Genomic DNA, 112,545 nt, shown 5'->3' with positions numbered 1-112,545 from the left:
GGAGATAGATGATTTCTGGCTGGATTAGAGAGGATCACACCACTGACCCAGCAGCCAAAGGGGCCCCTCCTCTATTCCTGTTACTACAGTTGCAAACAAGGAACGCCCTTTCCACATTTCTAAGTCAAAGCAACCCCAAATTGGACTATTTTCCCTCAGGTTGCCAGGGCTGCAGGGACATGCTCCTGCCTTTCCTTTCCACAGTCCCACCCAACCCAATGACCCAAAGCTCTATTATGACTCCCTTTCACCCAATGTATATCTAGGGACCACTTAACTCCCCAAAAGCCACAAATGGGAAAAGTGAGAACAGGAAACAAAGGCCCTGACACAGGTTTTTCAGTATGCAAGTGTTTTTGACTCCACAGCCAGTTGCTTAAAACGGAACATAAAGGGCAGCCAGAATACACACCGAAATGAAAAAAAAAAAAAAAAAAAGGCAAACACTAAACAAAATAAACCACACAGTATCATAAATCTCAAAAAACAAAGAAAATTGAAATCCAAACCCCCTCAACTTTATATATATATATGTATGTATACATACATACATACATATATACATACATATATATATATAAATTTTGTTGTTAAAAAGAGAAAACAGTTGTTCAAAACCAATTGGGTAGGATAATGGGGCTGTCCTATAGAAGGGGGCCCAAAAGTTCCCCTGGGAACAAAAAAACAACACAGCTAAGAAATAATGCTCCTGAATGGGTCAGGAGCCTCCAGAAAACAGACTGTCCCATCCCCAAATTGGCTTTTTTTTTCCTTTTTTTTTTTTTTGGTCTTTTTTTTTTCATTTTCTTCTTTTGTTGTTGTTTAGCACCTGTACAATAAAACTGTACCATCTCCATCCAGAGCCAACCAGAGCAAGGCCCTCCTGCCTTTGGATGGTACATACTTTCTACAAGGATCGTTCGGAAAAATAGCAATCGGTAGAAAAATAAGAAGAGTGGGAAAGACAATGCCACGGAGGGCAGAGGCCAGGGAAACAACCCAAGCTGCTCTTCCTCCCTCCCTCTCTTCTGTAACAGATCTAACACTGGGCATCTGAAGGCCCACAAGCCACTCACTCAGCTATAAGTCCCCAAGTGGGTGGGGAACCAGGCTAGAGACTGGTCCCTCCTCTTGCCTAGTTAGTCCCAGGGCCCTTTACAGACTCCAAAAATGAGGAGCAGGTGGAGGAGAGAGGGGTAAAGAGTGCTGGATGTCCATGTAGGGATGGCAAGGCAAAGGCTGGGAGATGAAAGGCTCAGTATCTCAAGATGGGGAGCCCAGGGTTGGTTGGGTGAGCCAAATAGGGGAGGGGTGCAGGGCAAAAGCTGCCAGAACAACTTCATACTGTGCACTCTGAGTGGAACAGTGAGGGAGGCAGCCTTACCGCAGGCCTATTCTCAACCTGCCTTTACTGGATTAACTCAGGAGCCCCTCTCCCCAGTAAACACTAATCTCAAGATGGCAGAGCTGCTACAAAGGGCAGGGGTGGGGCAAACTGATAGGGGGTGGGGGAGCACCAAAGGCCAGGGATTTGCCCCCAGCCCCCCAGCTCTGGGCCAGCAGCAGCCAGGATGTTCAGTCTTATGATGATTCCCCCCCCCATCCTTCCTCACCCTGCTCTCTCCCCCAAGTGGAGAAAGACAACCTGGGAATAATGTTCTTAAGAGGGAGGGAACATCCCCAAAGCTTATCCGGAAAGAAAAAGGAAAGGAGGTAAAGTCCCTCAATACAACAAGTTGTCTCAAAATCATCACAGTGATACAGACTTTCAGAAACCAATGAAACAATACAAATTAAATACTAATAAAATAAATACTATGGAAGACAGAAGAGCACAGGGAGACAGAGAGGGGCACTCAGAGATTTGGGCTTTTCTCATTTCTCCTTAGGACAGGCCACAGCCAACCAGGCCCATGTTTGGTCTTGGTCATAAGCATAGTCCAAAAAGGGACCCTGGTGGCCACCTCTGACCATCTCTAGACCTCTTGTCTTCAGAAGTGGAGTTCAACTTTCCACCCCCATCACCAACCACAACAGAAAGATGAGAACTAACTGTAACCCAAAACAGACAAAAAAAAGTTCCAGTCACTAATGCTGGCATTGATAAGGCGGCTTCTTGTTGGTCCGTATTATTGCCTCATTCTGCAGTCTGGTGCTCGGTGGGGGAGACATGGGCAGTGGGGGAAGGGTGAACTCGAAGGAGAAAGAAGAACGGGAAGGGGCTGTTTCCGTCAACTGTTCCAGGACTGGTATTCCACCTCAGACCCTAGGAGCCGCAGCAGCTCTGGCTCATACTGCACCAGCTCCACAGTCTCAGAAGTGCCTGGGGGAGATCTGTCCTCCATGCTCCCAGGCCTCTCAGCAGGGGTGAGCAGCTGACTTGAGGCCACCTGCCGGCAGAACTCAGCCTTGGGCAGGGTGGTGATTTCAAGGTGCGGGAACCTGGCCTGAAAGATTCTTGAGGACAGCTTCAGCCTCTTCAGGACATCGGTGAAGAGGAACCAGTTGCAGGGTCTGGAAAGGCAAAGATGAAGTTAGGGAAGCAGGCTCAGGAGGATGCGTGGGGCGGATGCGTGAGGCTCCAGAAGTACTACAGAAAGCCAGGAGACCAAGTGACTCCCACAGTCCAACCCCCACCCCATACTTCCTATTGAGACTTACTGTAACCTCCCATAAGACCACAAGTTTCTGGAGTGCAGCTGGGATAACACAATATGTGCCCTGGCTTCTAGCTCTTCCACAAAGGGCAAGCCCAGGGAAAAACAGGCCTCTTAAGGCTTTCCCTGGCACTTAGCCTACCATCCCATGGCCTGCCATTTACTCTCTGCTCAGGCCATATTTTCCTGACCCCTGCTGTAGACATCCCTGCCTGGCTTCCCTCTCCTGATCTCACTTGTTCTAGATCATCCCTAGTAGAGGTGGAGCTGTGGAGAAAGGCCTAAACTGTGGGTAATCCAAAAGGCATTTCTCTTTGGCTCTGGAATGCATTAGACAACTTTTTTTTTTCCCCTCTAGCAGCGGCAGCACCAATGTTTCTGCAGGCCCCAGGCTCACATTACAGCCAGTCTGTCCTTGTGCAACACATCTGAGACTGGGCAGCAGCCTAGGGACAGCTGGGAGGGGTACTGCAGAGGCTGATCACCAGCCAAGCACTTCCATGGGCTTAAACCAGGAAGGACTGTATTCTCCCCAGTTAGTGTTCCCAGTTTACAGTTCTCCCCCCTAGCCACTTTCATTGTGTCATTTCCAACCTTTGCCACTTCTAGTCTGGGCTATACAGTACACCAGCCTTAGACTTGTTCTGTCTGTCTCTGTTGAATCCTTTCCCTTGATGAGGGAAGGGGTTAATAAAGCTATTTTAATACAGGGTTAAGTACGTAGGTTAAAGAAAGAGGTGCTGAGCAGAAAGTAAGACAAAGAATCCCTTGGATTCTCTTTTCTAAAAAGAAAATTTTGATCCTCTATTCCCCTCACTGAACAGATTTCAATGACTCTCCTATGCTTCCAGCAAAAATAACAAAAATTAAAAAAATAAAACTTGGGGTTCAATGGTTAGCTTTGATCTTCTAGAGTGCTCAAATTGAAGTGAGCACCCACATCAGGTGGCTTGTAACTACAGCTCCAGCTCCAGGAAATCTGACACCTCTGATGTCCTCAGGTACCCATACTTATGTGCCCATACCCACATGCAAATTTACATATATATACACAATTAAAAATAAAATAGCAGGTAGGCATGGAGGCACCTGCCTTTAATTCTAGCCCTTGGGAAGCAGAGGCAGACAGATCTCTATGAATCCAAGTCCAGTCCGGTCAACAGAGTTAAGTTCTAAGTCACTGAGCAAGTTCTTCTTCTTCTTCTTCTTCTTCTTCTTTTTTTTTTAGAAAGATTTATTTATTTATTATATATACAGTGTTCTTCCTTCAGGCCAGAAGAGGGCACCAGATCTCATTATATATGGTTGTGAGCCACCAAGTGGTTGTTGGGAATTGAACTTTTGACCTCTGCAAGAACAGCCAGTGCTCTTAACCTCTGAGCCATCTCTCTAGCCCACCCAGCAAGTTCTAATGGTTTAGTGTAATAGTAAGCCAGACTGCCCAAAGATAAGCCTAATTCAACTTCTTCAACTCCATCTCCAGCTTCCTCACATTTACTTGCCCACACTGCAGCCCCTGTCCTACCAGAAACAGATTTTTTTTAAATTTATATAGATGTTTTGCCTGATGTATATCTGTTTTTTTTTTTTTAATACACCTGGTGCCTGCAGAAGATGTTGGATGTCCTATAACTGGAGTTACAGACAACTGTGGGCTACCATATAGGTGCTAGGAATTGAACAGAGGTCCTACAGGCCAGTGCTCTTAACCTCGGAGCTATCCTTTCTTTGAGAGAGAGGATCTCATATAAGCTCACCTGTGACTCTCTCTGTAGACCAGGCTGGTCTCCAACTCACAAAGATCTGCCTGCCTCTGTCTCCTAGTGCCGAGATTAAAGGTGTGTACCAATATATCTGGCTTTCCCTTTCTGAACTACCTGAGCCTTTCTATTGCAGTGCTTTTGGCTCATGCCAGCCCTATGCCTCTCCTTTATTTAGCCCAGCTCAGATGCCATTTCAAAACTACACAACCTCAAAGTAACTGATTGTTTCAGTACATCTTCTATGGCCACATGACAATGGGTTCTCAGCCCTATTATGATAGGTCCAACAGCCCATTTCCAAAAGGCTACAAAATCGACATAAAACTGTGGTCTTCTCTAGTGCCTAGGAATAGAGCTCAAGATAGAATGAACTTTTTATTTAAAAAAAAAATTCATTTATTACTTATACAGCATTCTGCCTGCATGTGTGCCTGTGTACTGGAAGAGGGCACCAGATCTCACTATAGATGGTTGTGAGCCACCATGTGGTTGCTGGGAATTGAACTCAGGACCTCTGGAAGAACAGCCAATGTTATTAACCTCTGAGCCAGCTCTGCAGCACCCCAGACTGAACTTTTAATTTTTCATTTGACATTCTTTTTATAGTAACAAACCTGCTTAGGAATCTGGTCTTTTATTAAAGTTAACTGCATACTTATCAGTGTACTACACTCACTGTCTTTTTTGGAAGGCCAGAGCTATCTGTGCTGTGGATCTCAAAGTTTGATCCAGTACATAAAACACGCTTATGAAATCAATCATTTCATGCAGTATCTAAAACACCTCTCCAGCTGGGCATGGTGGTTCAAGTCTGAAATTACATCACTTGGGATGCTAAGGCAGGTGGGTTGAGGTCAGCCTGGACTTACTTCTTAATGAATTCTAGGCCAGCCAGGGATACGTAAAGATCTTGTATCAACAACAAAAAACACCCTCACCTATTTATACTCATAGTCATTTTCCCTAAAATTCAACATTTCTTCCATGTGATGGCAAAGTCTGCCAACATCATAAAATTAGGCAATGGAGTGCTCTAGGCTAAGAGAAAGTGACAATCAATACCATATACTTGTGGACTATCTCCTTCAAAGAATGTGAGGATAAAAGGGCCGGAGAGATAGTTCAACAGTTATAAGCACTCTTTGCTCTTCCAGGGGACCTGGGTTCAATTCCCATCATCTACATGGTGGCTTAGCTCACTGTATATAACTCCAATTCCAGGAAACCCAATGCTCTCTTCTGGCCTCTTCAGGCAACACACACACACACACACACACACACACACTACACAAATACACATATAGGCAAATCACCCATAACCCCCTGGCTTACAGGGTGGCATGTGGCCCTTGGTTGCTCATGGTCTGTCCCTAGGTCCTTTTACTGCCTGTGGCCCAAGCTCATGTTTCAGACAAGGAGGTGCTGAATACTTTGGAAGAATTCTCAGAGGCCCAGTCCTCTGGGATGAGTTTCTGCCCAGAAGGACAAGGAGGCTATGAACAAAAAGCTAAGTGATACTGCATTAAAAAAAATTTTATATATATATATATATTTCATATGTATAAGGGTTTTCTTGCATGCAAGTATATGCACCACATATGTGATTGGAGGCCAGAAGAGGGCATCAGATCCCTTGGAAGTGGAGTTATATATGGTTGTAAGCTGCCATGTGGGTGCTGAGATTCAAATCTGGGCCCTCTCCAAGTGCTCTAAATCGATGACCCACCTCTCCAGTGTCCTTATGAAGCATTCTTATTAACCCACCTAGCACTTCCACATGCTGATGCATTGGAAAAGCCATCACAATGCATGGTCTTGAAAGCTGACAAACTCCCTTCTTAACGAAGAGTCAGTTAGGCTCAGTCTAATGCAAGGTGTCATGTATACTCTAGCCTTCAAGGAACAGGTGTTCCCATGTAGTAGGCACAGTCATCTGACCCTGCAGTGCCAATCACCTTACTGATTCTAAGGCTACAAATGCCTATGCTGTGGACTGCTTATGAATCCTAATGGATCCCAAGCTATGACAACTTGGCTTTTCCTGGAGTCTCAATTGCAAATACTCTTTCTAGTTGTCCCCAGAAACTACAAAAAAATGTCCCAGAGATTCTAATAGTTCATCATCCCAAATATTTCCTAGATTATCACCTAAACACAGCAACAGTGCACAAAATTCTTCAGATTTGCAGGCCTGGAAATGCATCACGTTGATAGCCAAGATATAGCTCTAGAAGTCTGTGAACCTTGAGTTTGGATATAAACTACATTCTGTCTGGACTGGAGGAGTCGAGCATCTTGCCTCTGCTCTAGCACTCATTCTCCAGACAGTCTTCACTTCCTTCTGGGGAGCTCCGCCTACTCTAGGAGGTAGCCACCTGTGTTGCCAGGATACTGTCACACAATCCCTGTAGACTTCCCAGACACTTACCCACGGGACACTGACACTTGGAGGTTGTAACAAGGGAGAAGAGGCTTGTCTGAGAGTTCGAACATGAAGTCATCCTGTTCTGAATCATCTCCTTGCTCGGCACTCCCAGGAGGATTATGGAGAAGGTCACAGGTAAACCCATCTTTTTTCTCTGTAAGGTGAGTACACAGGGAATCAGCTACAAGCACAAAACTGAAAGGAAGAAAAAGCTCCAGCCAGATAAAGGAATATAAAGGAGCTGCTTAGGAGATGAATACAAGGCCACAGTTCCCTAGCTGGATTGACTACTGGGCCTGCATCCTCAAGAGGGCATATGAAAGTTTTAGTATTGGAAGAAAATGGGTTGTGGCCAGAAGTCCATTATCCTTCTCTACCCTCTGACTGTAAAAAGTAAAGTGCTCTGAAGGATGGCAACTCAGTTGTTTCATATGAAAGACAGAAGACACTAGCAGCCATCAAGGGCTAAAGTAAAATAAAACAACTATCTTCTGATTATAAGTTCCCCAAGCCACCTCATGGCCTGATTCAGGGACTCAGAAGGTACCCTCCCCAATCAATCATTTGGGTCTATTTCAGCCCAACTTTCTGCTTTTAATCTTCAGCCCCTGGCTCACTGGACAAATGCCCGATGATCACAGACAAAGGTTACTGATCTTTCTACTGAATGATGCTTGGGCCAGAATGTTAAGGGTTCAGGACAGCAGTAGTCTCAAAAACAAGGGCTGAACCCAGCATGGTGGCCCACACCTTTACCCCTGTTCTTTGGAGGCAGAGGGATCTTTGTGAGTTTCAGGCCAGCCAGACTTACATAGTAACACCCTGTCTCAAAAAAACAAAGCAAAGGCAAACAAAACCAAACCCAGAGAAGAAAATAAAACAAATGAATGAGGACTTCATCTTAGGGGCAGAGTGAAAGAGAATGAAAGTTGCCAGATTGACATCCTCTACGGTTTGAGCAGTAACAAAAGAGGTAACACTAGGATTTGCAAAGCACCCAGGGTGGGGAGAGGTAGAAGGCAGAAGAAGATGACTTTATGCAAATCCTTGTGGCAACTCAGGCTTCAAACTAGTGCCTCTTGAGTCTGAGGGGAAAGGGCTGAAAGGGCCTGTAAAGCTACTACCATGTAGGAAAAGCAGCATCCACAGTGGGGTTCCTATCTCTGAGACATACCCCATGATTCTTTCCACTTAGAACTTACCCAACACAGAACTGCTGTAAAAATCCCAGGATGCACGAGGATCGCCCTCTGCTCTGCCCTGAAGATCTGAGAGGTGATCTGATGAAAATAGAGAAAGTGTGAGACAGTGAGGAAATCTCCAGGATTACCTGTAGGGGGAAAGAGGTGGGAAAGAAGGACCAGGGGTGACAGGAAAGAGGTCCACTTCCTGTTCACAACAGATTGCAAGCAAGGAGAAGGCCCACATAGCCCACTGATATATGGCCTAGTTTTTACCAAAAGAAAAAAAAATAGCCTCCAGCATTAGTATTTTAAAACAAGGGGATTTAAATTAAAATTAGATTTCCAACATTTTATGTAACAAAGATAAAACTTTGAAGATTTGGCAGCATTGTCTCTGCATTCCTATATGTCAAGAGTTGGTTGGAGGAAGCTGTGATATGTATAGTCTCCAGTCCCCACTGGGCCTTTTCTCTCTTTTACATATCAGCCTTAGGTGTGTAGCTTGGGGACCTCAGTTTCAAAGAGCACAGGGCATTTCTCTATAGATAGAACCCTATAGCTAAGTAGCTATGGGAGTAGCTCAGTCACAGAATGCGTGCTTAGCATGTGCAAAATTCTAAGATTGATTTATAGCTCAAAAATACATAAATATCAGTAAAGCTAGGTATGGCAGCACATGCATGCACGCGCGCGCGCGCACACACACACACACACACACGAACACACACACAGGAACACACAGTCCTTACTACTCAGCAGGCTGATTCATGAGAATTGAGTTTGAGGCCAGCTTGGGCCACTAGTAGAAACCCTGTCTCAGCAAAACAAAAGAAAACCAAATAACAAAATCCCTTTTGCTTCTACCCAAAAGAGCTCAAGACAAGGTGCTAGAGAATGGCTTAACAGGTAACAGTGCCTGCTGCACATGCCTGGTGACTTGAATGTGATCCTTGAAGGCAAGGGAAGAACTGTGTGTGGTAGTAATTGTTTATAGTTCCAGAACCCCAATGTCTAGACTCAAAGTAGAGACAGGAGGATCAACTAAAAGCTCAAGGACCAACTAGGCTGGAATCACAGCAACAAAAACAGATTCTGCTGTAAAACAAGGAGATATGACCAGCACCCCCAAATCTGCCCACTGATTGCTACACACATGATGTGGCCTGTAAGGGAGACACACATACATGCATACACACAAAAAAAAAATAAATTAACTTTTAAGAGAATTGAAAGCAGGTGTTCAAACAAAATTTCATATACATGAATGGAGATCGCTCTATTCATGATGGTCAAAAGCTGGAAACAGCCCAAATGTCCATCAAGGGATTAATGGATACACAAAATGAGGTAATGTCCATACAGAATAAAATAAACCATAAAAATGAACAACATGGATGGTAACTAAAACAAAAGGCCATAGAACAGAGAACCACTATGTCACATAGATGAACCCTGAAAATATGATGTTAAGTGTAAGGATCAGTTACAAAGACCACATATTACATATTATATAAATCCATCTCAATGAAATGTCCTGACTAGTCAAGGCCAGTAAGACAGAAAACAGACTGAGGATCAGTGTGGGAGTGGGTGAGGGAAGTGACTAAGAATGGAGCTGGGGCTTCCCTCTTCAGTGACAAGTACTGAAGCCAGATAGTGGTGATTGTTGTACAACACTGTAAACTGACATCCCTCCATCACCCAGTTGTCTGATGTGGCTAAAGTTGAAGGTCTTCTATGTATATACTACCACAATTAAAGAATTTTAAAACCTAACTTTTGTTTCCTAACTCTAAAGATGAACCTCAGGTCACCCTCAGCCTCCTTGTTTCCTAGCATCAGCTCATGACCAGTTTTACCTTTTATTCCCACCCAGATACAAAGCAGGCATAACTGGCTTTCTTGACAAAATTAAATGTGCTGTCTGCAAGTGCACAGCTAGGAAGTTGCCACTGTACCAAATAGTACAATCAGTAGGTTGACTGAGCTGTCGGTGACTGCTACCAACTCTCAAGTAGCACCTAGGCAAAAAGAAAGAAGAGAGTCCAAAGAATGCAAGAAGATGAGGGTGACCACTTTAGCAGTTATTTCTCACAGCTTGCTTCCTTCACTGGAAAATACCACTGCCACCCAATGCCTCTCCTCTGGCAATCCAGCGGCAAGAACGGTCTGTTAATGCAAGGTACCGAAGCTACTCCTTTCTTAGCCATGTTTTGGAACATGAAGAGCTACTGCTCCCACTGGAAAGGCACCAGGGAACAGCTTTCAAAGTAATAGCGGTGTGGAAAACCTTAAGTCATGTAGATTAGACCTCTGCACATGCTACATAAAACCTGAGGTCCTGCTGCCTCCCTACTCTCCTGTACACTGTACTGCCTGAGTCAGAAGGGCTTCCTTCCAGAAGTGTCTGTTGGTTAAGTGTCTGTCTACTAAGTCTAGTCCTATGCTTTGTTGGGAAGTAAAGAAAGGAGGTCCTTATTTCTACAAAAGCAGGAACCAGGTCTATTTTGTTCACTATTGTCTCTCCCATGCTGGTACCTAAGAAGAGCTTACTAAACATACTAGGAAAGGAGAGAGAAGAGGAAGGGAGAGTGGAAAGAGAGACATACTATAAAGTGAGACACCAAGGGCTGGCTTAAGCAGCCTGCCAAAAAATACGTACTCTCTTGCCCTTGTCACCCCTACTCCAGTCACACACGGATTCCATCAGAGCAAGTCAAGCTGACCACATTCCTGGGGCTCCTCACTAGGCACTGCTGTCAGAGCCCACAGCACATTCCTTTAATTTTCTCCACTGTCTGTAAAGCTTTGTTGTGGACAGGTGAACTTGCCTTTTTGAGATAGCCCAAAGTCAACTGGCATGAGCAAAGATGCTAAAGTTGGAACAGCCCGTAAGTGACAGAGAAATGGCAAGTCAATTGGTGGTGTACTTTTAATGCACACGCCTCAGATATGACACCATCAAAACGCATGGCCTTCCTTTTCTTTGATTCTTTCTCCATCCTCACCAAACTTTCAAGATTTTCTCCTTAGTGTGAAAAAGTGCCCTGAACCTATGCATTCCCCTTCTAAGTATACATGCAACAGAGTTGACAATGAGTATTAAAACAAGTATTTGTGTATGCATGATCAAAGCTGTACTGAAAAACTAAAAGATGGACATAGTGCAAATGCTATGCATGAATGAGCAGATAAAAATGGCACGTACACACACACTGACACGTTATTAGTCAAGCATAAAAAAGAATGTAGGGCCAGAGAGATGTCTCAGTAGATAAAGGCATCTGTTACCAAGCCTAAAGATCTGAGTTCAATCCCAGGGCCCCACATGGAAGGACAGACTCAATTCCCACAACTTGTCCTTTAACCTACACACACACATAAGGGTGGACTAGGGGATAAAGGAGGGAGAAAGAGAATTTTATAAAGGAATGTAGTACTGAAATATGCTAGCATATAGATGGACTACGAAACCAATATACTACATGACTATGCCCAGACACTGAAGCCCCAGGGCTGCAGGATTCCATTTCTATGAAATGTCTGGAATAGGTAAATCCACAGAGACAAGACTGCAGATTGGTAACTGGCAGGAGCTGAGAAGAAGTGGCAATGGGAAACAAACACTTAACTGGTACAAGATTCTCTGTAGGACGATGATAATGTTTCAGAACTAGACAATAGTGGCTGGAATGCTGCAAACGAACTAAAGGCCACTGAACTGATCACTTTGGGATCATTAATTTTATCAATTAATAATCTTACTCCATCAATCTTATCCAACAACTTTTGATGGAAAGCACCCTCCATACCTCATTGTTAAGCACAGAGTCCCTTGTTACCATGTATGGAGTGGCAGCCAGGAGATTTTCTCTAGATCTTAGCATCCTATCATATCCCTCCTGACCAGATAAATCACCAGCTGAGGAACATTAAAGGAGAAAAGCAATAAACAAGCTGTCTTTCACGTGAATCATATCACAGAGGTCCCTGGCATTGAAAAAAAAAAAATCTGTGCTCTGGTGATCTTGAATGGTCAATGGCTAACCCTTTCATCAGTGAAAGGAAAAGAAGTTCCCATATCTTCTCTAATGCCTCAATCTACACAGTTCCTTCCAATCTGTGTTCTTTTCCACAGAGGAGGAAAACCCAGGTGTTTTCCTGAAAACAGACCTGGGTTTTCCTCCTCAGCTAGATCGGCTGTTGCTCTCTCTCTCTCTCTCTCTCTCTCTCTCTCTCTCTCTCTCTCTCTCTCTTTTCTAAAGGGTCAAAGGTAAATTAGTAATCTGGACCCAAGGCAAAGCCTTTCAAAGGTCTCCAGGAGGGTGGGGGTTGGACAGCTCCATGCTCCAGGCCCCACAAAAAGGTAGAAAGGGTTTACTGTCTGGCCTTTATCATCCAAAACAGAACAGGAGCTCAATAAATGGATGGGGAGAAGAACAAATGAAGTACTACTATACACTACCTCCCCTCCCCTCCATGAGGTCAGAAGAAATGGGCCTGGCTGGAGTCAGCCCAACTTAAGGGAGTCACATTTATAAGCCAGGTCAATCACTGTTTTATGGAACTTGCAACAGGAACTCTGGAAATAGTGATGTTCCTTTGGGGGGCTTAAAAGTGTTCAGTCCTATGCAACAATTCCAGAACAAGAGCCTTGCATACAGTGGGAAAAGCTTAAAGCTATACACAAGGCACAAGCCTGATGCTTACAGAATATGGAAAAAGCTTTGGGGCCTAAGTCCTCCCTGCCTGGGGGACCTGCTGACTTCTGTAAATGCCTGCCTCCGCTGGAGGATCATAGCAAGGTCTGAAGCCAGGTTGTTAGAACTTTCCCTAATAACAAGAGCCCTACCACTACATGGAGAAGTGTTGCCCCACTCCCTTGGATCATGACTTCCAGGCCCATGAATTGGGAAACACGTCCCTGAACAAAGATGCCCGCCAGATAGGCAAGAGCACCAGAGTTCAGAAAAGTCTGTAGATTCGGCAACAGCAACAAGCACTTTTTGTTAGGAAAGGGGGTAGTGTCAGTGAGATGTCATTGAGATGTCTCAGGGGGCAAAAGTGCCTGCTGCACAAGTCTGATGACTTAAGTTTGATCTCCTGAAAGCTGTCCACTGAAAGTCTCCACACGCGGGCTGTGGCATTCATGCATACACACACACATATTATATACATACACACACGTTTTAAAAATCTTTTTAGATGTGTGTGGTGGTACACATTTTTAATTCCAGAACTCAGGGGCCATAGGCAAGTGGATATTATTTAAGACAAAAGTTCAGACCTCTGAGTTTGAGGCTTGCCTGGTGTACATAGCAAGTTCCAGGCCAATCAGAGCCACATAATGAGACCCTGTCTCAAAAAAGTTTTTTCTTTTTAAGATTATCTAGGAGATCAGGATGAGTTTGTAGAAACAAAAGAGAAGAAGTACTTATTTCTCATTTTGTTTCAGCCATTAAAAATAGGGTCAGCCAGGTGTGGTGGTCCAAGCATTTAAATTCCAGTATTCAAGAGGCAGAGGCTGCCAGTCTGGTCTATATAACAGGTTCCAGAATAGCCAGGACTACATAAAGAGACCCTGTCTCAACCCTCACCCCTAAAGTGTCAACATAAAAGTCCTTTAGAGTTTTAGATAAGAGATCAGGGAAGAAATTCCTCTTCATTTATTCAATAAAATAGCCAGAGGTATTACTATAGCCCTCCTATTAGACAAGCATGAAAGACAAAGCTTCACGCAATGCCATCATTGCACTGGCATGTTGTAGAGATGCTAGTCCATACTTGGTCCTGGGACTCCAGAGTGCACAGAGCCACACTGGCATCTAAGATAGAATGTACATGGCTATGCACATGTGGGAGGATGCTACAGATGCTGAATCCTTGGGGCACCTGTGCTAAAGGGAGTACCAGTCATCACTGGCCTACACTAAGTGATTAATCAAAAGAAATCCTTAAGTAACTGTGTCTCATGATGACCAGATGCTCAAGGAACCAGAGTCAGGGTAAGAAAGTGGAAAAGGAAGCCTCCAGTCCCTCAGCCTGTGGGTTAAGGAAGGCTGGAAAGACATATACTTCAGGGACTAGTGAAGATCACTGTCTAGAGGTTGGCTGATCACAACTCAAAACTGTCCTATGCCACTTGTCATCCTGTTGCCTCTTTGCAGCCTCTACAATATAAAAATCATATTCCTCACCTTTTTTTCCTTCCATGGGAGCCTTTAGTATAGGTTCTCTTACTTTTCCCATTATCAGCTACTTATTTACCCTTCCTTCCTTTCTTCCCTCCCTCCCTCCCTCCCTCCCTCCCTCCCTCCCTCCCTCCCTCCCTCCCTCCCTTCCTTCCTTTCTCTCTCTCTCTCTTTCTTCCTTTCTCTCTCTCTCTCTTTCTTTCTTTCTTTTATTCTTTCTGAGACAGGATTTCTCTGTGTAGCACTAGCTGTCATGGAACTCACTCTGTAGACCAGGTAGAGCTCTACCTGCATCTGCCTCCTGAGTGCTGGGATTAAAGGCATGTGCCACCACAGCCTGGTAGCAAACCTTTCTTAAGTAAGCATGACTCTACCTAGAAACTGAGGACTGCATCATTGGCAGGTATACTTGACTAAGTGTGGGTGAGAGGAGGCAACAGACTATTCTACCACAACTGAAGTCACAGCAGGAACTCCCAACTACAGCATTTATCACTCAGGCAATCTGATGTCACAAAAAAATGGAAGGTTCCAATACCCTGAGATAAAGAAGGAACTAACCCTAAGTACACTCAAACTAGATTCCTCTCTTTAATCCTCCATCCCACCTGTCCAACTCAGTCAGAGCAACTGCCTACTGGCAGACATAGTGCTACCTACTAGAGAGAAAAATCAATGCAGTGGCTTGTGGAGGTGGAGGGTGGGGAAGAGACAGGACTGGAGAGGAGGGGAATATTGGAATGCACAGGAAATATCAAAGTTAGCATGGGAGAAAGGTCATAAAGAATAAAGCTTCAGGAAGGGTCCCAGAGGCACCACTTTAATTATAATCAAGGAGATATTACAGAGACAGCAGAATAGAGATAATCCGTTCCCTACCACTGACATTCCATTCATAGCACAGGTCAACATATCTTGCTCTCAGCTAAGAGTATAGCCAGTGTCCCATCAGGAGGCTCGCTCCAGACACCTGGTGGTGAAATGAATCCATGTAGGATGTGAGGGCCTCACAGGTAGTGATGTGGACACTCACAGCAAGGGACTTTTTAAAGTAGCTAGAAATTTCCAAGACACTGAAGGAATGCTGAAGACGGTGAACACCCCTCGTGGGAGCTGTCTAGACAGTTATTGAAGACTGGCCCCTCATTTGAGGAGCCCAAGGCCAACCCTGGGGATTCTGGCTACAATTCTGGTCCATGCTTACCACTGAGAAAGCGCTTCATGCTATCGCTGCTGGCCAGCTTCATGGCTGTCTGACCCGAGTAGGTAGCCAGGGTGGGATCAGCTCCATAGGACAGCAAGAGCCAGATGGTTTCCAGGTTGTCATTGACCACAGCATCATGAACTGGCCTGTGAAAGTCATATAGGGTCAGGACTCTAATACTTAAGGGGAACTTTCAGGTTACCATATTAGGGGGAAGGGGAGGGAGATGATAGCACGGTGACCTCAGGGTAATCCCAATGTAACATAGGAAAGAGAGCAGAGGAGCCACATTTGGCCTACAACTCTACATATCATCTCTGTGAAGCTCTTTTTCTTCTCTCATGTTAATCCCCACTTTGTGCTCCCCTGCATATTCAGACAGTATCTAGAATACAGTATAGATCTACTGGTACAGTAGTCCCTGGTGGAAGTTGAAATTAAGGATGTGGGTGGCTGTTGAAGAGGACAGACCCAGGTGGCTTCTTAAGGGTAGTGGTATGAAGGGAGACTCCACACCAGGTATCAGCCAAGCACACAGACTGTACATTTTGATCTGGGTCTTTCTACTTGCTCTGCAGCTCCCCCGGGATCCTTCCTGAAGTAGGATCCTTTGGTAGAACCGAGGGGAACAGGTGTAACTTCTCTAAGACACAGCAAGTACTTAATGTTTGTGTATGTGTATACATTAATATGTTATTGCATTTGTTTATTCACTGTGCCTGTATGTAGGCATGAATGTGTGTGGAAGTCAGGAGACAACTTTCAGGAATCCGTTTTCTCCTTCCATGATGTGGAAGCCAAGATTGTTAGGCAAGATTGATGGCAAGTGCCTTTACATACTAGGCCAATCTCACAGAGCCAGGAAGCTAATTTCTTACGTGCATAGATATCAAATTAAAAATCCAAATCTGGACTGTCACCCCAATATTAGTTTTCTGCTTTGATCCTAAGGCATCAATTCCACATGAGATAAGTGGCCCACCAGGATGCTATTCAGGAAGGTTGAGTGGACCTTGCATGAGACAGGATAAACCCTGAACAACCTCAGCTTTTCCTGAGTCCAGCATGGACTGGCCACTGAGGACTCATCAGCTCCTGCCCCTAAACAGGTTACTTTCAGCCCAAAGAAATCCTTTCAAAAGGGTTCCTGGTCAAAGCCTTTTTGCCAGCAGCAGCTGAACATGCTGCAAATATCCAGCCTAGAGTAAGACCTCTGGAGTGGAGGACTGAACTGAAGTTGGAGACTTGGCAGAGGAGCAGCCTTCTTGCCTTGTGCCATCCTGTGAGCTGCAGTTCACATTAGCCCCATGTTGCAACAGGATGTTCAGGATATCAGTCCAGCCCCGGGAACAGGCCTCGTGCAGGGCTGTGTAGCCTGCGTTGTCACGATGATTCACGTCCTCGCTATGCTTTTGGAGGCAGTAGAGAACGACGTCCTGTGGGGATGGGGACAGGTCTGTGAGCAAAGAGAGGTCTCATTTTTGGAATCATCCCTGTTAGATTCACCACTCCACAAGTTATGTGCCAAGTCTCATAGCCTGTCCTTTTTATGAGGAGACAAAAGCCACAATTCAAAATCTTCTGTAAACAGTTAGTCCTCAGTCTTCATTACCAGGGCCCTAGCTCTGAGCTGTTCTCTTGGGAGGAGTTAGACATTTCTTATAGCTAAGAGTACTCATCTGGGTGGTGATCCCTGGGATAAGGTACTCGGTGAGGATCCCCTGCTGCCCAGAACTCACCTTTCTGAGCTTCATATGACATGGATGGGGAGCTCTGTTCTTGACAGGATCATAAATTCCAGTCACCCCACCAAGCACAATTCAATTTTTGCTTTGAGACAGGATCTCATTGTAGCTCAGGCTGCTCTTATACTTCCTATATTGCCAAGGATGATCTTGAATTTTAGAGTCTCCTATCTCTGCCTCCAGAATACTTAGATTATAGGCATGCACCACTCCTTCCAATTAATGCAGTGCTGGGAATTGAGCCCAGGGCTTTGTGGAAAGCAATTGAGCTATACCTCTAGCCCCACAATACACTTCTATCATTTAGCCTTGGGTAATGCCTACCTTCCTGGGGCTGAGATGATGAGGTGACAGGACCAGAGATAGAACTCTAAGTTCTCCCGTTAGTATGGGATAAAGCTATGAATAAACTGGGATGGGGGTTGGCAGTGCCACTGGGTGACTGGCTTTCTGGAACATGGTACCCATTACCGTTCTGGTGTCAGAACTCTCAAGGAGGACTGGGAGACAAGATGAGAGGATGGTTGGAGGTAACTTCTGTGTGCCTGGGCTGGGGGTGTTGCTTCTTATACACACAAAGCACCCTACTGCTTTTACTTGAACCTCTTATAATCTCACTAATATAGATGCCCTCTCTTCCCCAGATCAAATTCCAGCTCTTTTCTCTCCTTCCCCGATGCTCGCTTGTTTGCTGCTTCTGCAGAGACTGGTTTTCGGTGCATCGTCAGGTCCTCCCTGGCAGCCATGTAGAAACCATACTAAATACTCAAGAAAGGCGAATTGGCTGCTTGATGGGGACCTCATGAAAGCTGCATATATCAGCCTGTACACTTATAGGTACAGATAGCCCAATAAAGAAGGCAACCTCTGGAGTGCAGGTAAGTCCACATCCACAAGTAAATCCCAACAAAAACATCATGGAAGGGGGGGTAAAGATAAATAGTCAAAGCTATTTGTTTCAACAAACAGCAGAAATTAACATATGCTGGGATACAAAGTAAATAAATTGTAATTAATATAAAAAATAAAAATCTAATTAAAAAAAGAATTAACATATACACCAATACAATAGCCTCAAGTAAATTTCATCAAGATAAACGAGGGAGTCCAATCACCCCTCAGCACTTAGGAATCACAGGACTTGTTTGAACTTAGACAAAAAATATTGTCATAAATGATATTGGACACATTTTAGTTAGTTTTTTTTTTTTCTTGAGATAGTCAGAGGTAGTCGAGGCTGGCTTTGAATTCACTATGTAGCTGAGGCTGGCCTTTAATTGCGGCTTTGCCTACCTCCTCGGGATTGGGATGGCCACCTGGTTCACATACATATCTTACCATATCATTTCATACTGCTGAATCTAGGCTTTTCTTTGGAATAAAACCTACCTCAGTAGGTTTACGATAATCAAAGTCCTTAATATGATAAAATAAGTGCTCAAGAAATGCTGCTTTTGCCAGGCAGTGGTGGCACACCCCTTTAATCTCAGCACTCAGGAGACAGGGGCAGCTGGATCTCTGTGATTTCCAGGCCAGCCTGGTCTGCAGAGTGAGTCCAGTACAGCCAAGGCTACACAGAGAAACCCTGTCTCAAAAACAAAAAACAAAAAACAAAAACAAAAACAAGAAAGAATGAGAGGAAGAAAGAGAGAGACAGAACTGCTGGCTTATCTTCCTATGCATAAGGAAGTAAGTAATACAGGTGGGTTAGCTAGGGCTTTCCTTATTAAACATGTTCTTGACGCTTATAACTGAAAGCCAAAGTGAGCAGAAACTACAGGAGATAAAGTGTGAGCCCTAATCACCCCTACACAGGTAACCTAAGACAAAGCAAAAATCCCCAAACCCCCTTCCTAGCCTAGGAATGTAGTGGATGATATACTGTACTCCCTTTTCAATTGCATTTACCTTGAACTGACATTTCAGTGAGCTTACCTTCCCATATAATGGGCAAGACAGTCTCAGAGGCAATGTGGACAGTAGAGGGAGACCAGCCAGACTCAGGCCACATAGGAGCCAGTGGTATAACTGCTCCCTAAGGGCCAGGCCAATGTCATGCTGTCACTGCCTGCTCAGGGAAAGCTTCCTCACCTTATAACCGAGGCGAGCTGCTCGCTGTAGGAGGGTCTCCCCAGCGTTTTTATTCACTATAAGTCTCCGTGCCTCTGGGGGAATCTGCCGGGCCATGGGTGACTCTGAGGCCTCTTCTGGGCCAGCACTTCGGTACTTGGAGGGTGTGCATGGTTCTGTGGACTTCACTGGAGTGGGAGATTTAGAAGACCGTGTCTTCTGCTGGCTCCAACGACCTTTGTTCTGTAAAACAGAAATGAAGTCCTGAGTCAGGCCAGGCAACATGGTCATGCCATTTGGCTACCAAAGCCACCTCACTACATCCTATATGCATGTTGTCCTTTACTGAGAGTATGCCAAGTGGCCCAGTCTACTGTTGGCTTGGAGACTGGAGGCTGTGTTATTCACCAGCAGTGTGAAACTATTCTCAAAATAAAGAAAGCTTCTTCTGCATTTCCATGGGTGAATGATAACAGAATCAGATCCTCAGCTCCATAAACCATGGCATAACAGGAGGATTGAGAATTGGATAGACACAGCTCAGCTTCTCTCAAGCACTTGGCATGCATTTTTCTACCTGGCCTTAATCTCCATTTGCTGAAGCAATGTCTATAGACTATGAGAACAAGAGACCCAGAGGCAGCAGTCTGGTTGGTCACAATTCTCAACACCTTCATTCTTACTGTATAGACCTGCCTCCATATCCAAACTCACTGGCCTTCTCCCCATCTTTAATCATACCATAGACTAAGACTATGTTCAGGCCTATCCAGGGGAGTGGACTGTTAGAATCTGGAGCCAGACAGGACTGGGTTTGAAGTTGGCTTCTGCCATCCACTAGTTAAAATACCTGCAGTACAGCCTAATCCTTCCGAGCATTACTTTCTTTCCTTGAGATAACAATTGATTGCAAAGGCTATGTACTACAAATGTTCTGAGAGTTCTATCCTCAGAAGTGACCCATGTCTCACTACTTTGCTTAAGCTGACCTTCAACTCAGGAGTCAAGCAACCCTTCTTTACCTTCTCCACCTAGCTCTCTGGTTAGTTCTTATGTTCCTCAGGGGCACACTTTAAACTGTCACTTCTTTTGCTGCTTATGGCATTGAAGTCAGAGTTGAGTATATTATCTATCACAATTGTGTATTAGCTTGATTCAAGCTACGCATGTACAAAGCTCTGGGTCATCAGAAAAGTTAGGTAGAAAATCACATAAAGTCAAGAAAAGCACTAACAGACAAAATAAGCAGGTCCAGGAACTCTGTGCCCTCTGAGAATCTCAAGAAGTGTTAATCAGTTTCCATGGCAAAGGGGTATCAGTATAATCCCTAGCAAGAAATCAACTATGGGGGTATGATACTGTTATAGCCAGGAAAATGGACAATACAATGGTAGGACTGGAAGACACAGGGCAGTGTACCCAGGTTTCTGCTAAGCTAACCCAGGCTCCAAAGGGAAGTTTCTTTCTGAAGACTAGACTGCCAGAGCAGGCAAGAAGGCTGCCTGACAGGGAGAGGAGTGAGAACAAGTATGGGGACCCCGACCCCTCTCCTTTTCCCCCTGGCTCTAAGCCCTTGTCCAATGCCCTGGTATGTCCCCCATCCTCCCCATGCTTTGCTTCCTACTACATAGCCCCATGCCATGGAGGTAACTGGAGCAGATAGTGATGACCAGGAAAGAAAGGTGGGAGGAAGGAAGGGAGGCCCTGGGGAGAGACAAGACCCTCTCCAGGAAAACATTTCAGCAGACACATTGCCAGACAGAACAACCAGGTAGAAGCATAAGAGCACGCTGCTTAGTGTCAAGTTGCTGCTTACCTTTGTGTGGGATGGGGCCATCTGAGTGTCCAGGAAATATGGGAAGGAGGGCAGGGCCCTGGGACCTCTGCCTCTCTCAAAACTGTCCAAAGGTGCCAGTTTTTTTTTTTTTTTTCTTCCCCACTAACCCATTTCCCAGAAATGGGCAGAAAGCACCAACCCAGAGACTGCAAGGCACACTGACCACCAGGGCTCCTTCTGAGGCAGACAATTTGTTTCATGTCCTGATTCTGGCAAGCAGGACCACTGAGTCACCTCACACGAGTCCTTTACCTTCCTTACTATAAAATGACTGGAACACAAGTACATATCTCCAAGAAGCACTAAGGAATTAGGAGTGACAACAGGAGAGCTGGGAAGATGGCTCAGTGGGTAAAAGCAATTACCATACTACCATGAGGACCTGAGTTTGAAACCCCAGAACCCATGTAAAAATTTGCACTCGAGACACAAGTGCCTATAAACCCAGCACTCTTTGGGAAAATGTGAGGTGGAAACAGAATCCACGGAAAATTTCATGCCAGCTTGCCCAGTGTATGTAGCAAAAAACAACAAACAGAAAGTAAAGACCTACACTCAAGGTTGTCCTCTGACCTCTACACTTGTACTATGGTATGAGTCTGCATTTATACACATTAATGTGTGTATATACACAATATAAATACATACATCAAATAAAAAGTGACAACAGGAAAGATGCACTTAAGTACAAAGCATGTTTCTGCACTCATCCAGGGGGTCCCTAGCTTTCTTAGTCTATGGGTTGCAGGGAATGGATATCCTGCCACGCCAGGTCACAGTTGTCATGTTGTACCTCTAGTTTTCTCCTTTCTGTCTCTGCCTAAAGTGCAAGGATGCATACCAACCCTCAGAGAACACTTTATGGTTATCAAACCCTATCACAGCCATTGCCTCTTTTGTTCCCCCAAGTACCCTTGTGAGACAGAAAGAGCTCCATTTTTAAAGATGAGCAAATAGACTTGAGTGCTTTGTTTAAGCTGCAACAAGGATTCATGAGGAAGGGGTGGGGAAAAAACAAGCATCTATCATTTGCTAATATCATTCAGGAATTCCTACTTGAAAACTAGACAGAAGCATAAGATCCATAGCTAACCAAAGCAGCCCAATGTCATCTTTTGATTTTCTGTTGTCAATGACAGATAACTATAATAAGTACACACTGGACCTTCACTTCCTTCAAATGGAAAACTCACACAACATGAGGACTGTCTTATTTTTCTTTACTGGTACATTGTAGAACCTCACACTAGCACCAGTGTTATGACTATCAGAACCAAATGAACTGGTGATTTTGAAAAGGGGTCAAAGAACGCTTGCCTGGCTCATTGGTAAGAACCCAATTCATTTGCTGATAGACTTCCTCTAGAGGTAAAAGAACATGGGACAGGGTGGGGAAAGCAGCTAACTTGGAACCACAAGAAACCTTGGTCTAGATAACAAAATACTGGCTTATACAGTCTAGTTTGATTGTTTCAGAGAGCTCTGTAACTGGTTTCTGGTGCGTTAAGTTCAGACAAAGCTGGAATAGATGCTAACAATCTGTTCAGGCTAGCACACTGCCATAGTCTTTCATTCAAAGGAGATACAAAGATGGTTTGGGGAAAGAACTCAGTCAGGGGTTAAACCTTAAACTAAAGTTGTTAACTACAACTTTAGTTTCCACTCTTCAAAACTGCCACAACCCTTAAAGAGTATGTTCATACACACCAGTCAATCTCCCCTGTCTACTTGCTTCCTTCGCCCTCACTGAGCAAATTACTGCCAGTGGGATCTGGCAGAAAACCTGCCTCTCTAGCTCATGTCGTTCATCCTGACCCCTTCAGTGGCCACATACCTTTGCCTCTTCTGAGACATTTGCCATGTGCTTGGTTTTGCACTTTCGTTTTCCTGATGGCTTTTCTGAATTTTCAAGGCAGGCTGGCTCCTCCAAGTTATTTGGAAGGAAACCATTTGGTGAGTCCGAGATCCCCTGGGCTTTGCTGGACAAGAGAAGATTCCTGTTCCGGAGGCAATGTTCTGAACTTTGGGAGGAAGTCTTCTGCTTATGGGCCTTTGAATCTAAACAAGAAAAAGGAAAGAATGTTGGAGAAATGGAACACCATTCTTTAGTGCTTCACTGTACAAATCTCTCTATCTGCAGGAGACAGTTTCCAGCCCTGCCAGCAGGGGGCAGCCCATCTAGCTGGCCCCTCAAATGTAAGCCATTTTAAAAGGATCTCCCCATAGTGCAGAGCAAACAAGACTCTCTTTTCAGCCTTTTCTCCATCCCCTTTCTTTCTCCAAAATAAAAACCAATTGAGCAGTTTTGCTGAAATATCAAGTACAGTGGGATTTAAGTACAAAGTAGAACCTTTGTTCTCCCCACCTCTGGCTTCCCTGTTAGTCACTGTCTGAAGGCACTAAGATCAATACAACAAAAATTCCCCCAATCCAGTATGGGCCTGCTTAACTTATGTGTAATGTCATAAAGACACTGTTTTCCTTAATTGGAAATCAAGTCATTGGTATCACTGGTACATGGCAAAAACATGTGTCTGGAATTGTAATTTTGAAAGGTCTACTGCAAACTCCACTAGCAAAAGCCTCACACCATAGGGTCTACCCTAAATCTCTGTGTAGATGACATAAACCATTCACTTGTATCTATTAGCAATAGACATGCATGGCTTGTATATGTGGATGTATACATATGTAGTTGTATGTGAGTGTAGGTGCTGTAATGAGGAGCTACAGAGGCCAACATCAGGTGTCAGTCCTCTCTTTCCACCTTGTATGTGTTGTTGCACTATCAGCCTTGAGCTCAACATTGTAGCGAATGGTTCTGACTTTCTGATTCTCCTGCCTCCACTTATAGTCCACCCCAGCCAGTTTATGCGGTACTGGGAATTAAACCCAAGACTTTGCGCATTGTACATAAATATCTTAACCAGCTAAAAACTGCATTCTTATCCCTGGCTTACCATTAACTATGGTAATGGGGTAGAAACAACCCTAACCTCTTTGAACCTCGGCTTTTCATCTGTAAATGGGAAGAATATAATTCAAGTCCCAGAAATGGTAGCAGAATTAATTGAGGTTATACAAGCAAAATGTTCTATAAAGTGTTATAAAGATTAAGACATCAATATTATATGACTTCAGTGCAAGGTCTATAGGTACAAGGTATCTCTCTTAGAAGATGGAATACCAAGCCTAGCACACAACAGATCAATAAGTAAGTGCAACTTCAGTTTCTACCACTTGTGAAATAAAGGAGTCAATATCCCAGAGTTCTCCACTCACACCCCCCCCCCAATTTGAAATGGACTCTTATATGTGAAATTGCCAAGGACAGATGCAAGTACAGGAGTCCTCATTCAAGACAGGAGAATTGACTAGGGGTGGCAGCACAAGCCTTTAATCCCAGCACTTTGGAGGCAAAGGCAGATAGATCTCTGTGAGTTTGAGGCCAGCCTGGTCTATAGAGTTCCAGGACAGCAAGGGCTATGTAGAGAGAGCCTGTCTCAAAAACAACAATAACATCAACAATGAAAAAGAATTGGAGAATTGGCTGTAGCTTATGTATATAAGAAAGAAGCCCTAGCTATTATACTATCCCTTCCACTCTGTGAATTAGTGGGTCCTCACAGTGTGTCCAAGAAATGCTGGGCTATGTGGTCTCAAATGACATTTCCAGCAAGAACAGTCTAATTTCAGGACTTTCTTCCCTTGATTTTTTTTTTAATTAAAATTTTTTTCAGACAATATATTTTGATGTTTTTCCCACCAACTCTTCCCAGATCCTTTCTACCTCCTTATGTACCCAACTTCATTATGTCCTTTCCCTCTCTCTCCAAAAAACCAAAGCACAACAATCAAAACAAAACAAACAAAAAAAAAAAACTGTAAGCAAAAAAGCCCACAAACAAACAAACAAACATGGAGCTTATTTTGTATTACCCAACTAATGATTGGTATGGGGCCTGCCCTGGAGTGTGGCTGATATATCCAGTGACAAAACTGATTGCACAAAACTGATTTTTACTTTTCTAGCAGGTTTCTTTTTTCCCATTTTTTTCTGAAACAGGGTTTCTCTGTGTACTCAGAGAAGGAGAGTGATCTACTTTTCAAGAGTCTGGGCTGCCCAAAACAAGCAAGATACATTGATCACTGGTGTTCTCCATGTTACTCTAAATGTTCTAGCTAAGGCTAGCTAAGCCCCTATTCTGAATTATGAATGCCGTGGCAACTTATCTCTCTACATTACGTATTGGGTAGCAAATGGGACGAGGCAACTCCAAAGAGGTCCTTCTCATTGAAAGAGCTGATAACTCAAGCTGGAAGCTGTATCTTATGCTTTTAATCCTAACACTTGGGAGGCAGAGACAGTTAGAGCTCTTTGAGTTCAAGGTTAGCCTATTCTTCATATTTTAGGACAGCCAAGGCTATATAACAGAGAGACCCTGTCTCATAAAAAGAAGAAGAGGAAGAGGAGGAAGAAGAAAAAGAAAGATGATAACTCTATGAGAAGCTCCCAAGCTAGAAAAGCAGCCTTCATTAAGGAGGACTGAGTGATACAAAAACTTCTCAGCATCCTAACAAGAGGCAGAGGCCAATGGTTTGACAACTCATTCATGACCAATTCATTACATTTCCAGCAAAAGAAGGTGAAAATTGTCTCACTTGATCAGAGAGTTGATGAAAATGAGCTCAATTACTCTCAAGTGCAGGGATATGTATCATATACAGCTCCACTTGAACAGAGTAAGAAATGAGGTTAAGCCTTTTTTGCATTATAGCATACCCTGGATCACCTGCCTATTCAATGTGAGTTTCTTTTGTTTTGGCTAATAAGAGGACTATACACATTTATCAGCTGCTCAGAATGAATATACTGTAAGAGACAATCGACTTGTTTCATGGGGAGAGGTCAGAGAATAAGGAGAGATAAATATGTTCCTCTGGAACCCTGAGATGGGCTTTTGGCTCAATTGGAAATCCACTATGGGAAAGGACCTTAATGTAGTATACTGGTATGAGCAAGTTTCTTGCAACAGTCTATCCCTCCATGATCATATTTCAAGCATTTGACACAGCCATCGAAGGTTTTCTTTCTGAACTGCTTCCTTTCACAGCTCAGGAACAACAAATGCTATGCCACCTATGTCACCTCAAAACTTTGACTCGTAAAAACTCCCATGGCTTCAGCTCAGGAAGCAGAGTTTTACATATTCAGGTGTTTTTTGTTGTTGCCTTTAGAGCTACTACATTTCCTTCTAGGTTGTGAGCAGAGGTATCCCAGGTATGGAAGCCAATCAATGCCCTCCTTCTTTGTTTTGAGACAGGGTCTCACTATGTAACCAGGCTGTCTTCAAACTCAATGTCCTCTTTCTTCAACCTCCTGGGTGCTTAGATGACAGCTTTATACCATCACACATGGCTCTTCTTACTTTTTAAACCCAATATTACAAAAGAGAGAACCTATATTCTACAAAGACTTGACTCCTTCAAGCTAACCAGACAGAACTCCCTAGTATGACACTGGCCCATGCAAGAATGTCACCATGGTTTGGACCATAGGTTCAGACGTCTATAACAACAACAAAAAAAGCAACAAGGGTCTCCAAATCCTCAGTTCACCTCTAAGCTAGTCTGAGTTCATTCCTTCTCAATTCAAAGCCACATACTTAAGATGGATATGAGTGACCCCCTTGTAACAGTTGAAGACCATAGCACCAGGTTCCTATCAGTCCTAAGGGCTTCAGGTGGTGAAGAGGTGGTATGAATGCCACCATGCCTAAAGTTTCCCAGACATCACGACAGAACAGCAGCCCCATAGGCTGCCTTACCTGCTTTCCCTTTCCGCCGCTGCTCTTCTTCTTGTTCTGTCAGGTACTCTCCTGTCTGGTATTTTCGGTTCTTCTGTCGTCTCCGTTTCTTTCTTTTCACCAGGCCATCTTCCTCATCATCTTCCTCCTCTTCATTGGTATCCCACATTTGCTGGGCAGCCTCTGTCCTCCAGGGCATCTCTCGGGCTCGCCACAGATGTCTGCGGCCTTGGCTCAGCAGGGTCTTGTCCTGGGCATGATGGCTGCGGTACTGGGTGTCCCTCTGGGTCTTTCTCACCTTTCTCCTCTTAGCTGGGGTAGGAGCCACCTCCTCTTCTTCCTCTGTAGGGAAGACCTCCTGGCTTCCCATGTCACTGTCTGCCATACCAGTGAAGGAGCTACAGATGCTTCCTATGCATGAGATACACAGAAAACATTGAGGTCCTTTTTTGAGGGATTAAATACAGTATTGACACAACTGTCCTGCAGTAGGAATTTGTAGAACTGGGTTCAAGATCAGGCTTTTGTCAGTTATTAGTGGTACAGTTATGTCAAAGGACTATTCTGGGGCTCAAAAGAAGTCTTTCACTCTTAAGTACTTACTTTAAAGAGTTCCAAATACCATAAAATTATGAAGTACTAAAAACTTATCCTTATTCATCCATGGTGCAGTGTTAACTTGAATTCAACAGATAAACCCTCCCAGGAGCCAAGCATTACATAAAGGGCAGGAGAGAGACACCGTTCTCTGCTGTTTGGAGGGCAATGGGGTAAGGAAGCGTGGTATTACAACCTAGGCCCTAATAACTCTTTGATACCACCAATATAGCCAACACACCTACTCTGGACAAATAGAATCATCACAAAAGAGTGTCTCTGACAGAGAAGCAAGGAGTCCCTTTCAAATATGATGCAGCCTGACTCAGGCAGGTCCTAGTGGAACACAGTGGGCCCTCTTTCATTAAACTGATCCCACCTCCTACAGAGTTACCAGAAGTTCAAGGGTAGAGTTTTCTCTCTAGCCTGTCTGCCCATCCACTGCAGCTATTCCTACCTGCTGGAAAAGCATACCCTCTCTACTTCTGATCAACCCCAAACAAACAGCATCTTTCTTGTTCTTCTGGGTCACCAAGAGGCTATTTTCTCTCTCCCCACTTACCCTTAACTCTAACAATAAAAGCACAATCCTAAATTGCCCTGATTTTACACTACAAAAGATCTACCAGCTTCCTTAGAAGTAACACTGCTATGTTTCTCCCAAAGCCCAGCTGTTAACCCAACAATTTCTATACCCCAGTAGGGTCAGCAGAAGAAAAAAAAAATGATTGGAGGGAAAAAAAGGCACCCTTGACCAAAGCTTCAAGTTGGTTACAATGCGTAAAGACAGCAACTATCTCACTAAACTTTGTACTATACAGACGAGGCGGGAACACAGTGTTCTAGTTAATCTAATATTCTGGTTAATTCAGAATTACCATAGAGATCATGCAGAAATTTCCAAAGACTCAAATATAGCACAATGTATTTAACACAAAAATGAGACTGGCCACAATGTAATCACTCTCTGATGATTCAGAGGATACTTCAGGACTTTTTGAGGCCTCCAGGCCACCAATGTAAGCCCCAATTACCATAAGGCTCGCCATGTGCTAAGGTGAAAGTTAACAGGATATAAGATCGTTGACTTTTCATTGGGCCATGCTTCTCTATTCCTTCCAATTTGCATGGAAATCTGGGTGAATGCAGGCAACCATCTCTGTCTTGTGTACCAAAAGAGAGCCAGCAGAAAAGAGCACAGCTGTAAACAACTGTCATCTTTAGATTTAAACCAATATAAGTTCTGTAGACCAAAAGCGATTGTGCTTGCCCAGACAGCAAATGATCCTTCCAATTCTGGTAATGCCTGTCACATAGGGTGATAAGATTAAAACCTAAAGGTTGAATGTTTTTACTTGAGGTGGGCCCCAATGATCATGAGATACAAAACTTTGGAGCACAAATTTCCTGAGTGGCAGGGGCCTTTCTTCTTTCTGTCATTGGCTCTCAACAAGAGATGATGTCAAATCCCTAATCTAACATAGTTAAGCAAACTGTCCTAAAATTGTGAGTGATCCCTCTGCCCTGACCCAAGATTCTGTTGTCTCTTCAAAGTGCCTGTCATTTTGGCACAGGGAAGCAAAATCCCAACTGTCTACTTGCACCAACATCAAAATCATTACAGCCACATGTCTACTTTTTCAAAGATGCCAGTGCAAGTTCTTACTCTTACTTAGTCATACTCACCAGACTGACTGCGTGTCCGAGTGCTCAGAACCACAGGGATGAAGTCACGGAAACTGCTTTTTGCTTTCTTTTCCAAAGAACCTGGAGTGATGTGTGGTTTAGGGGCAGAAGGCAGAAATATCATGATTAGAAATCTATAAACCAGAAAGCCCACATAGGATGTTCAAATGAGAAAGGCAAAAGGCTAGTGCTGACCCTGCAGTTATCCTGGTTTAACCCAATTGACTCTCCTTATGCCACTACCAATACCCATCTGTTTTTGGGAATGGTGGTTTTTGAAAACTGGTGTCTGAGTCATTTTTGCTGACACTAATAAAGGCAATATACATAATCAGTTCAACAGCATTCCCCAAAGTACAATCTCTGCCTATATAATGCAGAGGTTGTTTTATGTTGATCAAGTTCTAAATGAGCTGTTGCCTGTCCCATAGAAGATCAACCTCGACAGACCCTAAACAAGTTAAGGAAGGCAGCAGTGGTCAAATGCAAAGAGGTGTACAAGAGCTACATAGAAAAGGTATGTCATGTCCAATGGGCAAGATCACGAACATAGACTATTGTAGCCAGGAATACCTGGATTATCTCCTACGAAGGCAGTGAGGAATCATCTACAGCAGAGCATACAGGTCAAGTATACCTCATACCCAACCCAAACATTCTAGGTATCCTTAACTGATAAAAAAGGGTTTGAGACATCACTAAACCTTTCTAGCTAGCTGGCTAGTGAGCTATTTGTTTCTCTTTTTAGAATGGGAGTTTTCCAGCATATCAAAAGATAGAGAAAACATTGTAATGAATCTCAATTCTGCTGGTTTTATCTAAGTATTCTTACATCTGCTTCTTCTTTGAGCCTAGATCCCACCTCATGGAAATGGGTAGGTGACTCTATTGCAGGACTGCTATCTCTCTGTTTACAAACCACCTTGTTCAACATTCAAACTTCAGAATGTGTGCTACTCTCATTTATGAGGTCAGAACACATCCATTCTCCTTGGCTGTTGACTTCAGAGATTCCAATTCTATCTCTACCCCAAAGCAGAGAAGGATCCACTTCTACTCAATCTCTCAGCTATTCTCTCCCTAACAAAATTCCACTGGATTCCTCTGGAGTTTAGGCTACAAGGTCGTGCATGGCCCTTGGGACCTACCTTCCTCATGACCATCGGCTCGTTTTCCTGGAGGCTGGGACTCTGGCTTTGTTGGCTTCCGGTGCTTGTGCTTTCCCCTGACTCCATTGTGCTCTTTTCCTGAATCTGAAGCCCCTCTGGGGCTTTTCTTGGTGGGTTCCTGGGTGTCTCCAGGCAGTTTCCAACACTATGAAAAGGAAGAATGAATCAGATCTGAGGTCAGTTTTGCTTCTTAAGAATGTTCTCTGACAAGAGACTGGGGGAACGTCAAAACAATGCCTGACCCAACCTGAGACCCACCCCATGGGAGAGAGCCAACCCCTGACACTACTAACGATACTCTGCTATGCTCACAGACAAGAGCCTAGCATAGCTGTCCTCTGAAAGTCTACACCCAGCAGCAGAACAAAACAGATGCTGAGATTCACAGTCAAACATTGGGCAAAGTGTAGGGAGTCTTGTAGGAAAGTGGGGGGAAAGACAGAAGGACCTGGAGGTAATAGGAGCTCTACAAGAAGACCAACAGAGCCAACTAACCAGGGCCCAGAGGGGCTTCCTGAGACTGAAGCATCAACCAAAGACCACACATAGATTGGACCCAGGCCCCCTACAAACATGTAGCAGATGGGCAGCTCAGGCTTCTGGTAATGGGAGTAGGGGCTGCCTTTGACATGGACTCACTTACTAGCTTTTGATCACTCCCCGTAATGGGACTGCCTTACCAGGCCTCAGGAAAAGAGGACATGTTCAGTCCTTATAAATTGGGGTGGGGGTATAGGAGGGCTCCCCTCTTATGAGGAATAGGGGAGGAATGATGAGGGGACGAAGGAGGGAGGGGGATGGAAGGAGAGGAGGAGGGGAATACAAGTGGAATGTAAAGTGAATAAATAAATTAATTTAATAAAAATAAAGAACACTCTCCATTCTTAGGAAGGGTCAAGTCATAGGCTTTTGCCCACACGTGGAAATGAAATTAGGTTTTAAGAAGACAGGAAGAGTTAAATATACTCAAAGGCAGCTGGGCATGGTGGCACACATGTTTAATCCCAGCACTGAGGAGGCAGAGGCAGGTGGATCTCCATGAGTTCAAGGCTAGCCTGGTCTACAAAGTGAGTTCCAGGACAGTCAGAGTTACACAGAGAAACCCTGTCTCAAAAATACAATAAAAAATATCCTACTTGATATATATCAGCTGGGCTGGATTGACAAGCCCCTAGCACAGCATGCCATTGGGCAGATCTGTGTTTTGTTTTGTTTTTCCTAGAGAGCTAAGGATGGACCTGCCCTAAAGGTAGGGAGCATCACACCATAGGCTCAGGGCCCAGATGGATAAGGGAAAATTGGTGGGATGGGGAGGTAGTTAAGTAGGTCAAGTACTTGCTACAAGAGCATGAGGACCTAAGATTCATCACCAGAAAAGTTGTCAAGTGTGGTAGTACATGCTTTAAATCTCAGCACTGAGGAGACAGAGCTAAGTGGATCCCTCTAGTCTAACTGATGAGCTCCTTTTTCCAGAGGAAGACCCTGTCTCAAAACACAAAGTGGAGAGATATGAGGAATCACACCCAAGACTGACCTCTGGCTTGCACAGGTACCTGTATACATGAACACCCACACACATGAGCACACACAAACACAAAGTAGGAAGACGAGAGCCCAGACTACAGACATGCATTCATTCATATGCTCATTCATATTCATTCTCTTTCTGTGTTCCTTCCCTCACTCCTTCCCTTCTGGCTGCCATGAGCTGCTATTCTGCCCTACTATACTCTTCCCACTATGAGAGACTATATCTCTGAGTCCGTGAGCCAAAACAAACCATTCTTCTCTCACTGTTTTCTCAGATACTTAGTCACTGGGATGGAAGACTACTACATGTGTTTTCCTGTAGTCACATCTAAATCCCCTTCCAGTAGGGTGATCAATCTCTAGTTCCAGCAAAACAGGATGGCAGCTATTTAACTGATGAAGATTTGAGGGGGAAAAAAAAAAAAAAAACAACCTCACTTCTCCAGGCACAGGGAGTACCCATTACCCATCAGATTCTCCCCCTCTGCTCACTTAGCAGAGAACTAAGCTGAATAAAAATCAAGTTACTGCCAGTCCCTATGAACCAAAGTGTTAGAAAACAAAAAAACAAAACAAACAAACAAACAAACAAAAAACTAGGGAGAAGAGAGAAAGATAAAGTTGACTCCTTAAAATCTGACCTTCACATACATCAACAAAAACTATTCTAAGGCTGGGGAAATAAGGTTAAATGCACATAAATTTGAACATACCCTCTTTAGAGTAGAGATCATTAACTTTTGCTACCTAAGGTAGACAAACAAACAAACAAAAAGTAAAACCGAACATCTAGAAGAGATTTCAGTTTGTATCATCTGCCAGGGCAAGAGTGAAAGTAAAAATACATGATGCACTCCAACCACACAAGAAGTTGAGAGGATGAAGAAATCAAGATTGGTGTTTGGGCCCGGCATGGTGGTGCACACCTGTAATCCCTGCACTTGGGGAAGCAGAGGCAGGTGGATCTCTGTGAATTTGAGGCCAGTTTGGACTACAAATGAAGTCCAGGACAGCCAAGGATACAAAAAAAAAAAAGAAAACTGTCTTGAAAAGCCACCACCAACAAAAAGATCGGTATTTGGGTTAACAGAGTTTTGAAATGTTTCAAAGGACAAGAATAAAATATAGCCAGCATCAAATGAAACATAATTTTTTGGCAGGCAAGATGGATTAGGAAGTAAAGGTGCTTGCTGCTACATGTGACAATCTGAGTTTGATCCTTGGTACCCACACAGAAGAAATGGAACTGCTGAAAACTGTTCTCTGATTTCCCAAAGATGCTGTAGCACAAATGTACCATACACATACACATGAGCACAGAGAGTAAACATACATGTAATAAAAAAAATTGAAAGAAAAATAATTCAAGCAAGTTAACAGGAGCTTATTCTGCCTCTTGGCCATCCCCAGCAATGGGCTGTTTTGAAATAACTCCTAATCTCAGCCTGTCACATGTTTCTGAAGAAAATGGGACCTAATAATAACACTTAGATTAGTTGGTATCCATAGGAAAAAGAACGGGAAATGCTGGTTGCCTTCTCCTTCTCCTGTAACTTTATTTCTGCTCCCCTTTATTTCTCAGTTGGCCCACTGAACTAGTCATCTCATACAGGAAAGGCTAGACCTACTTGTCATTAAGTCAACATCATAAGACATAGCTTCATGAGGGCAGGGGCCATTCTGTTTGTGATACTAAAAACAAAAGCAGCCACTAACAGGGACTGAGCACTTAATTATGTGCCAAATGATATTTTAAGCACTTGTATGCCATCTAATTATCTAATTAATTGTAACAGCTTTACTGAGCTAAGCTGCAACAACTTACTAACATACATACAATGCAACTGTTTTCAGCATAAACACAGAATTGTGGAACTATCACCATTTACCTAGTATAAAAATTGTCTCCCCACTCTGAATGGAAACCCTATTCCCATTAATTGGTTTACTCAACAAATCTCCAATCCTCCCCAGCCCTAGGCAATTATCAGGCAACTTCTTATCCCTATCAATTTGCTTGTTCTTGATATTTCATATCAACATCTCATTTAATCTTTCCAACAACCCTCTAACTAAGTACAATTATTTGTCTCACTGCAGAGATGAAGGAACTGAGGGTAACAGAGATTAAGTGGCACCCTTAATCAATGTCACAGAGCTAGGAAGAAGTGGGGGCAAAAATGACCCTATCCTTTCCTCCCTGGGTCCCAAATGGCCAAGGCCAGTAGTCAGTCATCTTTAAAGAACCAGGAAGAACTGCTCCTTGGGGAAGAGCCTGTGATTAAGTGATTTCCTTCACCGATACTTTCTCCTGCTTTCCAACCTTATTTTGAATAATGGCTTCCCTGGTCCCAAGGATGAAATAATTTCCTCTATCCTATGGCCTTTCCAGGTGAAAATATCATATACAGAGAACATGAGTTAAAAAGGGAAAACCTCCCAGTCATCAGCTCTGCTCACACAGCTAAGCTGCTCAAGAACACTATCTAGGACTGGGGAGAGAGAGGGTCAAATGCAGCAGAGACCCACAAGTGAAGCAGAGCCTTGGGAGTTCTAGGTCAGGCACTGGCACTCACCTTGGACCCCAGGGAACTCCGGACCATGGGCTTCTCATGTGGCTGTGGTGGCAGCTGTGGTTCTTCCTCAATTTCCTTTTCTTTGCTACACTTGACCTTTTTGGGTGGCAGAGATTCTGTCTCTTCATCTGGCTGCCAACTGTTCTTGCAAGTAAAGACCCCAACGCTTTCTCGCTTCACTCGAGCTTGCCCAGCTTTAGCCCGAACTTCAGCCTGGCCCCTCTGGGGAGCTGCTGGGAGACTGTCAGCCCGGAAACAGTTAGCTAAATTGAAGACCACATCACCATCCACTTTCTCCATTTTCACCCGCCCCAGATCCACCTGACTTCCAAGCTGCGAAAGGTCTGTGCTGGGACCCCTCTTACTGCTTGGAACCACATCTAAAATGAGTTCCTTAGAGTGGCTGTCATGAGGTAGCAAAGGCAGCTCAGGCATCTTGCACAAGTTCTGGGAGGTGGCCAGGACCAGCTCATGGGACATATAGGTAGCCAGCACTTGGTTTTTAGGCTTTGCGTCTCCTGCCAACTTCAGGCCACAGGCAGCCTGGGCGCCTTCCATCTTAGGAGTACTATCAGAGCAGAGGTGGCTCTCAGATTCCTCAGATCCCTGATTTACTCCAATGTCCCCACTGCTAGGCTGAACAGACAGTGCCAGAGTCCCTGTCTGAGGGCTGAGAGTCAAGAGGACAGGGCTGACTTGTTCTTCATAAGGCTTGGCAGCAATTCGGCAAGTTTTCTTCTTTGTGACGGCATCCTGCTCTGGAGCAAAGGGGCCTCCAGGTCGTGGCTGTCCCTCAGGAAGGCCATGAACAGCTTCACTGGAACCAAGGGATGACACACCAGAAAACTCAGAAACAATGCTGGTGGGTCTGATAGGCACCCCCTGACTGGGGGTTAGTTGCCTGGCACTAGAAATGCCAATAGAAAGCAGGGATGCTTGGTGGTATGGTGACCAGCCAACAGGCAGGACCTGGGTGCTAGTGGGTTTCCCATTGATGGAACACCGTGGGTACATATTTGCCAGCCCTGTAGGTTTCCATAAAGACAGTTCCTTGGTTTGGCAGCCGGGAAGCCCAGGGGCAATGCGGGCTGGGGTATAACGGGATTTGACTGTGCTTGGCTGTCCCTCAGCACCAGCCTGGCTGCCTTTCTTGCCACAAGTGGCACCAGTGTTCTTAGGCTCTCCTTGATCAATGATGGAGATAGGCTCCTGCTTAGGGAGATGACGAGGATCTCGGTTAAGGCCCAGGTTAGGGTCCTTGTTTAACAGCAGAGATGCAGGAACTGGGTTGGCCACTCCTACATATGTGCCAGGAATGGTGCTGATCAGAGCAGTTGAGTTTTTTACCCAGGTGCTTGGGTCTCCATTCCTTACCATCTCTGGAAAGACAACAAAAGGTGAAGACGTGGAGCCCAGGCAGGAAGTGACACTGCTGCCAGCAGCCTGGGTTGTGCGCTGAGACCTAGACAGGACTGTGGAAAGTAGGGCTTTGCTGCTGGTGTGCACAGGGGTCAACACAGGCATGGGAGGTGTTTTACGCTGGTTCGGTAATGGAAGCTTCTGGCGGTTGGACTTGGAAGAAAGGTCAAGAGGCATCTCGCTGCACTCGGGTGGAGAGGCCATCTCTCTCTCCAGCTGTGGAGGTGACTTGAGAGGAGAGAAGGTAACAGAAGTCCCTTCTGTTTGTTGCTCAGTGCCACCTGGCATCTTGGAGGGGTGTGGTGGGACTGAGCTCCCACTGGGGGCTGGCAGCAAAGGCTGTGAAGTTGGAAGCACCTTGGCAGAAGCAGCGGTGAGGGAGGTATCTGCCAAAGGTCCAGGGACTCCATCAGGAGCAGGCTGGCTGTTAGTGCTGCTGGATGGGGAAGTACAGGAGAGCCTGTTCACCTCTAAAGAGACCAACTTTGAATCTGAAGCCAAAGGTCGGGCCACAGAAAATGCATATGGATAAGAGCGGAGCTCTGGGGAGGCCAGCACACCTGGGAGACACCTATCCTGCAGGTAAGATGGCAGGACTGGGAGTGTGAGCGTGGAAGAGACTCCCAGAGTGGTTGGCAGTGTAGCCACACTGAGTGGCTGGCCACAACTTGGAGGTGGGATGTATACCAGTGGCTGGTTAGGAGTCAGCACTGTCCCTGGCTGAAAAGACAGAGGGACTTTTTGCATAGTTGGTGCCTGAGCTGCAGGAAAACACACTCGACTCAAACTGAAGGAGGCTGGAATGGGTGCTGAGGTGGGGATGGCAGCTGGTGTGGCAGCCGGCATGGGCGTGGGGGCTGGAGTAAAGATTGGGGCTGGGGTGGGTGCAGGCACCGGTGTAGGAGCAAAGGCAGGAATAAGGGTGGGGGTAGAGGGTGGGCCAGAGGATGGGGTTGGAGTGGGCATTGGCACAGATGGAGGGGCAGGAGCTGCTGGAGGCGTGGATGCTGGCATGGGAGCTAGAACTGGAGTTGGGACAGAAGCAAGGACCAAAGTGGGAGCCGAAGGAGGCACAGGAGCCTGGATCAGAGCCAAGGGAGGTGCAGAAACAGAGACTGTGAGAGGAGTAGGAGCAGGAGCCGACAGTGGCAATGAGACTGAGTGGGGAGTAGACACTGGCACAGGCACCAAGACAGAGGCTGACACAGAGAGAGGGTTTGAATCAGAGATGAGAGTAGGCACCGAGGGGGGTGCTGGAGCTAGAGCGGGCACTGGTGCTAGGGGAGGAGAAGGAGCTGAAGCTGAAGCTGATGTGGCAACTTGGACTGGAACTAGTCCTGAGTGGGGCACTGGGGCTGGGACAGAGAGGGGAACTTGGAATGGATCGGGAACTGATGGGGTCACAGAGGTCGACCCAGGGGCAGGAGGGCAGATAGGTGCTGGCAGCTGACTAAAGTTAGTGGTAACTAGAGGCAGGGTTCCCTCCACAGGGACTCCAGTTCCCAGAGTTGCCAAAATGAAAGTATTCTTCTCCCCAACACTGTGCCGAGATTCCAAAGCCTTTACCCCGGCTGGCGAGCAGTCAACCTGTTTGCTCATTTGGGTGCTTAGGGGAGTCCAGGAGCAGTTGGCCCTACTGTGGCTGGCCTCAGTGCTATCAGGAGTGGGTAGCTTAAGCCCGTCTCCTGGGCTGCTCAGTGGCACCAGGAGGCCCTCGGACTCTGCTGTATCCCCAACATAGTCCATTTTTGGCTGGGGATCATCAGGCTGATCTTCTGACCTGTGCCCAAGTTTTTCTGTTGTACTGCCATTTGGGTTTGCCCCTCCGGCACTGCTGCCACTTCCAACTGCTGTGAGCTCCACCTGCAATGACAGAATAGCATGCACATCTTAGCAAGGTACCTGTAGCTAATACAAGTATCCCGAGGCTCCTGAGAAGTAACTGCTATGCAAAGTACAGGGTGTGTGCACAGCAGTCTCTATCTCACCTAGAACTTCTGTCTTCTTGTTCCCATTCACACGATGGCCAAACCAGCCACATGGCCCAAGAAGCTCACCCTTTAACAGGCATCATGTGACAACACACAGCTCCTTACCTTGGAAAAACTGCTGCTGACACAAAACTCCTGAGATCCAAAGTGCTGGCAGTCACCTGTCGTGGACTCCTCATCAGAAAGAGGTGCTCTTCTGGCAGGAAAGACACAACCAGAAAAGGGACATAAGGCTCAGACTTAGACCTCTGACACTTCCTCTAAAAGGTTCTGCTTGCCTAGCTTCCCTCCTATTTCACTGGGGATGGCAGGGTAGTCGAGGGCTCAACGAGGCAAAGCAAGGCTTGGCAAGTTTCTGAATAGGAGCCTTGTCTGACTACAATTTGGGAGATGCTCATTCTTTCTAGTGTTCTCACAAAAAGTGTGGATGAGCCCCACTTTAGCACCTTCTCCTTTTCATTGGAGCTAATCCATCAGGTTGACCATTCAATCCCGGATATACAGGGCACTGCCCAAATCGAAAGTGATGTGAACCTTAAGCCTCAAAGGCATGCAAATTAGTTTTATTTAAACTCCAATCTTATTTCAAGTCTACATGGGAAGTGCCATATTAGGGTAAACCTCTTCCAAAGCAAATCATCACTCCCATTGTGTTTTCAAGTCTAGTCCGAATCTGAATCACCTGTTCAGCTACAGGCTGGCATGTCTGCAGCCCACACACATTCACAGCGCATACAATGACACTGATTTGAGGCCATGTGGTCACTGACACTAAGAGGCTCTTTAAAAATACTCCATTTAGCTGAGCATGTGTCATGTGTCTGTAATTTGAGTACTTCAGAGGTGGAGACAGGAAGGTAAGGAATTCAAAAGCCAGTTGGGCCACGGGAGAGCTCAATTCAAACTACAACAAAAATGCAGTGGGTGTGGTGACACACATCTTTTTAAATCCTGGCACTCAGGAGGCAGAAGCAGGTGGACCTCTGAGTTCAAGACCAGCTTGGACTCTGATCTACATAAGGAATTTCAAGCCAGCAAGACTACACCTTAAGACCATGTCTTAATTCAAAAACAGCAAAACAAAACAAACAACCATTTTTTTCTCCAAAGCAACATTTCTAAAGCTCTACCTGACTCCAGCCAGCATTTTCCCTTCTCACAGTACATGGAGCGCACCAGCCCTTCAGCCTCTCTGCACTACCACATTCTCCCCTCCCAAAGGGAGGCCCTGAAAGCCACAGACTCCATGTTCATGTTGGTATGTGCCATAAGTAAAGGTTTAAGTCCAGAAAGCGGGGTCTCAAAGAAGAAAAACTCAACTGTACCCCTGACCCCAACCCCACCACCTGCTCAAAAAGAATCCTCTAAATTTCAGGGAAGAAAGTTCAAAAACATTATATTGGACAAAACAAACAAACAAAAGGACTGCTAAAGTAAAATCAGAGGATGAGTGCCCACTCAAAGGTTGCTGCTTTAAGTGTGGCAAGAACACACTGGCCCTGTGCTGGGGAGCTTGCCAATAGCACGGCCCCTGGGTGGGAGTGGCTGTAGAGGAGGTAGGGGTCAAAGAACAAAGCTGCAGCAAATTTTCTGGGTGGGCAAATCATAGGGCGGCTTGGCCTGCTCTTTGTTTAGGTTTGCCTGCCATCTCTGGAGCCCTGCCAGAGAACCAATACAGCCTCTGAAGAAAAGTCAGCCCCTGCCTTACCAACCACTCTAGTCTAAAGGATATTTGGGGTGCCTGCAGCCAACTCCAGCAAGGAGTATTACTCCTGCAAATTACTCCCTCCCTCTGACTGAAACAGGGACTCCCAAATTGTACCTGGGGCAAAAGAAGCAAAAATGGCAATGGAGATCATAGCAGGACTCTCCCCATCTTTACAGGGCACCAGAAGGGGCTAATGAAAGGGGAAAGGCTTGTCCCCTTTAAAAAGCAGTTAGGGTGGCAGAAGTGGGAGGGTTCCACTGCTGGAAGTGACTGTTGGTAACAAACAGAACAATTGTAAGGCAAGGGCTTTAGAGGCAGTTGGAGGTCTTGAGAAAGGGGAGAGGGAGGGCCCCAGGGAAAGGGAAAAACACACTTTCACATCAACTCCTGAGAGACCAGAAAAGCAGGAGCTATAAGTACCCAGTCTTGGGCTGAAGAAGCATGTTTCAACTAGAATCACCACGGATGGTTTAGGGGGGAGGGCTTTGGTATTGAGGGGAATTAGCAGTCTCTCCCTCCACAACTCCAGGTGGGAAGGTACCATTTGTTTACATTCTTTCCCCTACTGACCAAGCTCCCTCTCTGCTTGGTGCGCTCCTCCTTGGGCAGAAATACTGCTTCCTTCCTAGTAGAAGCTACTTTCTTGCAACCCAGCAGTTACCAAGGAAGCCTAGAGCCAGGCAGAGAAACTGGTGGTGGCATAGAAGCAGCACTTCTGGCTACTCCAACCATGCCTTAAGCCTCAGCACCAGCCCTCAAGCTCTGGGAAAATGTGTGCGATGATGTTTCAGATCTCCTGAGGGGATGCAAAGCTAAGCAAATATTTAAAAAATATTTTTACAATTCTGCTGAGAGGGGAGCCTGGGATCAGAAAGGCAGTGGTGGGGGCTGGGTCACCTGAGCAAGGTTATGGGGGAACAGGTAAGGGAGAAAGCAGACTAAGAGACCCCAATCAGGACTGGAAATCAGTCCCATTGTTTCTTCCCACTAGAAGAAAGCTGGTATGCTCAAAGCTTTGTTAAACTTAACTAAAACCAGCCCAAACCATTCTGGGCCATTTTCCTAATTATTAAAGATTAACACCTAGACCTGTCACACTCGAACTTTTCAGTTCCTGTTGGGCCTGGGACAGTGTCTAAGAGAAAGATCCAACCCAGAATACATGAGGCACCCTACCTACCAGCCCCTGAGACTTTTTGTATTTGAAGTCCCACTGCTCCTTCAGGACCCCCCCCCCCTTAATTCCAGCCAAGGACTTCCTCATTCAAGGAAATATGGATATTGGCCCTTACTCCAACCTCCTAACCATCTCTCTAGCCTGGGCTCAGATGGCACTGTCCTCTGATATTCCCAAGGAAATGCATCATTCTTGCATCTGGACACCACAGGACCTGTTCCCACCACTCCATAGCACTCACCAGCAATGTACAAAGATGGACTACCAGTTTGCTCTTGTACAGAATGCTTACTGAATGAAGAAATGACTTAATGCTAGAGGCAAGCTGATTTAGCTGGAGGTTTGATTGACGCTGATTGACCACCTGTAGTCAACAAAAAGGCTAAGCCTTCTATTCTATACTCCTTAACCATATTTGATGAAGCTGGACAGATTTTTACAACAGAATTTTAAGTTTATCCCTAAATACAGCTTTATATCTTAAATTTGTAAGGTCTGTAAGTTGCAAAGGATGGGGGAAGGTGGTTTTTACATAGAGTAAAGCTGAACCTGATGGCAATGCTTGTAAGCAATATTTGGGAGGCTAACACATGAAGATTTTTCTTCCTGTGCAGCATAGCAAGACTCTGTCTCTGAAACAGGGTTGGGGCTGGGGTATGGAAAGATGGTTCAGCAGTTAAAAGCACTGGCAACTCTTCAAAGGACCTGAGTTTGATTCCCAATACCCACATGGGAGCGCACAAGTCCACTTCCAGGAGAGTTGATGCCCTCTGCCCTCTTATAGAGCTCTATGAGCACCAGGCATGCACATGAATACACATTTTATATATTTATATATATACAATGTATATGAATATACATTAATATATATGAATACTATATATATATATATATATATATATATATATATTACCAGGCATGGTATCTCACACATGACATCTTTGTATTTGGGCTGAAGCAGGTGGACTGGGTAACAGACAAAAAGAGACCCTGTCTCAAAAAAAAAATAAAACAAAAACAAAAAACACAGAGGGTCCGATTACATTTTAGAAATCAGCTATAATGTGGTAGAAGGTAACTGCAGTAGAAGGTGACAAACAGTATATGGGATCAGAAAAGACAATGTTTAAAAGGTCATCTTAACCACTGGGCATATTTGGTAATTTAGCATTCCAAGAAAGGTCTGTGAAAAGAGAAAATCAGATTTCACATCTGTCTCCCTTCTTGGAAGGGATATAGGATGGCAATGAACCAAGGTAATTTGTCCACTGCTTTTTAATTTCATGGGTTAGCTCTGTTTTACTGAGACAGGGGCTAACTTATATAGCCAAGGCTAGCCTAAAACTTAATAGGTAACCCAAGCTTGTCTAAAATCCCCAGTCCTCCTGCATTAGCCTCCTGAGTACTGAAACTATATATGTGAGGAACCACACCTTGCTTGTACACTAGCTTCTTGAAGGCTCAGACCTAAAGCTCTACATCAGGTTGAACAACTTATGACTAGAACACCATGGCCAGTGCATACTTACAAGGCATGGCTACCACCCTGCCTTGTCAAAGATCATCTCTTAGAATTACCTAAGAACAGACCTCATGAACAAAGGGAAATATTTTTTCCTGCTATGTCCCAGAAAAATTTTGACTTATTTTCATTGGTTTTAATTTTTGTATTCTAAAATTAAATTCCTTTTCAAAGTCCATCTCTAACACATTCCCTTGGTATAGGGACCTTTAAGCTACCAGGTGCTAATGGACTGAGAAAATAAAAAAGGTCTATTCTCCTAACCTTAATCTCAGACAAGTACACACTTCTCTAGTTAGGAACTAAAGAAAAATCTCATTTAAAAACAAAACATAAAACATGAAGCTGAAGGTGTAGCTTTAGTAGATAACATGCTTAGCATTCGTGATTCCCAGCATTCCATCCCTAGTACCCCCCCCACAAAAAAATAGTATATAAAAACAAAGAGTCATTTTTTCCCTTCAAAAGTATCGATATTAGCCCCCCCCCCGAGTATGAATATTTTTTAGATTTACTTGAGAAACTCCAGCTCTATTTTTTCTTACATTCACTCATTTGTTTTGGGTGTAGGGTAACACAGGTGTGTGCAAGGTCAGAGGACAACTTGTGGAAGTCAATTCTCTCCTTACGCCTAGTGGGTTCTGGGCATCAAACTCAATTCGTCAGGCTTACAGTAAGCATCTTTACCCAGTGAAGCATCTTAAAAGACCTAAACTAGGCTCTTTATTTTTTTTCCTTTTTGAAGACCTTAGATCTTAAATTGGAGGGAAAGGGCCAAGCATGGTGGCACACGCCTGTAATCCCAGAACTCAGGGAAGCAGAGGCAAGTGGATCTCTGAGTTTGAGGCTAGCCTGGACTACAGAGCGAGTCCAGGACAGCCAAGGCTCCACAAAGAAACTCTGTCTTGAAAAACAAACAAACAATTAGAGTAAAGTCCTATCGAAATTCCTCTGATGTGTTTGAACTTATATAGTCAATGGATTAAAACATCTGCAAGCATGGTAGAACAATGCCTTGAAGTTTGAAAAGGCTTAATAACCACCATACAGAACAATTTGGCCAAGGGATATAAAAAGAAAATATAAACTCTGAAGGGCAATTGGATAATCACCATATGATGTAAAATCTTAAAAAGGCCTCTCTTGACCAACCAAATAACAGAAAACTGAAGCACCCACACACAAACCAGGAAGGCCTCACTAACTCTGAACTTTATACTAAAGCTATGGTCAGCAACTCATCTCCCTTTGATACTCCATAAGGTCTTCCTGACATATTTTTCTAGCTTCTTGATGCAGGTAGTACTGGCCCCCAGAATGTCAATGACCAGCTCCCACCCTAAAGCTATGTGATGAGACCAACTTTCTTCTAAGCCTTGGATAAGAACTGAAAATATCTTATATGAACTTTTGAGCACCAAACTTTGACCTAAGAAATAGAAACTGCAAGCACCTGAGCTTTCCTTTCACTCCACAATCTGACAGTTCTTTATCACTAAACACATAATACTAGGTGGCAAAAATCCTACATTGGCTTCCTCATTTTCACTGGAACAGGGACAGTGAGAGTAGGTGACCACCATGTTTTATGAAAATCAGAAACAAGTAAGAATCTTGTCCCCAGGTCCTAGCCCCAACCTGGGACTGAATACAGGTTACTGGATGCCACCTTTGAAACTTTACCTCTCCTCGTTGATGCCACACATGCGAATGCGGTCAGAACTGGTCCAGTTGTGCACGCTGCTGTAAAGCGGTGCTGTAGAGATCATGACAGCCACTCAACACCAGATAAGATCTGCTGTGGCCACTCCCCCTGGGGAAAGAGAATACCAAAAAGTTAAAGCTGAGAACAAGCACAGCTGCTTTTACCATCTTTTACACTGAAACATTTAAATTAAGGTAATCATCGAATCAAAATGCTATGGTGATCACTCTCACAAGCCAGCCTGCTATGGAAAATGAAGGTCCAAATAAGGAAAAGATTGCGCCAGCTTTCCAGGAATCCACATTTCAGGATGGAGATGAGGACACTGTCAATCACCCTGAGTGATTTTTAAATTATCTTCAAAGACACGTATATGTGAATGTTTGAGAAAATTCAATCTACGGCATACAGTTGAGGGACAGTGTATCTCTACATATATTTAGTGTAAGCAACTCCAGTTAGACTGCTATGCCCATACCTGAGCAGCAAGTTCAGTGAAAGACAACTGGGGGTCTTCTTCCACTGCTGCTCTATAATCTATGGGTATGTAAGGATCTGAGTGACATGGCCAATTTAAGCTCTCCAAAGGAAGCACACACTTTATTTTTAAGTCTTTCAGAAGTACTCTGCTCTGCTTCCAAGATGGTTACAATGTATCTATGTAAGATATAAAAAGCTCCCTTCAAATTAGGTGCAATGATCTTTGTACTCTAGGCACGAGCAAATGAACAAAGGCAAGCCTCCATCAAGAACCACACGTTTCTGTTCTTATCCTTTCCTATGTGTCTGTCTGCCCCACTGTGGCTCACTAAACACTTCATGGGACGTTGTCTAGTCCTTGTATTGACAACCACCACACAGTCATTTCATCTTCGACAGGAAAAGGGATATCAAGGAAAACAGTTTCATTCCAGTGAGCCTGTTTTGTTGACCTATTAGCTAAACTCATCATTCACCAAAGTTCAACTGAACAGAACCCTACAGTGATCAGACTTTTCGGATGTTCTCTGTGTTCCAAAGAAGTCACAGTAAAGTACAGTCACATCAGAGATTTGCTCCATTTATCCTTTCAATTTTCACAAATTTTTCATACTCAACATAATTCATTTACTCAACAAACATTTATCCTAGGTACTGGAGATTCAACGACTAACAAAACCTGACAAACTCATACCTGCACAGTAGTTACATTCTAGAGGGGTGGTGACAAGGACAACAAGCATATTAAATAATTCTGTGTTATAGTACATTCCAAGCCACACAACACAAAATAAGGAGCACTGGGGACAATGTCAGGGAGGAGAGGGGGGGAGTGGCTATGATTCACAATAGGGTGATCAACATGGGCCTCACCAAGAGGAGAACATTTCAACAACCTAAAGGACTAAGCCATGTTGATACCTAGAGGGAAGAACATTCTAGGCAGAGGAAAGACAAGTTCTCAAAGCAGAAGGAGGCTGCCTACTCAGATCAAGTAAGAGGCAGGAGGTCACCATGGCTGGACTCAAGGAAGTGGTAAAGAAAGAACAGCAGACAGGTATATACCCATCCTCTTTTTTTACTTCATCCTCACCCCATCTCTGTCCCAGCCAGGGGGCTCTGTTGCCCTCCTCCATTTTCTTTATATTTGTCCTCTCAAGCCACTCCTGGCTCAGTGCTGGCTGCCTTCTCTGCATGTGGTCCTTTGGTTATCCACCCCAGAAACCTGGATGTGCACAGAAGATGAGTCCCTCCTCTTTTTCTCATTTTTGCTCTCAATCTCCTTTTGCTCTTCCTCACTCTCATTTTTCTGATTGTTCTCTCAGATGTCTTGCACTCGCTCCCCCCTTTTTGAGAACTCTAAGCACAGCCTCCCTCAATTTCCCTTCCTGCCTCTCTTCCCAGACTCCCTTACGTAATCTCTTCCTCCCCATTTCCATTTCCTCTTCCTCATCCTCTTACTTATTCTTCCTATCTTTCCCACCTTTCTGTCCCCCCTCATATCTTTCTGCCTACCCCCCATTCTTCCTTCTGGGTCTTTCTGTGTGTCTCTTCACTGTGTATGGCACTCTTGCCCTCCATCTCTCTCAGCTCTCACAATTTCAATTTACCCCTAGATGAACTGGTGACTGTCACATCTACGTCTCTAGTACTGACCTCTCTCCATAGGCCCAGACCAGAATTCCAAAGGTCAGCAACTTGCCGTTACATGGATGTCCACCAAGCCTTTAAAATCCAACAGATCTCAAACTGGACTCATTACCCATTCCCATAAATGTACTCCCTAGCCCACCTTGCCCAGTCACAGCATGCTTCCTTAGTTAATAGAACTACTGTCCTCTTACTTGAAAATTCGTCAATCCCTCTTCCCATCACTCAGATCAAATCAGGAGTCAAGTCTTGATAAAGCCATCTCCCTCTCTCTTTCTGCCCCTCTTGCCACTGCCCTGGTACAGACCTAAATCATCTTCATCATCGTACCCCAGAAATATTATACTGTCCTCTCAACTGTTCTCTCAGCCTCCCATTATTTGATTCCACAATCAGTTCATCTTCTGAAATGCTGCTTTGATCAGACCTTCCTACTCTCATCAAAAGTCATCAGAATCAAGTCAGTACTCAAGCCAGAATTCTTAGGACAGTCTTTAGGGCCCTTAGGACCTGGCCTCAAACCTCCTCTGCTTGCTCCTCTTCTGCTGCATCATGCCTTTTGTCTGCCATCCTAGTCATTCCCAGCTCCCAGCCATCCAGTTTCAGGATTCTACTGCTTCTTCACTCTAAGATGGTCTCCCCCTGTGCCCCTTCTTCCCCTCACTATCATCCCTCAATGCCTAGTTTAAATGTCATTGTGTCATTCTCTTAGCTGAGGCCCAAGAACCATTAACCCCTCTCTTTCTGGTCCTTAAAACATTTCCTTCTTTTCTCTGGCCTACCACTGGTTCTCTGCTGTGAGTTAGCTGGGTATACATAGCAGGTTTGTCTCTGTACCACAGGATCAGCTACTACAGTTACTGAATAACAACTTTTTCCCCTTTTGGTTCCTCTGTAATACTTTACACATAATAAGGACTCAGTAAATACATGTTATATGGGACTAAATTCTAGATGAGAACTGAGGTAGAACCAAAATGAAAAAGCCTACCATGCTTGCTAAAAAAATAAAAATAAACACATGCATTATTTATAGTACACTTTTCTCAAAGCAGGATTCTGCCTCAGTTCACCATCTTTGTCCTATTTAGCACCTCCGTAAATTGCAAGTAGCTAATGTATATACAAACTCTGTAATGGTCCCATAAAGTAGGGATTGACCTCCTGCTCTTACCTCTCTCTTACTGTCGAAAACCAGTTTTATCTCCACTTGCAATCCAATTCCTTTACTCCATATAAATATGTAATTTTGACCTTTTCTTTATAGAAGCTATAGTATATCTAGCTTTCCCATTAATTAAGAAGAAAAATAAAATTCTTAATATGTGTTAATTTTTAATATGTTTGGAGAGTCATAATGCTTTACCTTTTTCTGAAGGTTATCTTTTAACATAACTAACATTAGGGTAATTTTAGAAACATTTTTAACAAAGACCCCATTTGCTAAGCTTAGTGGTGCATATAATCCAAAGAAGACTGAGAGTTCAAGCAAGAGTCCATTCCCTTACCATCTTTGTTAATGAAGTTTTGGTCATTTGTTAGAATATCTTGGAATATCCTCAGATTAAAAAGCAATGGTTTGCCAGGAAGTGGTGGCACACACCTTTAATCCCAACACTAGGGAGGCAGAGGCAGACAGATCTGAGTTTGAGGCCAGCCTGATGTACAGGTTGAGTTCTAGGACAGACAAGACTACACAAAGAAACCCTGTCTCAACAAACCAAAAAAGAAGGAAGAGAGAGAAAAAAAGAAAAACAGGTTCTGCTTGCTAGCTAATACACCAGGTACTTTTTCATCTTTTTATCTAGGAAATAGAGGAGTTAGGCAACAGAATGACCTACTCTTGCTGTAAGATGAATTTCAACATCAGGTACAAGTTTTAGTAGCCACATAAGTATCTGTATACAGCAGGTACTTCAGTGACCATGTGATTTTCTTTTTGGGGGGTGGGGAGGATGAGACAGGGTTTCTCTGCATAGCTTTGGCTATCCTGGAACTCACACTGTAGACCAGGCTGGTCTCAAACCCTGAGAGTGGTCTGCCTCTGCCTCCTGAGTGCTAGAATTAAAAGCATGCACCACTACTACCCACCCTGACCATGCAATTTTCACTCAGAATTATTTCTGTTCTATTTCAAGGAGACTGGTTGTTTGCAGGTACAGGTCAGAAGTCAAAGGGAGATTCCCAGTGTTTGGAAACAGAACAACAGACCAAACACCCACTAGATAAAGAGCTTTTAGGCACAACAACATATAAAAGAAAAGGTAGAAGCAAAACAAATAAAACAGAAGATAAAGCCAAACATGTTCATGATGTAGTGTGTGACAACCTAGAGAGCAAAACTGACACTGGATGCCCCACCTATGTGTGTGTGTGTGTGTATGTGTGTGTGTGTGTGTAGCTATGTATACATAAGCTCAGAGGCCAGAAGCTATTGGATCCCTGGAGCTGGAGTTAGAGAGGTGGTTAAAGGCCACCTGACTTGGGTGCTGGTATGGTAATCAAATTTGGTCTTCTGTAAGAGCAGTAATGCTCTTGATCATTAAACCAGCCCTCCAGCCCTCATGAAATCTTGAAAATTGGGCATTCTCTTAAATCTTGGCTTCATAACTTTTCTCGTGATTTTATTGGAGCAGCACTCCTGACCATCTGAAGTCCATGTTGCTAATTAACAGTAGTCTTTGTGCTCAAAGAGTAGAAAACAGCATACACACAGGCAGGACACTGAACTAAGCTCCCTATATAACAAGGCAAGATTCATGAAACAAGAGAGAAAGCCAAAGTGAGCATCAAATGCTGCACTAGAAAACAAGCTTCTGCTGACAAAGTAGGAGTCAGGACTAGAACAGTCAATGCAAACTAGTGTTTCCCAAGACAAGACCACTGAGAAGCTGGTTCCAAATAGTATCTTAGATCTCAGCTCCACACATTCTGATTCAGTGAGCCTAGAATTTTTGTTTTGTTTCATCCTGTCCTATCAAGTTAGCAATCACTCATAAAGTACACAGGGAAGGTGAGAAGAAAAAAAAAAAAAAAAAAAAAAAAAAAACAACTTACAAACACACATGGCAGGCATGCTTTCACACCGATTTGCTTTCACGCAAAGCAAATTGATATTCTCATTCTCTCACCTTATTTCTCACTCTTTCTCTAATCCCAACCCACCCATCCACCCAGTAAGAACCATAAAAAGGTGAAGTTATTAAAAAGAACTTGGAAGAAACCTGGTAATGCCAAATGACCCATGAATCACAGACACAAGAATTTTCCCAGGTATCACAGCCATGTAAACGTTAAGAACAGCTGTATGACCCAAGATTCAAGTGCTGGTCACTGTCTGGAAAGCAATGAGTAGGACCACTGTAAACTATCCTCACTTTGGGTGAAGTAACTCAAAAGGTCTTATCTAACTCATGATAAGGACAAAGAAGAACACATGTTCCACAAGCTCAAAGCCAAAGTGTGCCTGAAAAAAAAAAGTTTGCCATTTAGGAGGCCTGTGTAGAGAGCAGCAGATAGACTGACTGAGATCCTAGGAAACATGTCTATCAGGTAGGCTCCATAGACTGTGTAGTCAGCCATAATGGGCACACTCAAATAGGGAAAACCAAGAGAAAAATGGATTAATGGGAGAGCGATAACTTTACAAATAGTGAAAATTGCAGCTAAGCTGAAAATGAATAGGTAGTAGAAAATGAAAGCCGTGATGTAGAGATCTGTAGGGGAAAAAAAAGAAACAACTCCAAAAGAAAGAAAATGTGCTAGAAGAGCAGGTAAACAGGGCACAAAAGAGAAGCCTATGACATATAGCAATCAAACGGGAAAAATGAAATAGGAGAACCTAAAATATTTCACCATCATGGGCCAAACTGAAATACTGTGGGGAAGCACTGAAGCATTTTTGAAAAGGTTAAAGAGAATATGTTATCAAAGGAGGTGGGGGAAAGGTTGTATATAACAAGTTCTGCCCCAAGTCAGGGTAGAGGACTTCACTACTAAGAGATGGGCAGACCTCAAATACAAAGACTTTACAAAAGGGCAGAATTCTGTTTTGAAAAGATGATGCCCAAACAAATGGACTTTACAACAATTAAAAGCAAAAGCATGGCCATCACTGCATACGAGGAAGAAAAGAATACTGAGGGAGGTAACAGAGCATAAATCAAGACAAATATTTTACACTAGTAGTGGATGATGGGTATTTGTTTATCCATTTGGGGTAGTTTTCGTTTTATTTTGAGATGAAGTTTCACCATATTTAGGCTGGGCTCAAATTCACTCTATAGGTGACTCTGGCCTTGAATACCTGATCCTCCTGCCTCTATCTACTGAACTCTATGATTATAGGTATGTACCACCATACCTGGCTTGCTTGTTGATTTTTGAAAACAGTATTTTGATATGTTTCCCAGTTTTGCCTAGTATTCATACTATGTAGTTCAGGCTTGTCTCAAACTCACAGCAAACTTCATGCCTTTACTTTCTATGTGCTTTGGTTACAGACATAACCCACCACACCCAACATAGATATTGCTTTTAAAGTTTCTAACCCTGAAAATGGTGAAATCTTCGTCCCTTTGACAGGTAATCCAGAATTGCAACCCTCTCTTTGGGGCCAAAGACCCAATTTAATGATGAACAAAGGTGGTGATAGATACATAGGTCATAACAGACTCTCTACCCATTGTATGATACCTGCCTTTATTTCTTCATAGCTGAGTTTGGCATTGAGACAGTACAAGAAAAACCCAAGATTAAGAGGGTCTCAGATAACCCAAATCTGTCAGTACTCTTTCAGACTCCTTTTGGCCCACATTGCTTATTGACCTGGAAGAAATTATGACTTCAAAATGAAGCAACCAGAAAATATTTACCTTGAAGCCTGGCCTCAAATCTGTCCTTGAGGTTATACCTATGGCCAGTAGACAGTTTAAGGAGGATGGTTGAGTCAGTGGTGACTAATGAAGAAGGAAAACCAACTTTGGGTCCTACTGTTCTAATAGAAATGCAGAGCTTTGGGTAACACTCCCTAAGAAGAAGCCGTCAAAGAAGCAAAGGAAAGGCTATTCCTACTATCCTACTTTGGGAAAAGCAGCATCATTGTTCTGCCTCCTTCCATGTGTAGTGAACAGGATATTAATACTTGTATTTTCCCATTAATTGTATACCCCAAACTTTAACCTCAATGAGAATGTTTCCATTTAAACTGTTTTGTTTTAGTGATTTCCCATGAAAGTACATTCTTATATTCTGCTCCCTATCTCCCATATCTCTATCCCCTCATCTTTTCTAGCTAATAATCAGCTATTACCTGAAACTCTAGTGGTGTAGACATGTCCCAATTGTTTTACTGTGCTCCTCTTCACACAAAGAAGGTCCTTCCACCATGTATGGTAGCACACACAGAAAGATCAACTAGAAAGTATCTACTCAGTAAGTTAAACAAGGAATAGGGACCTTTTGTGCTGTTCATTTTGTGTGACTAAATCTATTCTAACACTTTCTGGCTCATTTTCTTTTTTCTTTCTGAATATTTCCACTGGTATCTACCACAAGATATCAGACTTAGGGGGATAGTACATCCTCTTCCAAGATACATGAATTCTCTTGTATTAAACAAGAAGGCTAAGGAATTGCCTCAATATGATTCTAGCCTGGGTACCTTCATATGCTCCTTGGGTACCACCATGTTTAAAAACTGTGCTTATAAACATTTATGAGACTGGATACAAATGACTGTTAACTGTCTATTAAACACATAGGAGCTTAGTCATTCTGATGAATTTAGTTACCTCCAAAGTAGTCACCTTGGGAGGCTGGGCAGTCATCTCTCTCAGTAACTAGATGGCCAGGGCTTACAGTTTTCCGCAGAGCTCCCAAGAGCACTAACATGGAATTCTAAGAGTATTAAGTATACCCTTTCAATCTCTTTACTATTTTAAGTGCTAAATCCCATGCTTTTAGGGGTGACCTGATACTTGGAAACAGCCATAATCCATTCAGGACCATAAGTGTGGAGGTAGAAACTTAGAAATTAGGAAGATTAGGCAGAAGGATCCTTAGGTTTACGCTAACCTGGATTATATACTTAGTTCAGAGACAGCCTGAAACACATAGTGAGTGAGACCCTGTCTCCAAAAGAAAGAGAGAGACAGAGAGACAGACAGAATGCAATCAGATAGCAGCAGTATTAAACAGAGCCATCTAATCACGAATTACTGGACCTACAGCCTAAACTGTGGGAGAAACCTTAGAGAAACTTTTCTCCATTTCTCAGCACCTCAAGACACCTCAAGACCACCCCATTACATCCATTTATCACTACAACTGTCAAATAACAATATATTAATCTGTACCAAGAACTGAGCCTAACACAGAAGCACTTACAAGGACCAACGATAATAAATATTTTGAAAATGAAGTAAACCAAAACAGACGTTTTCATGGTTTCCTTACATTTTCATACCATCAGATTGTTTTAGCTTATCTAAACTCTGCTTTGATTTTTACTCTATCATTCAAACAGTATTCATTTTCATTTCCTGCAGTAAAGAAACATATTTACTCTATTTGAAAAATATATCATTAAAAAAATAACTTTATACCAAAGTCAGGCTCTAACTATAAGATTGTATACAACTGGGGCTAGAAGATGGCTTCGCAGTTAAGGAGACTCCCTGCTCTTCCAGAGAACTGGAGTTCAGTTCTTACTACCCATGTCAAGTGTCCCACAGCTGCCTGGTAACTTCATCTCAAAGGAGTCCAGTGTCTTCTTCTGTCCTCTGTAGGCACTACAGTCATGCACATGCACTCACACACACTCCACCCATATATATACACATTCACACAGAGAGAGACAGAGCCATAGACAGAGAGAGAATAAATCTTTTTAAAAGTTTTTGTACAACTTCTACATATAAGATATATAGATCAGCACTGTGAAATTAATCAGTCCTTTTATAATGCAAAGCTACTTCAGCAATACATCTACATAAATAGGGACATGTTATGAGACTGTTAATCCAAAAATAAGAGTTGGCTTTCCTCCATCTTGGTCTTCAGTGAGACCCTGAGAATATTTAGTGCATATTTCACACTCCCAACATGGGCCACTGTAAGATCTGAATCACTTTTGAAATGCTTCTATGTCCCCTTCCTGTCATAGACTATGACAGTGTCCATCTTGTGCCTTCATTTTAGTATACTGTATTCGTGATATGGAATTTTTCATGTAAAGGGGATTTCTTCTCATCTAAGTTCTGCTTTTATAAGCTCTCCTAGATCATCCATGTAATGAATATTTGGAGAGACCATTATCAGGTTACTTGTTCTGTTCTTTTACCTGAGACGAGATTACATATAAATTATGTGTATAACTCATCTGAAGTTTTTATCCCTTTTATTGCAGTGTTCAAATTCCACAATGACTCACTTTGCTCCCTATCCATAGGTTTACTTGACCCTCTCAATAGGTCTACATAAAATAAGGCACACAATATGGGCTCAATAATTAGCTTGCTAAAGTACTGGAGAAAAATCAAACCTTTTCTGTAACATACAGAGAGTAGGCACCCAGGTAGAAATAGTTAAGTATGGCACAATGGTGTATGCCTGCAGTCCCTACTCAGGACACTGAATCAGGATGATCACTTGAAGCCACAAGTTCAATACTAGCCTGGATAATACTATGAAACCTTGTTTGAAAAACAAGACAAAACATGGCCAGTGAGATGGCTCAGTGGGTTAAAGTACTTGCCACCAATCTCATGACCTGAATTTAATCCCTGGGACCCACATGGTGGAAGGAGAGAGCCAACTCCTGCAAGCTGTCATACACATGCACACACATGTGCACATGTACACATCAAATAAATAAACAAAAAAACCCAGCACTGCACGGAAGCATTCCTTTTACTACCTTGCTCTCACATGAACTCTATTCCTGCTTTATTTCTACAGTAAAGATAATCACAAAACTAAAATAAAAGTTTGTCAAGCAAAATAATAAAATCGACTTCCAACTATCTCAATATGCTACATCCACAGATAATTTTTAAACCCAGGCAACTTATGGAGTACCCAGTAGATGTGTGTTCAGGAAACAACCATAATATTTACCTAAATGGAATAAAATATGCAGGTAAATCTCAGGGGTAAGGGACAGGTAGAGAATAACAACACATTTTCTAAGTCAAACAGAAACTGTTAATTTGCCAGCCAGTCTGCTGTTCTCAATTGGCCTGTTACCTGTCTCTCCGTATATTGGCATAGCTAACACAGACCCAACTGTTGACACCAAAGTCCATTCCAGCTGCAGAGAGTAGATCTACTTTGAAGACCACTCTTTTTCCTTTACCCAGAAGTTTGGTTTGGGGAACCCAGGTTTCTTCAATATTATTTTCTCCCATTCAATCATTGATGAGCATCTTTATCACAGAAGTACATCAGTACCAGCTTCTATCAGCTTCTGTAGAATTTCCACAGACTAACCAACCATAATTTAACACAATAGTCTTTTACTAAAAGCAGGTTGGAAACCTGGCTCGGTGGCTAAGAGTATATATTAGTCTTGCAGAGGACCCTAGCTAAGTTCCCAGAAGCCACATCAGGCAGCTTCAGGGAATTTGATACCTCTGGCTTCCATGGGCACCTGTACTCATATTCACACATCCAAAGACAACACAAACAAAACACACATAATTAAAAATAAAATAAAAGGTACTGGGGAGATGGTTCGGTGGATAGGAGCACTGGCTGTTCTTCTCGAGAACCCAGGTTCGATACCCAGCAACCAGAAACTTTACCTCCAGTTCCAGGACAGCAGGCACACAAGCAGTGCACATACATATATGCAGGCAAAAACATATACACAAAATAAAACTTTAAAATAAAATAGAGAGAGAGAGCTGAGCTGTTAACATTTTCTGCTCTTGCACAGGACCTGGGTTCAGTTTACAGTTCCCACATGGTATCTCACAACCATCTGTACCTCCAGTTCCAAAGATACTGATGTTCTCTTCTGATAGGATGGACACATGGCATGCACATGGTGCACACATATACATTCAGGCAAACATTCATACACATAAAAGTAAATCTCTAAAACAAGAAAAGGTTTTAAAGTAGTATTTGAAAATTTATCAATGTAAAAATAAATGAACAAATAAAAAATGGTATCATGTGCATACCCATTCACCACACATGCATATGCATGTGACGCCCAGCAGTCAATGTTAAGCATCGTCCTGAACTGCTATCTACCTTACCTTTTGAGCTAATCTTTCACTGAACCTAGAAGTCACTGGGAAACTAACTTACTGTTTCTACCTCACCAACCCTGGGATTACAGGCCCATTACAACTCCCAGATTTTATATGGGCACTAAGAATTGACTTCAAGTTCATGTACTTGAAACTTGAACAGTGAGCACTTTGTCAACTGGACCATCTCCCAAAGCCCTTTAAAAAATAAAGGTTAGGGCTGGAAAGATGTCTCAGAGGTTAAGAGTACTGTCTGTTCTTCCAAAGGTCCTGAGTTCAATTCCCAGCAACCAAATGGTGGCTCAAAACCATCTATAGTGAGATCTGGTGCCCTCTTCTGGTGTGTAGGCACATGCAGGAAGAATACTGTTTAAATAATGAATAAATAAATCTTAAAAAAATAATAAATAAAAAATATAAAGATCACCCATACCCTAAAAGATTCCTTAAAGTTTTCACTGGATATACAGTCTTTAGTTCCTGTCCTGAAATAATAGGCAGTGTGGTGGCACAGCTGTTAAAGCAACTACCACATCCATCTCTGAGGTAAATGCAGCACAATGAGTTAAAATATTACTTCCTACCACGTAGTAAATGCTGACTGTATACTAATGAAAAGGATTATAGAGAAAAAGGGAAAAGGGCTAAGATATGTGGGTAGCAGAAAAAAATTTTTGCTTTCATTCTGCTACTTTAAGTATTAATCATGTCATAAGACACAATAAGAAATTTTAGTTCTAAAGATATATCCCATGTTAAGTACCTTAACAGTTACTATATACATTTTATCTTATAATTCTAACATCCTATAAAATAGTTATAATATAATTAATATAATACAATATAATGTCCGTTGTCTAGAAGCAAGGCTCAAGAAAGGTAGTAACTTACTTCCTGCCATACTGCTAGGAAGTTGAAGAACAAGTACTCTAACACAACTCTGTCTCCAAAGAAGTAGATTAATTTAGGATGCAAGCTCACCTGGGCATGGTAGAACCAAGGTCAACTGAGAAAAGACTCTTCATGAGAAAATATATTCAATCGCCTCATAGATCCAAGTATTCAGTGAATCTTCTCCCTGGGATCATATTTGTGCATTATACATTTCACAGAACTCAGAAAAATAAAGATCTCCTTGTTGTCATCATACCCATGCATTGGCCAAATTCTACTGTTCCCTTAAATGGAACCAACACTAAGATTTCTAGATGTGTTTTAGTAATGACGTAAGCAAATTGTTTACTAGAAGATAGTAATGAAGACTCAAACACAAAGCTGTTGTTCCACAGAATTCAGTCCTTCCCAAATATTTAGCCCAAGTTAAAATCCTCAAACCCAAATAAAGCCACATCTTGCCTTATTTAACTCTACTGGAAAAAATCTAAAAATTACTGCATTTTACAAATAATAAGCCACATCTTCAAGTTCATCACAATTCATCTACCAACCAAGGGGAAAACACAACCTTAACACTTGTCCTACAGTTTACTTAAAAATGGGGGGCAGGGATGACTGGGCATAGTAGTGCACACCTTTATCCAAGCATTTGGGAGATAGAAAAGGCAGGTAGAACTCTGAGTTCAAAGCCAGTCTGGTCTACACAGAGCCTATCTCACAAAAACCTAAATAAATAACCAACCAACCAGGGTATTCTTTCCTTCCCTGTTTCCCCCCATCCCACCTCCTACACTCAGGATTTTTTTCCTCATTGTTCCTTAACAAATATGCACTTACTCTACTACAAATGATCAAATTTTACATGTTTTATAAGGAGAGCTTTTACTGCTTAAAAAAAAAAAAAGGAAAACTACAAGAGCTTATTGGGATTATGGGGGCAGAAACAAAGCTAAGTATTCCTCTTAACCAGAACACAACTTTAATTCACTAAAGAACATCTTCGACATAAAAGACCATTTTAAAGTTATGAACAGCAGGAAAGAATATGATTTAGAAAGAAGACGATTTCCTATGTTTTACGGACTGGTATGAATAATGCCTGGCTCATATAAGAGATCATATAAAATACTACCTGAGAATCCTCTAGAGACAAAAAGGTAGATTGCTTATTTCCTCCCTCTTTAGCTGTCCTGGCACTAAAGATTCAAACAGACACAGACTGACTTCCAATGCTAACATTAAGAAATGTCCTTTCATTCTAAAACAAAAACAAAACAAACAACCAAAAACAAAAACCCCTCAGGTCCTTCACATAATCATCAGTGTTTTCTCCCCCTTTTGTGTCTCATTAGTAACAGTTTTCACTTTCTCTACTCTCTCTATTCCCCTCTAGTGTTCATTTTCCTATCCAAACTCAACATGGAATTCCTGCCGTGGTTTTCTCAGAGGCTAACTGGTCCTGGGAAAGCTCTAAGCATCTAACAGCCAAACTAATCAGTCTAATACTGCTCCACCTAGAATCCACAAACCAGTGTAAACCTAGTCTAGTCAAATCCTCATTAGCCTCCTCTTGGTGCCCTTAACACCACCCTTCAATTCTGGTCCAAGGCTCTCAGGTCCCTGTTCTTTATTCTGTTTGTTTCTGCTCTGGAATTTTTATCACTCAGCTCCTTATAGCTGGGATTCCTCCCACTTACAGGCTGGGAAAACTGGTGTATTCCCACTTTCTCCTATTCTCCATTCTTTATCTGGCCAAGACTCCCTTTTCCCATTCAGAATCCTTACATTCATTTGGATTTCCTAAGAAACATTTCAGCTTAATCCCAGCTGCATCTGTTTCCTGGATCCTCCCATAGTAGTGGCTAGCAAAAATTAATCTTTACACGCAATGCCTACTTTGAACAACACCTGAATGCCTCTCTCCTATAGCTCTATTAATCTGCTTTTCTTTCACACTGTGGGTTTTTTGTTGTTTGTTTGTTTGAATACTAAGGCTTAAACCCAGACCATCGCACATGCTAGGCTAGTATTTTCCATGCCCCGACCATACTGGACATTTTTAATTCTTAATAAGGATACTACCTCTACTTCTTTATGGGTAAATATATTTATATTTCTCTCTAAATGCCAGTTTCTTCCTAGCCCTATTGGTATCCAAGGTCTTTTTTAAAAAAAAAATCATTTTGTTTTTATTTCTTTATTATTTATATGGTATTATGCCTGCATGTGAGCCAGGAGATGTGAAGAGGGAACCAGATCTCATTATAGATGGTTGTGAGCCACCATGTGATTGCTGGGAATTTAACTCAGGACCTTTGGAAGAACAGCCAGTGCTCTTAACCTCTGAGCCATCTCTCTAGTGCCCAAAATCTTTCTTACTCCAGCCTTAGCAATTCTAGCACTAACCTGTAAAGAGCCCTAAGGGTTTGTCAAACTTTTTTTGGAAAACACTACCCCAGAGATTTCAACTTACTGCTTTCTTCTTAGGTAGACCTGACATGGGAACAATGATGCTCATCTTCCTTTCTCTTTTCACTGTTCTACAGACCCTCTTCCTGACTTCTTTTGCCTTCCTTCTTTCTGTTTGGTAAAACTTTTTCTCTCAGCAAAGCTCCTCCCTGAAGCCTCCCAGATTAATCATGGCTTGAGCTCCTCTGCCACCTTTACCAAGCACTTACTTGCCTGTGGAGTGAACTGCATCATGAATAAGGCACAGATATACATCCCCAGAGAAACCTCTTTTCCTTCCTAAGAGCCTCTAAGCCAGTGAGAAAGAAAAGGATCTTCTCCTACTTCACATATCCTCTCTACCATTCCCAGCAAATCAAAGAACAGCCCGATCCCTAAGAGTACTGTTGGTGCAGTCCCAATTCTTTTAGAACTTCCTCTAAAGTTGCTAGAATTCACTTAGCTTTCCTCTGCCCTGTTCCAACAATTAGCCATCCCTTCCTTATTGCTCTAATAAAGAACTAGTCTATTCAACCCAGATTTCTGCATCCCTTCCCCTTACTCTGTCAATTAGGTAGCTAGTTCTCTTCATCTCAGAATCAGAATGCAAAGAAATCTACATACTCTTCCTTCAAATCTGGTAAGAGAATCAGACTTTTTTTCCAGGACAAGGTTTCTCCCTGTAGCCCTGACCATCGGGTACGCATTCTGGAGATCAGGCTGGCCTCAAACTCAAGAGATTTCCTTGCCTCTGTGCCCTGAGTGCTGGAATTAAAGGGGTGTGCCACCATTCAAGAAACTCAGACTTTTAAAAGTGAGTTTAGAAGCTGGGTGTGGTGGCACACACCTGTAATCCCAGCACTCTGGAGGCAGAGGCATGTGCATCTCTGTGAGTTCAAGGCCAGCCTGGTCTACAAAGTGAGTCCAGGACAGCCAAGGCTACATACAGAAACCCTGTCTGGGGGGGGGGGGGGCGCAGGCAGTTTAGAGTGACTTTCCCTTGATAAGTCCATACCCACAAGAGTATATCTTATTTTTGTCCCTGAGGGCCTCTCTTTTCATTAATACCTGCTTTTAAGTGCATGTGAAAATCCCTTTTAACAAAGTCAGTTTTAATAAGCCTCTGTGCCAAAACCTGTGGTTCCCATCTTCCAGATTGACCTCAAGACAATTTCCTCAGGTACAAAAATATGCCTGCTACCAATATCCTAATAAACTACTCCAAGATGCCTATGTCACTCCTCAAGTGTACTTCAGATTATATTAACTTGATTTACCAAGCCCCCTATTGCTCACTCAGTCGTTCTTGCTACTTCTGCTTCTCTGTCAAATTTTTACAGGCTCCTTATCAACCCTTCACTTCCTTTTGGATCCTCTGGGTGATTCTTGGAATAGGATTATGCCCTTTAATCCCCAATTGGATCATGAAAGTTTCTTTCCTATAAACTGTCATCTTCAGTACCACTAAGTGATATCACATTCAATTTGAGTATCCTAAAAGGCTGCCAAACCATCCTTAACTATGCCACCTACAGTCTCTCCAATAAGAAAGGACCCTCAATACCATCATTCAAAGACAGGACATACTAAACAGAACAGCATTAGATAGCCACTAAAAATATAACTCCCTTTCATCATTAGAATTTTATTATGAACCTAATCAACTCCCAACTCCAAAATCATACCCGTTTCTTTCTCTATGAAATGTTTCTACAGTGTGATTCTGAGAACTAGCCTTCTAAGTTGAAAGAAACATAGGACTAACACTTGAAGGCTTCAAGTGTACCCCAGAAGTCTGACCAACGTTATCTGCAACTGTACTTAACCCCTGTGTCATGGGAACGACCTCCAAATCGCCTTGAGAGTATTCATCTGTGGCTTGCTTTACAGGCCCGCTTTACTCATGCAAAGAGCCCCCAAAACGCTGAGCTAGAAGAATGCTCACCAAGTAAAGCCTGTCCTTGCTGTCTACTCTAGAAAAACAGCAAGAATGAGAAAGTATCACCACATCGACAGTTTGATCAGGCAACCTTGAAAATTTCAAAACAATGAAACAAAAACATAGTGCTTCTAATAGGAAGGATAGGGGAGGCTTGAGTGGAACAGAAAGGCACCCCCACAGGCCTGTGGTGTTGGGCCTCCTGGGTTTGCAGCGCGTGTTTCCCTCCAGTCTTTCCCCTCGACCACATTTTTCAATACAACAGTCTTCTGCACCCCCATAACACGAAAACCCTAGCCTTGGTGCAGCCGGCTCCTCCCAGCCTTGCCCGGACTTCCCTCTGGTCCAGCCTTCCCCTCCTCGGGACCCCGAGGAGGAGGGGCCCCTCCACCGCCCAGTTCACCTTTCTATCCCTTTTCTGGCTTCTGGGTGCCCCCGCAGGGATCCAACCCGAAGCGAACCTCCCAGAGCCAAGCCCACGAGGCCCGTCGCGGGACCCCCCGCCCCCTTTCCTTCTCCCAGCACCTCGTCCTCCACGCACCGGGCCCCCGAGGCTCCTCGTCGTCGTCGTCGTCCTAGCTCGTACCGCCCCCCGTCAGGGACTCCACCCCCAGCCTGCCCCCGCCCGCAGAATGGCCCCCTCCCCACCGCGCGCCCTCTGCCCCGGCACGGGACTCCCTTCGGCTTCGGTTCCCCGCCCAGAAGCGGCAGCGGTGGTGGCGGAGGCAGCGGCAGCAACGGCGGCAACGGCCCCAGCAGGAGCAGCAGCGGCGGCGGCAGCAGCGGCAGCAGGGGCAGCAGCGCCACCCCGGCCCCGCCCCACCGCCCGCCGGAGCTCCACGCCCCGCCCGCCCCGCCGCCGGACTACTCCCCCTCCCCGAAGACCACTACCAAGCACCCCCATTCCCTGGCCACGATCTGCTCGAATCCAGCTCCACTGGGCCTGCTGTCCATTCCTCAAGCCCCTTAGGCAGCGGGGTGGGAGAACCCTGGGGTTCGTGGCCATCCCTCGCCCTCCCTTTCCAAGGGCCAGGGGATTGCCCCTGATCCCGAAATTCGGCCCCATAACCAGAGCCTCCTTCCTTTTCAGCCTTGCAGACCACTATCCTCCAGGCCTGGCGCGAAGCAGGTTGAGGGCTTGCAAGCCGGGTCTCCCACCAGGCTTGCCGGGGCCAGTAAGAATTGCCCCCATCCTATCCTCCTTCAATTTGAGTACCCTCCCCACCCCGTCTGGCTCGGTAGCCCCCGCCCCTAGAGCGAGGGCAGCAAAGCCTGGGCGCTCCGAAGTCATCCCCCGCCTTTTTTCCAGGGACTTGGATAATTGCCCCTGCCCCCATCACAGCACTCCCACTCCCGAACCCAGGCCCCGCCGCCACCTAGGGGTACCCCTTACCCTATGGTTCCTTCACCCCAGAACAGGGGAGAAAGCAACCCTGAAAGAGCACCCGCCGCACCTCCACCTCTAGGTTGGAGGGCATTTTCTGCTGGTCTCTTCAAGACTTCATTACGGACCCCCACCCCTCCACCCCACCCCAAAAAACAAGCCCTTTCTCGCCCTGCCCTGTTGGCCAGGTTCCCTTTAGATCCTTGGATCCCTGGATCAGGGTTTGGGGCCAGGTAGTTCCAAGACCGTAACCTCCACCTCCCTTTCTGTGGAGTGGGGTAATTCCTATGGTTAACACCCCCCAGGATCTACCGACCCCCGTTTCCATGGAGACCCCCGCCTAGCCGAGGGAAAGACTCTCTTGGATCATGGTGAACAAGTCTCACCTGGCTAAAAGAGAAGGAGGTCGAGGAGGAGATAGGGCAGGGCAGGGATGGGGTACTAAGGTTGGAAGTGGAGGGGAGCTGTCCCGAAGGGAGGGGCGAGGACAGAGGGAGCTCGGGGAGCTCTACGTCCGGGGACACGGAGAGGACGGCAAGCTGAGAAGCTGAGGGTAGAGGAGTGGACAGGGTTGGGGAAAGGCTTAGGATAGAAAGAAGCGGGTGGGAGAATACGAAAAAGCTGGGGAGTCAAAAGGGGTGGAAGGTTGGGGAAGAGAGAAAAAAGACGCACCTGTTCCCGGGTCGGCTCCGCAGGGAGGCTCAGGCCGCCACCCGAGCTCCCTCTCACCCTCTTTGAACCACCACCCGCCTAACACTGCCGGGATCCAATGCCCCCTCCGCCCCTTAACGCCACCGACCTCCTTCTCCTCTCTCGGCGGCGGCGGGCGGTCGGACTCTAGGAACTGAGAGGAAGAAGGGAGGGCTCAGCAAAGCAGAGGAGAGCCACACACTGGCAGAGCCTTGGCGAGCGAGAGTGAGGGGGAGAGCGGTGTGTGTGTGTGTGCGCGCGCGCGTGTGTGTGTGTGTGAGTGTGGGTCTGTGTGTGTGTGTGTGTGCGTGTGTGTCTATGTGTGAGCAAAGCCTGGTGGAGAGGGTGCCGGTTGCAGGGCTCGACGGGTAGTCGAGTTCGGCCTTGTTTGCGGGCGGTGCCAGCCAGCGCATCTAGAGACTACAACTCCCAGAATGCTGCTTAGGCGAGGTGGGGTGGGGAGGAGGAGGCGAAGGGAGGGAGCAAGTATGAGAAGGAGGGACTAAAGCTGGGAGCAAGCGGCGGCGAAGGGGCAGAGCCAAGCAGCCCCGGTGACACTGGGAGGGGAGGGGAGGGGAGAGGAGGAGGAGGGGATCGCTGAGAGAACCGAGCGGATTCCGGAGAGCTAGGCAGTGGTAGCTGTAGCAAGCTGGGCAAAATGACTCCCAAGGAAGGTGGAGGCACTCAATCCGTGGGGCTCCAAGAGCTCCACGCCCGCCACCTCGACGACCCTCAAGAGGGAGGTTGAGGAAGGGGGATGATCAGGGCGCTGAGGCCAGAGGGTTGGTTGTCTCCCTTCCAACATTCACCTTAAGCCCCGACCAGACTTTCTCAGGCCACTAGTGCCAGAACCAGTGTACAAACCACTCTTTGAACCATCCTCAGATCTCCCCTGCCCCCAGGACCACAGAGCACACGTATTCAGTACCCTGAGGGAGACTCCCCTTGCAAGCAGGGTGTGACTCTTTCATTCTTCCCGCACCCCCCACCCCACGTCTTCGCCAACCCTCCATCTCCTTTCCCGGAACCCTCCCCGAAGCTGGGACTAGCCTTTCTCTCCCCACCAGGGAAGAGTCTCTCTGGGGGCGACTACGCACCCCTACTCTTATACTGGGCCCCAACCCACCCTTAGCGTTGTCCCCCTCACCAAAGTGACAGTGGGGGCGACCAGAGTTGGACTGTTGTCTACTTTTCCTCTGACACTAGCTGTCCTTCGCCACGCTGACCCTACAGAAAGACAGAAAAGCACATTAATGCTCCCGTATCCCACCCTCCACAGAAATGGTTCATAGTTCATAGTAAAGTGGTTCGTAGTGGAAGTGATCTGAGAGTAAATTCCAGTCTTCAACCCCCATTCTAGTCATGAAAATCAAGGGAACCGTCCCTTTCCTTAAAAGCCATCAAAGAGCTTGGAGGGAAGGCTTAAATTATCTAAGCCCCAATGTCCACACGACGCCAAGCAATGTTACCTCGCAGAAATACAAACTAGGCTTCCCAAAAGGAAGGGAAAAAGCAGCCCCCGACATCGTTTAACCCCCAAAAGCATAAACCTAGGAGATTCGGATGGCCAAGGATGAGAGGGAGATGGAAAAGGTGCTGGAAGAGTGAAAGGCTGGTAGTGGGGAGGGTCCGCAGCCACCAAAGACCAGAATCCAGATGTTAAGAGGTGGGTGGGGGGTGCGGCATATTGCAGAAGGCGTCTTCCCGCAGTTTTCGGGGAATCGCCACGGAACACCGTCTAACACTAGGAGTTGCTTACCAGTCAATCCCCTAACCCCATTTGTGCGCATGAGGCGGCTGGAGCCCAGACGAGAAGCCCCGCCACAACTCCGCGGAAGCTGGCCTTCCCCGCCGCCGCGCTGCCTCGGGCCTCCCTCCCTCCGCTCTTGGCCGCGCAGACCTACCTTCGCCCCCAACCGGGGCCAGACCCCGTTCGCAACTCCACGCCCCTACTCCACCCCCTGTTCTCCCTCCCCTCGCCCTCTCCTCGCCCGTCCAGCCCAGCCCCTAGCGCCGCCCCGCCCTAGCGCTGGGTCCAGAGCCCAGCAAGTGCCCCGAACTCGCCCCCCGCCCCCACGCCCAGGCCAGTCGGGCCAGGCCTGGTTTCCCCCCTCTCGCTGAGCCCCGCCCCCCGAATCCACGTCCTACTTCGCCACCCAACTCGGCCCGCTTCGGGTTCGGCCTGCGCCCATGCCACTGGAGTCTGTGGTTCGGTCCGGTGGACGGTCACCCACCCCGCCCTTGCCTGGGTGCCGGCCTGCCTGCCCTTGCTAGCCCGCCCGAGCGCGCCGTCCGGATCTCGGTCTGAGTCGGGGTGTCGGCCTCGGTCCTGGCAGTGTTTGCAGCCTCTCCACGAGGGCTCGGTTCACACAAGATCCGAACCCGGGCAGGGTGGGGGCTGCGGAAAGCAAGTTTCTTTTATCCTCCCCCCCACCCCCGCCGCAGGGCCACGCCGTTCCCGCCCCCGTCACAGCGCCCCCTTCACCTGGGCAGAGCCCCCTGGCTGCTGTCGCAACTTTGCTCTTCTCCACACCGCCTGGGAAGCGGGCGAAGCAGGAGTAGAGGGAGGTGGCGAGGACGGGGGCGGTGCGGGGGGGGGGGGTGCTGGGATCAGGCCGCTGGGCTCCGGGAGGACACGTGGGGGAGGAGGGGAAGGAGGAGGAAGAAGGGGGCGGGCCTGCAGCTCTCGGGGCTCCCCCTTACCAGCCCCGGGGAAGCCGGAACCTCGCCGGGCAGCCGCAGACTCGCACTGGCCATGGGGGAAGAACTGAGCCACCTTCCCCAGCCAGCCCTCCGCTCCAGGAAGGGGAGGGTGCCGTAACGCCAGTTCGGGGTCGGAGAGCTATCGTTTTCACTCCTGTTTTATATGTAACAAGCTCTGCCCGTTTTTTTTGACTCGGTCTATGTAGGAGGGCGGGGGTCTTGCCTGAGGGGAACGCCCCCGCCAGACACCCCGCCCTTCCTCCAGGCCCCCGCTTCCCCACCCTTGGCGACCTCCGCTCGTGTTTCTGGCGCTCCAGAACTGAGGCCGCGGTCAGGCGCAGCCCCAGCCCGGGTGCCGAAGTGGGACAGGTGCTAGGCAAAGAAAAATGCCGGGTCTCGTCCCACATCGTCTCGCGACTCCGGCTTGGCCCTTTCTTCGTGGCAACCTCCCAGGCTGCAAAAACCTCGGGTTGCCCTCAGTGGACATCCCTTCCTTGGGTGGAGGTATCTGGATTGGCGGGGGACACGAGGAAGGAGTAAAGCGATGAAAGGTCTATAAAGAGGGAAGCTTGCAAGACTTGCAGAGAAAAACCTGCCTGGAAGAGGACCTAGGGCTTGGTTTCTGCCTCCTTTCCCCCTGGGCTCTGGAGACACCAATCTGAACCCCCCAACCCCCCGACCCTTCCCCTTTACCCTAACGACCGCCTGCCAGGCCAAGGGAATAAATCCTTCCTGTGTTTATATATAAGGCCATCCCCGGGACTTGAAGAGCTTAGAAGCTTGTCCACGTTCGAACTCTGATGACTTTATATTAACTCCAAGGAGGGAGGCTTTGTGGAGATGAAGCTGTTGGCTGACTTGCTTTCAGTCTTAGGTTATTTCTTAACAGCTCCAACCCTGATGTGATGGAGAGGGCTTCAAAGGTATTGTCTCAACTCAGAGGATATCAGGGGGCGATGTCCAGCAGTTTCTAGAGGATTCTAAACAGAATGTAAAATAAACAACAGGAATTTGGAAACATAATCTTTATGTCCAGACATATTGATATTATTTAATATATCTAAGGAAGCTAGAGAGCGTCACTTGAACTAAAAGGAAACCCTGCAGGATTAATGTCTTTCTCTTCTCCCTACCCCCACCTCTACTCCAACCTCTCTAGGCCCAGAGGCTCCATCTCTAAGCTAAGGGTGTTTTCTCTCTCCTTTGTAAAGACTTCAGGGATGGCAGTTGAGCTGCTTCCCTTACCTGGGCTGAGGGATGTGTATGAATATAATAACAGCTAGGGCTATGATGGTTCTGCTGTCAGAGATCTGGTGCTGTCCTCAGTACCCTCAATACCAATTTCAAGCAATGTGGACATTGTAGGGCCATCCTATTTTGCTTTGGGAATCTCTTCACTAGTTGTTTTACTTGGCCACACCTACCCACCAATGCACATATACACACCTATTAAAAAAAAAAGGTCTTGCACAAAGCGAAAATGAAGATTCAAAAATATATTTAAGTTAACATGTGAACTCAATATGCATTACTTAACAGGGAAATTACCTCCTTGTGGTTTGATATTGCAGACCCCACTTTAAGTTGACTCTCTTCGCTGATTTTAATTATTCTGGTAATTACTAAATCACCACAAATCTTAAGGCCTTAGGACCCTAGGGTTACTCTCCTCCCCATTTTTGAGGCTGAAATAGATTTTGGACACATCAATTTGCCCTAGTCTGTTTTTTACCATTTGGCTGCATCATTTATCTGGCAAAATGAAGGTTGGGGGAGGATGGTTGCTTCCTGGGTGGAACTGAAGCTCTTTTTGGAGCCCTTTCCTGTTGGGGTACAGACTTCCTGCCCTACAGGAGATAATGGGAAACCAAGGATCAGTGTGGGGAGAGCTGTGGGAAACCTTTAAAGCATGAAGATAACAATGATTATTTTATTTGAGGCTAGCACCATAACATAACCATAACAAGACTGCCTTACCTTTGTATAGCATCAGAGTGTTTAAATGCCCTTTCGTTTATGTTACTCTATTTGTTTCTCACTTCAACTCCTGGTTTTGTTATTGAGGAAACTGAGTCTCTTAAGCATCTATAAGTGGCTTGTTCAAGGTCACACAGAGGTTCTGAGCCAGGAATCCCAGTAGTCTCACCTCCACATCCAAAATTCTTTTCACTATTATACAACACTTTTGTTAAATGCCCAAACAGCCTTTTCCAGGAAGATTGTCTTTCTTAATTCTCCCATCCCTAACATCTACTGACCCAGACAGGACACTCAGGGATGTAGGTTCCTTGGTACAATAGAAAGAAGATTGTTTAGGAGTCTAACAACCAGAACCTAGTCTTGTCTTGTTGATAACTAGCAGTGGTGCCTCAAGTAATTCCTAATATTTGGCCAAGGAGTAGTGCCACCCTGATGCCATGTTCCTCATTGTGTGTCCTTTTCCCCAACTCTAAAATACTAAAACCAATGTACATGCTGTATTACCCTCACAGGAACACCCTATGAGCACCTTAAACCACTGCACTCATGCAAGAGTTATTATCAGCAATGGCCCACCACAGGCAATGACATACCACCTATTATGTAGGTGTAGCATAGAGTGCTAGGAACAACACTGGACTGGGCCTTGCCCTCCTGATCCTTAGCAGACAAAGCAGGGCATTTGAGGGTCCCAGGGTAATTTAGGCTCCAAACTAACCTTGGACTAAACCCACAAGGATTATTATGTCAATCCTCTGCTTTGTTCTGCAATCAAAAGCCTTGTCTCCAGTAAAACAGCATAGCCCTATGACAAAAAACAAAACAAAACAAAACAAAACAAAACAAAACAAACAAAAAAAAAAAAACTCCTACTGATTGAGATCTTCAAAATTATGCAGAATAAAGCAAATTGGGAGCTTCTGGGTGTCCGTTTCTGTTCAGCACCTCAGTTAATTGATGGTGAAGTCAGGTGTGGAAAGCAGCATCTCAGGATAGCAGAACAGTTCATTCTATGTGTCACCCCACTTGAAAGGGGATGGAGTAAGAGAGAGGTACCTGAGAAGCTTTGGTGGGTATTGATATATCACTGTGTTTTCCAGTATTTCACTTTACATTCTCTACATCCTCCTTTCTCTCCAAATTCTATGTTCTGTCCTTGTTTCACGTTCTCATCCAACATTCCATCCGGTCTTGTTATGTTCCAGAGGCAGGTGGGATTGGGGAGGGTTCCTTGCCCCTATTTGTCATTTGACAATCTCAGCAAATAACAAATAAGGAACCCAGGTGTAAGCAAGCTGAATGCTTGCAGATGTACTCCAGCAGCAGGTTAAGCACTGCAAGCTAAGTGCTAGCTCCCAGAGAACAAACAGGCTGAGGAAGGCCAGGCCTCTGCCCTCTCAGCACACATAGTCTAAACAGGAGAGACAGCTTGTCTGGTGAAACTTAACACTGTAAACAACCAAAAAAACTTTCTAGATTTTGTTAGCTAAGTGGAGGAAATGAGGAAGAAGGCTAAAATCACCTCAGAGGCCCTGCCAGGGCAAACTACTCAATCCACTAACCACTCTCCATCTCCCCTAAAACTAGATTGATTAAGTTGTTGTTGTTTTGGTTTTGTTGACCAGAATCTCACTGTATAGTCCTGGTTGGCTACTATGTAGGCCAGGCTGACCCTCAAAGTCAGAACCTACCTACCTCTGCCCTCCAAATGCAGAGATTATAGCATTCCCTATCTCCCCTAAGACTACATAAACGAATTGGGTTTTTGTTTTTTATTGTTGTTGCTGTTGAAAAAGGATAACATTGTGTAACCCTGGTTGGCCTAGCATTCACTATATAAACCAAGGCTGGCTTCTAACTCACAGGGAACTACCTGTCTCTCCACAAGTGCTGGGATTAAAGGTATGTGCTTTATGTGCTACCCAACTGATTTAATATGGTTCTTAATCAAGATAAACCTTGTAGCAAGGTTTGTAATCCCAACACTCAGGAGGCCGAAGCAGGAGTATATTGCCTCAGCCTGGGCTACTTGAGACCATGTCAGAAAAACAAAACAAAATCCTGCCCAGCTTGATGTCACATGCCTTTGATCTTTGCACTCAGAGGCAGAAAGAAGCAGGAAGATCTCTGAGTTCAAGGTCAACCTGGTCTACAGAGTAAGTTCCAGGAAATCCCAGGCTACACAAAGAAACCATAACTCCAAAAATTGAAGCAAAACAAAAGAACAAAATCCCACAAAAACAAAACACAACTAAAAATACATAGTGCCAAAGGTAAAAGGGATCCTAAGATGGAGCGAAAGAGATGGCTCAGCAGTTAAGATTACATAGTAGTTTTGCAGAGGACCAGAATTCAATCTCCAAAAACCACATCAGGCAGTCACAACCTTCTATGACTCCAGCTCCAGAGGATCAAACACTGTTTTCTGGTCTCCTCTGGCCCCAGCACTTACATGCATACCTAGAAGTAAAAATTAAATAAATTTTGAGAAAAAGAGAAATGATGAACCATCTTTAAAAACTAGTGGTGGCTATTCACTGAAGACAAATAAAATCTATGAGCCTTCACCTGGTTTTCAGGGTTCTCTTAATTAGGTACTGGCTTGCCTTTCTTCCATATTCCTCTCAAGTCTTCTATTGGGATCAAACCTAGCCTTCTGGCCATTTCTTAGTGTAGGCCCTTGATTTTGGCCTATGACAATTTCTACCAAGCTCTCTTTCACACTGCACTTTCATGAACTGCTCTTGACAGGCCACTGCCACCATACTTAGCTTGTGCTTTTAGCTAGCACTTCTCTCTGCTTATTTTTCTAAATAAATCTTAAAAGTCTTTGGTTGAAGAAGCACTGGTATTTCTCATCTGTGTATCAGCCCTTTCCCTTCTCCATCCCTCACTTTGGCATGCAATGAGACTTCAATAAATGCTTGTGAAAACAATGGATGGGTGAGTATCAATCCATTTCCTTATATTAGAGTGAGAAAACTGATTTCTATCTCTGACTTCCCTTTTAATAAAAAAATATCATTTTTAACTTTTGGGCTCTTTCAGATTTTTGTTTGTTTAGTTGTTTTAATTTGTTTTGAGACAGGTTTTCACAGTACCCAGGCTGACTTGAAAACCACTTTGTAGCTGAGGATGACCCCTGAACTTCCTTTTCATTTCTTTTTCCTCTCTCTCTCTCTCTCCCCCTCTCTCTCCTTCTTGCTCTCTCTCTCTCTCTCTCTTTCTCTGTTTTTTTAAAGACAGGATTCTCTCTGTAGACCAGGCTGGCCTCAAACTCACAGAGATCCACCTGCCTCTGCCTCCTGAGTGCTGGGATTTTTGTTTTGTATTTAGAAACAGGGTTTCTCTGTGTAGTCTTGGCTGTCCTGGACTGGCTTTGTAAACCAGGCTGGCCTCAAACTCACAGTGATTTACCTGACTCTGCCTTCCTGGGCGCTTGATTAAGGCAAGCCAAGGCAACCATACTTGATCCTGCTTCCACTTCTCAAGTGCTAGGATTATAGGAATGTACCACTTTGCCCAGCAGTCCTAGTCTGTCTCTCTCTCTCTCTCTGCCTCGCTTTTCAAGACAGAGTTTCCCTGTGTAGCCCTGGATGTCCTGGAACTCACTGTGTAAAACAGGCTGGCCTCAAACTCACAGAGATCTGCCTGCTTCTGGGATTGTGCTGGGATTAAAGGCCTAGGCTACCATACCCTGTGTCTTAGTCTCATTTAAAAAATATTTTTTTCATATCCGCATAGGTACCAAACTAAGATCCTCATAGAAAGTGCACTTATTCACTAGTCTCTGAGCCTTTCTCAAGTACTTCTTGAGTGATAAAAGAATCAAACAGGTAATTGGTTTTTATTTGTTTGTTTGTTTGTTTGAGACAGTTTCTCTGTGTAACAGCTCTGGCTGTCCTAGAACTCATTCTGTAGACCAGCCTGCCTCTGCCTCCTGAGTGCGGGGATTAAAGGTGTGCTCTACCATGCCTGGCTGAGGTTATTGATCCTTAAACAATTAAAACATAGACTGGCAGCTGGGCGTGGTGGCACACGCCTGTAATCCCAGCACTCAGGGAGGCAGAGGCAGGCAGATCTGTGTTAGTTCAAGGCCAGCCTGGTCTACAAAGCAAGTCTAAGACAGCCAAGGCGACACAGAGAAACCCTGTCTCAAAAATACAAAAACAAACAAAAACAAAAAACGTAGGCTGGCAGCTGCTGGATTCCCCCAAGATAATTTTGTGTCATAGTCTTACTGTGTTGCCTTGGCTACCCTGATAGTCTCCCTCTAGATCAGACTGGCCTCCAACATACAAAGCTCAGCCTGCCTCTGTCTCCTGGGTGCTGGGATTAAATTTATGTGCCACCACACCTGGCCCATGATATTGTTGTAAAAAAAAAATGGGGGCAGTCAGATCTACACAGTTTTAAAAAAAAAAAAAGAGGCGCTAGAGAAATAGCTTGGAAGTTAATAGTGCTTATGCCCTTCTGCTCCTGCAGAGGATAGAAGTTTGGTCCCCAGCCGCACATGCACACTGGGCTACTCACACCTACCTCCAACTCCAGCTCCAGGGGATCTAGCACCTTCTTCTGGACTTCACTGGCACCTATATTTACATGTACACATACACAAAATTAAAAATAAAAGCAAATCTTTCTTGGAAAGAAAGAAGAAAAAGAAGAAGAGAACAGTGGGATTGTCAAAATGGCACTTGCCTGAAGCCTGATGGCCTGAGTTTGGTCCTCAGGAGGGCAGACTCTCAAAAACTATGCTCTAATGTCCACATGCACCTGCATTCACACACACACACACACACACACACACACACACACACACACACAGAGGCAACAACTACTACTAATAATAATAACATTAGAAATAATAAGTTTTATTATATTTATTTGTGTGTGTTTGTAGGTGTGCCATGTGTGTGCAGCTACCCAGAAGAGGTCATTTGATCTGATACCTGCAGCTGGAGTTATGGGCAATTGTGAGCTATCTGGCTCAGATGCTGGGAATTGAACTCTGGTACTCTGGAAGGTGAGGAAGTATTCTTAACCTCTGAAACATCTCTCTGGCCCATATTTTCTTTATAAGGAACATATTTTTGGCAGCCGGAATGAAATAAAACTGGCCAATGCATAACATAAAGATACTACTTAGTCAAATGTGGTGGCACACACCTTTAATCTCAACACTGAGAAGGCAGAGACAAACAGATCTCTGAGTTTGAGGCCAACTTGATCTACTTGGTAAATTACAAAATTACTGTCTTCTCCACAAAGGTCCTAAAGACCCTTTATGCATCCATATTGGGACCTTGTGTAAGTAAGTGAGTGCCCCATCAAATTTCACAGAATTTAAGTAATTCCATTTTTTTTTCTTTTGTGGTAATGGTTCTATCTAGGTTTAAGTGGGTGGTGCTGGTATTTGAGACAGTCTTACTCCCAGTATCCCAGGCTGACCTCCTGGAAGTTGCTATGTAGCACAGAGCAGCTTCAAACTCATGATCCACTGCATCTCCCTCCTGAGTGTTGGGATTACAGGCATGAATCGCTGTACCTAAGGAATTTCCTTTAGAAGCTTAGAGCCCGGTGCCCTGGTAAATGTACATATGCCCTTTTTAAAGAGCCTGTAGCATCTGATAGTCCCAGATATACCATTCTTGATGATCATGAGCTCACACCCACACCTTGCCTACCTGCACAAATCCTATAAGCCCCACCCACATAAAATCTTCTCCTACTGTCTTTGCCTCTGGGAAATGCACAAATTGTTCTTGAAGTCTTGGCCCACAACTAAAAGCTGCACAGGCTTTCCTGTGCCCTGTCTCTTAAGTTTGACACCCTGTAAACCAGAAGCAGGAGCCATGTGGAAGACAGCCTTCTGGCCGTGAATGAAAAGTGAGCACTCTGTGAATGTTTGGATATTGACTGGTCAACACTTTTCCATGAGCAGCAGTGTGGGAATGGGTGGCCTCAAATATTGCCTACAATGCCTCCTACTAAGCCTCCCCCAACCCCACTTGTCAAACCAACTACCTACACAATACCAAGGCTTTTCCGTGACCATCTTATCTCTTAGACATGTATTGCTTTTGTTGTTAGTTTTCTGAAACAGGGTCTTACTCTGTAGCCCAAGCTGGCCTCAAACTTAAACTAATCCTCCTGATTCATCCTCCTAATTGTTGGAAATACAGGAATAAATCACCATACCCAGCACAAGAATTTCTAAGTATTTGGACAGCAAAGATCATGCCTTCCACATGCCCCAGCCTAGTGCTTCCAACATTACTAGCATTGTGTAAGCACATAGTTTTGCTGCCATAGACAACTCACTAAATACATTATCCTGTGCATGTGTGTGTATGTACATGTGTATGTACATGTGTTGTATATATGTGTGTGGTGTGTACACACATGCACATGTGTAGGAAGAACCTTAAGTACTCTTTCGAAGAGATTGGCCACCTTGTTTTTTTTTTTTTGTGATCTTGATCTAGAATTTGTTGATTAGGTTAGACTGATTGACCAGCAAGTTCTGGGGATCTATCTGACTAGGCCTCCCTAGTGCTAGAACTAGAAGCACACACCACCACACTCAACTTCGTATGTGTATTCTGGGCACTGAACTTAGATCTTCATAGCAAGCACTTCACTGACTGAGCCATCTCCTCCACTTCTATGAGATTTTCCCACTCATTTTTTTTGTTTTCCTCCTGTCTGACATAGAACTTCCTGCATAGACTAGGCTGGTCTCAGACTCAGAGGTTCACCTTTTCTGCCTCCTAAGTGCTAGGATTAAAGGTATGTGCCACCTGTGTTGGTGGCCCAACAGTGGCTCTTCATGTTCCACTTCTCTTAGCCTCTGACAGTCACCATTAATTTGCTTTCTGTTTATATGGGTTTACCTGTTCTTGGTATTTCATGAGAAGTTTTGCTTTAGATTTCTTTCACTTATCATGTTTTTAAGAGTCATCCATATTGGAATATGTGTCAATAAATCATTCCTTTCTTTTTGAAAGACTATGTATGCAGTGTGTCTGTGCACATGCATACAGGTGTCAGAGGAGACCAGAACTGTCAGATCTGTTGGAGCTAGAATTATATATGATTTTGAGAACTGAACTTCTTAGCCTTGAGCTATCTCTCCATCCCCCAATATGTCATTCTTTATATGACTGAATAATATTGCATTGTATAGAGAGACTGATTTATTTATTTCCAGCTAGTAAGGTTTTATAGCTGTTAATTTGGGGTTTTGTTCTTTGTTTGATTAGTAGAGGCTTTAGATCTAGTTTCATGTCTGGGTTTGAACTCCTGATCCTCCTGCCTGTACCTCCCAAGTGCTAGGATTATAGGCTTGCTCAGGTTTGTTTTTTGTTTGTTGTTGTTGTTTTGTTTTCTTCTTGTTGATGTTGTTTTGTTCATTTGTTTGAGACAGGTCTGTCTATGTTGCCCTGGCTGTCCTAAAACTGGATATGTAGCTCAAGCTGGTCTTGAACTCAGTGGAATTCTCTTGTCTCAATCTTCCAGGTTCTGTGATTACAGGTATAGTACTATCATGGGTGGCTTTCATGGTGTTTTCTTGTTGTTTTATTTGTTTGTTGTGTGTTCATACTTGTGCATGCATGTTTGTGTATTTGGGTGCAAATGTATAAGTGTCTAGTTTTTTTTGTTGTTGTTTTGTTTTTTGTTTTTGAGACAGACTGGCTCAGACTGGGCTTGAATTCACCAGGTAGAGAAAGCTAGCCTTGAATTCCTTATCCTACTGCTTCGTACCTTAGACACAGCTGTTTGTTTTTAAGGCAATGTCCAGCACATAATTCTGGACAGCCTGGAACTCACTGACCTTGAACCTGCAATGATCTTCCTACATTTGCCTTGGGTACTGATGATGTATACCATCACACCCAGCTTGTTTTTGAGACAAGATCTCTCATGAGTGCTTCATCTAGTAAGCTTCCTTTTCTCTCTCTCTCTCTCTCTCTCTTTTTCATTTTAAGTTACATTTATTTATTTGTCTATGTGCATATGTGTACATGGTGTACATGTGTATGGGTGCAGATGTAATTAGGTACATGTAGCAGTCAGAGGTCAACCTGCAGGAATCAGCTATCTCCTTCCAGACTGTGAGTCCTGAGAGCCAACTTGGACTCAGGCTGTCATGTCATGTGATTAGCACCTCTATTTGTTGTGCTATCCTTATTGCCTGCTCTTTTTTCTTTTTCTTTTTTTTCCTTTTTTTAAGAGGAGGGTTCATATGCCATTGAGCACATGTGGAGCTCAGAGAGCAACTTTGTGACTTGGTTCTCTCTTTCTACCATTACATGATTAAAGGCATGTACCACCACACCTGGCCCTACTAAGTTTTAAAGCCAAAAAATTGAATCCATGCCATCTGGTTCAAGTCTGCACTCTTAAATTCTGTATTCATGCTTGACAATTTAAACAAGTTATATTTTAAGTAGTAGTTAATTTGCTATTTAAAGTTTATCACATATGCAGGGTTGACTCATGCCTGTTATCTTAGCATTCTGGAGGCTGATGCATGAGACCAGCCTGGGCTACATAGGAAGACCTTATCTCTAAATCGATCAATCAGTCAGTCAACCAATCAATAGCTGGGCTTGGTGGCATACACCATTAATCCCAGCACTCGGAAAGCAAGGTAGGATTACCCCAAATTCAAGCCAAGATGAGCCATATAGTAAGTATCAAGCCAGTAAGTAAAACATAGCAAGATCCTGTCTCAAAAAAAAAAAAAAATCCCACAAAACAAATTTATAAAATACAAATAGAAACTTCTTCAGAACTAAGCTTGTACACTGAAGTCACTTAATTCCAACAAATTTGTGTGCAGTTTCACTAGATTTTATGAAACTTGAGACATAATTATCAGTTATTCATACATACAAGCACTTATGGATTGGGAATACTCAGTTTGAGACCCATAGGCTGCAAATCCCTGAAAGACACCCAGTCAACAAAGAAACACTCTGTAAAATTTCTCTATAGGGCAATCTGAATATGGGCTCATGTATGTTTCAAAGATATTCAAGCAGCTAAACAAAATAAATTAAAAAATGGAGGTTACTGCCAGGCTGTGTTGTCATATGCGTTTAATCCCAGCAATCAGGAGGCAGAGGCAGGTGCATTTCCGAGTTTGAGGCCAGCTTGGTCTACAAATTGAGTTCTAGGACTACACAGAAAAACGCCTGTCTCAAAAAAGCAAAAGCAAATAAACAAACAAAAAAGGAGAGAGAGAGAGAGAGAGAGATGAAGGAAAAAGAATTGGAGGCTAAGTTTCAGTAAATGAGAAATTTCCAAATTAGTTATTTAGAATTTTTTTTAATCTGGCACTGAAGAGATGGCTCAGCAGTTAAGAGCTCTTTTACAGAAGACCTAAGTTTGTTTCTCAGCACCAACATGCCTGTAACTCCAGTTCCAGGGGATCCGAAGCCCTCTTCTGATCGCTGAGGATTCCCAAAGGCACATAGAACACTTACAAACATTCAGAAATGTACAAATGAAATAAAAATAAACCAAATTAGAAAAAAGAAAAAAATTAATCAGGGCTGTGAGATGGCTTGGTGAGTAAAAAAGATTTGCCAGAGGGGCTGGAGAGATGGCTCAGGTGTGAAGAGCACTGATTGCTCTTCCAGAGGTCCTGAGTTCAGTTCTCAGCACTCCCATGGTGGCTCACAGCCCATCGGTAACTTAGTTCCAGGGGATCCAATGTCTCTGACTTTCAGTGACACCTGCACTCACATGCCTATACCCACACACAGAGATACACCTACACATAATTTAAAATTGATAAAAAGGGTTTGCTATCAAGCCTGGTGACCTGAGTTCAACCCCCAGGATTCATATAGTAGAAGGAGAGAACCAATTTCCCACAAGGTGTCCTCTGACTGCCACACACACACACACACACACACGCCTAATTCATTCATTCAATACAATTAAAAAATATAAAAAATTTCTCAAATCTTCCAAGTGCCCAAGTATTCTGGTTAACTTCACTAATAAGCATGCATTTGGTCATAACCTGACACCATTAACAGGTCCTAACTGCCCGTTGGAAGGTGATTCCCTAATCTGGATGTCTAGCAGAGGCCTTTTAGACCTGAAGTGTTCTTTCTGACAGAACCCTAGGTGAGAATGTTTTTCCAACACAACACCAATTACATGATTTTTCTCCTGATTTTCAAGGGTGTAGACTAAAACAAACAAACAAACAAACAGAAAAACAGCTTAAATCTTCTTTGGAGGTTAGTGATACACAAGAATGATGTTCTGAGCATCATCCTTTCTAGAAATATCTCTCATTACCCAGTCAAGAGACCAGACAACCAGACTGGATTAAAAACCATTAGCCCTGGTTTAGTTCAGTAGAATAAAATGAACATCAAGAACAGCCTTGAAGGGAGAAAGATGCTACAAAAGACTGAAAGAGAGCCTTCTTCTTGGTTTGCAGGTGATTGTGGGAATGTTGTGGAAATGGAGAATGGAGGGACCTGCCAGAACATTCATGAACCATGTTTGTCTGTGTCTATAATTTTCTCCCTGGTGAAGTTCTTCAAAGTTGCAAGCCTGAAATGCAGATTCCTCTGAGATTACTGTATACTTTATTTTGTTCCACTCAACTCAATTCAGAGGGACTTGGGAGTGTTATAGTACCATGGGGAACACCTATATGAAAGCATATTAAAAAGGAAAGACAAGCAGGGAACTCCAGTTTACTCACCAATATTGGATATATGAGGTCTGAATGATTCTTTGTATGTGCCAGTTGGCCAGGAAGATTTCTGTCTATGAGCTAAGAGAGTAAACTTACACATGGGACAGATACCCTCACACAGACACATTTTACAGTGTAGTAAACTTTAGTCAAGATCCAAATAATCCATTATGTGTACAAAAAAAAATTCTCTTCTATTTGTGTTGAGCCCAGGGGTTGATGAACTGCTTCGCTACACACAACCCCATTAGTTGATTGATGTTTATAATGGTCCTGAAACTTCTGGGAGAACTTCTAAAGAATCTAAGAGTCAGATGGGTGGTGGTGGCACATTCTTTTCACCCCAGCACTTAAGAGGCAGAGGCAGGTGGATGCCTTTGAGTTTGAGGCCAGCCTGATCTACAGAGCAAGTTCCAGGACAGCCAGGGCTACATAGAAAAAGCCTGCCTCAAAAAACAAAACAAAACAACAACAACAAAAAACAAACAAAAACAAACAAACAAACAAAAAAAGAATCCAAGAGTCCCAGTACTTGTAGTGAGTGGCCACTGAACACCAGGCCTCCTTTGTGCTGAGAACTTGATCTTGGAGGTCCTTAGCCAACATGAGAGGATGTGATGAATTGCTGTTGCAAACTTCCTGGAACACACCAATCCTGAGGGACCAGGCTGGTAAGAAGGACTCCACTCTTTCGACTGAAAGAAGCTGAAACTCATTTGCACAAAATTATTACTTGTGGCAGCCACAGAAGAAACCAGAGGATTGAAATATCCTTTCCTGATTTCCTTCCATCAGTCATTCAATCAGCAGACACAGAGTGTTTGAGCTCATTGCTTCAGCTTGTTCTGAGCTGAAGGTTGAACAGGACAGTCCCTTAGATCTCTCTTGTTGTATGGTTTGTGATGTGTTCTTCCTTTCAAGTCCATCCCTCTTATTCATGAGAACCACACTTTACCAAGGTTCAAATGTTGAGGGAAGCGATTCTATGCAAATCCTTCTTTCCCCTTCTCCCCTCCTCTCCTCTCCTCTCCTCTCCTCCTTCTCTTCCTCCTCCTCTTCTTTTTCTTCTTCTTCTCCCCCTCCCTCTCTAACTAGAAACTGGCTTATTAAGGACAGTACTGAATACACCAGCTCTCTATGGGAGAAAAACTAAAGTTTGTAATGCATAGTAACAATAACAGTAAACCTTCACATCTCTGTCACACTTAATAGTTTACAAAACACTTCCATCCCAATTCCCTTATTTGATCCTGTGTCCTATCATCATTCTTCATATTCAAAGACAGGCTTCTGATCACTATCTCCAGCTGAGAGTGAAGCAAGGCTAAGGTAGAACCAAGAGGACTTTCTATCCTCTGGCAAAAGACATCATGTTGGGTTTTTCTTTTTTCCCCCTTTTATTTTCTCTTCTCTCTTTTGCTGTGCTGTCTTTACAGCCTGCAATTGCCTGTGACTCAGCTTCCTAGTCAGATGGGGAGGAGGATATTAGAACTCTAGGGAAAGATCTTCTGGCCAGCTAGCTCCCCTGAAGTTGAATGCAAAGACTTTGCTTTGGCTCAAGCCAGGATGGGGAGGCCCTCTTCTTCAGGCAGCCCCATACCTCAGGAAATTAGGCAAGCCTGGCTGGGGAGGAAGAAGAGTTTCAATAGGGCAAGGAAAAGAGAATGTCCTGAAGCTTTAAAGAGAATGTGGAATGGGGTTCTGAAGTTGGAGTGGTGCCATTAATGCAGGCATTTTGAGGTTTTCGCTTTTGAGACAGTCTTGCTAGGTAACCCTGCCTGGCTTGGAACTCACTTTGTATGTAGATGAGGCTGGTTTCAAACGCAGAGATCTGCTTACCTCTCTGTCCCACCCCAAGTGCTGGAATTGAAGGTATGTGTAACCATGTTTGTAGTGTACAGCCGTGCCAAAGGAACAAAGGCTTACAGAATGTTACTCAAAAGTAGAAGGGTCTTCATCCTATTCACTAGGTCTCTAGGCTTTGGTTTGTTGTTTTTGTTGTTGTTGTGTGTATGCACATATATGCATGTGCCTAGAGGCCAGAGGTCACACAGGATGTCTTCTTCCTTAGTTATGCTCTGCTGCAATGCTTCACAACCTGTGGGTCGCAACTCCTGAAGGGGTCAAACCTTTTTAAAAAGGTCACCTAAGATCACCTGCATATGAAATATTTACACTATGGTACATAACAGCAAAGTTACATAATTACAGTTATGAAGTAGCAACAGAAATAATTTTGTAGTTACTATATAAAATACATTTTATGGGATCACCACAACATGAGGAATTGTATTAAGAGGTCACAGCATTAGGAAGATGGAGAACCACTGCTCTACTGCATTTTTAAAAACAAGGTCTCTCACTAAACCTGGAGTTCCATTTCATTCAGCTAGCCTTTCTGGCCAGCAAGTCCCAGAGATGTCTGTCTGCCTGCCTGCCTACCTGTCTGCCTATCTGCCTGTCTGTTTTTCTCTCTTCCCCTGAGACAAGGTTTCTCTGTGTATCTTTGGGTATCCTGGACTCACTTTGTAGACCAGGCTGGCCTCAAACTCACAGAAATCCCCCTGCTTCTGCCTCCCAGAGTGCTGGGATTAGAGGTGTGTGCACCACACCCAGCACCCAGGAACCATCTGTCTCTACCTCCTCAGCACTGGGATTACAGACTACAGACTACAGACAAAGGCACCGGGGGTTTTACTTGGGTAGTAAGGATCTGAACCTAAGTCCTCATGCTCCTGTGCCATGCATTTTGCTGACTAAGCCATCTCCTGAGCTCTAGGCTTGGGGTTTTTTGTTGTTGTGGAGTCTTTTGTTGTTGTTATTTTGCACTATTTTTTTTTCCCATTTTGTTGAGACAGGATTTCTTTGTGTGTCCTTGGCTCTCCTGGAACTAGATCTGAATATGAGTGTTTAAAGAAGTAAAAATGTGGTGTTCTAAGAGATTTGAGAATATTGTGTAATTATTGATTAATGATTCAGGTGTTGTTATGGAATGGAGTGAAAGGTCACTTTAAATGGACACACAGGTACACAATAAGTATATTTATGTACCTTTACAGAAATGGTGTTTAGAAAGTAGTAAATTACGAAAACGCACCCCAAACAAAGTTAACTGAATGATTAGAAAATAATTCTAACATGGGAACTAGTGCTTTAGTCCAGGTTAACCTTGAATGCACAGACACCCATCTGCCTCTGCCTAACCCTTACCCCAGTGCTGGGATTAAAGTCCAGTGTCAACACTTCATTAGTTTTGGGGTTTTTTTGACATAAAGTGTGATCAGGCTGGTTTTGAACTCACTGTAATTTGCTCCTAAGTTCATGCACCATGCTCAGCTTCCAGTTTGCACTTAAGCTCTTCAGTCATTTATATCCTCTCACAGACACCAGTATCTTTTTCACTGTCCCGTTTTATTTTTCCTTATTGAAACAGAGTCTCACATAATCCTTGCAACCTTCAAACTTGCTATGAAGCAGAGGAGACAGTGAACTCCTGATTCTCCTGATTCTAACTCCCAAGTGCTGACATTACAGCATGTGCCACCATATCTGGCTCATTGTCTAGTTTCTTCACTGATCACTGTTTCATCTCTATGCCTCTGATGTAGCCCGTTTTCTGAGCTAAAGATGTTTTCTGAGCTAAAAAGTTTTCAAAATCTAGCTCAGGCAAAACTCCTTAAATCCCACCAGACATTCTTCTCTGTGTTTTGTTTTCAGCCCTTGGCTGTGAGCATACCAGTCCCACTGGTCATCTGGCCCAGCCCTAGCCTCAGATGAGAGTGTCTAAGAAATGGGAATGGGGGAGTGATAGGGAGATATAAAACCACTGTGCTGTGGTTTGCAGTAGCAAAAGATCAAAGCCTGTCCTCTCCTGTTAGGAAGATTCAGAGCTCTTGGCAGTTTGGAGCTGGGAGTCAGAGAAGCAGGAGAACATTGCTTTTAGGTAGAAGCCACGTTAAAAACCAACAATAGTGAGGAATGGCTGCTATTCCACTAGTGAGTGGAGGTCCAGACTCATAATCTCTTTCCTGTATCCCTAGATATGGCCACCAGACAGTTGAGGCTTCAAGCCTATTCAGCCTTGGACACTCATCCCTCGAGAAAGAAGATTCATTCTAGACTAGGAGCTCCGCACCAGCCCTGGCCAGGACTTTTGGGGCTAGTCCAGCTTTCAATGTCGCTTCTGGTAGTGGCAGCCAATGCAAGGCAGGAGTGTGTAATTGCAACCACTTCCTGCCCCAGCTTGCCCTAGGGCTGGCTCCGCCCCTGAGGACAGTTGGGGCGGGGCCCAGGTATAGTGAAGGAAGTCTAGTGGGGGTGGAAAGTGCTGCTTAGAAGCTTGCCTTTAAGGGAAATCAGCTGAGATTCATAAAAAGACAAGAGAGGGTGCCCTCTATTTGAGCCCCGAACTAGAGGGACATAACTAGTCCCTGCAAGGAATGATCTAGATCACAGTGTCTTTGATCAGTATATTACCAATAGTAACTTTGGTCTTCACTTTAATCACTCTAGCAGAGCAGAGCCAGGATCTGTCTACATGAAGAGATGGTCTCTTCTCTGTTCTAGGCCATGACCACTGTCATTCTGAGCAATTTAGAGTGCAGAAGTGAGGCAAAAGATGAGTGTTGCTGAAGACCTTCATGGTGCATAACAGTATGCAAATACTCCTCCTTTTTACTTGGAGTTTCCAGGATCCACTATCCCTTTGTATGCTGGCTGGTGACTGCAATGGCATATGAGCTGAGAGGCTCTCCTCCTTAAGGCATCCAGGGATTGTCAAAGAATTAAGGAATGATACCCCCCTCAGTTCTTATTTGGAAGCCAGACATCTGAGTGGCTGAGTAGTTCAAATATATTTTTGTAGCAAATGTGGAGACCATAGCTCTGCCCCACCCAATGTATTAACTATATGACCTTGGGCAGCTTGCTTATCTTCTTTGAGCTTCATTCTCCTGGCGAGTAAAATGAAGTGACTAACGCTTGTCCTAGAGCTTGTGACAAATGAAAAATAAGGCATGTCTTAAAAAGTGCTCTGAAAGCTGTAAAGCACTATGCAAAAGCAAGGAATAGATAATGATATTCTATGGGTTAGAGAAGAGAGGTCCCTGATGGGGAAACATAAACAAACCCCAGTGATGAGGGTGCAGACTATCTTCTGGAGAGGCTTTCATACATAAAGGGGTTAAGCTTGCATAGACTTCTGAGTTAGAGTTGCATCTACAAGAAGAAAAAAAAAAAAGCCTTGCTGTCTCTCCTGTTGAGTCCTGGTCACCATGTGAAGAGTGTCCAGTGTCCAGTAATGAGTTTTATTTGGAGGCCTGTCAGGACCTCTAAGTGTAAGACAGCAGCTGGAAGTTTGCTCCTCACATACCTCACAGGCAGCATGCACATGCACGCTGGAACGAGCAGGGAATGTTTTCTCTTTTACCCTCTGCAGGGGGAGGGGGGTGCAGGAGGCGGAGGGGCCAGAGGGGTGCTGGGCAAGCCAAGCACACTCAGTGACAGCTGCAAACCTGACCTGTAGGTTTCTTTATCCCCTTTGCACTTTGGCAAGGGCTGCCTGACCCCTGCCCTCCCTTCTTTGATCTGTAAGAGCCCTGTCCTCCTCCTACCCTCAGAAGGGACCATTCTTACTAGCTTGGAAGATCCTGTGTCATGGTGCCACAGGTTTCAGATATATCTATGGCTATGAATGTCAGCAGCCCCGTGTGTAGATTCTGGCAGGTATCTACATACAAACATGTGTCATACATGTATATACTCCAGGTAGAAGACTTTTAAGAGGCCAGTTACTTGATGTGAGGTAGTATCTGCTTACTTTACAAGGTGTGATCTTATACTGACACTCAGACTGTGCAGTATATTGTTTTTTTTTCTATCAGCTGTGTTTGTGCATTTACATCATCGAATGTATCCATGGATGCATGTCTAAGTTGCATCAAAGAATAGGAGAGATAAACAAGAGGCTGTCAACTAATAGAATCCCTTCCATTTCTAGTTCATTTATTCAACAGCCCATTAGTGTGCTAGGAACTGTGCAGAGAACTGAAGAGATGCAGAAGAGTAAAATATGGTTTCTGCCCTCCAGGAGCTCACCTTCTATGGGACAGACTAACATATAAACAAATAATTACAATACAATGTGATAATAGAGTCATAAAGACTGCATTATGGGAACACAGAGGCAGGACCAATTAATTCTGCTTGGGGGTGTCTAGGACAAAAACTATGTCTGTGACAGTTTTACTTTACAACTGTTCTACAACCTTTGAGTTATTACTTTCATATTCTTTTTTGTTTGGCTGGTTTTTTTGAGACCGGGTTTCTCTGTATGTAATTTTGGTTGTCCTGGAACTCACTCTGTAGGCCAGGCTGACCTTGAACTCACAGAGATCCTCCTGCCTCTGCCTCCCTGAGTGCTGGGATCACAGGTGAGTACTACCACTTTTAAGATATTAAGACTTCTGCTTTTGTCCCACCCAGGCCCACTCCTCTTGACAAAGCTAGGAAAATTCAGAGTGGACTTCCTCTAGAACTTGGAAATTTTTAGTGAGCAAGGAAGAAGTCTCTGGCTGGAAGACTGAGGCTAATGGGAAGAGAACCTGTGTGTCTGTACAGAAGCACACAGGGCCTGTCTGTACAACCAGAAGGGGACTGGCCAAATGTCCTGCTAGGATCAAAACAGCTCACTGGGAGCAAGTGCCACCACACATACTCCTCTCAGCTATTAGTCAGTGGGAAGTTCAAATTGAGGTGGGGGCTGCCCTCCCCCCATTGAGGTTGCTTGTGTCACTCCTTTAACTAATAGGGAAGTAAGGATGGGGGATGAGAGGGAGGCCCAGGGACTGAGAAACCAGTCCAAAATACCCTTTGTGCTCTCTGCACCAAGAATAGGGCCGTTTTAGGTGTCCGCTCTCTCTTGCCAAGTGCTTCTAGTGAGTGGCAATGATGAACTGTGAGATGATCCCTGATGGGCTGGGCTGGCTCTAGTGAGTATGGAAGACTGGGTCTATGAGTATGGAATATGAAGGAAGCTAACTAATGGGAACAAGGCCATTCTGCACCAGGTTCTAACCATTGTCTTAGTCACAGAAGACATGGCCCATGGAGAATGAATCTGCAGGCCCTAGCTTTACCGAAATCTATGGCCGCTACCCTTCCCCACTTCTTGGAAATAGCACTTCACCAGAACCAGAGCATTCTCTCTCCTTTTGTCTGTAAAGCCTAGAGATGCTACTGCGAAGAGAATCCGGGGATTGTGCCTTGACTGATCCCCTAACACATCTGGATTTTTCAGTTCAGGCCAGCCCCAGAGAGGGACCCCAGGGAAGTTCCCCAGAGGAAGAGGGCGGGCATGGTTGGGGGTTGAGGGTGTGACAGCGCGGAGAGAAAGGCCTGCCATTTCGGACTCCGAGCCTCCGGACTAAGACTGCCCCAAACTTCCTGTTTCTTGGGCTGCTCTGACCCTAAGGGCTGCGACTCTGAGATAGCTCAGGACCTGGAAGTGCATGCTGGGTAAGCGCAGCCGGGCCAGAGTATGTGAGCTGTTTCTAGTAGCTGGCACCAGGCCGGTGTGGGCGCGAGCTCAGCTTCCCTCTCCTGCGGTCACACTTTGCTCATGGGATGGGCATCGGGCAGGTGCTTGGGAGGCCCCCGACACCGAGGGCTGTGGGAGGATCATAAACAGGGTGGGGGTGGGCCGAGGGCCGTGGGTGTTGGCGTGGGCGTGGGCTGGGAGTTTCTACATTTTAAAGGGAAGCGCAATTGCCTTCCTTCTTCGCTGGCCGAAGAAGTTTGAGCCGACCTTGCCTCGCCAAGTGCAAGAAATCCTGAAGGGGCAGCGCAGCCTGCTAGGATCTGTCGGGGACCAGAACTCTCTAGCCCCTCTGAAGCTCCAAAGGGAATAGTTTAAGACCAGTAAAAGGAAGTCTGTCCTTGCTCAGCGAAGCCAAAACTTAATGCAGCTGGCATCAGAATTTAGCAACAGAAAAGTGCAGGTAAATGCTCCGTTAGACTCCTTAGAGAAATGAAGGTGATGCCAATCAATGACAGGAAGAAAAGTCAGCTCAGTTCCCTGGTCCTCAAGATAGATTGTTGAGGTTGGGTAGAAGAGTTGCTTCCAAGTCGGGGAGAGGAAAGGGTTTGGGAAAATGAGTTGATACATAAAAATAGTTAAGTCAGAAGAGAAATTTGACTCAGAATTCTACCCCTCATCTTCCTTTGGGGCCACACACACCCTGCACGCAACTGAACCTCCCTTGAAACTCCTGTCAAGCTCTCAGTCTCTGTTTTCCTTACGCTTTAGCTCTGCAACATGTTTACTTGGGATCTTGAAGAGATTGCTATTATGCTCCCGCTCAACTCACTCCAGGGGTCGATGCTGCATAAGAGGGCCCTTCAAAATGAAAGATAGGGTACACAAGACACACAGAGGCCTGCTTCACAGATTACTGCCTCTGTTTGCTTTTATTTTTCTGTTTGTTTAGTTATTTATTTATTGAGGTGGAGTCTTGCTATGTAACTTGGGCTGGTCTGGAATTCACCACGGAGCCCAGACTGGCCTTGAACTTGAGCTCCTCCAGCTCTAGCTTTTCAAAACACAAGCTACCTCATGCAGTTTATTGCTGCCATTTTGAAGGTTAAGAAACTGAGGCTACCCAAAAGGCTTAAACATTCGCTGAGCTCACACAGGGAGATAGTAATAGAGATTAAAATGTAGTTTAGGAATAGGAGTGGGTTTGATGTTTAAGGATCAGACTATGCAGCCATATTACCCACCTCTAGATCCTCACTTAAAATGGCTGAATGCTACTTACCAATCTTCTGTTACTTTATATCTGGTGGCATATTTTATTGTTTCTGTCACCTGTGCTAGTTCATAAATATTCAAGTGATGGAGATGATCTTGACATCTCAGTTTAGTGCCCACAAGAATGCTGGCACATGGAAGGCATTCAATGCTTGTTTCCTTTTCTAATGTTAGAAATTAGGAGTTTAGCCTTCTAAGGTTTTCCTGGTCAAAATGCTGCCTTATCATACCAATCCACCTACACATCAGGCTTGGAAGTATTCTTTTAGGGGTAAGATCTTTCTATTACCACATAACCTTGATACTAAGTTTTGCATTTTGAGGGGCTTTTAAAAGTAAACACAGAGGGTGGGTGGCCATGTTTTCTTGCTTGGTTAAAGTACCTACTCAGGGGCAGGACTAAGCTGCCTAGTTACAGATCTGTTATGTACAGTCTGTGCCCTAGGACCTTTCTCCCAACCTAATATATGGCAGGCAGTGCAAACATTTATGCAAATAAGCACAAAGCCCTGCTGCTTTAAAAAATAAATGATGGAGCCCATCAGTGGTTGCAGTGTGTCTTGGCAGAATTTGGAAGGGACCCTGACTGCCATTTGCTTTTCTTGAAAGTCCAGCACACTGAGAAGCAATGTCCCCTAACCCCCTTGTTTCCCTGACCCCTCCAAAACTACAACCAGCCACAAATCACATGGCCCACAAGCAACTGAGATTTGTGACCTTTGGAACTTCCCAGGGCAGGGGTCAGTCAGGAGGTCAAAGGGGGTGTGGGCATCACACAGTCCAGAGTCATTACTTTAATGCCCTCTGGGAGAGTTTCTAATCAATGGGCCTATTTGTCCTTCCTTCAGGGAAGACTGGGGGTAGGGCAGTGGGGGTCTATTATCAAGCCCACCCCCTGAATAGTGCCTCCCAGAAGCTCACCCCAGGGCCTGGAATCCTACAAACCTCACTATTACCCAGGAGACAGAAACCAGACGTGGGATGACTTCTCTGGGCCTGAGCAGGTAGGAGGTCTCCTTTCCTTTCTGGGTTAGGAATCTAGATATCTGGACATTCATTAAGAGGATCTACGACATTTAAAGAGCCAGAAAGATCACTTTGCCCCCTGTACTCCCCCCTCTAACCACCACATTTTAAATGGCCAGTTTCACAATGTTCCTTTTAGGAGAGTCTTAGAATCATTCCATGTAAGAAACAGATAGGATAGTTTAATGGTTAAACACCTGGAGTGGGCATTAGCTAGACCTGGATTCCAAACTCAGCTTTGCTATTAGCAGATAATGACATCTCTTTAATTTGCCTTCTCTGAGCTATAGTTTCCTTATCTGCCAAACAGGGACAATAATAGTATCTGAATAGTTGTTTGATTCAGTATGATAAGTGCTATATACTTCCCACTTAGGAAGAACTAAAAAAAAAAAAATGGTAGCTGTGGTGAGCATTTTTATTATCTTTGTTGCTATTGTGCTTGGTACCTATCAGGCTCTTGGGCACTTCACAAGTCAAGTCATTCCCTAAGATCCTGGAGAGATGGAATTCCTTCTGGCACCCCTCCCCACACTACGTTTGGGTCATTTGATATGGGATTGGCCAGGGCTATGCCCCATTGTAGAGTAAGTGTGGCTGTGGCTACAGGCAATATCCCCTGAGGGGACTTAGCTTTATTGACTAAAATAGCATTAAGTGGCCAGCTGTGTGTGTGTGTGTGTGTGTGTGTGTGTGTGTGATAAATAGTGCCACCATAGTTCTAAAATGCACTACTGGTATGTAGTGCCAGGCAAACACCCTGGCAGTAGCCTCTGAGCTAAGAGTTTACATTCACAAAGAAGCAGCTGTGGAAATGTTTTTGCCTGATGGACTTGATCTACCCAATACCCTTTGCTGAAAATTTACCCATGTACATAATGAGAATTAACTTAAGATTCTAAATTGTGGTAGTGGGCTCAAGTGATGTTGCTAGTGGTAGGATGAAGAGAATTAGCTCAGTAAGTGCTGGACATTATGGCAGGGAAATAATATATGGTTCTGCCAAGAGTTCACCAATGTGTAGGTTCTGCTCTGCTTTTACAAGGCATTTTAATCTCACTTATTATTATTAAACACAGAGTCTTGGGATGTCACTCATCTTGGTCTGGAGTGCTCTATATGCCCACCTCAGTCTCCTCCTGAGCTCCCACTTTTGAATTCATTCGTATTCCATTTGGATTGCGAAGTGGAGAGAGTACTATCTCCCATCAGACTCAGGGCTCCCTGAGGCTGGAGATATTGTCACACACCCCTCCCCACCCAGGACTGGGAGCTTTCTGAAATTGGAGCCCTGAGTCTCCTCCTTTAAACTGGCTTTTCTCCAGCCTGAGGAACCAAATGAGCTGCTCCTGTATTCAGGAGCATCTCCCGGACCAGTGCCCTATGCATTTTCTGGTATTCGAAGCACCCAGTGGCTCCGCACCCAAGGCAGAGAGTAATTGGCGCGAACTGGGCCAGAAAGGTTGCCAGAAGGGCTCAATTCTTGTCCTCTGCCTGGGGAGCAGACCAAGAAGGCTGTCCATTGTGGGAGGAGGAAGGGCCCACGTGGTGGGTCGCTGCAAAGGGTGCTCCGGAGTCGGTCCAGGCCCTTTTATCTGTCCCTTGCGCAGAAGCCCTCTCCCGCAAAGAGGGCTGGCTGCCTAGGGAGGACGCCTGGGGGAGGGGAAAGGAGAGGGCGCTAGCAGTATGGGGCTGGGAGAGGTTGGGAAAGGTGGATGGCTGGAGACCAAGCAGCAGGGAGCCGCGGAAGCTGCCAGGAGAACGCGCTGAGGAAAAAAGCAGAGGGCTGAAACACATCTCACCCCCGACACTGAGTATCTCCTATTACCAGCCAAAAGGTGATCGGAGCCCTTGAGAGCGGGCGATCACGTGAACAGAGAGAGAGGGAGAGACAGAGACAGAGACAAACAGAGACACACACACAGAGACAGAGAGGAGCGAGAAGAGGGAGGAGGAGCAGGGGGGTGGAGCGGAAAGACTGACCAACAAAGCGCCTAAGAGCCCCACTGGAAGACCGGCATGAAGGCATGGACCAGGGGTGAAAGGAGTAACAGAAGGGGGGGGGGGGTCAACGCCACCACAGGGCCTTATACCTCTTTTTCCTTCTCCTCACCTCCAACTCTCTGGTCTCACACTTAGGGGGGGCCCAGTGACCAAATGGGAACTGAGGGGCTGCTCACCATCTAAGAAGCCCTTTCTTCTCCTTGATCACACTCTGTCTACTAGGCAAGGCTTGACACTTCCCTCTCCCAGAACAACAAAATTGGCCACAACTGGGCCTAGTAAATACTACTCCTTTTTAGCTTGCAAAATACAGGCAATTCCTTGTTATCTGTGGTGTGTGTGTGTGTGTGTGTGTGTGTGTGTGTGTGTGGGCTTCCTCTGGGTCCTTGGAATCTGGAATCTCCCTGACCTTAGAGTACCCCTCAAGTCCACTGGGACATGAGATCCAGGGTCCTAAAGTTCACTGAGCAGTAATGAACAAAGGTTTAAGTAGGAGTCTAACTGTGCCGGGCACAGTGCTAAGTGCAAGGACCTGCTGAAATTGACAAAACAGATTTGCCTGCTTTCTGGAAACTTTTATTGGGAAAAGAGACAGGTCACAGACAGGCTGAAAAGGCTGACTTTGAAAGGGGCTATACCAAATATCAGAGAGAATATAGAAAAAGGAGAAATAAAAGAAGAACTGGGTTTTTAGAAGGACGTAGGATTTGAGTAAGGCATTCAGACTTAACTAGCATTCTGGAGTCCAGGGGATGAAAGGATGTGTTTTGAGCAGAAGGGCTGGAGGAAAGACCAGCTCCTTCTAGTTGAAGCTTCATTGGTTCACAGTTATAAACGGAAATCTGTCATTTTAAAACAAATTGAACTGTAAACATTGCTATTTTGTCTTTATCTAATTGCAGACCCTACTGCTGGCCCCTTGTTGGTGCTGATTACTGGGAATTAGCTATAATTTTCCAAAGTGCTACCAATTCAATACAAACCTTGCTCAGCCTGCTTCTTTCCATTGAGGAAGTGTGGGCCAGGAGGAAATGAAGTCAATATCCTGTCTGTCCCCAGTCCCCCTGCCCCACAAGGATAGGATGTGACCACTACTCAGTGAGTATGGCCCAGAAGCATGAAAATCCTGGCATGGCCGTCCTCTGTCAACACACACACAGCCTTACCGTTCCTTACATGGATAGGACAACCAGAGTCTCCAAATCCAGACCCTGGGTCCTTAGAGGAGGCCAGTTATTCCTTGGCTATCTTAGTCCTCTTGCCTTGACATCTTAATCATATGAAATATTTTATCCGATATCTCACATAGTTTTCAAAAATACATTCTATTCTCTATTTACCCACAGGGGTTTTACCAAGGGCTCCAAGAACCCAGTATTTCTCTAACCTTACAGCCTTTCTTCTGGCCAATGCACAACTGCACTAGGCATTGGGGTCTTACAAACATAGGGGTATTTCAGTGCAGGGGAGGACATGACAACTCTTGACTTCTAAAATGCCATCCTCAAGGCTAGAGATGTCATTTTGATAAGTGGCTGGCTAGATTCCTTAGGGTAATAGCACCAAATTCTAAAATAGGCTGCAGACCCAACAGCACCCTTTCCCACATTCTAGGGGAAAGGCGACCCCCCACCACCACAACCAAACATTTTCTAGTTGTTACTCAATTGTTCTACCAGTTTTTTATTCTGCAAACATCTATTCATCACAGAGTATCCCTTGGTACTCAGAACTAGGTACACTCTCCTTTTTAACCAGGAACTTCTGCTCCTAAGAAAGACATCAAAACCTTGTATATGGCAGCACACACCTTTGAGTCTCAGGAAGCAGAAGTAGGAAGATCTCTGTGAGTCAAGGTTAGTCTGGTCTATATAGCAAGTTATAGGCTAGCAGGATGACACAGTGAGACCCTGTCTAAAAAATCTTTGTAATTGATTTATTTTTTTATGTGCATTGGTGTTTTGCCTGTATGTATGTCTGCGTGAGGGTGCCAGATGCCCTGGAACTGGAGTTAGACAGTTGTGAGATGCCATGTGGTTGTTGGGAATTGAACTGGGGTCCTCTTGGAGAACAGCCAGTGCTCTTAACCACTGAGCCATCTCTCCAGCTCTTAAAAATAATTTAAAAAAAAAGAGATTGCAAACTCTATAGCGCAGGATGGCCTCAAATTCCGTATGTAGCTAAGAATTACCTTGAATTTCTGATCCTTCTACTTCTTCCTTACAAATGCTGGAATTACAGACATGCAGCACCGTACCTGTTTTATGCAGTGCTGGGGATGGAACCCAGAGCTTTGTGCAAACTAGACAAATACCCTACCAACTGGCTGTATATCCCCAGCCAAAATATAATTAATATTTTTATTTATACTACTTGTGAACAATGTGGATTTTATATATGTGTTTATATTTTTGAGATGAGGTCTTACTTTTTAGCTCATGCTGACCTGGAAGTCACTGTATAGTCTAGGCTAGCTCTAAATTCATGGCAGTACCTACCCCTGCCTCAGCCTCCAAAATGTGGAAATCAGAGGTGTGTAACACTCAGCTACTTGTGTAGATTTTAGTAAGGGAAAGTCAGCTTTCTCTGTAAAGAGAAATCCACACAGGGTCATTATGCAAAAATGTGTTGGTAATTTATGACAAAAAGAAAAAAGGAAAGAAAAAGCAAAAAATCCAAAAACAGAACCTATCTCTCTCTCTCTCTTTTTTTTTTTTTTTTTTTTGCGATTATATTACATAGCCACTATCCAAAACCAACCAGCTGCTATCAGAATTTTAGTGCATTTTCTTGTGATTTTTGTTTGGTTTTGTTTTTTCATTTTGTTTTTTGAGTCTTATACATACTAGACAAGCACTTTCCCAAATGAGCTATATCCCGGCCCCCAGTCTTTTTTTAATGCATATTTTCCTCAGATAAATAGTTTGTGGTTAAACATAATACATAATTTTATAGCTTGCTTTTTAACTTAAAATGACAACAGTAACTTCATTGATATATGTAAACATTATCTTAGTGATCACATAATTGTTCATTATGTAGATTTCTGTTGCTTTTTCAAAGCTCCCAGGCCTACTGTTTCCTTTGTTCTTTACCCAGGACCACTTCAGCAAAATGCCTTTAACGACAGAAGTCCTTTAGCAAAGACAATTACAGAACCACCTGCTTCCCATCCTCCACATTCATATTATTTCACATTCAATTATTTCTCAAGAAATTGATTGGGATGTCTACTTTTACTTAGGCAGTTCCACAGGTATCTGTCTTTATACTTTGAAAAGTTAGTTTTTAACTTAGTGTACAAAGTAATGAAAATACCAAATGCCTCACAAATTTGCTTGTCATTCTTGGATAGGGGTCATACTAAATTCTATGTTCCAATTTTAGTACATGTGCTGCCAAAGCAAACATTGCCGTTACACTTAATGAAAGCTAAGACATACTAAGGTCAGTGTCACAGACCTGGATGCCGTGACACTAGGGTCCCCTCTAGAGACTTACTGCTATGCTGGATACCTGGACACAGATACCTCTAGGATTCATTGCTGTTCTACCTTGAAGCATTGTAACACTAAAGTCCCAAAGTCCATGGGGAGCTATAGCATCTGGCTAGTAAGCTCTGAGTAACATTTTTGACCTGGCCTCCAGTGGATGTACTTTAAATCATGAAGGCATTGGGATACTGAGCAACTAAAACCAGGAATATCAGTGCTGGAAAGATGGCTCAGTGGGTAGAGCATTACAGCTGTTGCTGGACCTGAGTTTGGTTCCAAGCACTCACATTGGGTAGTTTCACAACTATAGTAACTCCAGATCCACTGAGATCTGAGGCCACCTATGAATGTACCCATGCACTAATACTCTCCTCACACACTTAATTTAAAATAATACAAATAAATCTTTAAATAAAACCTCAGACTGTAAATTATACTTGCTGACTTTTTTTTTCTCTCCAGACATGGTTTCACTATGTAGCCTTGGCTAGCCTGGAACTGACTATATAGACCAGGCTGGCCTCAACTCAAATTTACAAAAATCTGTTTGTCTCTGCCTCTCAAGTGCTGTGATTAAAGGTATGTGCCTTTGCCAGTTGCTGACTTACTTTTCTTTTTAAGACAAGGTATTATTGTTTTGTAGCACATTCTGGACTTGAGCTAACTAGATCTTCTTACCTAAGTCTTTTAAATGGCGGACTTACAGACACGGGCAACCATGTTCAGCTTGCTACTGTTCTTGAACACTAATTACATGTGAGGTGCCTGGTTGGCTGCTCTACATACATTATTTAGTCATTAAAACAATTCTATAAGTTGCATACTATTAATATCTTAATTGGGGGTGGGGTGAGTTTGAGACAGGGTCTCATATAACCCAGGCTGTCCTGAAAACAATATGTAGCTGAGAATAATCTTGAAAAACTGATCCTCAGTGTGGTGGTAGTGGTGCTGGTGGTGCACCTCCCAGCACCTGGGTGGCAGAGGCAGGTGGAGCTCTGTGAGTTCAAATCCAGCCTGGTCTACAGAGAGAGTTCTAGGACAGCCAGGGCTACACAGAGAAACCCTGTCTCAAAAAAACAACTCAAACCAAACAAACAAAAAAGAAAAAAACAAAAAAAACAAAACAAAAAAAACCCCACTGATTCTCTTGCCTCTACTTCCCAAGTGTTGGGATTACAGGTGTGTGCCACTATGCTCAGCTAGTATAACCCCATTAAAATTTACATTTATTTATTTGTTTATGGAGGTGAACCATATCACACATGTCGAGACCAAAAGACAATGTTTGGGAGTCAGTTTTCTTCTTTCACTACATGGGCCATCAGGATTAAATTCATATCAGGCTTGGTAGCCAGTATCTTTACTTTCAGAACCATCACATAGACCTTAATATCCCCATTTTATAGATGAAGTTGAAGATGCCTTTGATCATACAGCTGGTTAGGAAAAGGTGAAGCTGAGGCTTGGCTTCCTTTGACTTTAAAGGCTGTTCTTGGGTTGGAGATGTAACTCAGTTTGCAGAGTGTTCACTTATCATCACCGAGTCTTAAGTTTGATCCCTAACACCCCATAAACCAGATATGGTGGGGCATGCCTGCAATCCCAGCACTTAGGAGGTTGGAGACATGAAAACCAGATGTTCAAGGTCATCCTTATCTGCCTGGTGAATTCAAATCCTGTCTGAGCTACTTGAGACCCTGTCTCAAATAAAAGCTAATGCTTACTGTCTACTGTGTCCTAAAGTGATCAAGAATGGCCTCAACTGGGAGATCTCTGTGAGTTTGAGGCCAGCCTGGTTTACAGAGTGAGTTCCAGAACAGCCAAAGCTACACAGAGAACCCTGTCTCAAAAAATAAATGCTTTTGATCCCAAGATCAGTAGGGAAAGTTGTTTTAGGCATAAGGGTAAATGAAGGGACAATGAGGGATGAAATATATTGTAGATGTGCAGCTTGGTCTTCATGTGGATCCCCCAACAACTTGAGCAGGGGCGCTCTCTGACTCTGAGGCCTCCCTTTGGATCTCATCCCCCTAACTGGGCTGCCTTGTCTGGCCTCAGTGAGAGAGTATGTGCCCAGTTCTGCAACGACTTAATGCACCAGGGTGGATTGGTACCCATGGAGGACCTTTTCTGAGGAGAAGAAGAAAGGAAAGTGGGGAAGAGGGGTGTGTAAGAGGAGGGACTGTGAGGGAGGAGGGGGACTGGAATCAAGATGTAAAGTGAATAAATAAATAAAAATTTTAAAAATATGCTTCTGATCTTGGAAATAGCAAAAGTTTTAGGCATAAAGGCAAATGAAGGGACAATGAGGGAAGAAATAGATTTGGCTATGTAAAAACATAAAACCTTTTTAAATTTTTAAATTATGTATATGATGCATGGTGTGTAGGTAGATGCACATGTATGTGAGTGTCTGTGAAGGTCAGAAGCATCAGATCAGACCTGGAGCTGGAGTTCATTCATAGAGGTGGTTTGTTGTGGGCCCACTGATGTGAATGATGAGAACCAAACTCAAGTCCTCTTCAGGACTGTATGTACTCAGACTGTTTACACTGAAACATCTTTCTAGTTTTTAAAACATCTTTTTCTTAAAATTGGTGTATGTGTGTTCAGAAAATCCTGAAGAGGGTGTTGGATATCCTAGAGCTGGAGTCACATACAGTCATGAGCCACCTAACATGGGTGCTCGGAACTGAACTCAAGTTCTCCTATAAGAGTAGCAAGAGCTCTTAACCTTTGAGCCATCTCTCCATCTCAGAGCATTTTTTTTTTGAGACAGGGTTTGTCTGTATAGCTCTAGCTGTCCTGTACTCACTTTGTATTCCAGGCTGGCCTCAAACTCACAGAGATTCGCCTGCCTCTGCTTCCCCAAGTGCTAGGATTACAGGCATGCACTACTGTGGCCTGGCAGTCAAGAACATTTTAATTAAAAAAAAAATAGAAAAAGTCTTACAAGTTCACAAGGAAAAGATGAGCACCTCCTATAAATCCAGTTAGAGGACACCAATTGGCAGTTTATAATAAATTCATTTCTTAATGTTTTTTGAGATAAGGTTTCTATGTTTAACAGCTTTGGCTGTCCTAGAACTCACTTTGTAGACCAGGCTGGCTTCAATCTCACAGAGACCTGCCTGCCTCTGCAGCCCTAGCGATGGGGTTAAAGGTGTGTGACACCACAACTGGTTTATTATAAATTGTAATAGCCAATACACTGGGAGTGGTGGGGCAAACCTATAATCCCAGGATTTAAAAAGCTGAAACAGGATGATTATCTTGAATTCAAGGGCAACCTGGGCTACACAGTGAATTTGAGAGCAGCCTTAGCTATGTAGCAAGACCCTGTCTCAAAAAACAAAACAAAGCAAAAACAAATCAAAAGAGGTCCAGCCAGATGACCCCGAAAGTAAGGCCACTAGATTCAAAAGCCTAATGAACCAAGATCAATCCTTGGAACCCATGTAGAAGTAGAAACTTGAACTCCACAAAGTTGTTCTTTGACATCCATGAAAATATAATCTAGTGCACATAAACCACATTATAACAACAAAGTTTAAAAATGAAACAAAACAAATAGATAATAAACTAGAAAAATTGCAACATGACTGTAGAAATCTATCCTTTGTTTCTCTTTTGGCTTTTTGAGATAGGCTGTGCTTATAGCCCAGGCGGATCTTACCCTCCGCTGTGCAGCCAAGATGACCTCCATTTCTCAAGTGCTGGGATTGCAGGCATGGAATCCATCTCCAGTTTTAGCAGTGTTAAACAGGGAGAAAATCCAGAGCTTCATCCATTTCAGGGCAGGACTATACCAATTGAGCTGCACTCCCTACTCAAGAACTGCAATTTTAAATACTGAGCTATACATTTTTAATATTTATTTGTTTCGTTTATAGTCAGGGTCAGAGTTTAGGAAAGTCTTTGAAAATAAGCTTTATTTATTTATTTGCTTAAAAATATATGGAACTAAGGCTGGAGAAATGGCTCAGTGGTTGAAAGCACTTGCTTCCCTTTCAGCTAACAGCTCTCTGTAACTACAGCTTCCATGGATCTCGGTGCAGTTTCCAGCACCCATGGGACAGCTAACAACTCTTTATAAGTCCAGTTCCTGGGGATCTGGCAACTTCTTCTGGCTTCCATGGGCAGCAGGCACATACTTGGTGCAGAGACACACATGAAGGCAAAAACAACCATAGACATAAAATAAAATAAATCTAAAAAGAGTTCCTTTAGAGTAGATATCCTTCTTTAAAAAGTATACATGTGTATTTTCCAGAGGGAGGTGGCACATGCATTTAATCCTAGCACTCAAGAAGCAAAAACAGGCAGATCTCTGAGTTAGTAGCCAGACTGGTTTTCAGAGTGTGTTCCAGCACAGAAAGGATGACATAGAGAGACACTGTCTTGAAAAACCTATCTATCTATCTATCTATCTATCTATCTATCTATCTATCTATCTATCTATCTATCTATCCATCTATCTGAAACTCTTCATGAATTTTTATGATGTCTTTACATAGTGGCTGTGCTATTATTTGAGTATCATTTCAGTTTTAGAATATGTGCTGCAAAAAGAAATGCTCCTTTTTTTTTTTTTTTTTGAGAAAGGGTTACTCTGTATTTGAGACTGACTTCAAACTCATGGCTATCTCTCTTAGGATTTCATTGCTGTGAAAAGACACTGTAACCACAGCAACTCTTATAAAGGAAAACATCTAATTGAGGCTGGCTTACAGTTTTAGAGGTTTAGACCATTGTCATCATGGCAAGAAGCATGACAGTATCCAGGCAGACATGGTGCTGGAGGAGCTGAGACTTCTACATCTTGATCAACAGGCAGTAGCAGGAAACTGTGTCCCATACTGGTCAGAGCTTGAGCATAGGATACCTCAAAGCCCGCTTCCACTGCAAAACAGTTCCTCCAACAAGGCTAAACCTATTCCAATAAGGCCACACCTTCTAATAGTGCCACTTCCTATGGGCCAAGAATGAAAACACACGGGGGTCATTCCTATTCAAGCCACCACACTATCCTTCTGCCTCTTAAGCTCACACACATAAAACAAAAGTAAAACTAAAAAAAAAATAAATAAATTAAATAGACCTAGGGCTTCACATATGCTAAGGAAGCATCCTACCTTGTAGTTATCCTCCTAGACTAACTGTGTTCATTTAAATTATATAATTACGAGAATTTTGACATATATAATGACCCCTGAGACCATGAACACAGTCAAGACACAGGACATATCTGTTTTCCTAAAAACTTTGCTCATGCTCCTTCACAGGTCACTGCTTCCTCCATCTGTTCCCAGAGGTCCATTGACATACTTCCTGTCACTAAGCCAATCTTGTTTGTTTATTCAAAAGGGTCTGGGTACACATCTTAGGCTATCCTGGAACTCTGTCTTCCTGCTTCTGACTCCAGGGTGCTTGGATTTGTCTGGTTTGATTGTTTGCAGTTTATGGAATTAAATATTTTAAATTTATTTTTATGTGTGTTGGTGTTTTGTCTGCATGTATGTCTGTGCACCAGGTGAGTGCCTGATATCCAGAGGCCAGAAGAAGACACTGGATCTTCCTGGTACCAGGGTTAGTCAATTGTGAGCTGCCCAGTTTGTTCTGGGAATCAAAGACAGATCCTCTGGAAGAGCAGCCAGTGCTCTTAGCTGCTGAGCCATAGAATTTTTTGTTTTGTTTTTTGAGACAGAGTTTCTCTGTGTAGCCTTGGCTGCCCTAGACTCACTCTGTAGACTGGGATGACCTCAAACTCACAGAGATCCGCCTGCCTCTGCCTCCCAAGTGCTGGGATTAATGGTGTGAGCCACCACAGCTGGATTTAGAATGTTTATATGATGAAATTGTACATGTTAAAGTATGCATGCCAAAATTACATGCTTTCCAGGATTTACTTTTAAAATTATCCACTAGGTGGTCTAGAGAAGCAGCTCAGTATTTAAGGGGCTTGTTGTTTTTTACAAAGACCTAAATTCAGTTTCCAGCATATACAGAACAATTCACAACTGTCTCTTCTGGTCTCTGAAGGCACCAGGTGTATACATGGTGCAATACAAATATTCAGGTCAACGTTCATGCACATTAAAAAGATCCATTATGGTCAAGGTATCAAACTGCCTTCTAAATATTTACATTTCTATTCATAGAGTAGTGCTGTTCTCAGCTTTGGTCAGAGAAGATTCTGTCCACAGTGGGTAACAGCTAATACAGAGACTCATAACTAGTCAAAGTGCCAAGAGTGACTGTGAGTGCTCAGTCCTAAATGGGACATCTACTTATATTCCCAAAAGGTTCAGGGACCACTGGAGAAGAAGGAACTGAAAGAATGTCACAGTAGCCAGGCAGTGGAGGCACACACCTTTAGTCCCAGTCCTCAGGAGGCAGAGGCAGGTGGATCTCTGAGTTCCAGGCTAGTTCTACCGAGTGAGATCTAGGACGTCCAGTTCTACCCAGAGAGACCCTGTCTTGAAAAAAACATGCCAACAAACAGAATGTCAGATCAGAGGATAGGTAGAAGTATTGTGAAATGCTGTCCTCTGGATATGACAGGACTGTTGCACTCATAAACCTAGAGCAGCAGTGATACCTGCATGAAAATATCTGCACAAGACTGAGCCTATCAATATTGCATCATTCACTGAATAGAGGCTTGTAAGATTCCACCTTTCCTTGAGAAGGTATAGGCAGTTAACACTTGTTAGGTGAAGGAAAGTCATATTCCTCAGTGGTATAGGCACTGTTAAGTTGTCCTTGTTCAAGAAAATAACCCCCAACCCATGTTCATACAAGCAAGTATAATGAAACAAAGTGGAGCACACACAAAGAAAGATTTGAAAGTAGGAGAGACTTGTGGGGAAGAATGAGAGTTCAATGGGAGAGGGAAGGGGATAAGAGACAGTAATGGGGAGAATATGATCAAAGTACATTATACTTTGAAACTGTGGAAAAATTTAAATATCCATTTTGGGACAGGAAGAGAAAGGGATGGTAGTGGAGTATTAGATAAAGCACGTTACATAATGGTATGAAAATAGCCTTGTACTGCCCAGTATAATAAAATAAAATAAAATAAAATAAAATAAAATAAAATAAAATAAAATAAAATAATTGAATAGAAATGATCCATTATGGGACTGTAGCTACAGTTTAATGATAGAATGTAATGCTGAGCATACAAGAGAGGCCCTGGGTTTAGTCCTCAGCACACAAATCTATCAGTAAGGAGGAAATAGTTTAAGACATAGGTGAAACAAACTTGGGGCTTGAGTAGAATGTGGTGATGCACACTTCTAATCCTAGCACTTGGGAGGAAGACAGACACAAGAGAATCAGAAGTTCAAGGACATCCTGAGCTACTTAGTGAGTTTGAGGTCAGCCCGGGCTACATGAGACTCAGTTCAAACAAAACAAAGACTGTGATTTGTTTAACTGCTTACCTTTGTATGTATTTGAAATTATCAGTCATGAAATTTGATATGTGGACCTCCTGATCTAGGGGTTTCTAAAATTAGGTGTGTGCAAAGGATATTAATATAAAATTATATTTGCCTTAGAGAGATGGCTCAGGGATTAATTAGCATTGGCTGCAGCCAAATGGTGATTTCATCCCTCCCCCCCAAAAAAGGACTGACTACTCTTCCAGGGATCCCAGGTTTAGTTCCCAGCACCCAGGTAGGCACACATATATATGTGTGTGTGTGTGTGTGTGTATGTATACATGTATAGGCAAAGCACCCACATACATAAAATAAAACAAATGAATTTTAAAATATTTTTAAAGAGAGTATATTGATAATAATGTGAAAAGGTAAACAATTTATATACTTAACAAAAGACTGGTTAAATAAATTATTGCATATTCATTAACTAGAAGACATAAGGAGACTTTCTTTCCTTTTTTGAGAACACTGAACCTTTCAAAAAATCATGTTTTCAAAGGATGCTCATTAACATTAATAAGTAAAATAGACATTTTATATGAAAAATACAAGTTATAAAGTGGTTATGTACAGTATGATTCCATTTTAATTTAAAATATATAAATAACTGGATGTGGTGTTATACACCTGTAAGCCTAGCACTTGGGAGAGTGAGACATGAGAATTGCAAGGTTGAGTCCAGTTTGAGATACATAGCAAGACTCTGTCTCAAATAACCAAAACATAGAGACAGCAAGATGGCTGAGTGGGTAAAGATACTTGCTACCAAGCCTGAGAACGCAAGTTTCACGTAGTAGGAGGAAAGAATTGATTCCAGCAAGTTTCACTCTGCTCTCTTCAAGCACGCTATGGTGCACACACCGAAACACACATTATCAATCAATCAACCAACCTGCCAGCCAGTCAATCCCTCCCTCCCTCCCTTCCTCCTTCAATCAATCAAATCAGAGCTGTCAAGATGGCGCAGTGAATAAAGTCACTTGCCACCAAGGCTGTTGACCTGAGTTCAATACCCACAGTATAATGAGGGAACCATTTCCCACAAACTATTCTCATTTCTATACAAACATGCAAGTGCGCATGTGCGTGCTAACGTGTGCATGCATACACATGTGCTCTCTCACACAGACTAAATAAATGTAATAAAAATGTTTAAAATGAAAACAATGTTAAAAGCAATGTGCTAGCCAGCAGTAGTGGCCCATGCCTATAATCCGAGCACTCTGGGAGGCAGAGGCAGGTGGATCTCTGTGAGTTTGAGACCATTCTGGTCTTCGGAGTTAGTCCAGAACAACCAATGCTACACAGAGAAACCATGTTTCAAAAAAAAAAAAAAAAAAAAAAAGCAATGTGCTATCCTTAACATGCTGTCATTAATCTGGTATGTAGTCAATAAATGCCAAATTAAAAATAAGAACAAAAAATATATAATAGATACAAATAAAATACTGAAATGTTAACAGTCGTAAGCCTTGTATTGGTAGGATTACAAATGAGTTTTATGATTTTTAGTTTCCTGTATTTTGACAACATGTACAATAAGCATGTGCTACTCATACATATGTAGGTATCCATATACACATAATTATATTCCTTGTTGGGAGAGGATCTCTTGTAGCCCATGTTGGCCTTAAATTTGCTACATATTTGAAGATGACTTTTAATTTCTGATCCTCTTGCCTCCACCTTTAGGCTGGGTTTGCAGTCCTGCTCCACCACACCTTGATTATTTCCTGTTGGGCATGGAATTTAGGACTAATGCTAAGCAAGTATTCTCCCAACTGAGCCAGATCCTTAGTCCTTTCTATAACATTTTTTAAATGGAAGAAAATGCTATTTAATTTCTTTTTGCTACTTTACACTTTCAAGAGTCTGTCTTACAAATTAGTCTTGCTCTTTAGCATTGTTTACAGGAGGACTCTGGATGAGGGGGGGAGGATGTTTTACCTAATACCACCACCATCACAACCACCACCAGCACCACCACTACCACCACCATCCCTTGGGGAAAAGTAGTGTCAGAGTCAGGAATCAAAGTTGGCCCCTGAGGCTAATTTCACAAACCTTTCACTGTCTCACAGAACAAAGAATCCAGGTAAACATAGTTCCTGACAGGGATTACTTTGTCACTTTGGGGATGGAACCCAGGGTCTAATCCATGGTAGTCAGCACTCTACTACTGAGTCAAACCCCCAGCCCTGTGACTGCTGTCTTAAATAAGATGATTTCGCCTTGACAGCCACCCTGATTTTTAATCCTGGTCTTAACCTAGCCACAGATTGAACATTCACCTTACTCTAGGCCACAGTAGAGTTCTCAAGTTACATATATAGACCAGTCTCCAGAACCTGGCCAGAGTAAAACTCCTCATATGCACCGTATAATAAGCTTTTTTCACCTACTTACACCCATATTATAAATATTTATGGTTGGAAGGTATATGGGGATCTTGGTGTGATAGTACACACCTGTAATCCCAAGAAGTTTGAAGTAGAAGGATTTCAAGTTCAAGGCTAACCTGTGACACATAGTGAATACCAACTCAGCCAGTATAAAATAAGACCCTGACTCAAAAGAAAGTGTATGGGGTAGTTAGGTATAGAGCAGCATATGGGTCAATCAGTAATTTCCCCTCTTTAAGAATCAAACATGAGGCAGGTACTTTAATCCAAGTACTCCAGGAGGCATAGACTGGCAGATCTCTGTGAGTTTGAGGCCAGTCTACTCTACAAAGGGAGTCTAGGACAACCAAGGCTACACAGAGAAACCCTTCTAGGAAAAAGAATCAAATATGAGTCAGGCAGTGGTAGTGCATGCCTTTAATCCTAGCATTCAGGAGGCAGAAGCAGGAGGATCTTTGTCAGCTTGGACTATAGAGTGAGCTGCAGAACAGCCAGGGCTGTAACACAGAGAAACCTTGTCTCGACTGACTGCCTGCCATGCAACAAAAAAAAAAAAAAAAAAAAAAAAAAAAAAAAATAAATAAATAAAATAAAATAAAATAAAACAAATAAATAAATAAAAATTCAACTATGGTATTTTTTTTTTTTTTTTTTTTTTGGAGAAAGGTGATGTGCTATGTGGAAGAAGCTGTCTTTGAACTGATCTTGCTGCCTCAAAAGTGCTATGATTAGAGGCATGTGGCACTATCCCCAGCTCAGGGTCATATTTAGGGGGCTCTCAGTCTGTAGCCCAGGCCGGCCTTGACCCATGCTGGTCTCAAAATTGAAGCAATTTTCTGGCTTAGTCTTCTGAGTTCTGGAATTACAGGTACAAATTACCTCTCCTAGCAAAGATGGTATTTTCTTATAGACAAGCAGAAGGGCATCTTTTAACTAGAGTGGCTAGATCAAGGCCAGAGTGTCCAATTACCCACTGACCAATGCTTGGACAAAAGAGTACAACATGAACTGTAGCTCCCTTCCTGCTACCAAACTTTCTAGCTGGGACCAAAACTACAGACATCCAGCCAATTTTTGCCTTATGTATTCTCACTTTGCCCTTACTACAAGATACTAGAGCAAGGCAGCTCCCATGAGACCAGTGACATGGCTCAGTACTTAGGGCCTTAACCATCTGGGTTCAGTCTCCTAGAATTAAATGGTAGCATTTGAAAGTGGGTAATTGGTCTACGCCCATTTGTTTTTCAAGACTGGGGTTCTCTGTTCAGCTCTGGCTGTTTTGTAACTAGTTTTGTAAACCAGGCTGGTCTAGAACTTGGAGATCCTCCTGTTTCTGCCTCCCAAGTTCTGAGATTAAATGGCTGGTCTAGGCCCTTTCTAAAAATCATGTTTATTTACTTATTTGTGTTCATTTGTATAGCAATCATGCCACTATGTGTGTGTTGAGATTAATGGATGCAAGAGGTTCGTAGGCAAGAGAAAGGAATTTGATGACATCTTCCCTAGACTTACCTTTATCTACAAACTCAAGGGACTAGTATGATCAAGGCAACAGTTCATAAGAAGCAGCTAGAGAAAGGGGTGGAGAGTGAGTGCAAGCAGACAATCCAGATGAGAATCAAGATTTGAGTTAAAAGAAAAATCAGACCTGGGTGTGGTGATGATGACATACCTGTAAACTCAGTAATCTGGAAGTTGAGGCACAAAGGTCTAGATTCTGGGCCAGTTGGGGACATACAGCAAAGTCAAACCTGATTAAAAGACTTGGCAGGTGATCATAATCTGGGAAGGCTTCTGGAAGGAGGAGAAACTGAAACTTGGATACTTTGGGTATGGAGGGGGGAGGCACACACCAGGCTATTGGAACATCAGAAATCCACAAGTGCGCACTTGGAGATCTGGAGATATTGGTAAACAAACAAACAAACATCCAGATAAGACCATCAAAGTTGTAAAGAACAAGACAGACAGCAAGAAGCCAGTTAGACTGAAAAGAATGGTTTAAGTTCTAAGAGAGTTTCAGTGGAGTTTCTACCACCGTAGAGTTTCAGTGGTAGAGTTTCAGTAGAGTTTTACTGATAGGAGGATGAGACTAGAAATCCTGTATCGCTTTTGAGTAGATCTGTGGCCAGCTGTCTTCTACTCCTTAGCTCGCTGAGTTGATTTAAGAACATTTTCCCACTGAGGAAAAAAAAAAAAAGGTTAAAAAAAATCAGTTTAAGTATTTTATTATTTAATTTTTTATGTGCATTTAGTGTGAAGGTGTCAGACCCCTTGAAATTGGCATTACAGACAGTTGTGAACTGCCATGTGGTGCTGGGAATTGATTCTGGATCCTTTGGAAGAGCAGACAGCACTCTTAACCATTGAGCCATCTGTCCAGCCCCTCTCCCCCAAATTTAAGTATTTTATAATCACATTGGATCATGCAGGTCACTGAGTGTGTGAGGGCATACTGCACTGCCAGGGACATGCGCAATTTAAAATGGAAGCAGAGATGGTGATAGCCTGTTTGGCACCTTTGGAGGCTGAAGGGCATAGGGAGAAGGGCATTGCACTTGGATTTGAATCCTAGATCTTCTGTCACATTATCTGAGCAATACACAGTAAATACATCCCTTCACCTCTCTGATCCTCTTTTCTCATCTGTAAAATGGGCACAATAACAGTTCCTATTTTACAGTGTAATGGATATGAAATGAGATGGAACCTGTGAAGTACCTGACTCTTAATAAGTATTGAAGTGTGGAGACATTGATAACCTTTTTCATTCATTCATTCATTCATTCATTCATTCATTCATTCATTCATTCATATGATGATGATGATGATGATGATGGGCCTAGAACTTGCTATGTAGAACAAGATGGCCTCAAACTTACACAGATTTGCCTGCCTCTGAAGTGTTCAGATTAAAGTCTTGTGTCACTGAACTGATTGACTTGCTCTTTGATCACCTCCCCCTGAGCGGGGAGCAGCCTTACCAGGCCACAGAAGAAGACAATGCAGCCACTCCTGATGAGACCTGATAGACTAAGATTAGAAAGAAGGGGAAGAGGACATCCCCTATCAGTGGACTGGGGGAAGGGCATGAGTGGAGAAGTGGAAGGGAGGGTGGGACCGGGAGGGGAGGAGGGAGGGAGCTATGGGGGGGGGGGATACAAAGTGTATAAAGTGTAATTAATAAAAATTAAAATAAAAAATATTAAAAAAAGTCTTGCGTCACTACATCTGGCTCTGAAATGCTTCTTGTCCTTAAGGAGGTTCTATTTGTCTAAGAAAAAATATTTTGCCAGATAGCAAGGAGACCCTCTGAGAAGCTGAGATACCATGTTATGAACTACTAGGGAGGGAAAAGCTGAACTCCTCTGGGGGACCCTGGGCAGCTTTTCGCAGCATGGTCAGTTTATGCCTCCCCATTCCATCTCCTGTCTGGTTCCCTCTCTTCATCCACTTCTGCTGTCTACTCTATTTCCAGTTCTGAGTGACATTCCAGCACCCTCCTTTGAGCCCTCCTTGTTACTTAGCTTCTTTGGGTCTGTGGGTTGTAGTATGGTTATCCTCTACTATAGGACTAATATCCACTTATAAGTGTGTATATACTATGTGCATCTTTCTGGGTCTGGGTTACCACATTCAGGATGATCTTTTCTAGTTTCCACCTATTTGCCTGCAAATTTCATGATTTCCTTGTTTTTAATAGCTGAGTAGTATTCCATTGTGTAAACATACCAGAATTTCTTTATCCATAACATGCCTGTTGTCTGGTAGGTTCCACCCAGTGTCAGATTGAGACAGATGCTGAGACTTGTAGCCAAGCATGGGACAGAACTCTGGAGGGTCTTGTGGAAGTGTTGGGGGAAAGATGAAAGGATCTGGAGGGGACAAAAACCCCACAAAAAGACCAAAAAAGACAACTAACGAGACCAACGGGGCTTACAGAGACTGAGACATCAAGTAAGGAGCATGCATAGGCTCCACCTAGGCCCCCTGCCCATATGTGGCTGAAGGGCAGCTTGGTCTTCATATGGGTAGTCTGGTGGTGGTGGTGGGGACTGTTTCCAACGTGGTAGGTGAGAATTCTACCACTGAAACACCAATGCAACCTAACATGGACTCTATTGCCTGCTTTTGGATCACTTCCCCTTGGCAGGGCTACCTTGCCTGACCTCAGTGGATGGTGATATGCTCAGTCCTGATGTGACTTGATGTGCTGAGGAGGGTTGATATAGGGAAAGGAAGGCTTTCCTTTTCTAGGGAGAAAGGGAGAAAGGAAGGGGAAGGAGGTAGGGGGAGAAGTGACTTGGAGGAGAGGAGGGAGGGGACACCCTTGGGATATAAAGTAAATAAACTTAAATAAAATAAAAAGTTAAAAAAAAAGTAGCTGGGCACAGTGGTACACACCTGTAATCCTAGCACCCAGGGAAGGAGACGAAGGTGGATGCTGTGAGTTTGAGGCCAGCCTTGTCTACAAAGTGAGTTCAGGACAGCCAAGGCTACACAGAGAAACCCTGTCTTGAAAAAACAAACAAACAAACAAACAAACAAACAAAACACATATACACACAAAATTGTGGAGCTAGGAAAGAGCCTAATGCAAGGCCTAGATGGAAGGGCAGCTGAAGGAGAATGGAGTTTGAGAACTAATTCCATAGCTAGTGTTAGGTGTACTCCAGTTGTAGAACTGGGAAGAATGCCTCTGGGTGTCAATGAGAGTTTGTCTACTTAGGACTCTAAATTCAAGGCAGAATTTACAAAAATCAACACTAGGAATGTTTCCTCAGCATATTACAGCGTGCCTACCTAATCTGTGGAAGCCCTGGGTTCTACTTCTAGCACCTCACAAAACCAGGTATGGAAGTGCACAAACTTGCAATCCTAACACTGCAGAGTTAGAGGCAGAAGGACCAAATGGTCAAGCTTTTCCTCAGCTACATATTGAATTCAAGGACGTACCAGGCTACTTGAGACCTTGTCATCAAAAAAAAAAAGGGGGGGGGGGGACTAGAGAGATGCCTTAGTGATTACGCACACTTGTATGGCCTGGGTTTGGTTCCCAAGGTTCCCACATGGGGTCTCATACACACATACAATGCACACACATACATACAGGCAGAAACGCTTACATACCTAAAATAAAATAAATAAACAAATCTTTAAAGAAATTAAAACAAAAACCAAAATTAGCAAGATGGCTCAGAAGGTAAAGGTGCTTGCTGTCAAGCCTGATAACCTGAATTTAATTCTCAGAACATACATAGTTGAAGGAGAGAAGAGTTCAACCTGTTGTTCTCTCCATGGATGCCCCTCCAATAAACAAACAAAAAACTACCCAATCCCCCAAACCAATGAAATCCTAACAATGACAAAAACAAACAACAAAGAAACAAACCATTGAAAACTGTGGATCTCAGAGGGTCAATTTTCTCTTCCATACCAACCTGTTAACAGACAGAAATCCTCTCAAAATCTATAGTTATTCCTTTCTAAGCACTTCCAGAGACTTTAAAAAAACAAACAAACAAACAAAAAAACATTGTTCATCTGAGACAGTCTCACTATTGCCCAGGCTGGCTCCAGAATGATTCTTTCTCCTCTCCCTCTCCCTTCCAAGTGCTGGGATTCTAGGCTTGAACCACTAGACAGGATTTTTTTTTCAAGTAACTACAACAACAAAGTTGTTAGTATACAACAAGACCCAGGATGTGAGTGGCAGGTTAAGCCACAATCAGATTAACTTCTTAATTACACAGAATGAATCCCTGAAATGTGCTAACCTTTTCTGTAATGAGCAAGACTCCTAGAAAACACAATGAAGAGAAAAGGCAATGGGAATGTCCATGAAAGAAACACACGGTGGCTGATTAAGAAAGCAACTCTATTTGACTGAGGATGGCTCTTCTTGGCTGGTGAGTAGGAAAAGGGTACTGGTGAGACAACCTTATGGGTAAAAATACTTGCTGCCTAGCGTGACTGAGTTTAATACCCAGGACCCACAAAGTGGAAGGAGAGAGCCATCTCCTGTAAGTTGTCTTCGAAACAAATGCTCCATAGTACTTGTACCTGACACATCTAAGTAAATAAATGCAGGGGCAGACATAGTGGCATTTGTCTTTTATTCCATAACTTGGGAAGCAGAAGCAGGCAAGTCTTTTGAGACTGGTCTGGTCAACACAGTGAGTTCCAGGTCAGCGATGGCTGCATAATGAGATGCTGTCTTAAAATAAAAGTAGGCAGATCTCTTTGGGTAAGAGGCCATCCTGGAATACAGAGAGAGTTTCAGGACAGCCCGGGTTATACAGAAAAATCCTGTCTCAAAATATCAACCAACCAACCAACCAACCAAGCGAACAACCAACCAATGAACTAAAGAAACAAACAAACAAACAGCAGTATTTTAAAAAAGAAAACAGGTGGGACAAGACAGCAAAGATCAGCAACTTCTTTGCTTTATGTTCTGGGAGGTCTGTGCACATGTTTCTGTCCTTTCTTTTTACATGCTGGTGCCTGTCAATACAGTAAGTACCACATGTCTCCACATATCATAAGACTAAGGTAACCAAGAACAGTGCTATGAGGATGGGCCTGGCTGGCTAGAGAAGGAGGCCAGGGATGCCACTAAGATGCTCCTCACCTGCAAGGTCAGCTCACTCCAAGTTTCTTTGGCAGGTGCTAGGAGAGAGGACCCCAGAATTCAGCAACCTTGGGATAGGACATTAGATCCTTAAGAGCTAGAGTGAATTTCAGGTTAAAGGCATGGCCTTCTTAACAAGTTCCAAACCAGGGTCGGGTGGTTAATACTTTTTTAATTGCAGCACTCAAGAGGCAGAAGAAGCTGGTGGATTTCTGAGAGTTTAAGGCCAGCCTGTTCTACAAAACAAGTTTCAGGCCAACTAATACTACAGAATGGGACTCAGTCTGAAACAATGAAAAGAAGGGAAGTTGGAACTAGGTAGGCTTGGTGACACAGACCTATAATCTCAGCATTTGGTAGGTGGATGCAGATGGTGGAGGCTGGGGACCTGGGGACAAGAGACATACATGCCTACAGACTGTGTCCACTTTTTGTGACTAATATCTGACAACAATATGTCATTTTTAAGTTTTACAAACTGCTTGCTGTTTTTAAGGTACCTACTGCAAATTATCAGGTGTAGCCAGCAAGGCATGGAATGTGGATGATATGGCAGGCCCGGTGTTGACAGCTTTACTGGTATCATTTCTGTTCAGCCTCTAACAATCCTGTGATATGGGTGCCATCATCATGCCCATTCTACAGAATATTTCAGTGAAACAGCTCATTGAAGACAGTTAACTGTCCGAGGGCAGGATTCAAACTTGGTCTTGTTGGCTCTGAGTCCCATATGCTACATGGCTTGAGCTGTCCACTACACAGCCTCCAGCATGCTTTGCTGCCTTGTTCCTCAATACTCTATGGCTTCTCCCAATTAGTAGATTAGTCATGTGTTGACACTTCTAGTCTCAGTCTAATGGCTTGTTTATTTAACTGATGGATGCTGCTCCCCATTTGAGGCCATTAGCATTTAAGCAAAACAAAACTGTGGAGCCTGGCAAAGTGACACTGTGTTTACTGTTTTTTCCCCAGTGTTAATTGTGAACATTTTCCAAATATGTATTTTGATGTGCTAACAGTTCTAAAAAGAACTGCAGAACAGTTCACTAATCTCATGCAACTCCAGTTCCACTCCTCTTAATCCCTTTGGTAAGGGGGTGAAAAATCTTGCCTAGCATGGGGAAAGTGGATGGTGACAGTCTCAAGCTGATAAATAATTGGGGGTGGGGGGGCAGAGGGACTGATCTGGGACTTGGGGGTAAGCCTTGCAATATTTCCTCTCTAGTTTGAAGAGGGAATTTGGTGTTTCTTTCCTGGACAATAAGAACATCTGTGCCAAGGCAGAGGAGGAGGCAGGGCAATCCGAGGCATCTCTGCCTGAGTCTCTTGACACTGTCTGATTGTTACTGTTTCAGTTTCTGCTTGGATCACTGACCATGTCCATTTAGAGCAGGCTGGCTTGGGTGAAGGCAGTATAGGGCTGAGGAAGGACAGAGAACACAGACCAACTGGGGGTGGGGTTATGAAGTGGGCAGGGAGCTTTACTAACCCTAAAGTGACCAGGTTACAAATGAGGTGCAGCAAAACACAGGGTGACTATACCAAAAAAATGGGAGGAAGGAGTCTTTTCACTGGTCCCTACCCCTACCTCCCCACCCCGCGGTAAGGGCTGTTGATGGATTCCAGTCTGTTTGCAGCATTTTCCTAATGACAGATTGGGGTTCAGCTCGACCTTGGGACAAGTAGATGGAGAGCTACAGGTTTGTTCTTTATATGAGACAGTTTGTTTCACAATGAGAAAACTCTGGCTACTTTTTTTGTTGTTGTTTCATTTGGAATGGATGACTTTAGGTCTTCTTGCAAACCCACTCTCAGTAATGGATGGTGCTAACACCTATTGTGTTCAGTTAGTGACTGGAGCTATACCTGGTGCCCCCAGCTCTGCTTTGGATTGCAGATGAGTTAAAGCAACTTCCTTAGTTTCTCCCTTGCTCAGGTGCAGTTCTGGAACAGTTCCGGAGACCCAAAGGTAGGTATTTGCCTTCTGCCTAATTGCTTTCATCAATTTGAAAAGCCATTGGTTGCCCAACCCTTTGGGCACTATGTTGTGCCTGGCACAAACTAGTAATCCCGGTCTGATCCTGGCCCTCTCCAGTTTACAACCTTTAGTCACAAAAGGCAGGCGGTTAACAAACATATCCAGTTATCTGTCAATCACAAGACATTGAATGGGCTAGGGAAAGGAACGGGGACCTGCTTCAAAGAGCTACCAGTCTGTTGAGTAAATACGGTCTTGACAGAAGAGGTTCGAGTGAGAGATATCGTCACGTGATCATTATGGAACAGACACATTTTTTAAATACTTATTGTTTTATGGCTGGGTTTTCACCTGAGATGAGAGTTTAGTTTCTTGCCCTCCACCTGCAGAAGGTTGATAACAAAACCCAGAGGAATGGTCTCTCTGAGGGGCTGGAACCCGGGGCAGGGAAGTGCCTCCTTCCTCTTGGCTGGGGAGTGAACTCTCCCTCTCTCCTTGGGTGGTCAGGGCATATCACTGGCTCTCACTGATAGGGGGGATTTTTTTGGTACCTCGTCCCAACCTGGCCTGCTGAGTGCGAGTCCTTAGTTAGGAGCAGCACACTGAATACACAGG

At 44.0% G+C, this 112,545-nt stretch overlaps 1 protein-coding gene across 13 annotated transcripts; it reads right to left on the bottom strand.

Moving 5' to 3' along the window:
* Positions 1–496: 496 nt before the first annotated feature.
* Bcorl1 (BCL6 corepressor like 1) lies at positions 497–65,338 on the bottom strand. 13 transcript variants are annotated; one of them, XM_060375113.1, is made up of 17 exons: positions 65,197–65,296; positions 63,859–63,938; positions 56,335–56,431; positions 43,942–44,071; positions 37,957–38,047; positions 37,641–37,723; positions 34,442–36,296; positions 30,315–30,480; positions 29,167–29,247; positions 26,905–27,294; positions 22,911–23,134; positions 19,261–19,482; positions 16,694–16,860; positions 15,425–15,570; positions 8,048–8,125; positions 6,849–6,999; positions 497–2,514 (listed from the first exon to the last, which is right to left on the bottom strand). In XM_060375113.1, the coding sequence occupies exons 4-17, from the start codon at positions 44,025–44,027 to the stop codon at positions 2,232–2,234; spliced, it is 4,023 nt and encodes a 1,340-aa protein (XP_060231096.1). In that variant the 5' UTR covers positions 44,028–44,071; positions 56,335–56,431; positions 63,859–63,938; positions 65,197–65,296; the 3' UTR covers positions 497–2,231. The 13 variants fall into 13 exon arrangements, with proteins under 13 accessions (XP_060231096.1, XP_060231098.1, XP_021518199.1 ...); XM_060375115.1 differs by having other exon boundaries at positions 34,442–36,293; XM_021662524.2 differs by having other exon boundaries at positions 34,442–37,723; positions 63,838–63,938; positions 65,197–65,304.
* Between the last annotated feature and the right edge of the window lie 47,207 nt (positions 65,339–112,545).

Source organism: Meriones unguiculatus, chromosome X (assembly GCF_030254825.1).
Source record: "Meriones unguiculatus strain TT.TT164.6M chromosome X, Bangor_MerUng_6.1, whole genome shotgun sequence".
NCBI classification, from domain to species: domain Eukaryota; kingdom Metazoa; phylum Chordata; class Mammalia; order Rodentia; family Muridae; genus Meriones; species Meriones unguiculatus.
This window is presented reverse-complemented; position numbering and strand designations above follow the sequence as displayed.

Coding starts and splice junctions, on each gene's coding strand:
- Bcorl1 (XM_060375108.1), bottom strand. CDS start 44,027: ATGATCTCTACAGCACCGCTTTACAGCAGCGTGCACAACTGGACCAGT. Junction 19,483..22,910: donor ATGTCTCAGAAGAGGCAAAG/GTATGTGGCCAC, acceptor TCTGTTTTACAG/AACAAAGGTCGTTGGAGCCA. Junction 2,515..6,848: donor CAAGTGTCAGTGTCCCGTGG/GTAAGTGTCTGG, acceptor TTGCCTTTCCAG/ACCCTGCAACTGGTTCCTCT.